The 116,037-nt window shown below is 39.6% G+C and overlaps 1 protein-coding gene and 1 long non-coding RNA gene across 6 annotated transcripts; one reads left to right on the forward strand and one right to left on the reverse strand.

Annotated features, from left to right (window-relative positions):
• The first annotated feature begins 2,347 nt into the window (after positions 1-2,347).
• On the forward strand, positions 2,348-110,396 carry RAP1GDS1 (Rap1 GTPase-GDP dissociation stimulator 1). 5 transcript variants are annotated; one of them, XM_076336786.1, is made up of 15 exons: positions 2,348-2,509; positions 41,216-41,326; positions 62,575-62,697; positions 67,508-67,633; positions 83,765-83,911; positions 92,100-92,228; positions 94,629-94,754; positions 97,514-97,657; positions 97,931-98,062; positions 98,466-98,600; positions 100,184-100,309; positions 101,296-101,432; positions 104,428-104,554; positions 105,891-106,019; positions 109,730-110,396. In XM_076336786.1, exons 1-15 carry the CDS (start codon positions 2,506-2,508, stop codon positions 109,855-109,857), a joined length of 1,824 nt encoding a protein of 607 aa, XP_076192901.1. In that variant the 5' UTR covers positions 2,348-2,505; the 3' UTR covers positions 109,858-110,396. The 5 variants fall into 5 exon arrangements, with proteins under 5 accessions (XP_076192901.1, XP_076192902.1, XP_076192899.1 ...); XM_076336784.1 differs by having other exon boundaries at positions 2,350-2,509; positions 101,293-101,432; XM_076336785.1 differs by having other exon boundaries at positions 2,350-2,509; positions 41,219-41,326; positions 101,293-101,432.
• Positions 96,560-106,793, reverse strand: LOC143159626 (uncharacterized). The gene is made up of 4 exons (XR_012995190.1): positions 106,617-106,793; positions 101,484-101,580; positions 99,385-99,467; positions 96,560-97,355 (listed from the first exon to the last, which is right to left on the reverse strand). It is a non-coding gene; the product is annotated as an uncharacterized LOC143159626 (long non-coding RNA).
• Positions 110,397-116,037: the final 5,641 nt, after the last annotated feature.

Consider the following 116,037-nt stretch of genomic DNA (forward strand, 5'->3'; position numbering starts at 1 on the left):
GATCCACTAAAAACAATTATAATCAAAGATGTTCTGTAGTGCCAGGCCTCTTTCTGGCAATTTTTTTGAAAGCAGAACTCTTTTGAAGTCACTGTCCTCAAAATCCTCTCTCGGAGCAGGTAACAGTCTTACCCTTCTGGGTCTTGCAAAGATATGTGTGTGCATTTCAATTAGGACATGCAAGTAAACTTGTGAGACCCATGCATTTTTGCAGATTGCTCTGATTTATCCCAGGTGTCCAAGTGGGAAATAATATGGAATAACATGTGGAATATCTCCTCCATGATCCCTCAGAGATGGATCAGTAAGAGCAGAATTTCACTGCCTTTTTCCCCAGACAAGTAGAGGAGACATTTGGGACACAGTTATAAAGCCAAAGCAAAATTTATTGCTGAGTGAAAGAAATAAGGACAAAGATGAATTTCAGGCAAGATTTGAAAACAGATGAAAGCAGAAAAATACAACTTTTCACCACTTAGACTCATTTAAGAATCCCTGTATTTTATTAGGTACTGAATTAGACAAACCCTGCAGTTAAAAAACCAACATGTTCTGGTTTGAATTTTCTGCAGTCGCAGTGCAATGAAAACAGTAACAAAAGTGTTTTAGTTGTCTAGCCATTGTAAAAACATACTAATTTTCAGTATCAGCTGATCATAAAATTACGTATCTTCAGTGTCAAGTTCTGCATACCGGGACAGTGGTTAACCCCGCTGAAGTCAACTGCAAAATTCTGCTGATGTCCTAAGGAAAGAGTCAGTGAATCATAGGGCTACACCAAAGTAAATGGACAAACCCCAACATGTTCAGTCTGTACTCCGCAGAAGGACTGATGAATTATTCTTTGCTTGTCTTATCACACTACCCTTTTACAGGCATGAAAGCTCCCGGGACCCCTTCCAGAGAGGAAACCCCTGGCAGCTGCTGACTGCTGGTGAAAGGGACTACTGGTGTCACTTGTGAAGCCACTGTGGGGGCTGACTCATCCGCAACTTCTTTTTGCATCACTCATCTGAATTGTCCCTGGCCTATCCATTTCTATAGAGCAAGCAAGACCCTCTATCATACTCTTTGGTCCTACTCTATTTAACCATACTTTAGGATTTACTCAGGTAAACCTGTGAATACATAAATATGGAAAGACTTGGAAAAAGTGAAAATGCTACAAGAACTACGCAATTAATTTCAACCCCCCCAAAATGGTTCCCAGCAGCAGCTCTCTAATGAGAGGACCATAACAGCAAACAGTTCCCCATTGTTCCCTGTGTTATAGAGACCCAGTATCCCAGGGCAGAAAGGAAGGGGGCACACTGAATAGAGATTCATTTTCTTGTTATAAATGCCTTCCACACATAACTACCTTGTGCAGAAGCCTTTCAGTTTTGGGTGTAAAACTTGTAACGCTGGTTCAGCAAAATGTACAGCAATTGGACTTCACCTGGCGGTTTCCTCCACCGATTCTTCTCCTCACACAGCCCACCTAAAAAACACTTTTCCATCCAGCTTAATCTCCCCCTCCTGCAAAATGCTCCTCCTTGAGCCCATATTATTGAACGTGAATTTAAACGCCATGCTCCCCATTTTTAAACCACCCCACCGCCCGGTACATCCGGCTTGCGCCCCGACCCCGCGGCGGGGGGCTGCGGGGAGGGAGCCTCGGCGGGGCCTGGGCCTCTTGCAGGAACTTCGAAGAAGCGGCTGCTTGCCCGCCCAGCGACTGCGGACCCGGGCGCGGCCCTCTCGGCGCCCGTTGCCCCACTGCCCAACCCGGCCTCAAGCCCCGCTCTCCTTCACCAGCCAACAGCCCCGACCGCAAGCCGCAGCCGAGGCGGCCTGCCTTCCACATATCCATCCATTTAGGGATGGCCAGCATCGCAGAAAAATCCCTCCCGCCGCCCCGTAGACAAATACTCAGCCCTTTCTCCCCGGAGGACCTGGACAGGTGTGGGGCGGCGGGAAAACAGAGGAACGGCCTCAGGCGCCCGCAGCGCCGAGGGGGGTGGTGGGTGTCTGGCAGGGGTTACCACGCCGCGCGCGCTCGCAGCCGCTACTAACGGTCGGACCGGCACCCCTCACTCCCTCACCGCCATGCCACCCCCCCGGCCGGCCGGGCGAGCGGCCCCACCCCAGCCCCTCTAACAAAGGAGGCCCGGGGCCGCGGCAAGGGGCGGGAGCCACCGCTCCGCGCGGGGACCCGCCCCTCAGCTCCCTCCTTCCCGGCCGGGGGCGCTGCCGCCGGCCCCGCACCTTCTCCTCCCTCCGTGGCTGCCCGCCCTTCCCCGGCGGTGGCAGGGTGCCGCCGGGCGGGCGGGCGGGGTGTCTCCCAGGCGGCCTTGCCCGGATGTGCTACCCTGACTCATAGTCGCGCCGCACGCAGGCTCCGCGCCGCTGCCGCGCCCGCCCCGGTCCGCGCACACGCCTCCCGCGCCTCCCTCCGCGCCAGCGGAGTAGGCGGCGGCGGCGGCAGCAGCAGGAGGAGGAGGAGGAGGAGGCCGCGGCGGCACCATGGGTAAGTCGCCCCAGCTCCGCGTTGTGTAGCCCCTTGCCGCCGCCCCTCTGCCCCCGGAGGCCGCCGCCCGCTCGTCTCCGGCGGGCGGGGAGAGGCGACTAGTGCAACTTCCTCATCGGCCGCCTTCCTCCCCTCCGCGCCTCAGCCCGGGAGGAGGGTCGGGGCGGCAGCGGGGCTCCGCCGAGACCCCCCGGCGCTGCCGTGGCCACTGCCCGGCCCCTGCGGCGCAAAGTTTCCGCGGCTCCTGCTCTGCTGCCGGCCGGCCCCGCCTGCGGCTCTTCCCCAGCCCGACTGGTCAGCCCCGTGGTGCTCCCCGCACGGCACCCGCGGTCCTGGGTCTGAATTCAAGTCGGTTAGAGGAAAGATAAATTCCCCGAGTGCGAAGGGAGGGTCAGAGCAAGGAGTTATATAAGGCACCCCCAGGACGCTTTCCCAGTTACTGTTTGCATAATGGAGACAGTTGGGGTAATACGTTTAGGAGATTATTTTATAATCTCCGTTCATTGTTTGTGGAACACGCAAGGATGCTTGTATTTCTCCGGCTTTTAGAAAGAGCATTACTCATGCCTACAAATGCAGCCATATTATCTCTGCCTTTTTTATTTTAAGATTGTAAATTAAGTAGTTTCACACTGATCGCCACTTGCATGGAGCTTCCAACAAATGCCATGTGAATCTAGGAAGTATAGTATTTGATTTTTCCTTATAAAGTGCTCAATGAATTTCTCTTGCCTTCTCCACCTCTTCCTCTTGCACAAACTACAGCTCTCCTGGTATTAAACAGCCACCGTAAAACAGATTTCCCAGAAATCTGGCTGTAACGTAGATCCCAGAGATGGGTAAGGAGTGCCCCCCTTGAGCTGCCGAAGACCAAGTTCTAGGTTGCAGATCCAGAGGGCAAGGAGCTGTGGTTTGCAACCAGGGTAAGGAGGTGGCAGTTCCTGAATTCAGCTCAGGGGTTTGACATCAGCACTTCCTGTGGCCTTAGGTAAATCAGTAGTTTCTTTGCAGATCACACACATCTTTCACTTTTAACTAGAAGTTTCCGTGGCGAGAAGCAGTTGCAGTCCCTTAGTTCTTCTGATTGTGAAATGAAGATAAATACTTATTTAACTCCTTTAAAGCAATGGAGAACCTTTGGAGAATGGTTCAAATTAGAAGCTGCCAGGGTCAGGCATGAGGAATAACTATCAGATTTTATCAGAATTAGGTAAAACTATAACGATGTAGTGAAGGTCTCTCTTTTCATGTGGGTGGAAAAGACAAGACACCAGGATTTAGTTTGCATATGTTTCCTGTCTCCATTCACAAAGTAGGACTATTAATCTCATCGTTCTGGTCAAAGTCTAGTTGTAGCTAACTCTGTTTTGGCTTCCAAAAATAAAAACTTTAGGGCATCAGCTAAAAGCTGTTCAGAAAAGCTGGTGCAGAATGAGCACAGTGCTCCTTTTTAGATGAGACTACGCTTCAGTTGCAGGCAAGTTTGTAAACAGTTTGAGAATCTGCTACAGCTTGCTGCATAAGTAAGAGTAGTTATAATTATTTTCAGAAAGACTGAAATAATTTTCCTGTAGAATCTATCAGCACCTGTCCATAATTGCCCACAGAGATTGCTTGTGAAAATACGGAGGAACCTTTTTTTTGCCCTCGCTTCTTCAAATACCAGGGCCTGATTCCACTGTCTTTAAAATCAGAGTAAACTCTGAGTAGCCTCTGCAGCAGATCTTGTTGCTCAAGGAAGTGAGTGGCAAAGACTGAAATCAGTTTCAGCTTGGCTAGCAACTAATAATGACTTTCCATGTTTAAGATCTATGTTTAAGCTCATACAATCAGTGCACTAGCTTCCCTCATTCGCCTTATCGTATTCTTTTTGGTAACGCATTGCATAAAAGCTGAAAATCCTTAGAATTAAGGATGAATTTGTTCTTCCTATAGCTTGTATATCATTCCATAAATCATGCTCAACAAACAAGCGTTTGTGGCAGAGACTGCGGTAATGCCTTATGGTTAAACATATGGTCTATTCTGTATTTATGAAGGTTGGTATGATATTAGCTGGTTTATATACTAATGATATAAAATGGAAGCCCAAGCAGGTATATTCTAACTCAAATCAAAAGATTTCTGTCATTAAAAAGACTTATTATGTATACATGGATCTGCACTATCTTTACTGTATAAAAATATCTCTGCTGCCATTCTGGTTCCAAGTGTGTATTCTTCTGAAGATGTTCTTGTGACAGTTGTTTCCTCCTAGAGGATAGTGATTTCTTCTCATTAATATCAGTTCTTTCCAAAATTATAATTTTTGTTGCTTGCATTTATAGCTTTTGAAGTTGTGTCTGAGTACAGTTTAAACAATATTCAACTTTTGGCTTCGAGAGGCAAGTTGCCCTAAGTACTCCTGGCAGTAGAGCACTTTGAATACTTGAGATGACATGTGCACCACCAGTACTTTACTACTGTTTTTATAAGAACAATTACAGGTTTTTACGTTTCAGTTACTAATGTAATGCTTCAGTTTCATAATGAATGGCCCCTTTCCCATGTCAATTCTTGTTTTTAACCTTGAAAAACGCAACTAGTATACTCGTGCAAACACACTGTATCCAAGAAAATCTTTCTATTTTAGAGCAGTGGCCTATTGTAAGCAGGCTGCAGTTATTCTACAGACGTAAATTAATAAAATAAAAATCAGGAACTTAGTTACATGTTGAGCACTCAACAGTAATCCATTGATCCCAAAAGATGGAGAAACACCACCTATGAGAGTTTGTATGCAGCATACAAATACAGGTCACTTTTTTTTTTATGGCATGTATCAGTTCGTTTGAAGTGTCGATGTTATGGTCTGTAATAGTGAAAGCTCATAAAAATATTCTTCCATTTTGAGAGTACTGTAAGCAGGAAATGGAAGGCAGGGTCTGCCCTGATGAAGCTTAATAGATACTTAGGTGCTTAGTTGGGCAACAAACTGCGAAAGCAACCTGCTAGACTCTTTTTACAATATCTAGCAGTAATAGCACAATGACAAGATATATCAGGTACACAGGCTATAACGTAGATGGATTTATTTAAGTACTGTCCATTTAGCTACACTGTTGTCAGAACTAAGATTTATATTGCCCCTCTCCTCCCAACATACTCAATTTTCTCTCCCAGTTTCCCAGAAGAATTACCACGTGCAACTATTTATTAAGTTTTGGGGTCAGCCTGGTGGTTGTCAAACACCAAATCCAAACTGAACCACAGATCAGGGTGTAACAAGCCACTGCCTGTCTTTGGGACACTGGTTCACGAAATAAAGGAGGCAGGAGGGTGTGAAGCTTCAGGCATGGCTGTGCAATATTGCTTTTGGGAAGATAGGAATAAACCTGCCTGCTTTTTATTAAATTTAATTGGTAGCCTCAGACATGAGAGGAATGAAAGCTAATGAAAAAAGTCTTCCATCTTGAGAGCTCTTTTGCTAGTTTTCTTACAAGAGATGCAAGTCAACCTAATAAACTGCTTGGAAAAGAGATATATCAATTGCACAAAAAGATAGTTTTTAATTCTTTTAAAGTTTTTGCTAAAACAATGAGACTTCTAACACCACCAGCGTATTAGTTCTAGCCGGCCAGAATATACCAGTTTAAGCCAGTATAAAATATTGTATTAGCATTTCCTAAAAAAGAGACTGATTTTGGCAAAAGTCTTGTCTTTAAAACAAACACAGAGGAAACTGCTTTTAGACTGCATCTCTTTTGCTTCAGTAATGTTCCTCGAAGTGTGCTTCTGAAGCAGCCAGAGAGGTTAGGTTAGTTCTGACTGACCTTCCTTAATGAATATTGTTTCTGTGTTCAGGCCAATATTTGTGATCTTTTGTTATTATGTGACACCAATATTGTCTTTAGCTTTAGGTTAAAGGCTTCATTCACAAGTATGTTTCCTGAGAACAGAATATTCAGAGGTAGTTTCAGAAGTCTGTGAGGAACATCTGGCTTTCTGTAGTGTCAAAATAAAAGTGGAAAGACAAAGAGCAAAAGAACGGCTGAAACCTGAAGGAAACAAAGCGGTAATAATGGAAATGAGAAAGCTACCAAGACAAGAGACAAGAATAGAAGGGAACAAAAACCCCTTAAGGGAAATGCGTGGAGGGAGAGAAATACTAGACGCAGAGGAAAGACAGGGATAATAGATGGATGACTGGAACAACAGAGGACAGAAATAGAAGAAAGAAATGAGGAGCTCTACTCTGTGCGCTGCCCCCCCCCCCCCCCCCCATCTGTGTCGTGTCCGTCCCCCCCCCCAAAAAAAGTTAAGAAAATAGTTGGGGTATACATGTAAATAAAATCGGGTAATTTTTACCCTTTTTTTTGTAGTACCATTTGGCTGCTGCTGACAGTCCTTGAGAAGACTCATTATAATTTTCCATCTTCCTCAAGTAAAGCTGATTTATTTGTGGAAGTTCTGAGAATTTAATAATTTATAAATATGTAAAAAAAAAAAAGATATTAACATAAACTAGCATTTGTTCAATAAAGGGGAAAATAATGTCATCACCGTTTGACAGGATAGAAAGCTATGGAGATTCATCTATGGCACCTGTCAAGGAGGTTGGTTGTTATCCCTTCTTAACTCTGTTGCAGGATGTAGTGCATGTTTTAGGATGACAAAGGGACATTAGACCGTGACCCGGTTACTTATGTAAGAGAAAACCCACTTTCCACTGTTGACTAGTCCACCTGGGTCTGTTCACATGCTCTGTGTTCAAGAAAACGAGCATCCCCACTGTCTTGATACTGTTGGAGGCATTATGTTTCAGATTCTAACTTGTTTCCAGATTAAAATAGATTAGGAACTGCATCTAAACTTCTGGAAATTAGGAGTCTTAAAATGTTGATGTGTGTTCTCCAGCTAACGGAGAAATTTTTTTAATGACAGTTTGAATTTTAATTAGACAAGGAGCTTTTCCTAGTAAGGGATTTTATACGTAGCAGCTTTCACTGCAAGGATAATCTCCCAGGGCCTTTTTTTGTTAAATATGGTCTTGAAAATTGTTTCTATTTACAAATTTTAATATAATGGCAACCAAATGAAATTTGTTTTGGTAGAGTAAAATGATAGTTAAAAGCCACGAACTTCTGAATATTGAAGTTCCTTTTAGTGTAAAAAAATAGCTGATGTGTATTAGAATTTACGTGCGCTCCAGATATGCCTAATGGAATTTGTAAACTCTCTGAAACAAATGGCTGTGGTTCAAGGAACCTCAAAGCTGTGCACACAGCCTGGCAACGTTTGTTCAGCTGAGAGTTGTGCGGTTCTAGTTTAGGGAGCTTTGAAGTTGTGCAGAAACCCTGGTGATCTCATACCGTTCTTAAGCTTGTAGTTGAAGTAGATTATGAAGTCAGCACATATCCAGAAGAATTTGTCAACTCTATAAACCAGATAACTGCTGTTCATTTAACTCCAGATAGAGGACAGAATTTAGTGCAGGATGCTTTGGGACCTGCGAATAAATACAGCATACCTTAACTGTACAAGTGTGCACTGGCAAGGCATGTGTCTTAGAAACATCTCTGACTTGAAGCACTTTCAGATACATCTTCTTCACAAATTCTGATTAAAAATGTCAGGGAATAAATGTGTGTGTGTCTGAAGTAGCTGGAATTCCAAATATGCATAAATTGAGACAATGTAGATGCCTGTACAAAGTTGTGTTAAAATTTGGAGTTTAAAATAAATGAAGTGCTTTCATTTCATGCTTTCCATTTCTAGGTTAGACACAAACCTCTTATAAAAATCACATTTACACATTTAAAAATCAGGGAAAATAAATGAAAAAAAATCACACTTTTGCAAAGGAAATATTTTAAGTGATCCATTTCAGTATTAGGTCCCATTTTCCTCATATTTCACAGCTCTTATAAGTTTACTGCTTCCTAGTCATGTATTGTAGGAACACCTGAGGCATAAGTCGATTCTGAGCTTTTATTAAAACACTGAGCTATTCATTGTGTTAGTGATAGCTCAGGGAGATTCATGAAAGTTAATCAGTGTTGTTTAAGTTCATCTGTTGGTTCTATCCACTGATACTTGCCAGCCTGACGGACACAATAATTTTGCAGAAATATGCAGAATTTGTGTATAACTTGAATTTTTTGTTGACCCTTCCTATCAGTTGACTCAGATGTGACAAGTCATTTCAGTATCCAACTAAATCCAGTTAAGCAGGTGCTTAAATTCACATGGTGAATAGCAGTTTTTCTTTCAGGCTTACTGCCTGTGCTCTGCAAATGTACTGGGGAGTAAGACTGGACAGAGCGATGGAGACTGAGTGAGAAGACTGAGATTCATGGAGGAGAGCAGCTAAGCAGTATAGAATGGATGACACGATGAGGATTGAACAAAACCTTGGAGAAATTTGTCAGGGCTGCCAAGGAGCCTGTGGGGAACAGGCCTGAGTTTGGGAGACCTGGGGAGGTGACAGCTCAGCGTCTCCTGGTAGTCTTGAGTTTGCATATCCACTGTCAGCCGCATTTTTATGGCCTTCCTGATACACTAATATGCACTAATATGGCCTTCCTGATATACTAATATGGGAGCATCAGGGCACAAAACCTGCAGTTGAAAACCCTATCCTTATCGCATTCTTCACCTTTCAGTAAATGTCTTTACCTCTAGAATACACCAGTCCAAAAAAAAAAAAACCCAGATATAAGAATACTCATCCTTCTCTCATCCTGTCTTCCATACAGTAGAGGTCTACAGTTGGAAGAGAACTCTGTCATACCCAGCACTTTACAAACTCCATTCTACCCCTTTTGCCCTTAATTATATCCAGACTGGAAACGAAAATTGCGTTGTACTGTATGGATTAATTCTGTGACAACATTTTGTGGATGGAAGCTGAAAATTCTGCTAGCCTAGCTATTTAACATAAATATCAAAAACCATAAAACATGACCACCTGCAAGCCTTTATGGTCTCTAGGGTGAGTGGAGTGTTTGGCTGGGGAGGTCTGCGTCTTGCTGAGGGTGGCCTGCTCTCTGGCAGCTAGGAACTCCTCTTGGGAGCGTATTTAGAAACACTTCCTGTCTTTGATGTTGGACGTGACAGTCCAGTGACTTAAATTAATGGGACTATTTTAACATTTCTAGCCTTAAATGCAACCTTACAAGTGCATGTCACTATTTACAGGGCCAGTAGCACACCCGTTCCCTTCTCTAGCCTTTCTAAGTTCATTCCCGTATCCCTTCTCTACGGAGAAATCCCATCGTGCTCACAGTCGACAGTACCCTGTACCCTGCAGGCATAACTTGAGTTCAGTACTGCCAAATAGCTACTTGTGCTACATGAAGGCTTTGGAACGGTTTCCTTAAATCAAAACGCTGTTTTATCTTGAGAGCAGGAACAAAGCATGGGAAGAAAAAAGGGTTTTAAAACCAAAGCAGGATTGTATGCATCTTTCTTATCTAAATCTTCCCTGTCCACAGAATATTTAACTCATCCCTCCTGGGCCTCTGGAGAGACTGACTGAAGTCAGTCTTCCGAGTCCGGTGTACTTGGTAATAGCATCTTCATATCTCTGACCACTTCCTTCAGCGATCTTCTGTTGTGCACACTGGAAGTCACTGGATTGCTGGTCATGTTAAGACCCTGTTGTACAAATACCTAAGACACCCCTCCTGAACTTCAGTGAGCAATTTAAGAGGAAATGCAGTGAGTGAACGTGACCATCAAGAGGAGTGGCAGCTGCAATGAACAGTTATGAAGTATTTCCACACTTACCTTTCTCTCTTTCTTTTTTTCCCTCTCCCCTAAGTAACTAGTGGCCATTCTTTTTCCTCCTTCCTTTCCCATGCTTATGTGTTGAACTGATTTTAGGATCAGGATGTTGTTCTGTTGGGGGGAAAAAAAAAGGCCAACCACAACAGAACACTGGTCTGTGAACACATTCATTGTAAAAATATCTGGTGTGATTAAATAAATTTAGAAAACCATTAATAAGCTTTATACAAATACATTTGCTGTCATCCTGCAAAACCTGTTGGGTAGTCCCCTTTCTTACCTGGTTCTCCACGAAGCTCAGGGAGAATATACAGACATGCTGGCTCCTGCCATATGGAATTAGGGGAAAAGCAGGGAAATGTTGGCGATTGAGGGAAAGAGATGGAACATATACATAAGGGATTGCTGACAAGAGCCAAGCAGGTTTAGGGGTTTTTTGTTTTTGTTTTTTTTAAACCTTCGCAATAAAAATTCCATCACCTATTTACAGCAATATAGTGCTTCAGTCCAATCAAAGATACTAAACAATAAATTTACGTGCAGCAGTTCCCAAAATACAGTGTACACTTTCCAGGCAAAACCCACACTTCTCTATCTGATGTTACCATGTACTTACTTCCTTCAAGTCTTTTCTATTTTACCTAAGAATCTTTTCTTTCTCTTCGCACTCTCTTCCACAGCCATCCTATTCCTTTAGGCTACTTTTTTTCATTGCCCAGTTTTCTATAATGTCTTCCTCCTCTCTACCTCCTCCAGTTATCTGTTCTTTTCCGTCTTTCTTCCCATCTCCCACTCTCTCTCCTCCTCTGGTTCTATCTTTATTAATTAAATATCTGACAGCTTCTTCCATCATCTAACCTTTCCACTATCTTTGTTAGGGAAAGAATTGAAAAACTGGCGCTCCACTTTCTGATTTCAAGAGCTGAAGTGATTTCTTTCTTCTCTTCAGTTAAATATCAGTTATTTACAGCCAGTTTAAAATCATGCTTCAGTTTTGCCTAAGGTACTTGTACAATAAGTGAGAATATATGAAAGAATGTATCTTGTAGGAAAGGAATCGTACAGAATTGGGCCCTATTCATGTAAATGTTATTTATACAGCATTCTTGTACCCACACAAAGCCCACACTGAGTACCACTGAAGTCATTGGGATCCTGCTTTTCTGACTCAGCTGTAGTAGAGCTTAAACTGTCCTGTTTGTTGAGACCGTGTAAAATGGCAGGCATCATCCCATCCTTTCAAGACGTAGTAATATTGGCTTTCCAGTTTATATAATTGGGGGAAAAATGGTAGACATTGGACCGATTTTGACCATCAGAAGCACTGTTAAAATGTCTTTTATTCATAGGTATGGTGCTATACTACCACGTAGCATCTGAAGGAACTTGCCCAATGAAGAAAGAGCCATATCTTGTGATAAAGAATATTATTTGGTGAACCTGATTTTTCTTAAAAATTGATAGAATTATATAGTTTATATAATTTGTGATATCAAAGAAGAAACCAATTTAACATGGAGATCATCATATTAGAACATCCTCCTGTAAAAGGAATAGTAAGCACGGTATCATAAGCTATTAATATACATACAGTGACCTTTGTTCTGTCTTGTAGCAGCATAGGGAAAAAGAAAAATAATGTTTTCAGAAATCTGTTTCAGAAACTCACTTTGTAGCCATTAGATGATGGCTTTCGATGCTTTCTGGTATTCCCAGAAAACGTTAGGAATCCCTCTTTGCAAGACTGCTACACATTATGCTTCTAATGACACATATATTAGAGTGTGGACACTTAATACTCCAAGGGCAAGAACGGTGGAGAGAAACAAAAAGCAATTCAATACACTTCTTCAGAATGCATCTTCATCCCAGAAATGATCTGAAGTGCTTGTTTATCTTTATGAAGGCCATAACTTCTCCCTTTACGAGGAGGGTGAATGCATCACAGTTCTTGTTTTGACTGTTGAGAACAAGGTAGAATTTAAGACTTCTTATACAGTCTCTGGAAGAGACTGGAAGAGTTCTCTTGTGAACATAAAATTTGAGTTCACTGCATGTACCCAGTTCAAAACAGATGGCTGGAGAGAGAAATGCCCTAGATAATACAGCACTTAATGTTAGCAAGGGGTGGCCTGTTTTACTTTTTCTTTTTTTCTTTAAATCAATATTAAATAGGCTTTCTGATAAAAAGCAACAGCTGTGGACTACTGGATGGTTTTTAGCCTACTTAGCTCTTCCAATTCTGAACAGTTTTCTGTACTTCAGTGATCACAACAGCAAGGTGTCACTTGGAAGCCAGCATACTTAGCAACTATTTAAACTAAACTGCTTTCTTTTCTAAAATCAGAAATGGTCATCAACAAAACAGCTTTTTTGGCTGTACATAAAGAACTTGCTGGATTTTTTTGAAAGCTGGTTAATAAGGTCATTTTACAAAATGACTTAATCTTTGGCAGGTTTTTTGAAACGCAGGCTTTTCTGTTTGACCCTTTTTATGTCTTAAAAAATAAATAGATGAGCCTATTAATTTTTTTCCCATTACCAGAAATTTATTTCTTACAATCAGAAATATGCTGAGGAGCCTGCTTGCAGATTAAGATCAGACTCCGTTTGGGCAGACAGAGATGTAACTCTGAGATCAAGGATTAGATATCAAACTTGCAAATTCTGGAATTCTTGCAAACTCCTGATTTTCTTCCTTCTTCTCTCCAGACTCGTGTACTTGCAAAAGCAGCCGTTGTAACAAAACAGGCCTCTTCTGATTTTGGTCACAATTTTGAATTAAAATATTTTTATTTTAACAGTTTTTGTTTTAACACTTAATTGTTGGCCTCTCAAAGAATAATCAGAATAGGGTTTTGATGGCCACTATGGTTACTGTATTTAAATAACAATAAAAGATTCTGTACTTCTTAGGCATTGATCATGTAGAATGTGTTGGACTTCGGTGTTATTTTCTAACACCTTCAGAGGGTCAGTGCAGGTTTAGAAACCAAATTCTGCTTGTTTACATGAGCATACTATTCTGCTCTGTATTTGTGGAACTAATTTGTCCCCAGAATTCAGCATATCATTTGAACCTTTTCATTCTAGAGGTTTCTGCTGCTTCACCTAATGCAATCTAAGGGTAACATAAAACCATCAGACAAGAAAGTCTGGTTGCTTTGACATGAAAAGTCTTCATGCTCAACATAGAGCTTATAAAGAGGCATTAATTTAATGAAAGTAAAACTTTTTATTCAGTGCTGAGACATGACTTCTTTAAACTGAATACAGCAAACTCTATTGAATGACATGTTTAAGTGTGTGTTGTAGTTTTAAAAGATGCTGTATTGCAGTGCTTTAAGTGACCTGGTTGCAGAGCATTTAGAAGAGGTAGTCTGTTGAAACGAGCTTTGCTGCTGAAGCCTCTGTGTAGTCAGATTATGGCATCGTTTCCCCATTGCCCTGTATTATGCATAAAGTGACTGCAAATTTGATTTAAGATGGTAATTGGGCCCAAATTGTAGCTTTTATATTCTGCCTGGGCATAAATGACCATAGGATAATGGGTAATAAAATGATGCCCATGGTGCCTTCATATTTGAGATGACTTGAAGAAGTCTCATTTTTAAATACTTATCATGGTTTAGTAGAATTAATGGTTTTAAGATCTGCATACAGTTTTGAGGCTGCAGTGACTCGCAGCTGTGGAAGCCAGAAAAAGCTGATGATGTTTGGTACACTGGAGAATTTGTGGCACAAGGGAATTAGGAGTTGTATTCTCAAAAGACTAGTCAGTTCAGTGTATCATGATGTCAGACACAGATGAGGAAATCTGACTTCTCGTGCATTAGAGAGAAAAGGTAGATGTGCTGGCCATGGGTGACAAACAGTTACTGAACAGGTAAGAGCACTGAGCTCTATCATTAAAAAAATCCTCTTCAGAGGGATCTATAAACATTAATTCCTCTAAATAGCCTTTTAAGTGAGAGAGTGAAGATTAGTATTATGTTTAACTACATGAAAAGTGAAGCAGGGAAATAAAACCAAACTCAAATTTAGCCCTCTCCCCCCAGTCTGTTTCTTTAAAAAAGTGAAAACAAGACTAAGACAGTAGGTTGTAAAAAGGTGTCTTCCTCTCTACTCCCATTCTTATGCAGGATTTAAAGTTAATGTATTGCAGAAGGCTGCTATTGACCCAGATAGGGAAATAGGAAATAAGTGAAAACTGGATTTTTACCTTGAACTCTGAAACATGAAAGTAAACAAGTAGCCTAACAAATGAAAGGCACACTGTGCAAGAGATATTGGTTCGATATATGTGAAAACATTTGCTCCTAAAATTTCATTTTCTAGTGTGACACTGCATCATTAAAAGAGATATTGAGGTGCAAAAGGTGTCATAATGACAGCTAGAATTAAAACCAGCATTTTCAAAGGCCTGTGTTCAGACCACAACTCCTTATTCACCTCAAAATGTAAAGTTTCTTGGTATTTTGATAATTATTTCATTATATACCTATCATCTCCTAACAATTAATAGGCTGGGAAGTTCCTAACCGCTTGTTTTAATAGGAATGTGGAGAGTTAATATACTTTTGTAGTTCTACTAGTAAACAGTTCACAACATTGCCTCTGTGGTACTTATGCTCCATTTGTGTCATGTACACTGTCATCTCACAAACGCTGAGATTTTTTGAACGAGAATTCACATTTTTAATCTTTTTTTTTTCTTTTCAGAGATAGAAATAATTAGTAATCTTTCCTCAGTATTAAAATATGCTACAGAAAGCAAGGCTCATTCAAGCTCTTTTTGTTTGCCTTTACAACTGAAGACCACAGTGAAAGGGTGTCCACCTTCTCTATGCTTCAAAATTGTGCTCAGATCCTTCTGGAATAATATGAAGGACTTACCAAATCAAGATAATTTTTCATACTCAACAAGTTGCTTTTTCCCAGTAGTAAGGCTTAGCCTCCATGATATTTTACAATCACAGTCTGTCGTCTTATATGTGGGAATTCAAGCACTACCAAAAATACATACACTGTTGAGTAAATGCAAGATAAGAATCTCACAATAAAATTTAACAGTATGTTAGCAAGAGAAAGTAAATAATTTTGTACATACAAAGGAGTCCTCTCTTACCTGTGTTTGAGGATTTTTCTTCTTGAGCCCCAAACTGCTACATGTTTTGTACAACAAAAGGGTATTTACCTGTTTGGAAAGAAAAGGAAAAGATTGTTACATGAGAGTTAGATAGCAGAAATAGTCAGATCAGGATTTTTCCAATCTGTACTCATCTAATTTTTAGTAAGACCAAGCAGTTACATTTCTGTCACACAGCAAGACTTAGATGTACCTGTAATAAGCATGTCCTACTTGGAGGTACTGTAATAAGCCCTGTGGCAGAAACAGTGAAGGTGTTCTGAGCTGAAATTTGAACAGATTCACAGAATCTTAGAAGAAATACGGAATTGTCATTTGGAAGGATTTTGAATAAGGACTGTTGCCAACACTAGAACCAGGTCAACTATGACTTTGTCTAGCTACTACTTGAAGCCTCCGTAGTCTTTGTAACGTCCCTTCAGGTAGCTGCAGACCCCCCTTAGCCTCCTCTTTGCCAGACTAAAGAAGCCCCTAACCTCCTCTTACATGTCAAGTGTTGTGGGCACATGCCCATCTTGGTAGCCCTTGTCCTAGACTCTCTCCAGTTTCTCAATATCCTCCTTGATCTGGGACACCTAGAACCAGACAAAGAATTTTGGGGGACACAGATCCTTGCCAGGCATCAAGCAGAGCCTCGATCTGCTGGCCACGCTCCCAATATAACCAGTATACAGTGTGCCTTATTTACCTTGAGAGCATGCTGCTGCCTCATATTTTACTTGGCATCCACTCTAACACCTGGGTCTTTTCAACAGTGTGTTCCCAGCCTGCATTCATGCTTGGGGTTATTCTGCCTTAGCTGCAGAACTTGGCGCTTATCCTTGTTGAACTTCATGAGACTTCTGTTGATCCAGTCCCCAGGTTTCTGAAAGGTGCCTCTGGATTGCCATTTGGTATGCCAGCTGTTCCCCCAAATTTAGTGCTGTTCGCAAAAGATTACAAATACATATCTACCTTCAGTTTATACTGGTTTCAAACACAAACTGCGTACTCAAAATCTGCAGTTTAACCAGTCCATATAGGTCTGTGTAGACTCACATTTGACTTCTTGATACTAAGTAAAGCAGTGATAAACACTTCATATCTGTGACTCTAGGAAAACTAAAAAAGTCTGTAAACTTGAAAAAATGTTTAGGAGTGTTAGACTAGCATTTGTAGTTGCAAGTGAGCATGAGTTACTGGCAATCATTTAATGCAAGTAAGTAGAAGATGATAAACCTTAATTTTTACACACCCAACAGACTTAATTCTGCAGAATCACACTGATGATGAAATATGGATTCTCAGGTGTAGCCTAAATGGGGTTTCAGCTTTTTCTGTGCTATATTACTTAGCTGATGAGAAGTGCATTGAGATTGACTTGCAGGAGCAATTAATGGGAAACCATTGGGTCTAGATCTCCCAGTCATTCTCACGAGAGCCCTACTGAGCATGCCATAGCTCCCACCTTGTCTACGTGTCCTGTTTCCTTTCCAGCTAAGCAGGGGACAGTGCATGCCTTGAGCTTTCTCTGACATGGAATATGACAAGCCAGAACGTGTACTTAGAAGCTCTCCCAAGTCCCCCAGTTTAGTAATAGCCACAGTCTGTCTGTCATGGCCCATATCTGACTTAACTATAGAGGTAAAAGCCCCTACCTAAATTAGGTTCATTTATCCCAACACATTGTGCTTTTACTTGTGTATTATTATTTTTTAATTTTTTTTTTCCCCAGCTTTGGTAATAAATTTTTATCAACCTGGAGCAAAAGGAAGCTTTTCCAAGATAGATGAGTCTACACTAGCAGAGTTATTTGGTAGCATCTGTCACTATTTTTATCCCTCTAGAGCACCTATGGTGTAGACCTGAAATAGGACAATCAAAACTTCTGCTCAACTAGATCAGAGAATAATTCCTTTTGGCAGAGGCATTTAATACTTCTCTAGTGGGACATAACTGCACTGTTTTTCAAGGGATTATCACAGTGGATCCTACTCACGGGGAAGACAAACTTCGGTATAAAAGGGTGGCAATGCACAGATGTGCATTTCCTGGGATGTTTTAGATTCTTCAGTGCTAGTAGAGTCTGTTAGTTCTCCCCCTCTGGGCCTTCCTGTAATGTTTTCCTTAGAGGAGTCCAGCTCTGATTACACATGGAAAGTGCTGACATAGAATAGGGGAGTGCTTAGTCTGAGAAGGCCCGATGTCTAGATGAGATACAGAAGGAGCTATGCATGTCCTGTCATCTGCTGGATTTATAGGGGATTTGAAATTACCAACAGTTACCGAACTACTACTCATTGTACCCAGCTGCCTATTTCCATGGGACACGAGGAAGGAGAAAGACGACTTCTTATCTTGTGCTTATAGCTGAAATATTAGCAATTTTCCTCATAAATACTGCTTTAAGGATCAATTGCTGACTGTATTAATTAATATTACCTCAATAACAGTCCATATGAGGCTTTTGTGTGTTAAAAAAATGGAGAGGAAGGATATTAAACCTGATAATGCTTTTTAAAATTTTTATTCTTCTATGCAGTTTCTGGAAGTAAATGGAATATGGCCAGCAACAAAGCTGCACTGATCTATGCCTGCTGATATAGAAGCATTCTGGTCTTTTCCTCATTTCATTAAAACCTCAGCATATCAACAGTAATTAAAATTGACAGCAGCTTTTGGCTTGTGCATAATCCACACATTTACTCCATGAAATGTGTCTCTAAGCTTTCCCCCTGTAACGTGTGACAACTTCTGAACAACTTCTTTTCTCCACTTCCCCTTCCTTTCACTTTCAAGGGACCAATTATAATTGAGAAAATAAAGTTTCAGAAAAAACATAATTGGAAAACTTAATAGGAGAGATTCTTTCCTCAACTGTGGTCCCTTTGTGGCTGGCATCTGTGGGAGTTATATATGCTGACCGAGAGGAATTTCCTTGGCGCAAACACTATAAACATAAAATATAGAGAGGACTGTGCTGTTCCTTCGTGTTGGTGCAAGATGCCTAGTGGAGGATGGGCTCAGGCACATTGTTGGAGTTTTTCAGACTATTGACAGACTGTTGCAAAGATTCTTAGTCTCTTGACTGTCAAGCAGTCCATAAATAACTCTTCAGTGCACTGAGTTATGCTAAAGGCTGCAGCATCCTTGTTACATGCAGGAGCTGGTCAGGAAATCACCTCTCAGAAAATTGTGCTGCGTTTTGACTTCTCTGCATCTCTGCCTTCTGAAGTATCACTGCATCTTTCAGCCCTGATGGCAAAAGGACTGGCACTCCATCAGTAGCTCAGCCCGTCTAAGAGTCTGTCTATGTTGGTAGTTTACTGACATTATAGACCAGTGTAACAGCACAACTGCAGTTAACAGTGATACACTTCTCTGAGACAATGATTGAAAGTGGCATAAAATAAATAACATGAATATCTTGAAATACTTATGCAGTGGAAGTTCCTCTGTAGACGTGTGATTAGGGACAGACTGCATTACACATATGCTCTGGATTTTAGGTGCTGGTTCCCAGTGTGGCATTCAGAAACCTGAGCCAGGAGTTTCAGCTCTCTGAATAAACAGTGCCTGAAGAGTTCAGAGTAGGATCAACTACTGAGCTCAGCAGGAAACCACCCATAATTAATATGCGTACCATTTTCTGATCAGCATAATTTCTGCCTTAAGCCCAGGGCCTGGAATTATTTCTTAGAGGCCTGCACCTTTTCTGTCAAAGTCTGAACCTTCATTCCTCCTTCTTTTCAAATGTGAATGGAGGAAGAGGCACAACTGGGTTACCACCTTCACCTTCCTTGGGATAGGCACATGTTTACGCAGGAAAAACAATAATCCAGGCTTTTTCTCTGCCTGAAATTGAAGCTGTGCCCTCAAACAGACCAGGAAACCAGGCCTAATAGTGGTATGCGTTCATAGCCTATTAGTCAAGACATGTTTTTTAAAAGGTGGAGGTGTTTAGTTCCAGCACTTTTTCCTGTGACTGCTCATTTGTTTTATGCAATGACTGCTTAATATAATATCTCAACAGAAGAGGTAGAAGGTGTTTCAGTCCTCACATGAAAAATACAAAAAATCTGATTTGAGTGTGTTTCTGGGAAATTGTGTTTAAATCCTTTAAGGTAGAGGATAGCATTTGGTTTATTTTCATGTTTAGGCTGATGGTGCAGAAGGCACTTTCACATTTTTGCCATCTGCTTTCTGTTGGATGCTAGTGCCTTTCTCCAAGAATTCCTATGTTGCCTGTGTGTACGGGGCACATTCGAAGAAGGGCCAAGAAGAGTCGCTCCCTCAGAGATCCTGATAGGGCTAATACATGAATTTGGTTATTAAGCTGCCTGAACTAGGGGAGTTCTGGATTTGGGCTTAAGCTGAATGCATGTGGAAATTCAAAGGAAGAAAGGTTAAATTTCTCCAGAATTTGGTGGCAGGTGAATGGGACCATGAGAAGTAGGCTACCTAGAGTCATATCTCTGTATAAACCTGATTTTTTTTTTTTCTCCCCTGTGATTTAAGGGTAAGTCAAAATCTGCTTGGTCATCAGAGAGATAAATGTCTTTGAGAGTACAGTGGACGCTCTTGATTTGGGGGCCATAACATTTGCAACTGTATCCAGTTGTCACAGGACCTTGCATCCCTTGTGAAACACATTCCAAGGACTTGTTTGTCCTCCCCATCTGCTATTAGCTCTGCCCTTCATTCTTGAGACCTGCAGGTTGTATGCAGAGCCTGACTCCTTTCAGTTTCTGTCAATATGACTCTTTACTTAGTCTGAGAGATGGTTATTAAGCAGTGAAAGCAAAGCACTCCTCCACTTTGGAGCACACTCAGATCCTGCTCATGGGGGAAACAAATGACTTGCAATTTAATGTAACAAGTGGCGTTTTGCAGAAATCTTTTGTCTTTTAAAAATATATTTCTTTTTGGGGAAAAAAAAAAATCTTGGTTGCCTTTTTTATTGAGCTTCCTACAAATACATGTGTCTTGGGAGCATTTCACTTGTTTTTGGGATGTTGTCCAAACACAGTTGATTCCAGAATGGGGGATTAATAGTTTAATTAAGAGCCATGAGATTTAAGACATAAGTAGCCTTTTCTTTTGGAGATTTTTTCCCCTGATTTGCACTGTCAGGTTTTTTCTCTCCAAAAACATATTTTCAGTGGATACATATTGCATCTTCTCACTCATCCAAATGTTCATCGTAGTGGTTTGAAGTAATACTTGAGGCCTATAACATTTGGATTATGATTTACCCAGCTGTGCATACGTACTGTAATGTGCTGCCTTAGAACATCAGTACCATGTTTACTGCACTGTCACTGTTGTATAATTTTTATTAAATAAAGCTCTTAAATGCTGTGCAGAGGTTAATGATCACTTATAACTGCAGCAGTCATGCAGAATACTAGTAGGTTTTGTGAAAATCTTTCTTTAAAATAGGGTTATATTAAGCATTTTGTGCACCATTTTAATTTTGCCATCTGATTATGCAGTTTTATGTCAGTCTTATATGAAAACTCAGTTGAATCCTTTTCCTCTAGAGAGCATCTGAGCTGATCCTATTGCTGCAGTGTTTTTATTGATGCTCTACATCCTATGCATTCTTAAGTGAGAACAAATAACTGCATTAATAGGTAAATATTTATCACTAGAGGGATTAACCACAGATGTCTACTAATCTTAGTAACACCAGGTTTAAGACAGTACATGATACCTTTAAAAACAAACCTAGAGTACATTTTGGCCCTAAAAGCTTATAGACAAATGATACTGACAACCCAGTCTTCAATTTAGAATATGTGGGCACCACAATCTGCCTACAAAGTGCATATTGTTGATTTGGGGCCACCTTAGTAATTTGTGCTAAACTGCTAAATTGAAGGACTAGTGGCATCAGACAATCTCACCAGCCAAGAAGCAGTGCTTTCCAGGATTGACTTAATTTCCTTTGTATCCTTCATTGACATTAGAGAATATTAAAAGCCTTTTTCTCCAAGGCATGAGGAGACTGTCACACTTCTATCAGTCCTTCTGTGCTTAAAGGAAATTTTTGAATTACAGGTTTTAACAATTGTGTTTTCAGGAGGAAAGGCATATTCTTACATAATAGTCTTTCCCTCCCTTCCTTGGGACAAAAATGTTTTGCTGAGAGTAACTTTAGTAGGAGAATACAGGCAAACAAGTACTTACCACCATATGAATTTTTAATTGTAAGACGTTTGTAAATAAAGGGGTTTAGAGTCACTTATTAGATTTGCAACCAATCTCTTTCTAACAAACTTTCACTGAAAACCAAACAATAGCACAAATGGCAGGTCACTTCCATTATGAACTTGTTTGCACACACTCATCAAATTCAAACAGTGTATTTTCAGGGCTGAAAGCTTTCATGCATATTTTGTAATTATCATGTAGCTTGTAATTAAAAGTAGTGATTTTTTTTGTAATTTGGGGGAAAATTAAATAAAAACAAATTAAAAGCAAATTTTGAAAGTTCTCTGGAGAACAGCATAAACCACTGTTAAGACTTCAAATCTAAGGAATATGTGGCCTTTGGGAAATCATTGTGAAGTCCCCCAGTCTGACAAGATGCAGAGGCTGCAACTCTCAACCTTCTGCTGGGATAGAAAATTGGGGGAAAACTGCATGCTTCCATAAAAAGATAACTGCGGGGACAAGTGTACTAGATCAGCTGGTTTAGGATATGTGTCTTGTTGTCAAGAAAGAAAATTGAACTTGCATGAGTGTTGTTGCATAACAGAATGTCTTATGTCTTTTTAATTAGGAACAGCTAAGCTAATTTCAATTATGACACTCTTTTTCATTTGTTTTTAAGCTTTATTTTACCAGTGATAGATGTATTATTTTATATTTATATCTCTATATAAAATGTAAAAGAATAGAATACAATGTGACCTTTATAATTATATCAGGGTAAATATTTACTTTCCTTGCTGAGGTTTCGTTGAAGTGCGTTGTGTGAGCTCTCAGTCTTTCAATGTCTAGTGTTACGTTCTGTGTCAGGCGTCAGAGGTTTCCCACAGAGCTAACATGCTAAGGGAACTCTGTCAGCACAGGACACCATGGTAGCAACTGCCATGGCGAAACTCAAGTCAATAGCTGGACCAGGAGAAAATGGGTTGCTAACAGTGCTCTGATCAACCTTGAATTTAAAACTAGCTGCTTGAAGATCCAGTAAACAAAACAATTTGTTAGCTTGGAAAAGGACTGGGAAATTCAACTCTCCATATTTTAAGAGTTTTTAAAGGGCTTACCATTCAGAAAGGTGCTCAAGGTCCAGACTTCCTTCTAGAATGGTATGCATTTGCAGGCAGGTACAGCAATTTGTATCCCATAATCACATGCAAAAAGGCAGTAGCCAAACAAAGAAAAGTTATTAATTGATAAAAATTTAAGATTTCAGACCAGAAGTACAAAAGCAGATTACATAAATTGTTAATTTTCAATGACAACTTCATTTAATCTGCCAAGATACCTTTAAAAATGTAGCACTAAGTGAGTAATAGTAGAACATGTGGAAACATCATTATGTTCTGTTAATAGGTCTTTTATAGCCTTTCCTTAAAGCTTCACAGCTTTTCCTAGATTAGTCACTGTTTTTCCACTGCTTAGGCCTATTTTATTTTCTGTAGTAGATTGCTCTTTGGGTCCTAATCATATATGTTATGGCTTTGAATATTGGAGTAGCTAGTTTTAATTAAGTCCACAGCCAGGAGTTGAAAGAGAATGTCAAAGCAAAGATCTTTCTATTCAAATCCTTTCCAAAACTCCATTTTGTTGAATTGCCCACAAATTAATTAAAACAACAGTAAAAACAGTCTATATTTTTACAGTTTTATTCCCTTTAGCATCTCATTACATGTTAGGACCTCAAAGTGTTTATGCACACGTGGAAGACTACTTACAAAAATACTCCAGTAAGAATGAAGAAGTTACTCGCAGATAAGTAGTGGCAGAATCAGGCCCTTATCTATCTTCTGAGTGCTTATCCTACAGAGATTTAAGATCTAAATGAATCCTATTAATTTACAGATTTTATACTTGATTCAGTTAAAAGGTGTTGAAGGATAGGAATGAGGATGGAGTGTTGCTAAACCATTTCTTATACCTGAAAGAGCATTTCTGTCTCACTGTGTATTTCTCACATCCCAGACAATTGGTCCTCTGGCTGCGACTCTGGTGGAGCATTCAGTATTGTTTTACCTGTCTCTTTTAACTCAGTATAGTGCAGAAATGGATCACCTAGATTACCTCTGACAGTCTTGCAATGTTGTGAATCCTCCCTGATAATTTGGCTGTTACTATGATTATTTTAGTAGCTGTTTTGCTTTGAAGGCTATAGACCAAGCCAAGCAATTCAGTGCTGTATGTTTATGATGTATACAACCTTACCTGGTAGACTCATAGCATCACACAAAAAATTAAGTTGTTAGGGACATCAGAAGTCACCTAAGACAACTTCCTGCGCCAAGCTGGGCTGAGTTTGAAGCTAGATCAGGTCACTCAGAACATTTTTTTTTAATTGGGGGTGGGGTTTTTTGGCAAATTAATTTTGGTTTTCCAAGGCAAATTTGAATATAAATTACAGTGTGGAATTTATTTTTCTCTATTAAATACAGTGACTAGAGAATAAATCTGTAACTGATTCTGGCACTAAAAGATACATACTTAATATATACTGAACATAGTACCCATCTGTTGCTGAAATCTCTCTCATTGCTCAGAGTGATTCTTGAGATTTGTTTCCCCTGTGAAGATTTTTGTCACTGAACACTTCTTTAACTTGCTATCTACTGTGACTTTAACTCCCTGTACCTACTCCCATTCCATTGGCCCTGTGCAGGCTGAGCAGATTCTTACTATGTTTGCAGTTTTAGAACAACTGTGCACCAGGTTTTCACTTTCACTTTGTATTTGCCTAATAAGGAACTTGGAGCAGCAGTAGATTGAACAATCCTAAATGTTAGAAGAAGTATATAAACCCAAGCAACAACCCAAAGCAAAACCTCAGCAGTTTACTTTCAAGGTTAGTTTCAAGTTTACATGCAAGTAAACTTGTTAGAACCTAGCCATCTGTACACTATTAGGTGCATATTTGACAAAAAAAAAAAAGGTAAATAAAAAAGCTGTCAAATGACTCTTGAATATTCAAACGACCCAAAGGCTCTTTGTGTGGTAATGTTGGCACAGCTCCTAAGTGACCAGATGGAATTTTATTAACACTCAACAGGACAAGGGCTGAGAGTTTGTTTCTTAACATACTATATTTGAAACGCTTGTAGAGAATGTGTCAGAAAGCTTGATATTTTTTCCTACTACACAAAATTACACATGTACCTTCCCTTAATGCAAAGATGTTGACTGCTTCAGAGGTTGCCATTTCTGTAAGGTGGGTAACAAAAGATATACAAGATGTATGGTAATTTAAATATCACAACTTTTTAGTGAATTTTAAAAAGGTGGTTTTATATACACAATTAGTGGTCGTATTAAAAGTAGAATTTAGAAACAGGCTTTTCAATAAACAGACTTAAAGAATGTATTTTTATAAGAGAGAACAAAAAATATCTTAAGTATTAAAATAACCTTGACTTCTGACATCAATAACCACTGACAGTAGTGATGTCAGATTTCCATTTAAGGACTCTGGTAAACATACAAAACCACGTGAATTTATGTGAATCCTCCTTTTCTAGCATCATCATGGGTTTATTGTCAGTAAGAAATACCTGAAAACTGAAAATCTCCATTGTCTCTGGTAAATCGCAGGATGACCTTCAAACCAGACAGCTTAAGAAGCAAAGAAACAAAATCTGTAACACACTGTGGACTCATTGTTTGCCCTCTGCCTTTTAAGTGCTTCCTTTCCATATTCAAGGTTTTCAGGGAACTCATGATAGCTAGAAACCTGCTGTGTTCCAGATTAGTATTTCATAACATCTGACTTACCTGAGGCTTCACGAAGAACACTGATGTGACACACAATTAGAGTTAACAGTACTAATTTTGAGCCTGGGTATCTTATTCAGGCAAAATTCTCACTGTTGCTGGTGAAAGATGAGCCTGAGGGCTTTGTACAGAATCAGATCCCATATTTGTTCAATAACTCAAACTGGTAGCATAAGTATAGTTATGACAGATATTGTACTGTGGACTTATATTGTATAATTTATATGTACTTACTTGCATAGTGTAGGCCGAAGACCAGATCCAGAGCTTGTTGAAGTCATGGAGAGTTTTTCTCAGCTTCTTTTTCAGTACTGTTGCCAGTCCTGGAACTTTGTATCCGCAACCTTGTATTGCCTGATTTTCATTCATTCATTTATATTAAAGCCCCAGTTTATACCTTTCATGTAGGAGATGATGATAGGCCCGGTATCATTACAAGAGGAAAAAGTAATTTTAACTTGTTCGTTGAAAAAGCTAACAGTAGATTAACCTTATTATAGAATCATAGAATAGTTTGGGTTGGAAGGGACCTTTAAAGGTCATCTAGTCCAACCCCCCTGCCGTGGGCAGGGACATCTTCAGCTAGATCAGGTTGCTCAGAGCCCTGTCCAACCTGACCTGGAATGTTTCCAGGGATGGGGCATCCACCACCTCTCTGGGCAACCTGTGCCAGTGCTTCACCACCCTCAGCGTAAAAAATTTCTTCCTTAGATCTAGTCTAAGTCTACCCCCCTTTAGTTTAAAGCCCTTCCCCCTTGTCCTGTCGCAACAGGCCCTGCTAAAAAGTTTGTCCCCATCTTTCTTATAGGCCCCCTTTAAGGACTGAAAGGCTGCAATAAGGTCTCCCTGAAGCCTTCTCTTCTCCAGGCTGAATAACCCCAACTCTCTCAGCCTTTCTTCATAGGAGAGGTGTTCCATCCCCCTGGTTATTTTTGTGGTCCTCCTCTGGACCCGCTCCAACAGGTCCGTGTCTTTCTTATGCTGAGGGCTCGGAGCTGGATGCAGTACTCCAGGTGGGGTCTCAGCAGAGCAGAGTAGAGGGGCAGAATCACCTCCCTCGACCAATATATAGATTAGGAATGTATACTTCAAATCTAAATCACTGTCCTGCATTATAGCATCCTGCAAATGTCCATTCAGACTAACTTCTGGCATTACATATGTGTTACTTTGTTGCTTAACAAGCCATATTTTGTACACAACTTAGAAGTAGTATAGAGAATTGGGAGCCCCATTAAATTATGCAAGGAAAAAAAAAATCGGTGTTTGTTCTAATATTATAATATATGTATTAAATCAGTGTTTGTTCTAATATAGCAAGGGAAATAATGTAAAGGAAAATTCAAAAACATTTTAGGAAAGTGTTTTCCTCTTCCTTGTTTGTGTAATGTCTAGATTAGCATTTGCCATCTGTAGTCAGTTAACTTGAATCACATTAGGATCAAGACTTTTAGAGTAGGTACGGTCAGAAAATGTTATACGCAGTAGCATAGGTAAAGATCATCCCAAAGAAAAGATTAAGCTGAGAGAGCTAACAGTTTTAAATGTGCTGTTTCTAGACTGTACTATTTCTGTAGATTAATTTTCTTCTGTTTGTTTTCTATCACCTGTTTTCTGTTCTTGCTATCTTGACTTGACAAAGTCTCTCTTGCTTGCTAGATTAAAAATGCTTCAGGCAGAAAACATCTGGAGGGGCAGAAGAGGAAGGGAAAAGAAAGAGGACAAAAGAACATAATTAAACAGCAAACACGAATGGAAGGAAGAGCCAGTAAAGAGATGCAAGCCCTGTTAGTTGCGTGTGTGTGTGTGTGCATACATGCACACATAAGCTTTTCTTTTCCATACTCCTGCTTTTTATGGTTGTCTATATATATGTAATATATCATTGTAGGGAATGATAGCATTGATTGTTATTAAGGTTACCCCTTTATTTGCAAGATCCTGTTTCAGTCATTTATTGACTCTTCAGGAAGAGCTATATTCTATGCCAAGTGTCTGCTTTAGGCTGTCCATTTTCATTTGCTTGGTGGGTTTTTGTTTTAGCATTAGCAAGAAACAAGTTTGGACTATTGTCTGAAGTATCAGAAGTCATTTAAGAGACTATTTTGGTCCTGTGGTTTTGTGCATAGGGTGGGCAGTAATCCAGGATAATCTGGTGACGGAGACCACCTGTTGCCTCAAGGACCCTACCTCTTATGTTGCAGTACTTGGAAGCCATATCATAAATTAAGGAGGGGTGGGCATGTATAGAGAAGAATTGGTCTAACAGTTAATAGTTGAATGTTCCCACAAAGAACTGGATCCTCCTGTCCCCATGGCACACAGTTCCTGTGGGAAAATATGTTAGGCACTTTTTTAAACCAAATATATCCCTGGTAATCTCTTATCATATCTCAAGCTTTCTTCATACCTACCCGTGATGTGTTGCGGTCTGCTTTATAGAAGTGCTGAGGATAATTCATATCTGCATCTGAAGACTCCAAAGGAACCCAGAATGTGCAGTAACTCTGGAACCTGAAAATCAGGAGCTATCTCATGTTGGAAACCCCAAATTACCACACATACTTTGAACCTTAAATTTTCCGTGTTTCAGTTCTCCTATTCACTCATATAGTATATTGATTCCATCTTACCTTATAAATACCCTGTGAAAACAAGCACATTAATATCTTTGAAACTTTATAATTGCCAATAAGAAAGGAAGTAATCCTTCAGAACAGGATTTTTTAATAGTATCTGGTAAATAAGACTAGAACCACATGCCAGGGAGGATAAGAGAAGACATTAAGTAGCTGTTCTTTGACAGAACATTTGTCCTGAAAGAGGTGGGGGTCCCTTGGAAAAAACAGTATTCATCGTGTGTACATCTTGGCATGCACTGTATTGTATGGTAGATATTTTACAGGGTTGACTATATGTGGGTTGATCGAATTCTGGAACTTTCTGTGGTTTTAGTACTTGACTATGCAACCTGATATCACTAGCAATTTTTTCTTTGCAGTAGTGTGTATATATATACTATATGTGTTTGTATGTGTATACACACCTACCTCTCAGATACAAGAATTATGGAGATCTTATAACATGGAATACATGCAACTTTTACACAGATACGTATTTTACTTATTTGGGGGATTACATTAGTAATAGTATTTGGTTAAATCTAACCAGCTTAAGGAAACCCTGACAAATATAACTGGGGGAAAAAAACCAAACAATGAAACTTGAGAATGATGAATAATGAGCAAAACAAAGAAAATCATTGAGATTGGCTTAAAAAGTCATTATTTTGTAAAGGATAAGCCTTTGGGTTGTTTCTGTTTACTCTTGTAATATCTAGTTTATATTTTCAAGTTGTTTTTCTTCCAAACATGAGGGCTAAAAAATGTATATTGAGAAACGAAACCTGATATTCTCAGGTATTTGCAACTCACTGAGAGTAATGCCTTTAGAGAAATGCCAGCTAACACATGATAATATTGTGATAATTGACGACCTGGGAATTGCATAATTTTAACTGTTCTTGGGAGCTGGTGTGGGAGGCCACCAAACCAAACAATTCATTTCCATAGTTTCGGCTAAGAAGTCAGAATCTAGTTGACAACAGAAAGAGGCTGCTGTCTTTCGTGAACCGAGTGCTGTGGCTACATACAGTGGCCAGCTGGTTGGCTCTTTCATAAAGCCAGTTCATTGCAGCCTGTAGTAGCTTAAATCCTGGAAGAAACCTACTTACTTCTTGGTGGCCACTCTCTTGTCCTTCAGCAGGGGTTGATAGGGACACCAGCAGTGCTGAAAGAAAGGATACCTGCAGCCTAAGCTTCAGCTCCCAAGCATTCTTCACGAGCTGTCACATATTATATTGCCACAGATCAGACCTATGGGAGGCAGGAGGAAGAAGGAGTAACACCCATCATGCCCAGCAAGCAGAGGTGCACAATGGTGCGCTTAAAGAACGTGATTTAACATCCTTAATTGTGTGTTTCCCTTCTTTTTCTAAATAATGTGTTCAGTCCATTTGTCTAGAGACAGCAGTGCCCCAACCTTAGTGCTTCTACACAGCTTGGCTAGTAGCATAGGTTTTGACACAGTCTGTCAATGTGAGAACATTTTATCTGTTAAATAACATTGTGTTTTTGTTAGCCAGTTACACAGAGTAAGAAAAATCCATATACACCGTGATACACAGATATTTGTCTCCTGCATTAGCTATATTCTCAGGATATAAAAAAGTTGAGCTTTACCAGGACTCGCTATTTGAAGGCTTAGGTTGTGATATACATTTTATAATTTTCTTTTGTTTTTGACATACATCTGTGCCTGAGCTGTTATTTCTATTGATGGTGTGATCCCCTCACCAAGGAGATGAGTTGGTACTTGTTTTAATGTATAGTAGGAAGGTTAGGAAGATTGGAACTTATGCGCTACATTACCTGTACAGATTTCCTTGAAAGATGTTTAGAGACTCCATGTAACTTAAGTGGGCAGATAAGAACTGTGCAAACTCCCAAGATGCTAAAGTTAGGCTTTTGACTGTCTTGCAGCTTTTCTTTCTGTGTTACTGCTGGCAGTAGCTAAAGCGTCGAAGGACATTTCTGTTTCGTAAGGGCACAGGACAGGTGCCCTGCCCTGTCTTAGCCTTTTTCCCATATGGGAAAATTGCTGCAATGAACTTTGATTTTCCTCTATATTCAAAATTCTGATGCTGCTTTCCAGAAATGCAAGTACCCTGAATAGTAATCTGGAGCGAGAAATCACTTAAAGATTGTCTTTAAAAAAGCTTTCTAAAAAGTAAGGGAAAAGGGCAAGTAGGGTGACTCTGAAGAAATTAACTGTGATATGCATGAATTTATGAAATTAATATATTTACAAAAAAAGTAATATGAACATGTGAGAATTAAACCAGAGGACACAGAGGAAATTTATGTATTACTTAGGGGAGAGACAATAAGACATTTTTCTTCCATTCAGCACCCAAACCATTTTTCTCTGAAATTTGACTAATCTTGATACAATACATCGCTTAGGATAATAAAGAAGGTAAGATGCCTGTTTTATCAGTTTTATAACGGAGCATTGAATAAAGCCACTAAAGTGGATTCAGTTTTGATTGCAGACAATGTTGTGTTTCTCGCTCACTAAGGACCCAGTGAGAATTTAAAAGGCTTTTGTTTATCAGAAGTCCCAATTAGTATTTTCTGTTACGCTCTGCATGGCTCCTGGGTTTTCGTAATATGGCTCAGTGAAGATCAGGCATCTGGAGAAAATAAACTATATGAAAATAAAATGTGAAGTTATCTGTCAATTAAATGTAATTCTTTACAAATTGGTAGCCATCTTGTACATGATTTTGTCTACTACTCCTAGTAATAGAGTACCAGAAAAGATCTTTCCATAAAATGAGAGCCATATGTCTTCTTTAGTTGAAATAATTACTTTTTCTATCATTAGCTGATTTTTAAATGAAATTCATCCAGTACAGATTCTCTTTATCAGACAATATATTTCTTTTTTACTTATGAAAAAATCTATTTCATCCTTCTTTTAGGACCTGTTTTAAGCAAGACCTTTTAGGGCTTTTTGTAAATCAGTAAAAGTTGCTACGTTGATTTCATTGAATTTTGATCAGTTTCTTTGGACCTTAAGATAATTCCAAATCTTCAGTGTTTAATTATGAAATACAAAGATACCTAAATCTGTACCACATTTTCCTAGGAAAGGAACAAAAATCTTCCAAGATTCTGCAAAATCTTCTGAAATGTCATTCTTATTGTCTAGCCTTTGCAACTCGGGATTTAAGTAATAGGGAAAGGATCATTAGCATGCAGAAACCAGTTACAGTAGCTACAGATCAATATACCTTGCAAGAGTGTAAATATGTTTGTATTAATATCTGTTGTTTATCTGTGACTACAGTAAAGATAATATGCAAAATTATTTTCAAAGATCTCCAATTTCCCCCAAGGCAAAAAAACCCAAAACAGAAAACAAGAAAAAAGTCATTTTAGCTAATCTCTGTTTCTGGTTATCTTTAGGGTTGATCCTTTTAATTCTACTTACGGACATGTTATTGAGGGAGTTCAGAAGTAGTTAAAAAAAAAACAAAACAAAACACCACCAAACCACACCACTCTTTTTGCTTAAAATTAACCAGAATTCTACAGGAAAAAGAAAATTTTGCATTGGCAAGAGAGTCCAAGTGAACTGTATGCCCACTGATGCTGCTTTGTTTAGATTTCTATCCTGATTTTAAATACAAACTGACTAAGTAGTTGTTAGCATGTATAGACTGACGTGATAATTACCAAAAATAATTAGGTAGCTTACTGCTCAGGTGGCAATGAGTCATAGTGTGTCAGTATTTTCAGGTAATAAAAATGAAGCTCCATGAGAGATCGAGGTGTCAGAAGAACAGATGCTGAAGCAAATGGATAAATGAAAGAGTAACAAGTCTCTGAGACCAGATGGTATATATCTAAGATTCAGAAAGTGTTTAAGAATGAAGCAGCTGAACTGTTGACAAAAATAGGCACTCCCATTAAAATTAGTTACTATGCTAGAAAAGTAGAGCAAATGTACCTAAGTTAAAAGCAGGTTGCAACAGGAGCCCTGCAGTTAATCGTCTATCAGTATTTCCCTAGAACTAGAAAAATCAGCTGAAAAAAAAAAGTTAACCCACCTCAATGAATGTGATAGGACAGAAACAAACAAGCAGGATTTCTGTTAGGAAAAAAAAAAAGTTCCTCCCTGATTAAGATGACTGTGTTGTGGTTTAATTGGTAGGCAGCTAAACACCACACAGCTGTTCGCTTACTCTCCCTGCCCCAGTGGGATGAGGGAGAGAATCAGAAAAAAAAAAAGTAAAATTTGTGGGTTGAGATAAAGACAGTTTAATAGGACAGAAAAGGAAGGGAAAATAATAATAATAATAGTAGTAATAATAATAATAATAATAATAATAAAAGAGTACACAAAATAAGTGACGCACAATGCAATTGCTCACCACCCGCCGACCAATGCCCAGCCAGTTCCCAAGCAGCAGTTGCTGCCCCCTGGCCAACTACCCCGTTTATATACTGAGCATGACGTCACATGGTATGGAATGTCCCTTTGGCCAGTTTGGGTCAGCTGTCCTGGCTGTGCCCCCTCCCAGCTTCTCGCTGGCAGGGCATGAGAAGCTGAAAAGTCCTTGACTAGTGTAAGCGCTACTTAACACACTGATGCTTTCGTTGTTGCTATCAACATTATTCTCAACCTAAATCCAAAAGACAGCACTGTACCAGCTACTAGGAAGAAAATTAACTCTATCCCAGCTGAAACCAGGACAGTCTGGATTCATGGATTTAAGTGTTAATCTGGTTTAGGGCCAGGATCAGCCTCAGGACCTGTTCAGCACCAAAGATGCAGCTGATAACACAGGAATTACCATACTGGCTGTGGAGAAACCACAGAACCCAAAATCTTTTCCAGCTTGCTGGATCCAAATAGATGGCCCAGTAAAGTCCAAACACATCTGGGGAGATTTGTTTCGCCATCTTCTTTTCTTGGTGAACCAGAGCACTGAGGCACAATGTGACAATGCAAATGCCATACAGCCACCTGTAGCCAAAAGTCAGTGCACCCAGTTGTCCTATTTCTGACAGTGAATGACCAGTAGCTGATGTCTGGGAAAACACTGGGCAGGGCAGGGACAGGAGATGGGCAAGTACACGGCGGTATTCTCCCAACTTCCAGTAACCTGATGTTTAAGAACTTCCTAATCCAGAAGTTTTATGCATATCATAGTATTAATAGCCATGCATGGGCTTTAGTTTCCTCATGATTTTTTTCTAATTGACTAAATTAAATTAATCTGTTTATAGTTCCAGCCTCTTAACAGTTCCACAGTTTAATTACATGTGGTGTGAAAATATACTTTCTGCTCTTTAAGTTTGTTACTTGATAATTTCATTTTGGTAGTCTAGTTGTTGTGTTAGGAGAAACAGTAAATAGTAGCTTTCTTTTCATTACCTTAGTTCTATTCATGATTCCATACATCTAGATCATTTTTTACCCTCAGTCATCTTTTTTTCAAAATTAAGAGTCCTTGCCTATTTAACTTCTCGAGGAGTAGTTGTTCCTTACCTTTGCTCAGCCATATCTGTGCCTTTTCTAGTTCTGCAGCATGTCATTTACAGCATGAGGTGCATAGAATTACATTCAGTGTTAAAAATGTGGGTGCATAGTAATCATTTTACAGTGGCAAAATAGTTTTCTATTTCCTGTTCGTTTCCCAGCAAAGCTGTTGACCTTTGAATTGTCATAGACCATTTGGTCTGGTCTGTCCTTACCAGATCTCCCGGTTGTGCATCCTCAGGCAGTTTAGATGACCTCCTGCTGGGGATAGTCCCAGGCTGCCAGCACACATCTTGCAGGGCAGCAGAGCAGAACCAGCACCCTGCAGCTCATGCTACACCCATGCGCCCTGGAGAGATGCTGTGTCTCTCCAGAAACTCAAGGGAACAGGGGTGCTTTCAGACTGCGCATTCCACTGGTGGCATAACTCACAGAAGGAGCATCTCTAAGGACCAAAGAGGAATCCTATGCCAGGTTGTCGCTTGGAAAGTTTACGTATAAGAGCACCAGTGCAGCCAAAAGCATCTTGCTCAAGTGATGCTAAGTGAAAAGAGCCTGCAGATATAACCAGCATGGCCACAACACTCGTGCCTGTTTGTCAGCTTTCTGAGACGTATTTCTCTGTGCCTGGAGATCCTTCTCTAACATTGCTGGCTGAACAACGCCTGCGGCACAGAGTCTGTAATTCTCAGGTAGCCTAAATTTCTACAGCAACCAGGCACAAGAGGGCCTGGTAAGGACAAAGGGCAACAGCTTACTTTGATGACCAGCACCTCCATCTCCCAGCTCTGGCCTGCAATGCCATTGTGTAGCAGAGAAGCAAGATGGAGCACAGGTTCACGTAGCACATGCAGATCCATCTCTGTCTGTGCCAGGCAATTGCTAATCCAGTCTGTGAGTACATCAGATGTGGTTCACATTGGGATTGTCCCAGCTGTGTCCTGGCAGTATGTAAAACACCGCATTCACAAGGACCCACTCTCGGCCAGGCTCATCTGTTTGTCATTCCTGAGAAGAGTAAAATGCTGTGGGAATCCATTGAGTCACACTGGACACAGTGCTCCAGAGGAGCACTGTTACTTCTGTTATTTTTAGGAGACAATAGCCAGCGAAGTTTCTCCTGGCATTACCTATCAAAAATTAATTCTTTACCACCAGCCTCTGACAGCATATATCTACCTCCTGATCAGATGCCAAGTTTCAAAATTTCCTGGCTGGGCTAAGACCAAAAAGTCATTTCTAATGACAGATTTAGATGGTTTGACAGAAAACACTGTACACTCGGGAGCACGTGAGGGCAGCTGCTGCAGAGAAAGGAGGGGAGGGAGTATTTTTTGGCAATGGCCTAAACATGAGGACAAAGTTCTTCTGTCCTCAGTAAACTGTATATTTTGGGTATTTTGCATGTCTAGGTAGATAAACTGTTGTATGGGACTAGGTATCTTCTGACGAGGTATCCAAGGGGAAGCATCTTAGCTTTTCCTTATGTAGATTCAAGAAGGACCCATCCTGTGCATTCCTGCCAGCTTATTCAATGTCCTGGAAACTAATGGGCTCTGATAATTTTGGGCCCGTCTTCTATGTTTTCTTTGGGGAAGGGGCATCTGGGGTCATTAAAGACCAAAGGCATGCTACAGATCTCGCCAGTTGCTGGGCTTCTTGCTGCAAAAAGTAATTCAGGCCAAATATGCCTACTCTTCAGGCAGCCAGCTTCAGGATCAACATTTCAATATCTATTAATTTTGAATTCCTTATCTTTTAAGTTGCATGTGTAATGTAATAGTCCCTGCAATAACAACAGTATACTAGGTGTCAATCAAAAGATACAGGAAATGGGAGTATGTTCAAACAAAGTCTCATTTTTAAAGAAAATATACTGAAAAAAGATCACAAAATACATAAAAATAAACTGTCCAGACAAAAGCTGGACATCTAAATACTCAGCTAAAACTTTCTAAATAATTTTTTTAACGTCAGTCTTAGAAGATGGCTTTTTTGTGTACCTTAACTTTTTCTGTGGTTTGGATGAAGATGCTGTGAACTCAAGGCAAAATGAGCAAGTTGGTTCTTGTCCACAGAAGCTGCATCCGTAGATACACTATGGGGTACCTTGTAAAACTATTTGCAGTCTAGCCAGCATTCCTGTGGCCCTGATGCTAAACAAGGTTGATCAACTACCAAATTTTTACAAGATGAAAGAACAGTTCTTCTGTATAAAACAAATTAGTGATTGAAAATAGGAATGAGACACAGAAAAGCTCTCAGAAAAAAGGGTACAGTGAAATGTGACGCCCATCCACAAGAAGGGCCGGAAGGAGGATCCGGGGAACTACAGGCCTGTCAGCCTGACCTCGGTGCCGGGGAAGATTATGGAGCGGCTCATCTTGAGGGCGCTCACAAGGCATGAGTGGGACAACCAGGGCATCAGGCCTAGCCAGCACGGATTCATGAAAGGCAGGTCCTGCTTGACCAACCTGATCTCCTTCTATGACCAGGTGACCCGCCTAGTGGATGAGGGAAAGGCTGTGGATGTGGTCTACCTGGACTTCAGCAAGGCCTTTGACACCGTCTCCCACAGCATTCTCCTCGAGAAGCTGGCGGCTCACGGCTTAGACAGGTGGACTCTGCGCTGGGTCAAAAACTGGCTGGATGGCCGGGCCCAGAGAGTTGTGGTGAATGGAGTTACATCCAGTTGGCGGCCGGTCACGAGCGGTGTTCCCCAGGGCTCAGTACTGGGGCCGGTCTTGTTTAATATCTTTATTGATGATCTGGATGAGGGGATTGAGTGCACCCTCAGTAAGTTTGCAGACGACACCAAGTTGGGTGGGAGTGTTGATCTGCTCGAGGGTAGGAAGGCTCTGCAGAGGGACCTGGACAGGCTGGATCGATGGGCCCAGGCCAACTGTATGAGGTTCAACAAGGCCAAGTGCCGGGTCCTGCACTTCGGCCACAACAACCCCAGGCAGCGCTACAGGCTTGGGGAAGAGTGGCTGGAAAGCTGCCTGTGGGAAAAGGACCTGGGGGTGTTGGTCGACAGCCAGCTGGACATGAGCCGGCAGTGTGCCCAGGCGGCCAAGAAGGCCAATGGCATCCTGGCCTGTATCAGAAATAGTGTGGCCAGTAGGAGTAGGGAAGTGATCGTGCCCCTGTACTCGGCCCTGGTGAGGCCGCACCTCGAATACTGTGTTGAGTTTTGGGCCCCTCACTACAAGAAGGACGTTGAGGTGCTGGAGCGTGTCCAGAGAAGTGCAACGAGGCTGGTGAGGGGTCTGGAGAACAAGTCTTATGAGGAGCGGCTGAGGGAACTGGGGTTGTTCAGCCTGGAAAAAAGGAGGCTGAGGGGAGACCTCATCGCTCTCTACAACTACCTGAAAGGAGGTTGTAGCGAGGTGGGTGTTGGTCTTTTCTCCGAAGTAACAAGCGATAGGACGAGAGGAAATGGCCTCAAGTTGCGCCAGGGGAGGTTTAGATTGGATGTAAGGAAAAATTTCTTTACTGAAGGAGTGGTGAAACATTGGAACAGGCTGCCCAAGGAAGTGGTGGAGTCCCCATCCCTGGAGGTATTTAAAAGACGTGTAGATGAGGCGCTTAGGGACATGGTTTAGTGGGCATGGTGGTGTTGGGTTGACGGTTGGACTCGATGATCTTAGAGGTCTTTTCCAACCTCAATGATTCTATGATTCTATGAAATGGAATATTAAAGCATTCACTTATGTTAGTTTCTGACTATTTTTCTCTGTAAAAATGCCTGTGCAAGAGATAGCAAAAGTTTGCAAGAGATAGTAGTAATGCTGTGCCGCCAAAAGCACCATGGCCTACTATAGTATTTAAACCACCTCATTTTTATGAGTGTTTGTGCAGGAGTAGTTATCAGGCGAAAACAAATGCAACAGTAGGTGGAATGGGCCAGACAGGTCTGACAGCTCTTGCCAGGCTCCACTTCCTGACCTACCAGTTTGTACCGTTAGGATATATGGGATTAAGGTCTGTGGGATTCAGGGCTTTCTGTCCAGATAAGAGAACTAAATGTTCTGAAAGCAATCCAGTAAGCCAGGTGTAAGTATGAGCGACTCCCTGTGCTTGGGGTCATCAACAAAATAGTTGATACTTCTGTTAAACTTCTGACTTGATGCCTCACAAACTCATGACCTGGTACCAGAGTGCTGAGCAGCTGTGCCATAGGGAACATTACTAGCCTTATTTTTACCTTTACCATGCTGATCTTGCCCCCTTAGAGCTTCCCAACTAACGTGAGCTTTCACATGACTGCATATTGACAAAATCTACTTATTCATGTTTCCCTGACACTCAGCCAAAAAGATTCCTTATGTTGTTTTTATCCCACGGGTTTTTATCCCTGAGAATATGATCAGCCTATGCAGTAACAAGCCTACTGGAAACAGCTTCTATAGAAAGAGAGGAAGAGACAGAAAGGTAAGCAGGAGATGATCACAGGAAAACAACAGGGGTTTTGTACATGGAAGACAAGCATCTGCAGCTTCTTCACTAAATGACAGGTTCAGGGCAACTGTGAAACTGCAGAAGTCAGGAAGCCTTGTGTGATTATATGGTGAAAGCCCACTGGAACACTACAGCCCTTCCTCTCTGAATATCCCTGTCAGTGTCATCTCAAACTGTAAGGTTTTGTTCTTTTCAGAACAGCAAAAGAAAAAAAAAAAGATAACCTCTGAATCTGTTTAAGATGTATTTGCATAGGCTCAAGATTCTCAGGTTTCAGAAGTAAATGTGTCTTTCAAGGTATTGACTCTGTTTAGAAAGGAGACCGGCTTTGACAGAAAGAATCAAAGTGGGCAAATAAAGTCTTTCCTGAAGGGTGTTTTTTTCCTCTGTTCTCGTGGCCTTCTGACATTGTGCCAAGAGGTCTGTTGTTTCTACATTATTCCTACTTACGTTTTCTTCTTTTGCACAGAAGGAGTAAGTTTCAAGCTGCAATAAGTTTAGAGTTGTAGGCTTGTTAGAAAATCAAGGATTACTGTAATTTATTTTAGAAACATACTTTATGCATATGGTTTCTAATTTAATTTCTGTTATTTTAAAAGTACTTAGAGTATTCAGTCATATCTAGTGAAATTTGGCACATATTACAATATAGTTTCGTAAGACATTTTAAAAGTAACATGGCATACCATTGCCACACGTATCCATTGATTCTTGAAGTGTGTGTCTAAAGTTGAAGTTAAATGTCCATGTATGTCAGTGGGATGTGCACGTGCTCGGTACCATGAAAAATTGAGTTGTTTGTCCTAGGGAATGAAATATTTGGATAGTCACATTTGAAAATTTTGCCCAAAATGCATCATTCTGCATATCATATGTAACTGTATAGTATTAAAATAGTGGGCTTACCCCAGAAAAAGCAGAAAGGGGAGGCAGCAAAAAAGACTAGGGAGACCTTCCTAACTCTATTGCAGGTTCTGATGTGGCACAGAGTGGAAAAAATTGCAAGTATTTGAGGTAAAACACTCATCTCTTTGCACAGTAAAATGAAATAATAAGTGGGAACTTGTGAGTTATTGAGCACATGCAGGGTGGAAGAGGCTATAAGAGAGAAGTAAAGTCTGAGTGTGTTGTCCGATAACAATAGCCTCTCTCCATAGTCTGCAAAATCTGGTGTGAAGGTGAATTTCTTACCTATGCATTTTCTTCTTCCCCAGATTGTGGGAATATATGTTTTTTATATATATAGTAGATTTAGTCCTCTTACTATAAATGGTTGCTACATTCAAAGCTAAGTGTGTGAGTGTACAGGGAGATGAAATGCCTGTAGGATGGAAGAGAATTAGTGCTGTATTAGCGGAAAACTGAAGAGAGTAATATGAGGAAGGTGGGTGAGGAAACTGTAAGCGGAGGTGAAGCGGTCATTGGGTACCCTGCCACCTGTGTCTTTTGACAAATTCCAGTGATATTTCCTGAATAATTTATTTAAGCAATGAGACTTTCAGTGCATGTTCAGCTCTACTGTTGGTTAAGTGTCATTCAATATATGTGCTGCAGTAAGCCTGCTAGACAGTAACATAAGTCAGTACAAGGGAAAATGATAAATCTTTTTTTTTTTTTTCTTGGTAGCTTGTTCCAGGAGGTGTCAGTTCAGCATAGTGAAGAGAGGTGGTAGGGAGGCAGGTTTGAGATCTCAAGGAGCGCAACCAAGTGCAGCTGCCCCAAAGGCTTTTACAGAGTTGCCTGCATGCTGCTGGCTCTCTGCATTTAGGAGTAATGGGATTCCTGGCTATAGTGTAGCTAAGAACAAGCTCATTACTGAATAGACAAACTAACTGCCTGATAAACAATTTCATGATGAATTTCTTACCTAAATACTGAGCACTTCAAAAATGAAGCATCTTATCTTTACCTATTGGGCTACAAAAGCATATCCTAATAAAAAATGGAGGTAGGACAAAAGCCACAGCTTTGGCTGAGAAGCAGAGCAGCTCCAGGAGGAGTGAGATGCCACCCACTTCGTGGGATGCCTGCTGAGTCTCCACTGGGCAGCCAGTGCCTCAAAGACAAATAAAGGGAAGTTCTTGCCATGCCTCCTTTCCTTTGCACCATCCCATATGTGGGCAAGTGAAGAGGAGGCAAAGCACAGCAGCTGCCAACTCGCCTATGAAGGGGGCTTCCTACACTGGTGTGAAGCTCTAAGGCAGCACTGGCTGCCTTTCAGGCTCAGAAGATAACAGTGATGCATTGCAAAGAAACTGTACCTACGGTTCTGTAGGGCTTGGGTCAAGGCTTTTTGATTAGTCACTGGGGAACAAGAGACAGCTAGAGACTATTTAACATTATTTGTTTTGAGTAATACTTTCTGCTTACTGACAGAGTTGGCATGGAAACTGAATTAGCACTCAATTTTTAAAAGGATACTCCATTCAAAGTGAGGTTAGTCATCAGTGGGTAAACCAAAGAGACGCAGGCTGCAGCTGCTAACACTTATACCTTGCTTGTGAACAGACAGAATACTCAAAACAGTAGCAGTCATACTATCCCAACTTTTATAGGAATAAATGTGCATCTATTGAGAATTATATTATGTGGTTTGGGTGGGTTGTTGTTTTTTAAAGAGGGAAGAGTTATTTATCTGAAATCCACAACAGAACTTTCTTATTTCTAGAAGATGTCTTATGTTTTTATGGATCAGTTGAATTTAAAGAGTTAACGCAGTTCGTATAAACAGTGGTGCTTGTAACATTGTGGTGGAAAATGGCATAATACTTAAAAGGCTATAAGCTTAACACTAGGGATCTGTGAAAGTATAGCCAAGATGGAAGCCTACACAGCATGCAGAAAATGGCATTTTCAATTACTTTCCCTTTATTGATGAAAAAATTCAAGATGTGCTTATTTCAATCATATTTTTTCCCACACACACAAGGATAGAAGAAAAGAAATGGCTGCTGGTTTTCTGCACCAGCTAGGCTGAGAAAATATTGATGGCTAAATTGCTGTTCAGTGGCATGTCATAAAGTGCCTGCTGGCATCCTGGTCTCAGATGCAGAATGATAAATGTATATTTAAATTTGAAAAGTTTCATTTCATCTATAACCTTTGACTCCTGGCTTTTTGTATCCTCAGAATACAGACCGTACAAGCCTTCTTCATTGATACAGGATCTTGTTTACTTTACAGTAACTATTTACATTCAAGGCTATAATGCTGTTACCAAATTGATGAGGACACTGATTTCTCTTTTCTTTGTGTTTACCAAGCAGATAATCTAAGTGATGCCCTGAAAAAGCTGAAGATAACAACTACTGACAGCACAGCAGATAGCTTGGAGGGGTGCTTGGACTGTCTGCTTCAAGCTCTGGCACAAAACAGTAAGTTGTATGGACCTTTCAAATTTTAAATCATATAATGAGATCAGTGAATTAAAATGGAGGTAGTAGAATGTGGCAGAAAGACTGACTCAAGCAGTAGGCTGCTGGATTGGCTGTTCTGGGTTTCTTTTTTTTTTAACCCATATATCTGTAACATTCAGGTAGCATTGAAGACAGTGATGGTAAATACCTGGATGTTTGGAACAGCTATAGTCCAGTCCTTTTTCCAATATTATGAAGTAGCACAATTACTTTTCCAATTGATCACTCAGGAAACAAAGAACAGGGATGGACAAATAAGCCTGACACGATGGGGAGAGGGATATGGGAGCAGCTTGCTAATTCTGTTTAAAAGAGCATAGTTTCCTATTTGTAATGTATTTTTCCTCATACTTATGATCACATATTTCTTATTTCCAGTAGTTTCGATTAGCAGAAGTAGGCTGGATATCCAAAGATGGTCCAAATTTGACATGTGGTATGATAAAAAAAATAACTTAAGAATGGAACAAGATGTCTTTTTCACCAAAAGCTGTAGAAAGTGTGTCCCCACTTGCAGTAGGCAGAAAGGTATGGTAAATGAAGATGACAGCTTATAAGAGTTTTCCGAGTTCAACTTTCTTAGCGCTTCAGATGGTGGCAGAAGAAAAATCTGTATACAATTTCAGGTCAAAAACTTGTCAGGATAGATACAAGCCACGATTAGAAATTCTTTATTTAAAAAAAATGTTAGTCCTTTGTAAATATCAATACACTCAGAAGTACATACTATTAATAAGTCTTGTTTCTTTCCTGTGATGGTATTCTATAAATCACAGTCTTTTGGCTTAGTTGGTGTAAAATACTTTATGAGGTTTTTCACAATAAAATATAAACACCATCCATATCAAATCAAATATGGATTATAACAGTCTCTGCATTTAATCATAGAATCATTAAGGTTGGAAAAGACCTCTAAGATCATCGAGTCCAACCGTCAACCCAACACCACCATGCCCACTAAACCATGTCCCTAAGCGCCTCATCTACACGTCTTTTAAATACCTCCAGGGATGGGGACTCCACCACTTCCCTGGGCAGCCTGTTCCAATGTTTCACCACTCTTTCAGTAAAGAAATTTTTCCTTACATCCAATCTAAACCTCCCCTGGCGCAACTTGAGGCCATTTCCTCTCGTCCTATCACTTGTTACTTCGGAGAAAAGACCAACACCCACCTCGCTACAACCTCCTTTCAGGTAGTTGTAGAGAGCGATGAGGTCTCCCCTCAGCCTCCTTTTCTCCAGGCTAAACAACCCCAGTTCCCTCAGCCGCTCCTCATAAGACTAGTTCTCCAGACCCCTCACCAGCCTCGTTGCACTTCTCTGGACACGCTCCAGCACCTCAACGTCCTTCTTGTAGTGAGGGGCCCAAAACTGAACACAGTATTCGAGGTGCGGCCTCACCAGGGCCGAGTACAGGGGCACGATCACTTCCCTACTCCTACTGGCCACACTATTTCTGATACAGGCCAGGATGCCATTGGCCTTCTTGGCCGCCTGGGCACACTGCCAGCTCATGTTCAGCCGGCTGTCGACCAACACCCCCAGGTCCTTCTCTGCTGGGCAGCTTTCCAGCCACTCTTCCCCAAGCCTGTAGTGCTGCCTGGGGTTGTTGTGGCCGAAGTGCAGGACCCGGCACTTGGCCTTGTTGAACCTCATACAGTTGGCCTGGGCCCATCCATCCAGCCTGTCCAGGTCCCTCTGCAGAGCCTTCCTACCCTTGAGCAGATCAACACTCCCGCCCAGCTTGGTGTCGTCTGCAAACTTACTGAGGGTGCACTCAATCCCCTCATCCAGATCATCGATAAAGATATTGAACAAGACCGGCCCCAGTACTGAGCCCTGGGGAACACCGCTCGTGACCGGCCGCCAACTGGATGTAACTCCATTCACCACAACTCTCTGGGCCCGGCCGTCCAGCCAGTTTTTGACCCAGCGCAGAGTCCACCTGTCTAAGCCGTGAGCCGCCAGCTTCTCTAGGAGAATGCTGTGGGAGACAGTGTCAAAGGCCTTACTGAAGTCCAGGTAGACCACATCCACAGCCTTTCCCTCATCCACTAGGCGGGTCACCTGGTCATAGAAGGAGATCAGGTTGGTCAAGCAGGACCTGCCTTTCATGAATCCGTGCTGGCTGGGCCGGATCCCCTGGTTGTCCTGCACATGCCTTGTGAGCACCCTCAAGATGAACCGCTCCATAATCTTCCCCGGCACCGAGGTCAGGCTGACAGGCCTGTAGTTCCCCGGATCCTCCTTCCGGCCCTTCCTGTAGATGGGCGTCACATTGGCAAGCCTCCAGTCATCCGGGACCTCCCCCGTTAACCAGGACTGCTGATAAATGATGGAGAGCGGCTTGGCGAGCACCTCTGCCAGCTCCCTCAGCACTCTCGGGTGGATCCCATCCGGCCCCATAGACTTGTGAGTGTCCAGGTGGCGTAGCAGGTCATTGACTGCTTCCTCTTGGATTACAGGGGGTTCATCCTGCTCGCCGTCCCTGTCTTCCAGCTCGGGGGGCCGAGTACCCTGAGGATAACTGGTCTGCCCATTAAAGACTGAGGCAAAGAAGGCATTGAGTACCTCAGCCTTTTCCTCATCCTCAGTGACAATGTTCCCCCCTGCATCCAATAAAGGATGGAGATTCTCCTTGGCTCTCTTCTTGTCATTAATATATTTGTAAAAACTTTTTTTGTTGTCTTTAACGACAGCGGCCAGATTGCGTTCTAAAGTACACCTGGCTAACCAGGTTCTAAAGTACACCTGTAGACCACATCCACAGCCTTTCCCTCATCCACTAGGTGGGTCACCTGGTCATAGAAGGAGATCAGGTTGGTCAAGCAGGACCTGCCTTTCATGAACCCGTGCTGGCTGGGCCTGATCCCCTGGTTGTCCCGCAAATGGTAGCGGGTTTTTAATTCTGATTATTTTGCAAGGAGATGTCAGCCAGGAAATAATAAAATATTTGTTCTTATGTGTTTATTTATAAGGTATATCCAATACTTTAATCCAACTTCCAATTGGATTTGGTATTTCCAGTATTTTTAAGTCTAATACTTAAATGATAAGTATGGTATGACAAATGACAAAATACTTAGTGTAAATATTAGAGTTTACCATTTTGCCTATGAAGATCACATAGCTATGTCACAGAACAAGTTTGGCAGATGCAGAATAATTTTGACTAACGTACAGCAAACTTACCGATGCTTCCTTGCAACCAGATTACTCTCTTCCGTCTCAGTCTAGGGCTTTGCTCTTCCTTCCAAAATCTTTTCTCTTCTAGTCTTGTAGCTGCCAGATCAATAAGCAGATTATTAGGATTTTGACCTCTTTCTTTTGGGTAGTTTTAAAAAATTTAGCTATAATCCCTCCACCATTTACCGTGTTCTTTGCGTGTAAGTGAGTAACGTGAATATAACCTGGCTGAGCTGCCATATGATATACATCTCCACATATTTTCAGTTGCCCAAGATTGAGGGCAACTAAAATAACTCACTGAAAATTAGATGGGTTAGATGGGACAGTTTTTTCAACAGCTTGCTGGTGATTTAGCAGCCTGAATTTCAATTCCCTTTCAAGTGAATAAGACACTTCAATACCTAAGTTTTGCTGAGTATCTTTGGACAACAGGCTTTAGTTCTCAAGATAGTCTGATGATTTGGAAAAACAAAATCCTCATAGAAGACAGGTTTCTGTTTTGGAATAAATTTGTGAGAACAGCAGTACATTCGAAAGACTTCAGAGATTATGAGGTAAATTGCATGTAATAGATTGATTCAACAAATAGATATAGAATCAGCTTTCTAAATGCTGCAGTCTCTGAGTTATTATTGAGTTACCAATACATTATGACTGTCCTTCCTTTGACCAACCAACCAATGAATGTCCTCTCTCATAGTTCTCATCTGTCCAGTTAACATCTTAATATGGATTTGATTGATTGATAGATTGATTTTTAGTTAGTGTATATTATCATATATATGATAAATATATGAAATAATACAGATATGGGATACACACTGTACCTCTGTGTCTCTGTAGAAATTATTACATAATAATAATTAGAAATCAGATTGTTTATATAAAACTACATGTTACTTGTAACACAGAAATAATTTAAATAAGATTTCTCAAATAATTATTCTGCTCTCCTTTAGTATATTCCCATGTGTATGATTACAGTAATGAAGTATACAATCTGATTATAGTTCAGTAAATCATCATATTAGAGTAACACTAGAAAAATAAGCCATACAAGGAATAGAGTTTATTTTAAGATAATTTTATAGGACTATGATTTCATTCAGAGTTCATGGTGGTATCATAAGTCACAGAACTTAATGTTTTATTCACTTCATTAAGACTTGGAGATAAAAATATTATTTTATCTTATATAAAATTTAGTGTATTACTAATACACTAATGCAACCCGCTCCCATCTACTGCCAGCCAAAAACGGCAGTTAAACCCAGTGTTAATACAACATGAGATTTTTAACAAAGGAAATAATCATTTCCACAACTTCAGTTTGGGCATATTGCATGTACATATGAATGTTTCAGAGAGCACTACATTGCTTTTAATTGCCAACTGCATGCATGCAGCATAGGGTTGTGGTTGCTGCAGAAACATAAGTTAAATTCCTTAGTCTCTAACAGTACAGCAACGATTACGGTTCTGTTTACTTTGCATACAGTCTTTTAACTTTTCATTATGTTAAAACATAACAAACTACTTTCTTCCCATATTGTCTACTATATAGAAAGGGATGGCAAAGTTATGATGAATGTTGTGGCTTTTAATTTCTTTTTATGTAATTTGCTGCTTTTTCCTTTTTGTTTTTCACGCTCCTTCTGACAGCTGATCTTTTGATAATCCCAGACAGGCTGTAGTGCCCTGGAACATGATACCTCCTGTCTGGCTTTACGAGCTATTGTGCCATTTGTCACACCAATCAAATTAAGGTGTATGCACACACACATGCTATACTACACAAGGATGAATCAAATAGTTTGCTGAATGTAATAACTGCTGGTAAATATTTGGCAAGCCAAATTCAAGTGGGTTTAGCTGCTATTTGTCTAGGAGGGAGTTGTATAGCCCTTCGCATCTGAGACCCGGGTCTGAAAATCCTGCACAGATGGTTTCTTTAGGAGACATTTTTTGGAGAGGCATATATTCCTATTTATGCAGATATTGTAGTTCTTATCTGTCACCAGCACTTCTGGCTGAGGCCAGTCATGTGGACTAGCTTGAGCTACTAGATAAAACGGAGGACTTTAGGATGAAAGAGGCAACAACGACAGAGGAGTAAGAGAGAAGCGTGCATTAGAAATGCTGTAGAATAATAAGAACATACCTCATTTTGTGTGGACTTCCTTCAGCGTTTCCAGTGAAGTCAGCTGGCATAGCTGGGGACTTTGCACCCATAAGGCCTGCAGTAATGGAGACATGCAGTAACATTAGTCTTAGATTCCCAGCTAATGTAAATCAGCACAGCTCCTTTCACCCCTGTGGATCTACCTCATTCACGTAAGATCAGATTTTGTCTGCCTTACTTCTGAAAGGAAAACACAAATGCTTGATCTCTCTCCACTTGCCAGCATTCACCATCTCTAGATTGCTAAACTTCCCATAATTTAGATTTTTACAGGAAGGCTGTGGTGCATGATCCATAAGCAATGTTAGCAGTAAAGAAATAGTCAGCCATGCACTGAATGAAATACTGGCTTCTACTGAATCAGGAGGTGAAATTCATATATCGCATGTGTTTTCTTTTAAAATCTCTCTATATTAAAACAACTTACTCCATTGTCTGCTCTGTAGAATTTGGATTCTTTCTATATAGACATGGTTTGCTGTGTTACTGTCAAGAATTTTGCTGATCTGGAAGCAGACTGTTTACAGTAATATGAAGTGTAGAATGATCATAATCAGAAAAGGCAAAAACCAAGGAATTACTTTGTCAGAGAATATGATTTTGAGGTTCTGCAGCTTTTTTTTGATTCAGCTTTAAAAAAAACCTCTGAGATTAACTGTGCATTGCAAAATGAAATTTAATTTTGTGTTTAATGTCAGAATTCCTTACATTATAATTTGAGACTTTTTACAAACGGGTCATTTTCTCCCTCCCACCCCAAAATGGGCTAGAGTAATAAACAGCTTATCTTGTAGCTGCTTTATAATGTGTGTAAAGAAGAAAAGAATTGAAGTCTGCAGAAAAATCCACGGGAGGAAATTGGGGGAAGGAGAGCTCTGGTAGGTGAATCTGGATGCATTTTTCTCAGAGAAATGCAGTTGGGTCACCTCCCTCTGCTCACTGCAGAGGGGTGAGCAAGTTCCCTCCCCATGAGCTTCAGGCTACCCTCTGACTGACACACAAATGTTGCATACTTGTTTGCAGCCCACAGCCATCGATCTCAAGGTCTTAGCCATAGTTATGAAAGCTGTATATTTGCTCTGATATTTTTGCTAAGTTTCTGTCATATTTAGCAACTTTGGAATTCAAGGGTATTTTGTGGGGTTTTTTTAAATGACAACTTACAGAGGAACATTCTCTGAAATCTCATTCTTCCCCTCTGTACAAGTGGTACTGAAAGTTACGCTAAAGATGCAAGAGAGGCATATTTGCTTTCCTGACCAACAGAAATTCTCGGTGCAAATACTGTAGAAAAATGACAGTATTAAACACTAGCTCCAGTGGCATCATTAGACTTGGTATATTACTGAATTTTATTATTTTTTTAATAATAAAAAACAGCTGAATGTTACAAGCTCAAGTTACTTTCTGTTTTGGAACCAAAACCTGTCTTGTGAAAAAGAAAACAATTGTTGGTTTCAGGAGTTTTGTTCTAAAAGCACAATGTTACATGTTTTATTACCATAATTCAAAGAACACAGTAGTTAGAACTGAACTAGTTACATGTAGAAAAAGATCTGTGAGACAATGGGTACAGCTTCATCCATTTATGATTTTATTGGCTCAGATATTTTCAATTTAAGCTCTCATATTTTCAATTTAAGCCTTAATCAATGGCAGGCTAAACTAACAGAGAAAAATATAATAGCTTAACATATGCCTTGCAGCTTGGAATCTATTTTTTAAAAAAAACTTGTCAAAAGAATGAGTAAAGCACTTATGCACTGGAGAAAAGCATTTTGAAAGATCATATGCTTACATTTCTGGAAAGAAGTAGTAAATGCTTTATTTTTTATCTCACACCCAAAGAAAAATATGGGTATGTACTATTGGATTTTGGGAACAATAGGTTAATTGTATCGTATAGGGAAATGCAACAGAAAACAATATTGGCCATCATTTTATATCAACATATACAGATTTATACCTATTAAGAGCCGTCTCATAAATATTGTGCCTATCAAAACAGTGCAGTTATCCTAAGATCCTCAAATACAGGTCCACAAGAAAGGACTGCCTGAGAAAAATAAAACAAGAAGGAAATAGAGGTTTTCTTTTAAACCACAGGCCTTCTGGGACATAATTATTGCAGTAACAAAAAAAAAATTAATGTTATTGCTAGTCCAGACATGCTGCGTTTCAGATACAAGAGGTTATAGCGGACATAAATAACCCAGTTTTGACAGATGAGAAATCTAAAAATCTGCTGAGAATGTTATTTTTGGCTCTGATACACTCAGTATAAGAGGCTGAAAATGCCCGCTAATCCCAGCCTTCAGCACCTGGCTCTGAAAAACGTCTGACATGTAATTGAAATGCAAAGGCTAGCACATGCATTTGAAAAATTTTTTTACATATACTTTTTGGGAGGCTAAGAGTATGAGTTTACAAGTTTGTGTGTAAAAATGGTTAAGCAAAATCACACCAATAAAGATAAGCTTAAGTGAGAGCGCAGGGCCCCAGTCTTGAAAGGGATATAGAAATTTTGGAAAGCTCTTACAGTTCAAAGAAGAAGGTTTAAAATAATGCACTTTACCTTGAAGATGTGGTTGGCTAAGATGCCCTATTTTCTATTTGTTGAGCTATGCTGATACCTGGTAACTCAAGGAACCATCAGATGACACATGAAAATTTTAAATTCATGTTTGAAACTGGAAATTTCAGGATTACTCTAAGGCTTCTTTGGCACATCGTTTTTCTCCCCATAATGAACACAGTTTCTTTATGCTATTTTGTTTTGCCCCAAAACATATTTTGGCTATATACTGTAGCCGTGTTTTGTTTTGTTTTGAATATACTCACTGTGTTGTATCAGAGAAAATAACATTATGTTACAAGCTTCCTGGGCAACTGCTAGCAAGCCTTTGCCATCTCTTCCTGCTGTTTCAGCTTTATGGTGTTGAGATCATGAGCTCAGCCCTCCTGACAAAAAGCTTCTGTTCAGGTTTTCTCTTGAAAGTCACCAGTGGGTTTTTCTGAAACGTGTTGGTTCCTATTTGATAGCATCACAGAGGAGGATGTGTTAGCATCTGGAGTGCTTAAGAAAATGTTGGATTTCTGCAGAGACTGCAGATTTCTCACATTTCTTCATCAGTGATGAAACTTTGCATCCAATGCCCTGAATCTTCTGTAGGCACTTGCTTTCAAAGCCATCTAGTTTCCTGTCTTTAATGTTTTGGTGGATTTCCAGTTCTCACAACCATATGTTAACACAGAGGTTATATTTGAGTTGGAAATTCTTAATTTTATTCTGTTCTTTATAGCTGTGTCTTCCATATGTTGTTGAATTTAGTTAGTACTCATGCTCTTCCTATACTTGATGTTCCTTTTTCTGATCTTCACTGGCCATAGAAGATGGAACAATTCCTCTACTGAAGCAGAAAAATCATGGAGAATTTAGAGATAATGTTTTGTGATTGTTAAATTCAGGGCTCAACTAAAAAAAAAAATCTGCTTCTCTGAAATTTTTTAATGTATTATTGTCACTATTATTGCCTTTGGTTTATGAAAAAAATGAGAGCTGTACCTATTTTTATCTATTTCCTTTTTGGACATTTTTGACAGTTCAGCGCACATACTCTTATTTATTCATTGCAGAGTCAGGTAAGTGGCTATTTGCTTAACTTTTAGCACATGAGAGTGCCATCTGATTTCAGTGAAATCTTGTACCTCTTTAGTACACACAGGATTAAGCAATAGTCATTTCATCTTTTGTTTCTGTGATCCTCTCACACATTAGTATGAAAGTAAAAGATGTGCTACCCTCCCACCCCAAACATAGAAAAAATTAAGTTGTAGAACCTTTCATCCTAGCAGAGTTATTCTAATGTATAAACATTACCTGAAGTCACTTTCATTTTTTCCCATTGGCTAGACATTTTAAGCTTACTCCTTTCCCTTTCTGAAGCATGAAGAAAAAACTCCACATTTCACAGCTTGCTTAAACAAACCTGTCCTTAAACATCACCAAACTAACCTTTCTCTGTTTTGAAGAGACTGAGCAGAATAAAAGTAAAATGAGGTCATAAGAGTAAAATGAGGTGACAATCATTTCATGTGGATTGTGACCAAGTAACAATGCTTTTATGACTGTGAATGCTTGCAGAGCATTATAGCTTAAAACAAAACAGTAACCGTCTATAGGCCCTATTCTGACCCTCACATGTAGGATTAACTTTTGGCTACTGTTGTTTCATATAAATAAAAAAAGAGCACTCAGCATCCCCATGGATTTAATACACGTTACTAACAGGTAAGCTGTAACAACGCAAGCCAGTGCACAAGCACATCAAGGTGGCATAGCACAAGCAAGTGGGTAGACAATGGTACCAATTGGATCAGTGGCCTATTAAACCAACTGATAACTAGTAGAATTAAGTCCAATGACAAGTAGCATTTCCCTGCTCTCTTACTCCTCTTTGATCTTTAGCATCTCCCTTTCTTCTTAGCAGCAGTCTCTCTTCCAGGTGGATTTTTGATCCTTCTCAGGTCTGCCCTCCAGTGATCCCTAGTATATGTCACCCACCTGTGATCTTAGAAGGAGAAGGAGGCCACCCATGGATGTATACTCAGACAGAGCAGACACATGCCTGCATGTTAGTCCTGATATGTAAGTGTCCCAGCCTGAACATTCAAACAAGCAACAGACATTTATGGTGTATATCCATGAAAAGGACATATGCAGATGAAAGCTAGAACATCCTCCTCCAAAAAGACAAAAACAAAACAGTATTATTGCTAATTGTCTACTGAAATCTATGGTTATCTGCTGAGATTAAAGTATTCTTTAGGAAGATGGTGGCCTTAGCCCATGACAAAGATTTTACTACTTTATTATTCCTGGTTTGTCTTGGAAACTACAAAAATATTAAGAGTAGCACTGAGCTACCCATAGTACCTTGTACAACTCATTTACTTTGCATATTGGAGACATGGACTGGTGTCTGTTTAACAACTGCTAAATCTTGATCCAGCTTCTTTGGACTTCAGTGGTGCAGGGATAATGTCTACTCAAACCAAGGGAGGGAGAGGAAATTGAAATGAAAAAGGAAGAAGTGAAACTAAGTGAATGAGTAACAAGGAACAAAGTAGCACATAAGATTTTTTTAGAGGAAGGAGAGAAATGGGAAAAGGGAGGAACAGATTTAAAGATAAAATTTTTGAAAGAAAACAACAAGCTAAATGCAGGTACCTAAGCAGCGATAGATGCTGTATCTTCGTAATTCCCACTGCCTTCTACAACAGCTGCTTACACTCAGAATCTCTGTTGATTTAGCTCAGTATGTTACTGCAGCACACATGTTTAGAGCACAGAGAAAATTAGTAAAAGGAATATAAAGAAAGGTCCTGATTCTGCCAACATTTACATATATTCTTACCTTTAAGGACATAGATTCTTACGTTCTGGTAGTCCCACTGAGCTCAAGAGGTATATTTGTATGTATAAAGCTATGTACATGGCAAAGCATTTGCATGTTCAGAGCCAAAATATGTACAGCCTCTTTTAGCAATTCCTTTGTTTCAGATCACCATCAGTGTTGATTCTTATATTATAGTAGGTGTCAAGGAAAGCCTTCTTTCTTCAAAGGTGTATTTCCAGTTTATTTCTTAATACACTGTCTTTGCTGAGCGTCATATGAACCTGTTTTTCTTGGTGGGGAGTATAAAGCTATAAAATTAAAGGAAAAAGCATGACATAAGCATTTAGCTTTTGCCATTGAATTATGTTTTACAACATCTATATGAGTAGAAATTAATGTAACATTTAACACAATTGGGAATATTTTGCATGACAAAAATCATTTTGATTGGCTTGTATGCATAAAATCAAGTCTTACGCTTACATAAATAGTGATAATGGATTACAGAGGAAGAATTTTTTGACAGGAGCATTTTCATATAGAGAGATAGTTTTGGTGAGAAAATGAAGATAGCACATAAAACCCTGAGGATGGTTTTATATTCTGCTGCTGGGGAAGGCTTAGGCCTGCTTTTGCACTAACGAGGATGGAAACCATCTTAGTACAGATGCAGTTTCTACTGGCTAAAACATTCCTTTGCTACAGTACCTTACACCACGTCCCTCAGAAATTAACATTACCAACAAAACAGACTTTTATTATTTTTGTAGCTTTTGGCAGTATAGCTGCATCAGCAGTTAGGGTTTGCCGGTAGGAAGCTGTCAAACCAAGAACCCGCATCTTAGACCAGCTGTCATGCACCGTATAGTACCAAATGAAGGGGGGGGAAACGACCACTACTCGCACTCCAGAGTCAGGCGGATACCATATGGTGGCAGTTTATTATGAGAGCCAGAATCCTTAAGCAAGCATACAGGTTCACAAAATAGTAACACATAACACGACACAACTACATACACAGGGAGGGTAATACGACCTGTCGATAAGGATCAAGCCAGTGGTCACAGACGGTTCGGGGATCTCAGTCCAGCTGAGAGGGAGCTCTGAGGAGCCTCCTCCAGTCTGCATCCTTTATGCTTTTGTTGCCGCATGGTCTCGGTAGATAAGCCCTTGGTTGGGTTTTGTCTTTTACTCAAATGCGCCGTCTTTCCCCTTCCCTCTTATTTTAACAATGAGGAGCCGTAACTGCTAAATCACTAAACTAAGTGCTCAGTATCACAAGTTGGTTTTACTTTTAACTTTATGCAGGCGAGATTCTCCTTTTACTTCCCCGCCTTAGGTTTTCTCTCTCAGTGGGTTCAAATGTGTTTCAGAGCCTGAGTCTTTAGGCCCTTGACAAAGTTTAGGCCTCAGAACTGCAAGAGGTGTGGCAGTGGCAGACTTATCAAGGATGACAGTGTCCGAACAGGCAAGAGCTATGGGGCCTTCGCTCCATCCCGTCCCCCATTTCTGCACAGTCATTGCTCCCTTGTGTCAAGCTACAGGAGGGCATGGGCATCACACCAGCATACTCATACAAGCAAGAATTTCTGGTCTGTCTCTGATGCAGATAATCTCTTGTAGCGGAGCCAGAGGTTCAAATTGAATTGGGCCAGGTCAGCCAGTTAAGCTCATTGCGGTCCATTAAGGTTACCTGAGAAGATTTCTAGTCAAATGCCTTTCTGAAAGTTGGGGATCCTGATGGATATTTTGTAGGATGGAGTTTTGGCTCAAATACTGTGTTATAAAGCATTCCTTCTTTTTGCTGAAGAAGGATGTTTGTTGCATCTTAGCTCATGAAGCTGTTGCCTTTTCATAGCACTGTGTACACATAATCCAGAAATGTTTCATCATTAAGTGCTGTATATCATATATCATTACAGTATACCTTTTTAATTGGAACATACTAAATCCAGGTGACTGCTTTTTATTGGACTGTCTCCCAGTAAACTGACGTACTGTAATGATACTGAATGGTAATCACTGCTACTTAGTGGGATTATATTTTACATAAATTCCTCTTAATAGTGATGTATTTAGTTAGTGCCAGATAGTTAAATGATGTTTATCCAAGTGTTAAATTCCAAGTGCTATTCATTGAATACACAATGTGCCAAATAAAGATTAAATATTATATATTTTCTCTTTGTAGAAGGCATCAGTGAATAGCAGTTCCAGATAACAGAATTGACAAATTTCTTTTTAGATTGCATTTTTTAAATGCAATACAGAAGCAAAGGAAAAGGCCTGCTTTTTACAAAAAATTGTATTTGGAGATCATGTAATTCACAATTTCAGGTCTGAAATTTCATTCTTACTTTTGTCCCAGTCCCTTATGACTTACAAACGTGATCTTTTCTAGATTAGCTTTTTCTTAAGCTACTTTGTCAGCAAAACTTTTTAAAAACATCAGTAACTAAAAAATTCCTTTGTATGTAGATGTACTCTTCCAGTAAGCACTGGGCAGAATTTTACAGCAGGCATTTGAGCTTGCTTGAGACGCTCTTAAGAGATTGCTTAAAAGGAATATGAAACATCTACATATGTAATGCTCAGCTTTCAAATCTGATTTGATTTTTAAACGAAATTGAATTTGGAAAAAGGATTTTACACTATGGGCCTAGTATTTCTGTTATACAGATTGAAAAACTAAAGCATGAGGATACTGAAGGCTTTACCCAGGGTCCTGTAATAAGTCCAGTTAGTACAAGTAACAGAGGAGGCAGATTAAAATGTCCACACAGGCTGAGTATAAAACATGAAGATGCTAGTGGATGATATTTGTACTAAGATGCCAGACAATGAACTTGGCAGCTGAGGGACTAATATCAAACTCTTTCAGCAACTGTGCTACCGAAGTGGTTACCTCCTGCAGGGGGTGAATCAGAAAGAGGGAGCAGGGGAACTAACAGCTCAGATAAATCCACCACACTATGCGTCAGGGCTCTAAACTAGACCCAGTTCAGAAACTCGGGGGTTCTAAGCTGCTTAACTTTAATATTCAGCCTTGTGCTGTGGAAGTATTGATGTGCATATTTCTTCATTGAAGGCAAAGCTGGTGTGTATTTTTATTAAATTACTTCATTGGTACCTGCAACAGGCTATTCAAGGGGTGGGTCTCATCCTGAAATTCACTTTTATTCTTTGGATATAGCTTTTGGAGAATTTAATCAGTGGGAATCATGCAGCTAGTTGGTTGATGAATCTGTCTCTCCATCTGTCCTTTTTTCCTTGTTAGAGCTGAGATTTTAATTACAAACATCTGTGCACTATCGCTGTTTCTTCATTAAAAATAGGAATTGAAGTTGCCCTGTTGCTGCTGGCAGAGACAGAACAGAGCAAACACCACGATGGAAACATTCGCATAGCTAAGGGAGGATCCTCCCTCCCTGCCTCCTAGGGGTCTAGCTTGAAGGATAGGTGAACAAGCAGATTGTATTTGTGGGGATTTCCCCATGCGAGGAGGAGCATGCCAAAAGGAAGTTATATTTATACATTTATTTCTATATATAAATTATTATTAGAGGATTTCTTTTTCTGTAAAAACAACTCTTGATAATTATTTGGAACAGTCTTTTTGGCTAAGGTGTATTAAGCATAAGCCTCCTTATCAGGGGTGCATTCTTTGTTGCATGAGAGCACATCATTTGTTTCACTGAGGTTCTTTACAACCCACTTTTTGTGCTCTTGTAGTCAGACTAAAATCTCCATTTTGTGGTTTGGAAAATACAGTAGGAGGCTATGGAGCGAGAGACAATGCTTCTTGAGGGAGGCCGTAAATGGAGAGAGCATCAATACTTGCTCTTGGTCACGTGAACCTTTTTTACTGTGGTGGTTAGGAGGATGTGCCAGTTAGAAAGATATCCCTTGCTCCCTTCATTCTCCTCCCTTCTGCCTTCTGAAAGAGCAGATGGAAGGTTCCTTTCACGATATACGTGGCTCGTCATTATTTATTCATGTGTTCATCTTTCTCTTTCTGATTAGAGTACATGTAGGAGGAACATTATAAAGCCAAGGTAATTTTCTGCAGTAGTTTCAGGAGGTTTATACAACATCTTTGCAGCTAGAAATACATACATTTTTCAAAAGAGTACATTGTCAACACGGTTGGCTTAATAAAGAGGACACTCACGAAGCTCCTCGTTTACAATTCTGTGGTGTGCTTCATTTCTTATGTAAAGCTCCACAACATGGGAATTATTGCAGTGTTAGCCTTCACTGCTGTTGGGTTACATCTCATAGTGTAACTTAAACTCATTGTTCATAGAGGACGAGAACAGTGAACCTATAGTTTTCTTCTGCTAGCAAGGGCAAAATAGTAGCAATTCTGACAGATAGGCCCTGCCCTTCCCTTCCCTTCCCTATCCCTTCCCTTCCCCGTCCCTGCATTTTCTTTCACTTGAAGGTGGACAAAATGATGCAGAGAGAAGAAAAGAGTGAATAAAGAGGAGTGAAATTTTACAGGAAATAGAGCTGAGAAGGGAGAGAGTGTAGAATTTAATTTGAGATGCTCATTGGATTTTTTTCCTGTAGTGATTTCTGCTGCTTAATTAAGCAGTCTGATAGCCACGGTGCTCTGATCTATGGCATTAAAGAATTTCCTGCCCACACCCTTTATTATTATGACTTTAGGCACTGCAAAAACCATGAAAAGCAAGGATATTGACATTTTAATCACCCAGCTATGATATGAATAGGATTTTGGCACTATGTGATCTAACATACCCTTTGTCTTGATATCTAGTGATATAAAGAGACATCTAAAGCTGCAGGTTTAACCTTAGAGGTTTTTTCCCCAAGTTATGCTGCCGTGGCACATCGCTGTATTATATTGTGTGCAAAAGGGCTGTTTCTAAAGCAGCTTTATTACAGTCCTACAGTTTCTTTAAGATAGTGGGCAGCAGGTGCTCCACGAGTGGGTTGGTGCATGCAGACTGAAAATCAGGCTTTAAAAGAAAGCATTTGAAATCTGGACATCACATACAGCAAAAGGATTTTGAGGTGTGGCACCCTAGCATCAGGCTACCTAGATTGTTAGGTTTCCGTAAGAGACAAATTGAACAGATTTGAAAGGGGATGCGATTCTGCTAAAGGAGTTAAAATGGTAAGCATAAGCCAACTTTTTAGCATGTGATTAACGTTAGCTATAATTTCCTTTTTCTCCATTATAGAAAGCATGGAAGGAGATTATGTGGTGGAGATTTTGCCTAGATCTTTCTTGCTCCTAGAGAAACTTTTGGTTTTACTTGCTCCAACTACAATTGACAATACATTGAAATAGCAATTCAAAAGATGACAACTGAAATAAGTTTTCAAAATAATTTAGCCTCTAATAATTTACGAGGAAGCCCAGAATGAAACTAGCATGCAGCAGATTCATATCCTTAACAAATAATACCTCTTCCGTACATACACACGCAGACAGGAAGCCAGGCAGGCCTTCTTCAGCCTCTGAAGAGAACAAATACAGGCAAGAATTGAGGGTTGCCTATGCTAAAGCCATTAGCAATTTCTAATTCTCAGCAAACCCCAAACTATTTCTCCTAGGCCCAGGCAGTGGTGTGGGCGCCAGCCCTTTGGCAACATTGGTGTGTGATCTTCCAGTCTTAGGTTCTGCAGAAGGAAAACTAAGTCATGTTTTTTACAATCACAGTGAAAATACTGCTACATAAACATGACCCTTCATTGTCCTCTCCAAAAGAATAACGCCACACACACTTTCCTTCATTTCTGTCCCTGTCTGTGTCCCTTTGCCTTTTATGCATTTATACAGGACTCGTGTTCTATGAAGCTGAGCAAAAAAGAGACAGAGGTGCATGGGCCTTAATGGGTGGGCAGTCTAAATCCATGCTTCCTAAAGCCCCTGCCCTAACAACCATGCCACTCTCTAGTTGCAAGTGGAGAAAACAAAGAAGAAAAGCTTGACTTGATTTAGGGCGGTTACTTGCTTTTCCGTGCTGTCTGCAGCTGCAGTCCCCTTCTACCACAGTTATACCTTCAGTGCATCCTGCAGAACAGAGTCTAGAACTGCACACATACATGTGAACAGAGTGACACACAAGACTCTTAGCTCATGTTTTGCAAGTAGCCATGAAGTAATTGTCCCATTTGGGCACTTCTAAGAAACAGCCAAACTGCTTATATACCTACAGCTCTGCTGAAATCATCTTCAGAACCTCCAACTTGGTATTTTCTTCTACAGTGTCCTGGCTTTGGCTGGGATAGAGTTAATTTTCTTCCTAGTAGCTGGTACAGTGCTGGGTTTTGGATTTAGTATGAGAATAAGGTTGATAACACACCGATGTTTTAGCTGTTGCTAAGCAGTGCTTACACTAGTCAAGGACTTTTCAGCTTCCCATGCTCTACCGACTGAGAAGGCTAGAGGTGCACAAGAAGCTGGGAGGGGGCACAGCCAGGACAGCTGACCCAAACTGGCCAAAGGGACATTCCATACCATATGATGTCATGCTCAGTACATAAACTGGGGGAAAGCTGGCCGGGGGGGCCGCTGCTTGGGGACTGGCTGGGCATCGGTTGGCAGGTGGTGAGCAGTTGCATTGTGCATCACTTGCTTTGTATTATTTTTTTTATTATTAATTATTATTATTATTATTATTATTATTATATTTTATTTCAATTATTAAACTGTTTTTATCTCAACCCACGAGTTTTCTCACTTTCACTCTTCTGATTCTCTCCCCCATTCCACTGGGGGCGGGGGGAGGGAGTGAGCAGCTGTGTGGTGCTCAGTTGCCGGCTGAGGTTAAACCACAACAGCGGCCATGTATTTCAACACTTACTACCTGAACTGAGTGTACCATTGACTCTTCAGACAAGTGGAGGGTGGCTGAAGATCTTCATTTGGACTTTCAATTTCCACAAGGCAGCCCTGTGCATCATTTGTCCATTAAGCCCTCCTCCTTTAAAAGAATATAAAAATATTGAGCAAAAATGCTAGATTTAACAAGGCAATTTTAGGTTTATATATGACATCTTGTTCCAATTAAAATACCCCTCCTTGGGTAAGCATTTCAAAAGCCCACCAAAAAGATTGATTTTCTATAACTAAAATGTCTGCCAATTACATGTGGCTTAAGAAATTAATTTGTATATTTCAGCACATTTTTTTCCCACCTTCTTTATTAGAACTTTAATGTGATGAACACAGAATCCCTGAAAAAAATTGATATATTCTGCAGATACAAAACAGGACAATTTAGAGTAATGTGCATGAGGATATAACAGTAATTATATTGGCACATTCCCTTAGGATGCCTTATATGGAGAATGTACTATAAACTACCTGCAAGGATTTAATGTCATGCTGTCATATCTCTATTTTGACACTGGATTAATTTGTATATTACACCAAGCGTAAATTGTAAATGTTCTGCAGAGGAAGAGCAGGGCTTAGGTAGACTTAGAGTAGACAAGCTGAATCTCCCCATGGCATTTTTTACACCCAAGGTAATTACTGGCAAAAACGCCTCAGAGAGCACTGTGAGCTGCATAGTTAGTAGCTATTCTTCTGCCTGATGCCAGATTAATGTGCTATTCCCCACAAACAATTCTGCTTGAGCACTCACTCAGGGTAGAGCAGAAGTAAGGGTGTCCCTGCCCAGTGACAGGAGAGGTGCACTCACTGCTGGTCAAATTAGTCAGTCTTCCCTCTTTTGTGACTAGCAAAAGTTCGACATTGGTACTCAGCCTTGGTAACAAGAACCAGTGGGATGTTGTTTTGAAGGGGAGAGTATAAGCAGGTGTGCCTCCTGTACTGCTTAAGAGTAAGAAAAAAGTAAATGGTCTGTTTTCATCTATGTGATCCCAGCTAGCTGATTTCCCAATTTCTGACAGGTCTGTTAAGCCCTGTGCTTTTATTGGTGCTCACTTGCTTATCTTAATAAAATAAATCAGTGCATATCTGCTACACACAACTGGCCTGGAGAAGCATTTAATTTTATTTTCCCACTTCTTGCAGGATATATTTTGTTCTATTTATGTAATTTACGCTTTGCACAGTAATAAGTCCATCAAACTACACATCATAAAAATAAGACTGAATACTGTATGTCTCAGCAGCATGGCAGGAGAAAATGCATTAATATCTCCTGCCTACTAATACAGGTTCACAGATATCTACATTTTCAATTTTGAATTCTGTACTTTCAGTTCTGAACTTGAGGGGGAAGGAGAATCTCTTCTTTAATAGACAGCTAAGATGTCTGGACCAGTCTTTAGCCTTGATATGATTTTCCCTGAATTCAAACCTCTTTCATCTGTATCTATCCATGGGAGAATATATCTACTAAGTATATGCTATATGTCAGAACTTATAAAAGCTTCCAAATAAGCCATAAGCTCCTTTACATTGTATGTTCTGAGAGGGTTTCTCAGTGCATTTCAAAAATTGCAGTTAACTAGATTGCAAACAGGTTAATAATAATTAGCACTTATATTATGCGTGATATGTTGAAATTAATCAATCTTCATTTTATACCTAATCTGATTGTAATCAGATGTCATCACTGACATTGTAAATGAGTAGTCCTAGCCAAAAAGACCGACATCCCAAGATGGAACTGAATACAGAAATACAGAGGCATAACTGCAATCCAGACTTGAAGTTCTCTCCTTTTAGTCCATTTTCTGTCACCTAGACATCACTGGCTCCCAGCCACTGAAGCATGTACATACCGTATGTGAGCCACCAAACCCATGTGAGTCACCTCTGCCAGGCTCGTGCTGGCTTCTGTTCAGGGTCAGCTCTAGTGGAACCCTCCTGCGCTCAGAGGCAGCAGGGGTTGTCCTGGAGCTGCCACAAGTCAAAAATCAATTGCAGCCCTGAGAATGGGGAAAGGGGGGAGGAAGAGGAGGAGGAGAGAGGAGGTGGTGAGCCCAGTGACATGTCATTACCAATTCACAGGTGAAGCACAGCTAAAGAGTGGTTGCAAACTGCTGCTCTAGAAGACTAGCTGGTTGTGGTGCACAAAATATGCATTTACTTGTTTAGGGGGAAAACAGATCACGTTGTCTTGAAAAAACTATTGGGTTAATTTAAGGCTCCTCCTTTGCTGTTCAAGAGTATAGAATATCCCTCCCTTTTCTCTCAGATTTGAAAGATACTATATAAAACCAAAATCTATTGATTACTACTATTACTGCCCAGCCTGACTGTCTTGATAGCTCTTACACCAGCGTAAGGGTGCTTCTAAGAAACTGCAGAAAGTGGTGCTCAGAGGCCTGTCTTCTCAACTCCGAAATGTCTACATCTGTTTCTCACCGTTACTGGCAAGCTCTAGCGATTTTTTTAAATTTTAACTTGCACTTACTGTAAAGCTTTTATTTTAAGTGATGTGAGGGGGTTTGTGCATGTTGTAGCGCTTAAAAATGCCCCTGTGAGACAGGGTTGTTGAACAACAGACTTGCATTCAGATGGATTTGTTTTGCTCTGTAAAAGTCATCAATTAGAGCATTTCACGGCCATCTTTGGAGAATGCAGGCAACTTCCATTATGAATGGCTTAAGGAGTCATGCCGCTTTCTAAAGCAATAGCTGCCATCTAATCATATTGTCTGTCACACTAATATTCGTCTCAAACATGCCGTTCTTTGAAAGCATTAGCAAAATATGTTTCAGCATCTAGTACCTTATCTTTAATTGCAGTTGAATCAATGTTAATTTTCAGTTTGTTACAGAGCTGTTGGCCAGCGTTGCTAGGTGGGGCCCTGTTACGGAGCAGCTGCACAATTCCTCTCTACTACAGGCAGAAAGAGGAAAAGTTTTGTCCCGAATCTTTGATCTCTACTCCAAGAAACTCAGTGTTATTTTTCCCTTTCCCTTCTACTGAGACTATACTGGAGCTACTGTAGCTTAGCAGAGTAACAAAGACGATATTCAAGCAGAGCGTAAGAGGAGTCTAGACCAGGATCTGCTTAGCTCTCCCTCTTCTCCAGTTTCTGACTCCTACGCTGCATTAAGCTGTGCGGACTTCCCCCCATCATTCCTCAAACATTTCCAATAATTCATCACTTCAGAGTACCGTTCTTTGATTTTTACATAGTATTTTAGGATGCTGCATATCACTCCATGACCTTTAGTCTTTCTACCAGTCTCTCCAGTAGTTTCCCTATGTATATGCATGAGTATGTATCTGTATTTACTTATATAACAGGGTCACCTTATAAAGATCAATTGATTAGGAATGGCAAAGTATTAAGTTCTATGAGCACATCATATAAAATAAATATGATCACTGAAATAACAGTTGGCTTCTTATATGGGAAAATAAGTAATTTAATAATTACCTTTGAGAAGACTTAACTTCCCTCCTGCTTTTCTTTCTTTTCTTCCCCAAAGCAAGTTGATGCACAAGTCATTTTTTGTGTGATGTTTTTCAGATATGGAGACAAGTGAAAAAATCCAGAAAAGTGGAGTTCTTCAGGTGTTTGCGAGTCTGTTGATGCCACAATCTTCCTGCACAGCAAAAGTAGCTAACGTCATAGCAGAAGTAGCCAGAAATGGTGAGGCTTTCTACAAGAACTTTTCTGCTGGAACATCTTCAGTTTTTCACCTCACTTGTCAGTATGTTTTACTTCATTTATGTTTTCATTTGTATATTAGACGCCTTTCATATCCCTCCCTTTCACTCTTTTTGTTTTTGTTTTGTCAAATTTTGTTTCTCTACTCCTTAATAAAATCAAAACAGCATTTGGCTGATGGAATTTTTTTAGTCCTTACTTTCATGCTATTTAGTTTTTAAGACAATCAATAGTATAATTTATTGGGCAGAAGTAGCACATCACTGGCTTTATGAAACGCATATAGAAAAAAAAGATGTGCATCCAGTTACACATAGTGCATGTAGTTACAACAGTAGTATGTATACAGGTGGTTAAGGAATAGTAGATTGTTTCTTTGGTCTGAGATTTGTGATAACATTACTACCATTATGAGGCCTTTAATACCACACTAAAACCAGTTACTCCTACCTAAAGAGCATTATATGTGTTAGAGTAAGAACCCAAGATCCCAAATGAGAATCAGGGGTCCATTTTGTATGTATTATATACATACAGTCACATAATGTAGGACATAATCTAAAATTATTAATTTTTTTTTTCTTTAGAAAGAATTATCTTAAAGCTCACCCAATACCCTGCATACCTTGAGCTCAAAAAAATGGCCTCATATCTGCAGGCAGGCGCTGCTGGCAGACCCTGTGACGATGGTAGAGGAGGTTTCTGGCTGACTTTTGTCACTCCTTGACTTGCTGCTGTCCCAGCCAAAGAGGCACAGATTGCATTTTGCACTTTCCTTCCCCAGAGGCCAGGCAGAGCAAAGTAGGATGCCTCTTCCGAGAAGGGGCTACATTATTGCTGACTATTTCCACATTTCCTTTCCACCTTTTCTTTGGAATCACAATACTGCAGCTTCTTAGCCCCTGTGTGACTTCCTCCACCCAATTCACTGATTTTGAGACAATGCTATATATTGTCTCAATTCAGAAACAATGTTAACAAGAAAAGAAGATATACTTTGTTAGTTTTTAAGTTTTAAAATTATTTAGAGAAATAGCCAGTAAAAAATGTAAAAATAGAAATTTTGAAATGTTTCAGAATGATAGAGATTCATGCAACCATATCACATGCTTTTTCTGTACTTAATAAATTCATAATAAGTATATTTAGAATATTGCAGTCAACTGAGGGTGGTGAAACACTGGCACAGGTTGCCCAGAGAGGTGGTGGATGCCCCATCCCTGGAAACATTCAAGGTCAGGTTGGATGGGGCTCTGAGCAATCTCATTTAGTTGAAGATGTCCCTGCCCACGGCAGGGGGGGTTGGACTAGATGACCTTTAGAGGTCCCTTCCAACCCAAACTATTCTATGATTCTATGTGTATTCTCACAATTAGTCCTTTCAGCTCCTACCTCAGAAGAGGGAAAGTTAAGAATAAAACCAATGATGTTCACAATAGCTTAACTGATTACTATGCATTGTTTCCTGCAAGATTCTCTTACAGAGCATTTTAGGCAGTATCTTTCAAATCTAAATTAATACATGAAATGTCTGAATGGTTTCTAATGTATCCTTTTCCCTGCCAGCTTTTAAATTGCTGTCATGAGTACACTATTCAGAAGAACTGGCATTTTACCTGGTTCATCATACAAAATAGCTTTTGTCTTTTTCTTAGAGTTACTAGCAGGTGTAACTGGGACCTCTGGCAGCCAAGGTTAAAGTGAAGGTATTAAGAAATTATTTAAGCTGCCCAGTGCTTTCCAGACTGAGATGAGCTGTATGTTTGTCTTTGGATTCTAACTCTGTTGAAATAGTTGCTTAAGCAGGATAGCAGGGAACACCTAATTTTAATTCTGTTGTTTTTCTTTGTCCTCTTACATAAGAATACAAGTGTTTCATGCTTATATTGCACCTTTTTTCAACAAGCTTCAGGGCACTTTGAGAAATTTGTGTTATCAACGTCTTACAGATAGTAGGGCATTAAATCCAGGCAATTGAACTGATTTCCCTGTGGTCACACCATGCAGCACTGGCAGAGCTGGAAGTAGTGCCTCGGACTCTGAATCTGGGCTTTACTGATAAAAGAGCATCTTTTTCTTCCCCACTTCTTGTTTTCCTTTCCCATTCCCCTCATCTGGTCCTCCACACACACACACATCTGGTCACATCAAATCCCCCTACTTGCCTCAGTTGTTGTGTCATGTTTCATCTCCTTTTCACCTCTTAGCACTCTTGCTCTGTTTCACCTCTCCAGCTCACATGACTCTTCCTCCTCCCAACATAAGCTCGTGTTAGTCTCTCCCATTTTAAATATCCAAACACACAAAACTCCCTTTAGTCACTCTTGTCTCTCCAGCTACAGCCATTTCCCTTTCAACTGTGAGCATACAGAAGGCTCAGATGCACTTGCTACGTGGAGTTTCTCTCCCCGCTGTGGATCTTTTAAACCCTCTTCCGAGGTCTTTAGTCTCCTCTTCTTTGCCAGGTGTAGGAATGAGAACATCATCTTCACAACCTGTAATACTACAACACAATTACATTTCTCTTTCGAAATCTTGTCCTCCTTTGGTCTATGTTACTCTGTCCTCAGTGGTTCTCCTCCTAACTTCTTAAGCGATTCTTCACTGTTTCTTTCAAAGGATCTGCTTCATTTCCCCTCCAGGTTAGTGGAAACCTAAATGACTCTGTTCTTGATTACCTTCTCTGTCTTCTATTAATTCTATGTAGTATCACCTGCAAATGTAGTGGCAGTTACCACATTTTTGTTGCTGTCTCACAGATCTATTTTGCTATATATGGCACCATTTCTTTTACTTCTTGCCCTTACGTGACCTTGATAAAGACAAGTTTGCTCAGCATATTGCCTAATTATTTTGTGGCTGAATGGGAAACTGAAAGCTTTTGCTCACTCCAAAAGGAGGGAGGGTAGAAGAAGCGTTTCTTACTCCTTTTCACCACGTGAGCAAGAACCTAAACATATAACAGAACAGACTGAGACCTCTCAGTCTTTTAGGAGAGAACAAGTTCCATTTCCTGTCGCAGACTAGGAAAAAAAAAATTGTTTTAAATCTGACTTTGATGATGTAGAGACTATGGTAAATTAGTGAGTGTAAAAGAAGGTGATGCAGGGAGAAGCTGAGGAACAGAGAAGAGTTTTTATAGGTAATTAAGAGAGGAAGAGGCTGAGGGGACAGAGAAGATGGAGGAACGTAATACATTTAGTAAATAAACATTGAGATGAAGATAGAAGTGGGTGATAAGAGAAAGAGATAAAAAGTTACAAGGACATGGCAAGACCAATTTTAAAGAACAAATGTATCTGATATTTGTTCTGTTCATTATGATAGATACCATCACCACTTATCACAGTATAGCATCTGTCTACGGTTTTAAAATGGTACAGTATCTTAGGAAGGTGGGTCAACTGTGCTCACTACTATCTTCCGTTGGACCTGTGCAAGGGTATAGATATTGCTGATTCTACTTCATCTACTTGTTGATATATCAAAGTTTATCATCACACGAGGATTGCTTACCTCTATGACAATTATTTCTTTAGCTAAAAAACACTGCAAGATTAACTACAAAAGATACAAGATTTTGTAGCTACAGAAACATCAAAGAACGTTGTAATAGGTGCAACAAAGGGAGTATTTAAGAAGATGTATTTGTACTTTAAGCATTATATGAAATCTTTGAGTTATTGGAGTGAGGGGTTCTATTGATCCAGAATCAGAAAAACTTTCTCATCTCTTTTTATGGGGATTGTACACCCTGGTTCATTCTGTCTCATAAATGACTAAATAACACAAAGGTAAACTGGTTTTGAAGATCCAGCATAGTCTAGGATCAGGAAGAGACATAATTTGCAGTTCACAACAAATCAAAAACAGATTGACCTTTTGCCTATTACAATGCTACATCTCTGAAGGGCGCCCTGTAGTAAACTATTAAGTAACACTATTGGTGTATCAGGTGGTTGCTTGTTAACTTCCCTTGTAAAATGTGCAGCACAGTGCCTGCCTAACTATAGCTCCTTCTGGAGACCAGTCCTTTATCTGTCTGACACCAGGATAATTCTCTATGACTTGCACGGACGTGAAATAATACTTTGGTTCTCTGTGACTGGGGGACATAGCAGGAAGGACGAACAGAAAGGCAGAGAGCTTCCAGGTGGGTGGGTCCTCTAGCTTTCCTCCCATGGTGGGCATCAGTTAGACTGTGGAAGGGTACGGGCCTTTGGGCTCACATAATCTCTCCTGTATTTCTTGTTCTTTCTTTTTCTTTTCCTTTCCTTACCTTCCAAATAAAGAGCCTGTTACTTAGCTTTAATTTTTTATTTTTTTATTTTTTTAAAGCAAAAGCTTTTCAGGGGTTCTAATTAAGGGAATAGAGAATAAAAAATGCTGCTCTTTTGGAGGATGAATACTAGTTTTAAGTCATCTTTTGTGTTATTTAGTAATTTTAATTTATGTTGAATTTGTTGGGGTGGACAAACAGGTTGTGAATTCACTGTTCTTTTCAGCACTTCTTTATGATGCTAAAAACATGCTCAGTCTGAGCTATGTTAAATTAGTTTCCATGGAAGCCAATTAAATACTCTTAATTCCTTCTAAATTAACAAATAACGGAAAGAACATAAGCCCAAATCCTGACTTGGGCTTATTCTCTAGAAACTTGCATGAGAACTTACATTGTTTGTCTATGCATATGTTTATTCTCACAAAAGGCCCAGTTGCAATGCCAGTGTAACTAGAATGGATGAAACTGAAAATAGCTGGCTTGCTTTAACAGGCTTTGCATTATTTGCAGAATTTATGCGGAACCCATGTGTGGATGCTGGGTTGATCCCTCCTTTGGTGCAGCTGTTAAACTGCAAGGACCAGGAAGTATTGCTTCAAACAGGACGTGCCCTGGGCAATATATGCTACGATAGCCGTGAGTGTTGAAATATGCCATATTTTGTAGATGCTCTTGTAGGAAGGAGGGGAATGTTTTGGTGTTCTGTACATTGTGTACTGGGGGGTCATTTTCCTCTTTTCTTGATTTTTATTTACCACACGACTCTTCTGATTGTATGGGACAATTGAATGTCACACTTGCATTATGCTTTCATGACAGAAAGGTTAAAAAACCTGTTTCAATATTGTGATACAACTGGATATAAGAATAGAAAAGATTTGTGATCCTGGATTTGTTTTTTTTTTAAACATAATGAGCTAGGTTTTCAAAGAGCAGGTGCTACATACACAGAGGCCTGAATAGTTAATTTTTCCTCAAATAGAATGTCTCAGAAGGGAGTAGACAGAGTCAGAAGGGAATATTCCTATTCTACCAGTCTCAAAGCTGTGCAGAGCTACATAAGTGGCTGAAATGATGCCTGAGCTATGTTGCTGATTCTCAGACTTCTTATGTGGCCAATCAGTTGCTCCAAGATTACATATTGGTATTTTTGGTAGTCAGGGGTTATGGGGGGGGAGGTTGGTGAGGTTTTTTAGCTTTTTGTGGACACAAGAAATTTTGCACTGCCAAGCAATTGAGTTTTGAAATGCAATTGTGACTCCATGTGCTGATTACATGCATGGATATGTCATTTGCAAAACCAAACCAGTGGTTGCAGTGTTTCGAAAAAATGCAGCCTCATTATCCTTACTTTAAATATTTTGATAAAAGCCAGTGCATGATAAATATGGTACAGAAGCAGAGACACTAGGAACATCTTTCTATGCACATGAAGGAATTAGAAGTCTATGGATGTCTGCAGATGGAAAGTGAGATGAAATTGTAAAAGCATTTTGTTATCTTGAGATTTAATCCCTTATTTCATATGGCAAGAAATTTTCTTTGTACTATGTGTTGCATTTACTAAAAGTTTTGCTGTTCTGAATAGTCTGTTGAAAGAACTGAATTATTACTAGCCTTTTCTCCTTGCTACTTTTTTTCATCCTAGTTTGGAAATTTACTTTTTATATTGTTTTAAATTACCTTGCCTTTGACCTCAGGGAAGTTAATCAGATTTTCCATGCTGGCATTTCCATTTACAGACAACTACTGCTTGAGGATGTTAATGCATAATTCTTTCATTTAGGATTTTCTTTAAGGTGACCAATCAACTGAACAGCTGCTTCCCCATGGCAACTTCAAGTAGAAGCCGTTGAGCTTTCCATAACATAATTTATTTACTATATTTTATTTCAGGGTCATATGTGATATAAAGCTCACTCCCAGGTGGCACTAGTATATTTCATATAAGTAAAATCTACATAACTATTCATGTCATTGTTGTTCAACCCACATTTTTTCATGAAATACAATAAGGACACACAAAAATGGTTTTGTAGTATCAGGTATTGTGGACTACTGCTGGCTTTTATAGTGCAGGATTTATTTATTTACAATACAGAAAAGCTGTATTACATGCCTTGTGTTGCTGTTCTGTGGGGCAAAGCCAGCACTGATAAAATCTACAGTAGGCAGTGATGTGTTCTGTATGCCATGTGTTGCTGTGCTCCTGTGGGAGGACAGTCACTACCTTCCCTGTGTATTTGAATAAGATTAATGAATAAAGTGTAATAAAATGTCACTAAAATCAAGATTAGCATCTTGGATTTGAGTGGAAGAGGCTATTTACAGTGCTTATTTATCACATCCACCCTATCTGACTTTATTTTGTATGTTATCTTAATGTGTAATGATTATGTAGTTATGTACCCTATCCTAAATTCTTATTTAGGACAAATACTTTCAATATGGTTATTACTATAAAATTTAATATATTTTCATTTATGACTATTATTTTTCCCTAACAAAGAGCTTTAAAGTATAACAAAGACAAGGTGTGGAGGCCAATAGTTCTAATAAAAAGTGTTGTTATGTATTGATATTCTTTTTCTTTTCAATTGAGACAGAAGCAGCTGTTACCCTTCTGATAATTGGGACTCATATAGGAACTTGAAATACATCAGTAACTATATTTTACCATATACATGAGCATTTTTTCACTTCTACTGCTCATGTAATTATAACATTCAGTAATGAGGAAGGTCTTTAAGTCCTAAATCAACGTTAGGCTGAAATTATGAAATCAAGCCCATATTGAATGGCTCATAGCAACATTTCTATTTGTTGAAAGCCCCAATTATCCTGTATTTCATCCCAGCAAGCATGCATCACTTTGTTTAGTGACAGTTTGTGCGAAAAGGAGTTAATCAGGTCTCTTTTTTTGAGAGAAGTCTGCATGGCGCAGGATGAAAGTTGTGGGACAAATGGCTTTTCCCACAGGGAAGGCCCCTTAAAAGTGGCCTTCCAGAGGAGAATAATTGCCTGAAATTTTTTCTTGATTAAATGAAACTGGCAGTGGTTTCTCAGAGTTCACAGATCCCAGAGTTGCTGCATGAAGGCAAGACCATTTCCATGTAAGTTCAGGAGGGGCTACTCCTGGAACATGGCTACTGTGGAAAGGTAATTCATGGCTAAGTCCCAGTGCTGGAGGAGGTTTAGTACCTTCCACAAGGTAAAAGGGGAATTACACACTTGCTGGCCAGAGACCTTACTGAACAGATCCATCTCCTCACAGAAAACATGAAATGAAATCCTGTTGACTTACTGACAGATTTTCTTCTCTATTAAGTTTGAGGTACACACGCACGGTGTTATTGTCAGGGTGCTCATCAGTGTTAGCTCCCTAAAATAATACTGAATCACCTGTTTGAGCAAGAAAGAAAATACAAAGAATTAAATGCATTTCATGAACAGTTAAAAAGGAAAAAATAAGTAAATTTTAACCCAAGCAGCCTTGAGAGCATCCTTTTTAACGTATTTATGTTGTGAAGAGATCTGCTTTATGTGGGTCTCTGAACATTAAGAATACAGGCAAATATAATTGCAAAGCAGAGTAGAAGGAAGCTTTGTTAGTACTGATGAGGCTTCTAGTCTCCCAGCCTTCCTCTTGTATGCAGAGATGAAAGAAACAATTGAGGCAGACAAAAAGATTTTTAAGTCAGAAGCAATGAATTTAACTAATCACAGTATGCAGGCTGTTCAGTGCTGTCCTGCAATTTAAGAACAGATACGTTACTGTATGTTCCTGTACAACCTGTATACATGCTTTATCTAGTAAACGCCACATAGACCTCAGCCCCCAAATTTTCATCAAAGCAGAAAGAAATAGAGACGTGATCTCTCCTCCTCTCCCTCCTGCTTTCTCCTCCACTGTATCTACAGCCTGTACCAAGTACAGCTGCTTGTACTTCCGTATCCCCAGACAACGGATTGCTCAGCCTCACTCAGGGGCAGAATTTTGTCTGAACTGTATTACTAGATGCAAAGCTCCTAGCCCACTCCTTCCTTTTAACCACCAGTTACGTTTTTTCACTTATAATCAAAGCCAAATTCTTAGGCATTGTCCAGTCAGACCGTAAGACCTATCCTAGCTGCTTCACCACTCTTTATCCATGAATCAAACTGTAGCTACTTTTCTACTGTCTTTATTTCCAGCCCCCCCACCATTCTCCCCAGTGCTGTTTCTTTAGTAAGTTTGTTCATTTAGGGCTGTTACAGATGTACAGATGTTACAGACTAATAGGGCATACCTCTAAAACTCTTCTAAGTTCCCCCTGCACCTTGGTTCCACGTGCAACATGAAGATCTCATCTCCATTGTTCAGGAAAGGTTATGTTTATCATAACATGGTTCTTGCTACAAAAAGCGGTGTTTTAAGTCAGAGCAGAATGGTTAATTCTGCTGTAGATAAAGCCTAAAAATGATTTGCTACCATCAGCTCTGGCAGTTGGAATATTAAGTTAAAGAACAGCATTATCCAAATTGTAGCTTGGGATCACTTCATGAACAGCCTGATGGCTAGTACACGCCTCAGCTCTCTCTGCTGGCTTCTTTCCCAATATACTGGGAAGATTCTGGTGACTTGAATCATGTGGCAGATTGAGTGCTTGGGGGACAGGGAGACCGAGACCACAGTTTTCAAGTTAGGCCTGCTTTCTTGCAAGACCCACGTGAGAATGCAGGAGAGAGACAAAACCTGTCTGTAGCCAGGTCTCTGTCCTGCTCTGACACCCCACACACCAATGCACAGTTCGTATAGATGAAAGATCAGGCCAACCAGATAAATTTTAGTCAAGAATTTTAATGGAAGGTGATGCTACATTAAAATAGTAGTATTTTCTTAGCAGGTAATAGCCTCACAATATTTTTTATCATTAAGTTTGTGATGCACATGCTATCTTAATCTCGGTGATCTTTCCACAGGTAGTTTGTTACACACTTCAGTTTTGAACTGATTGACAAACTATTTTCCTGTGTTTTTATATAGCGTTGAGCACACTGTAGAAGCTACCATAATTATACTATAAAAGTGATAATTATAAGAGGAAGTGAAAGGCTAGGATATTTAGAGCCTGATTCAGTAGCCATACAGACTAGAGTGAGTCATTCTGATTGACTTCAGTTGAGATTACATTAGACTCTTACCCATTAGAAAATAATTCCTTCTTGCTGTTTAGAGCATCCACATATTCTGAAAGCTGTCAAGGGGAAATAAGCTCTCCATATATCTTGTAAGGGAACTGAAAAGTTTCCCATTCTGCCCTTCCATAATATTCATATTAATGGTAGTGCTTAGAGACCTCCTTGGGGAATCTCAAAGCTTTGCTTTTTGCACCCATCCACAACCTTGTTTCTTCATGAAACCACCAGCCTGGGTACATGTTCTCACCAACCATGCTTCATGATATAAACAGCTACAGAATTGGAGAGAAACTAAAAATGTCAACTCGTTCTATAAAGGCTCTCCTCTGACAGCTGCTTATCTACCTTTTTCTGCAGGAAATTTGCTGGATCTTTTTCTCATTTCCCAAGCTGTACATTTCTTTGTTATCTACCCAGTCTTACTTGTGTTGATGGCAAGACTCCTCACTGAATTTCAGCGATGTGGCCTTTCACGTAGACCCAGATCTGTCTTGATCCCAGCCTTAACGCCAGACCATGAACATTATACCTCTTCTTGTTAAAAAGATCTTACACATGCTATAAATTCTGTATACTCAGCTGCCCATCCTATAAGAATGTACAGACCTTTTGCAGAGATCTGCTAAGAAAGGCCAAGTACAAAAATAAGAAACTACTCAATAGTACAGTTACATACATCTCTCAGGAGATGAGGTTAATTTCAGGATCTAAAGCAGAAAACCAGATGCTTAAGAATTAAACATACTGGAAAGAAGTCAAATTCCGTTTTCTTCAAGAAATGGCATAACCTTTTTCATATGGAAACCAGCAGAATCCTAGAACACAACTGGTGTTGGTAGTGGCACACTACTGGCTAATGATTTTTATGAAGGTCACCCTGATTCATGCAGCCAGGCAGCATCTTACCATAGTCTTTCACTTCTTATTGTACTAGATCTTATCAAATGCAAATGCCACCTACTAAGCTGTTTCCTAAGCAGTATCATGAAATTGAGACCAGAGGCTTTAACTTGTTGCTTGAAAACCGATTGTTTACAACAGCTTACAGAGAATTAAAATTCTAGTTTTTAATTGTACTGTAATAGTGTTTTACCTTTAGATCTGTCCTCTCTAAGGCATGTCAGAACCTTAGAAAATTACAGCATGAAAGAGTGGTTAAACATTGGAACAGGCTGCCCAGGGAAGTGGTTGAGTCCCCATCCCTGGAAATATTTAAAAGACGTGTAGATGTGGCGCTTAGGGACATGGTTTAGTGGGCATGGTGGTGTTGGGTTGACGGTTGGACTCGATGATCTTAGAGGTCTTTTCCAACCTTAATGATTCTATGATTCTATGATTTTTAAGTTAGAGGTCCTTGATAATGCAGTATTTTTTCCAAGGCTCTGCAGCACAAGTATTGCATCAGCTAGAAACTAAGCATAACATATGCATGCCAACACATACTTTCACAGTAATATTTAGTACTTATCAGCAATTAATCATGAATGTTCTTAGGAAGCTGTTAAACAATATTATTCTAATTTACTTATTTTAAAGCGGGCCTAAATGGAATCAGAATGATGAGGAAATCTTCCTAGAGCATCAGAAAGAGACATTCGAGAGGTGATATGAAAAACATGAATTCTCATTCTTATGCTATTACTCTTTTTAAAATTTACATTCTAAATGTTAACTCTACTGAAACAAGTGGCAAAATTCTCATGACTTAAGCCAAAACTTAACAGAAGCCCACATGGGGGGCGGAATAAAAAAAAAAAGAACCAAAACCAAATTGCCATAGATTTGCAACTTTTCCCTTAAGATGAAGGTGTGAGGCCTGATTTTATGTTTGTTTTAAAGAGTATAAGTATGATAGGTCCTGCTTATTTTCTGCAGTGCAAATATTTCCCTCTTCCTGTTTTTTCCAGGAAGATTATTTGAATAAGCAGAATAACATCAGAATTCTGTCAGTACAGGTACAAAGAAAATAAAATCTAAGAAACAAAAGCAGATTTTTTTCTGATTCCTTACTTTCTGCCCCTCCAGCATTTCATTCACAGTCTTTAAAGTCTGTGTATTTCTCATATTCCAACAGGCTCAGAGACACCTGCTTACTTTACAGTCAAAATAGAAGCCACAGGCAACAAGGAAATCTTAAAAAAAAAAAAAAAAAAAAAAAAAAAAGAAGATAAGAGATTGAAGATGTTTCCAGGGTCTTGAAGGAGATCATGAGCAGACTTGGAAAGAAATCCTGCTTTATTCACTAGATCTTGCTGCCACCCTAAAAGCAAGTTAAAGATTCAAACTTTGGTTAAGGACTGAGCTATTTCTTCATACTTCAAAGCTAGACAAAGTAGGAAGGGCAAAAACTTGGAATTCTCCTAATATTTATGAAGAAAAGTTTTTAGAATTTCGGTAACAATAACTGAACAACACAAGATATTTAACTCACTCTTCTCCTTTCAATTCAACCTCCCTTTTCATGTCTTTTTCACTTTGCCTTTTAAGATATTTGAAATTGTTCATACTTATACATAACTGCACAGTAACATGTTGTTGCTTTCAAGCCCCTCAGAAAACAAAGCTTGTTAGTTGAGTGTCTAGACATGGCCAAAGTATCTAGCTTATTCTACTTTATTTAGAAAAGTAGGCATTATGTGACTAGAAATATCTACTGTCACTAAATCAGCAATGATAGAAAACTGAATTACCATGGAAAACAGAAGAAAGAATCTGTTAGCATCTTGCTAAGCATTGCTTATGTATAATTGGGAACTAAGTGTTTATTAATTTTTTTTGTTAAGCTTGCAGCCATCATTCTTCTCCTTTTAACTTTGTGTTTTAATACAGTCTAATTATATAATCATAGCTTCTTAAATAATAACGTAGAATATAATTTTGTTGTACTCTCAGATCCACTTCTGTAAATTTTTGCAACACTGTGTGCAGTATGCATACATTGCACGGGCCAAGCCTTTTAGTTGTTCACAATAGCTACACAGACATCTGGTTTTATACAGCATTTCATACAGCACAACAGCATAGAGTTAACATACAACATGCAAACCACCTAAATGCAGTTACATTTGTTTCATTCATATCTAAGGAATACTGTGCAACTCTCAGAAACAGAAATTGGACATTATTGGCAAAGAACTGTATTAGTAAAATCTATCCCTTAATGCAGTGAAGCTCTTGAATGTCTCAGCCAGGGGACCAAGACTCTAGTTAGGGGGTTTTTATAATACTGTTTGTACACTAATATAATCAAGAGACAGTGCCCACCAGAGGAAGTTGCAGCCTAGGTATTTATTAGAAGACAGTGAGGAAAGAGTTAGGTAAAACTACAGATAATAGCAAGATGGTTAGCATTACCAATAACAAAGCTGTGTTCCTGTCACATGAGGTGTCTGTGTGTGTGAACAATGTTGGTCTTTGAGCCTCCTTGATCCTGAGACTGCTGTGTGTCTGGTTAGTTGTCCAGCCAGCAGAACGGCCTGAGGAGTCAGGGTGGATGCCTTGAATATCCTATCTACAACAGCATTCACATTTCCCTGAAAAAAAAGAGTCACTTACCTGAGCCAGTGTCCAGTTTATCACCCACATCTTGGCACCATCTGGCCCCTTGAGTGCAGGCTGTTCTGCAGTCATAGTGCATTGCTAGTTGCCCTCCGGTCAAATCAAGTGGGTTGCCTTCGCTAAGGAGGTAAAAGATTTCCTGAAACAAAACGCTTTGCTGGCCTTTCTCAGGCTGTGTCCTACATCCTTTCAGATACAAGAATGTTCTACAGGTCAGCTCAGCTGTGCAGGCTGCACACTAACAAGCAACAGCCTGCACGCTGCTGCTTGGAGTTGCTTTAGAAGGGCAGGTCCTCTCAGACCCCCTAGGCTTCATGATTTGGGGCAAGGATAGCACTGATCCCAAACCAAGGACTCACCCCAGCTTTTCCTAGATCCCAGGGCCACTTGTTACCTTCTCACTTCTCTGAATAATTTTCTTTCTTCCCAGGGCCTAGTAGGATCCACAAATATGCTTTATGGCGGGGGGGGGGTGTTCATTTTTTGCTTCTTAGGCTTTTCCCAACCTACTCCAAATCCCCATGGGTTACATGCTTTCTGAGACTGCTCCTCTGGCTGCTTTAGTGGAGACCCACAGCTCCTTCGAGCTCCTTCAGCTAGCAGTACCACTCTCACACAACACCAGGGTAAGCCTCTTGCCAAGCTCCTTTCAGCAGCACCCAGCAGAATGCCCTGTTCTGCACCAGTCTGTGACTATGCCATGCTTAGTTCACACCCTTGTTCTTCGAGAGTTTGAAGCTGAGATAGCATTGCACTCAAGGCCTGGGAGTTAAAATTCTAAATTGCTGTGTGCAGGTTTATTCTGTTAATAGCATGAGATGCTATAAATACCTATTTACCAGTGTAGAAAAACTGCCTGATGTTTTACTGTATAATTTGATTCCATGGTTTATTTCATGCTGTATGAAATAATAAGCATAGGCTGGCTTCAACTCTGACTTACACACTCATAAACCTAGAGTAATTTGTTTGACTGCAATGGAATTACTAAGGAGTTGCATAGAGTTACAAAATCAACTGAAGAATCTGCTGTAAGCATATTGCACACGGAAAGGAGGGCAGAGGGAAGTGCTACATTCAACTTTGAGGACCTTTACCTGACTTTTATATATCTAGTAGAAATTTTTCATACTGCTTGGCTTCTTTATTTTCAAATAGAATTCAGTAGTGGAAATTACTACATTTTAAAACTAAAATCTCCTTGGAATCCAGAACAAATCACCTGCCCATACTGACACTAGTAGTATTTTATGTCTTGTTGCTGATAAAAACATTTCTGCTGTTATATTGAAATCTTAGGTCCACTAGTAGAATTTGACTGGAAGTGAAGTATTGAAAAGTCTTGAAGAATAAACTCATTACTGTTCTTTTGTCTGAAATCAGAAACACGTGATTTTTCTCACATGTATCTGACATAAGAGGAATATGAAAAATAAGCAAATTTTATTGCAATTAAATTGTGGAGTTGAATCTGGCTTGCATTTGACTGCTGCCTCAGCATAACATTAGGGAGATTGTGATACTGGCACATTTACCCGTCCCTTCAAATGCTCTGCTAAACTCCTGACTCTGTAGACAAAAGAAATCCCACGATACTCATGAGAGATATTAGGGCTTGTTGGCATTGATATTCTATGGTCCACACATTGAACATATTATAAGGAGTCTACCAAAAATACCCCTAGATCTCCACTTGGATACAACATTTTAAAATTGTATTTGTTAGAATAAACCAGTTGCATAAGAGGGCCAGTACGCTGCTGCATCAGTTGTCATTAGGCAGCAAATATGCTGGCAACAGTTTTATCCAAAAAGGTCAATGCTACATATTTTCAGTCCTTGAAGGCACTATAATAAAAGACGGCGTTCTGTTAGCATTTCTGGTTTACTGTTTACATATTTACTATTTTAGCAATAATTTCTAAAAGAATAATTTACGAGACAATACCCTCAATGCAGCTGGAGTTAGGGCTAAGGATATTTGCCAGCAATTTAAGATTAATTGATTACAAGACTATTCTGTTTATCTCTGAAGCAAGCATGACTAATTCAAGATTATTTTTTCTTCATAAAGCAAAAATTTTAAGGCTATATTGATTGATTTTAATCAATAAGCAAATAAAACAAAACTGTATTTCTGGTAATCAGAGACTTATAATTCCTGAAGGAATTAAATAAAGGGAAAGGAAATTTCAGTACAAGATAGACAGAGCAATCCCAAAAAATATCTTTCAAATTATTAAAACATGAATCTCAAAATACAGTATTGCTGTGTCCTGTCCCTTGTAGACAGGTGCACAGAAGACATGGGAAAAGGAGCAAACAGTAATAGTGCAATATAATTACATGAAGCTTACTTTCCTTGAAAAAAATAAAATTAATGCAATGCTACTCTGTTGTCTGTAACAGGGTTGTAGTCTGTAGCCTTGCAGTCAAAGAACTGACAGGGTCCAGAATCCAGTGATTTGAAAGCACATACAGATTCAAGATAAAAAGTATTGTCAAGTATTAAAACTGAATGACAGCACTGCATTAAAGGTTTTATCTTTACAGTGTTCAGACAGGAAAAAACAATGGTAAACTCCCAGTTTATATAAGTGGCAATGTTTTTCCCAATGTCTACATAGATAACATGGTTTACACTAGCTAAGGGTTTGCCCCTAACAGTGTTTTCTGAATATTTTCTCCTTCTGTTTTCTTAATAAGAAGAGAGAAAACATGTGAGCAGGACCTTTCTTCCTTTGGAGTTCTACTCCTGCTGTTTTTTCCCCACGCATGGTCATAATTTTCTGTATGTCACATTATAATTTCCTCTGCAGCAGCCAGTTTGATATCACAGAAGATTATGACTTCAGGTGAAAGAACAAGCAGCAGGAGCAGATGAATGCCTCAGTACAAAAACCATGCAAAGAGGACCTAATTAAAAAATAGAGGAAATAAAAATAGAACATATAGAAAGAACTCCTTCCCCCTCTCCCCACCTTGGGCTACTGTAAATTAGTTAATTTTTTTAAAAAAAAAATAATAATTAAAAAATGTTGTCCATAAAGCACTGGTCTAACCTAAGCAATATTTTGGTCTATAAGAATACAGGATTGGAGCCAAATGCAATGAAGATGAAGCACTTAAAGTAAAATGGCAGCATGTCATTTAAATTATTTGACCATTACACCCAATTGCAGAGTAAAAGAATTTTAAAAGAAATACTGGTTTTTTTCCATGTTACCAAAAGCTGCTGTCTTGGCAGGTTGGTTTATGCAAATCAGGGACCTTAATCATACAAATCATCTTTTCCCTCACTGACTTGCACCATTTATACCAGTGCAACTATTTACACCAAATTTTATGCATTTTGAGTCTGCAAACCAGTATCGGGCCCCTACTAACAGATATCATTACATATGAAATTGTATTATGAAACACAAAATTCACATTTCAGAATGAAGATACAGTAACAAAGACTTAGCAAAGAACTGTTTGGAAAGCAGTGGCACTATGGCCATCATGATGTAAAGATATGATAGGCAAAGGTAATATGGAGTGTTCATACCTTACCTTTTTTGTGAGGAAAAAAATGGACAAGCTTTCAAACAACCATTCAGTACATCACTATACCGAATATAATTTTTTACGCTTTTAATTAGTTGTTATTTAACTAGCTATGATGCCATCATCACCAGAATCGTAGACACATACCTAATTTTTACCACCCTGTGCGTTTACTCACCATATGCACACTTAAATAACAGTGTGCATCTTTGCAGGACCAGGATCATTTCTGCAGTACAAATTACTTCTAAACTGTAGTTTAAATCTTAGAGATGACGAAGAGAAAAGTTTGGAATAATGGAGGAACCAGACCAATATATTTTAAAACTTAATTAAAAATTGGGTAAAACACGAGTTTTTAGAACTGTCTGAAACTGTGCTGATTTTTTCTTGTGAAGACACAGCTCTATATCCTAATAGAACATTAATAAGCAATGTTTTGTCCCAATCTGTATGAGATGCATCTGCTTCTTTAATGTCACTTGGATTGGCAGAGCTTAAACTTTATATTAAAAAAAGGGCCCAGTATGAAAACAACAAAGCTAATTTAAGCTTTAGGTGAAAGAGCAGTAGGTGAGCTATTTGCAAAAATATTTTCTGATATCTGCCTATACTATGGCACAGCCCTTTGCCTGATGTAACTATATTTCCAGAAATAATAACCGTACAGTGGTGACAAAAATCTGTGTATTGGTGCACGTGTTTTAGAAATAACTCATTGGCTGTAAAGCTTATGCTTTACATTGTTTTCATATTTTAAGCTGCCGCATTAATTCTTTTTTCCTGTTAACCTTTTATGACTTAGTGGTTTGTTTTAGGGTTTAGTAAACTGGGGAAGAAAACTCAAGGGAAAATTATGCAAACACATCTTGGGAAAAGCAAATTGAAACTACTCTAAGTAAGCGTGTGCTGCATTTTAAAGCCCTACCAATCATATGCACTAAAAAAATTTGGTCTTTGACTTGGGCATCCATTGGTGCAGGCATGGCTGAGCCACGGGGAAATTTCACAAGACTGTTCATGGGGGAATGGGAACAGTCACAGTAATTTGGTAATCCACATTAAAACCCAGTTTTGTGTAAAACTCCTGTGAGCAACTCAGGATAGAAAAAGAGACTGTACTAATTCTTAGAGATGGTTGCGTTGCATTGGGCTAAAGAACACTGTGGAAGTAATAACTCATTCTGTAATAAATCTTACTGTACATTTTGTAGGAAAAAAAAATCCCTCTGGTCTCTTGGGTTGTTGTCATTCTGGCATCTTTAAACAGTATTAAGTGTACTTAAAAAAAAGGCTATACAACAGCATTGCCCTTGGTGAGCTGTAGTGAAGCATTTTAAAGCAGAAATGTGAATGCTTTCATTAAACTGTTCAATCACTGATCTCTTAGGAATAGCAAATGTTTATTTAAAAAGGTCACAGGAAAAAATTTCAACGCAGCTTCTGGGAAGCTGGAAGCACGTTAAGTGTGGGAGTTCATAGAGCTGCTGAACTGCAAGGTAGTAGTTGGATTGAGAGTAAGACACAGCAACATGCTGTGGTCTTGTTTTGACTGTAAATGATTTGGAGTTCGGTGAGTATTCTTGTGTGCAAAATCTGTTTCTTAGCGACGGAGCAGGGAGAAGCGAGTCGGTAATAAGTACATGGAGCATTCTGAGTCAGAAATACGCTTTTTGCTTGGGGTATGCAACGGGGTGTCATAGCCAGAGCTTGGAGTGGGTAGTCAGGACCTTCAGAATTTTCCACCTACATCTGGTACAGGATTCTTTGTGGCCCTCACTAATGAGCTGATTTAATCCTCTTGGGCATAAGAAGGCAGCACCAGGGGATCCTAATTATAGCGCTAGCCCAGGTCTGTTCTTCACCCAGCTGCCTAGGGCAGAGAAGCAGCTATGCAGGGTGAGCTCTAGCATGGGAAAGAGGTGGAGCAACAAACTCAATTAAGGCATCTCTTTTATGAATCTACCAGCCTATGTAGTCACATCAAAATCCGGCACTTATAGCCTGCCACCTACTTGGGAGGGATCCTGAAGTTCATTTTACCCTAACTTTATGAGTATACTACAGAGACAGAGAGACATTTCTTGGAGTGAGATTTGTTTCTGAATCTTTCTGCCTTACTTTTGCTGTCTGTACAGCAGAAGCTGATTATCTGTCTACCTAACAAAAATATTGTGTGGATAAGAATTTTGTCATGTATTTGAAGTGAGAGTACTTAAAGACACAGCAGTTTTTGATCTATAACTTCGACAAACCAGAGAGAATGGAAGTAAAAGGATATATGAGTTAGATTTTAATTTGTTGTGAGATACTATCACAGTTATTTTCAGTGGAGTTGTGCCAAATTCCATCCAGGTAAGGAACTTGGCTTGTAACTGCTTTTTGGTTTTTTTAACCCTTGCTTCCAAACCCTCACCTGACTCTACCTTTATATTATTCTTTGCTTACATATTTTATATGCAGTTCCATATCAAGACATGGGAACAAGCTTGACATCTGATTCTTATCTCAAGCTTAATTTTGTCATGGTTTTAGTTTGTTGATTTCAACTGCATTATAGTAATTTGAGGACCACATTCAGTCCATCTGATCCAGAATCAGTGATTCAGTTTTGTTTTGCACACCTGTTTTGACTCACAAAACAGGTGAGTCAAATACAAAATCATGTATTTGCATAACTTTTGAAATAAAAAATACAAGAGGAGGATACATAAAACAGGATGCTGGAATATTCCAGCCAAGGTTGTTTTTTTCTCTGCTGATTTGGTAAACGTAAGCACTGAATCTGAACACCTGACTATATTGTCTCACTATATTTTGGTGTAGGCCTTCCTTTCATTTCAGCAGTATGCCTATGTTTGTCACTGCATCAAGGATGCAAAAGATTTATTTCTTTTATATTTCTCCTTTTTTATAGTCCTTCCTTGACACAGAATCTTACCTTGAATTTGTTTGACTGTGACCAGATTCCAGTTTCTCCTTTTTCAAAATGGAATATACATACCTGCAGTGAAACACAGTCCCCTGATGCCCTGATCGTGTCCAAGGTGGAGACAGTCATGGCAGCGACATTTTTCCTCTGTTGCATGTATCAGAGTTATTCTGCAAAATACATTACTTTGGTAATAAATTTAACAGTTAAGATACACCAAGAATTACCCTTCTTCCTTCAGCTCCACTCAGCAAATTATCTGAAGTCCCTATATATATACACCCCTCATATTTATATTTATGAATATATATAGTGTAGGTATATATACAATACATACAATACTTTAATATATATATTGTAAGGGGTATATATGCCTTATAAGTAGTATTAACAAGAATTGGAAGATTTAGAAACTTCTTTTTGCAGAGCTCTGGAACACTTTATAGTGGAAGATCATATTATAACTGTGGACAGCCTTGGTTTTCATACTGAATACATTGCAGAATGAAGAAAACTTGGTAGCTTGACCTCCACATATGACGGGGAGAAAAAGGAGTGACGATAGAGTGGTGAATAACAAGGGAAAGGGGAGATTTGCTTTGGGCCATTAAGAAATTGAGGAGAGGGGTTTTTTTTCCTATTTTGCTTTAGTGATTTTTCCCCCCAAAGTTTTGTTTTCATCCAGATTTTCCAGTTGATTCCAACTGTAACTCACTTGGAAATCTCTCCTTTTGGAAGCCCTGGAATTTAGGTTATTGACTATTGTCTGTTGCTGATTGCCTGCTGGGAAAGGAAGTGGTATTGTCGATTACTGTAATAGAATGCCAATTTTTCCTTTATTCCTACACCGATACATCAAATCTGATTTGTTATACAGAGAGTTCTATACAAAGGTTATGGTGTGTTATTGACAAAACCTCAGAACATTGTAGTCTATTATATATGCAGAGCGCATTTTTCTTTTAGCCATACAAAAAGAATCTGATAGTGGTATTAAATTTCAGGTATACAAGTACGAAGAACATGCTGTGTGGCAGAGTGAGTGCATGAACAGAGTCTGTGACTGGGAACTAGTACCTCTGTCTGATTTGTCCGTTTTATTCCCCATTTTGTTTTTAAGCAACCTAAGCAATTTATTTTCTGTATTTCAATTTCTCAATCTGCATAACGGCAAGAGTAATCTACCTGGTCCACAAGGGTGCATGGACTAGGCTTTGTAAAGTGCTCAGAACCTCCCCTCTGGCAAAACACAATGTATCTTCAGAATATCATTTATCGGCTCCAGCGGCTCTGCCTCAAACACTGAACTTCTTTACAAAGGTATTAGTGCCAGGTGATTAATCCCTTTTGTTGTAGGTGTTTTCACTTCCCTGGCTCTGTTGCACTAAAAGCTGGCCCTCAAGCATCCCCCTAGATGAATTTGACAACACTGGAGGAATGACTTCACTCTGTTTAAAAACTTCGTTTTGTATGATTACTGTTATGTTTGGGACTCTACGGTGGGTTTTGGTTTCATTTTTTTTTTAATGTAACTCTTTGTTTTACAGATGAGGGCAGGAACGCAGTTGACCGTGCAGGTGGTGCACATATTGTAGTAGACCATGTAAGGTCACTGTGCAGTAAAACAGATCCAGCCAGTGAGAAGCTCTTGACTGTCTTTTGTGGCATGCTGATGAACTATAGCAATGAGAATGGTAAACAACACCGAAAATTTGCTTTATGTCTACCAGGGGAACAACCCCATCAAAAAAGAAAAAAAAGATAAAAGTTAAAGTCAACTGTAGGTTTACATTGTGGATACTAACACTAAGTTATTCTGAAAAGATCAAGCACCTCCATTCACATACACAATTTTCTGTTTCAGTAAAATTATGTTCTCAAAAATACTAGATATCTTCCTGATACAATTCCATATAGCATATCGTATAAAGTTTTAAAATCAACATCTGGAATTTACTTCTTTGTTTAAAAGCAATTCATGGAGATGTATCATACACCTTAGGAAAAAACAGATTTACAGAAGTAAACTAGAAGGCTACATTAAGTCCTCTCTTTTTCATTTACTGTCAAACAACACCATAAGACTAATTTGTCGCAGGCATGCAGTGTTGTCTTGTTGATGATTTGGGGGTATATATGCCAAACATTTTTCCTTAATCATTTTTCTCCTTGTGAAATGTATATAAAACCATGTTACTTTCTTCTAAGATAAATGGGGAATAATTTATGTGTATGTTCAACACTCTTCTGTGTCTACAAATTCGAAGTTTATGTTCTTTATCCATTAAATGGGGATGTTTAGGGGCTGGGACAAAAACACAACATAGTATCTTAAATGAAAAATCCTTGACCACTGAGGGTAAGAAAATAGTGTTCTACGCTAGTTGTACAAACGTACTGATATTTTAGTACCTAGTTTGCTTCTGCATGCAAGCATGGTCATATACCAAAGCATATTTTACTGTTCAATTTCACACATTTCCAAGTTTTTCAAAATCTGAATCTCTAGAAAAATTGGGATGAGGAAAGCTAAATAGAAGCTGTTCTCCTGACTTGTAATGGCACAGATGGCAAATGTAGTTAGCTAATCACATTGTTTCTTCGATCATGCCCATTTCCTGAACTGTAGTGTTTTATCGTAGGAAGAAATAGCTTCTTGATTAGCTGCTTACCATTTCCTTAAAGTTATCAGTTGCTGTAACTCACTTTCAAACCTATGTCCCCGAAACTCTTCTACTTTTCAGGATGGTTCATAGGCTTAATTTTTTTTTTTTTTTTACCTTTACTGTATAGATTTTTAATCCGCTTTATCATATCCTCTAGCATAGTTTCCTTGTGCGTTTTCTGTGCCATCCCTCTGGAACTCTTGCTCTTAGTGTTACTTATCCACCTCCAAATATCACTGTTGTATGTCTCTCATCTCTTTCTCTTGTTCTTACATTCTTTTTGTCTCCTCTTTTCCTAGTATTATTTAAGAATACTTGCTTACATTACTTCTTCCTTCTTCTCCAAATAGCAACTTTCTAGTTCCTTTATTTTACATATTTTTCAGGAACTGTTTTGCTTGATGTCTGCATGAGTGTCACATTTTACTACATTTCATAGTGTTAACTCCATGTTTTCTTTATTTGTTAAAATATTTGGAGCAAATAGATAGTCTCACCTCTAAGCTACCAGAATCCTCTGGATGAATTAAGACTAACGAGCATCCAGTCTACTTGGTAGCTCAAGACAGACCAGTCCAAATGCACTGTGTAGAGGTACTGTATCAGTTTTGCTTTAGTGACCAAGCTCCCAGCAGATCTTCCCTAGGAAAACTAATTACGAGTTAAATTTCCCAAACAAGCAGGTTCTGAACAGTTTAACTGTTATGAATATTGAATAAATGACTCATTCCATCTAGTAAGATAGCTTATTCTGATGCGATCAGTAAAGCAGTTGTGTAGCTCAGTGACAACTACGAGGATTCACTAGCTGTTCTCTACTCTGCTAAATGACATCGTTCATCTCGCACAAACTAACGAACTGACGCAATATTCACAGGAGCCACTGAAGCAATGTCAGCAGTGAGAAACGCAGGAGTATCCCAGCTCCTGGATCTGGGTGCACACCACCATCCTGTCATACCACCACATCAGGGAGGATTGCTGGGGGCTTACCAGACCCTCACCTTACCCCACATACTTGGTGGTCTCCATGAGAAAGGACCTTTTGGTAGGGACCCAGCTCCTGTTTGGCCCAGCAGCCATGGGTATGCTGTGTAAGACTTGTGTCCTGTAGTTCTACTGTGAATTTGGCCACTGACTGGGGCAACCACTGAATTAAACCTCAAATAATCTGCCAAATCAATATAAAAAAAAAAAAAAAAAAAAAAAGGATTAAATTTTTAGAAGAAAACTCAATGACCATACCTGCAGCATGTGCATGGAGAGACAGGTAGTTGGCCTGTCTTGCCAGGTTTGTTTTAAGAGCCACAGGTACAATTGGACCATAGTTGTGAACTGCTCAAAAAATATCACCTGTGGACTATCATAAATTTTCAGGACAACAGTCAATGTCAGATATGAGCCCAAGACAACCACTTACTTCCACGCATTGCAGCATCAGGTGGATAATATTCTGAGTGAATGCAGTTCTTTGCTGACCTGTTAAACATGAAAACTCAGATTGTCCTGACAGTTAATTGTGCTTACAGATTAGCGGATACCATTTTCAGGATTTACTTGCAAAGGCTTGATCCCATGTTACTTACGAAGAAGATAAACGCTGCATTGGTTTTGCTGGAGGATGAGGAGTATGGGATTGCAGCCTAGAGTCCCAGATTGTTTTGTCAGTAGTTATGGAAACAAATTGGACAAAAATAAAAGGAAAAATATTGGAAATGTGAGAAGGAAGTGTTTCAGTCTTTGAAATAGCACTTCTACCTTCTCTTTTCTTGTTTCTGTAATCTTTTCCTGCTTAGCATGCTATGTTACAAAATCACAGGTGGGGACTTCAAAGATTTCTTTACTGCTTTTAATGACTCACGCTCTTTTAAGTTGCACTAGCTATCCAGATGAGGTTGATTACAGCACATTTGGTTCTTAGTTGCATCTAACTATCTATGAACACCCTAATATTTTCTAATCCTTAGCATTTTATGAGCAAGGAGTATATAAATTGTTTTATTTGATTCTAAACAGTTTGTCATTCCCAGTCAACTAATTGCCCTCTTTTTCCAATAGCTACTACTTTATTTTTAATAGCTATCAACGACCTTATTTTTTTAAAATGACTCATTCTTGAGTACTTCAAGTTTTTGAATTAGCATAGGCATTTATCACACATGAGTTTTACAAAAATGGCAACTAAAGAGCAGCTACGAGTAGTATTTTCTTTTCCTAAACAGAGCAAATTAATGGAGCATTCTTGTATCTCGTCCCGATTCTGGACACTCAGCTTGCAATTGTAACTCCATTCATAACACTGTTGTCTAAGCTTTAAAACTAAGATTCCCTTTACAAGGTTCTTGTGCCATCTGCTTGTGTTCAGGAATTATTTTTGCCCGCTGTCTCTCAATTCTTCCTTTTCCTCCTTGGTATCTTTAGTCACTACAACATTAACAGAACAAACTCAGCTTTGGCATCTCTTGCAGTTCTTTTAAGCGTATTAAAAAAGTGTCGATTTTTAATTGTGTTGCTAGAAGTCAGAGGGTTTTTCTGATGGGACACATCCCTTTGCCTTCAGCTCAGATTATCTTGACCCTCTCTGTCATAATCGTATTTTACTACCCAAATTCAATCAGACACAAATAGCTCATCCCTGCTTTCCATTATTAGTTCTTAAAACGCAAAGTTGCAGGTATGGCTAGGAATGAAACAAACGTGTCACACGTTTGTGAATGTTTTTGCTCATAGCTTAATCCCAAAAGAAGCAAGTCTTGACAAAGACCTAGAATAAGTCTTTCTTTGTCAAGCGCTGCAAACTTTATTTGGGGTACAGAGCACCCATGCTTAAAGCTGCTGTTGTGGCACCTTTCAGTGGGTTCAGTCTGTTGTTGTGCTTCTCCCATTCTGAAAACTGTTATCATTACATATAATCTCTGTGTAGCTATGAATCTGCTTAAGAGCAAGAGGCAAAGCAGGCTTGGATAAAGAGTGAAAAACTAATAACTAATCTAATAAAACTAATAATCATATGCAAACACTCACGTGAAAGAGTTAGAGACCTGAGTAGTTATTCTGCAGATCTCATAATCCTGTGAGCCAAGACTATTTACGAGTTAATGGGATCAGTCTATAAGGTAGCTAATTGTCTCTTGAGATTTATAAAACAAACCATGAAAGCATTTTTAAAGAAATGCAGAAATAATGGAAGAACTAGGCCAATTAGCTTATTAGGTAGTCAAATTGGAGATCAAAAGTTAACTGGATACAGTATGTATGTGTGAAAGTATACATATATTTATATATGGGCGTATATATGTAGATAAAAAATCATTATGTTTATAGATTGCTTCCTCATCTCATTTCATATTAAACTTCAGTCTGTCAAGGTTGTCTTTCCTTCAATGCCTTTGTAAAATGTAACATTCTGATGTTAAATCATACAACTGCCAAGCCTTTCTTATTCTCACAAAACTCTTACCGACTGGAATGAATGTTGGCGACTGATTTGCGCTGTTTACCATCTGCAGAAGCTATATAAATACAAAAGAAACGAAAGGGAGATTTATGGCACCATTATTATGGTCTAACAGCAATGTTTCAGTAATGCTTCCTTCTAAGACTTACCTTTGTTAATTTTCATGCTTGCCGTGGTTTTTGTTTCATTTACATCACAGCTAAAAATGACTTGCATGCTTTCAAGACCTAAATATTATACAAATGCAAAGTAACCTAAAGCATGTAAAAGCAGATAAAAAGTATGTTTCTTATGATACCGAGACAATCACGACAATCACTTATATGTTATATGATGATTTAACATAGATGTGGGGATTGCAAGCAGGTTTCTCTAGGGTACGAAATTACACCAATTTGTACAAAACAAATTTTCCTTTAGCATTATAATCACGGTTACTGATGAAACACGAAATGACTAGTTGTTTTCTGAAATTCTGTCCAAACTCATGAACTAGCCTAAATCAGCATTTTAAACTCAAATGCCCCCAATAAAGTTCTCAATTTGGGATATTCTCCCCAGATCTTACTTTTTGGAGTTTCCATGTGTGTCACCGAAGGACATGGATCCATTGAAATTCAAGTTTTAGGTAGGTAATTCTTTGTGCTGGCGCATGTATTGATTGCCTTTTATCTACCTGTATATGCATCTGTACAGCAGCACTGTCAGTGCTTTTCACCCCAAGAGAACACAGAGACGTCTTACTAGTCCGACATGTGATAGCGGTGTAAAATTTGAGAATTTCTTTTGTGGCTTTAAGTCATAAATTCAGAAGAGGCATTCAGTTTTTCATGCTTCCTGCTCACTATGCATAAAGTTCTGCTTAGGAAGCTGATAGAAATGCTGTTTCATCCTGAGACATGATGTTGCCTGGCTTCGTGGCTCACTTTAGTTGTGAGTCAGGCAACTGCTTATTGGATGGATGCATGTGTCCCCTGAATGTGTCTCCTGCTCTAGTAGGGCCTTAACACTTCCTGCAATGAAAAGCTGCCATACGCAGTTATTCCAAGTTACCCAGTCTGTGGTCTTTCATAGGAGAGCCTGAGAACTGCTGTCAGTCCCTTCAGCTGAGACTAAACCTTTAATTTCTCTGAACTAAAGAGCACTGTAGGTCTCCACACCAGTGAGAAGCCTAATACTTTTCTCTTAAACTTCTTCTTAATAGACTTTGCTCTTGTATTTACTAGAGAAAGAGCCTCCTATTGATGGTAACGACAGATGTAAATGACAAGTTCAGAATTTGTATGGCAAGCCCAGGCTTAAGTATAAACATAGCAAATAGCTGCTGGCAGCCTTTTAATTTTAAAGGTTTTGCCTCCTGTGCAGCTTTGTGGCTCCCAGGGTTGTCCTGTCTTTGGCAGAGGAGAAAATTTATTCTTTCGCTTACTGCGGTTAAGGCATCAATATTTACCTTATTGGCAATCCTTGTAATCCTGTTCCTACCACTGTAGACCATTCCTGTGCTCAGGTGCCATCCTTCTACTCCAGGGAAATGAGACCAGTATGGAGTCAGGTATAATACTTTTGACCCAGTACAATTGTTCTTTCTTGGTATATTTTCTTTTTCCTTTTTTCCTACTTGGGAATTCTAGAGGCCCTTTAATCAGTGTGCTCCATGCTCTCTTGAACAACAGTATATCCTTCTATTTGGCTCTTAAGATTCCTGTTTCCTTTCAAAGGTGGATATGGTTTCCCTTTTTCCACTTCTCCTCTGCACTTTTATATATTTTGTATTAATAAAGAGACAGCAGAAAAAAAAAAACTGCTCAAAACAGAGTTCATGTTTCTGATGTCAGAACGCTTTGCCAAATGAAGCCCATAGAGATTAATTGCCTCTTTGTCCATTACATTTGGATAAAGTGATTTTAGAGTGACTAAAGGCATAGTCTAGTAACAAGGCAGTTTCTTCCCACATAATTTTCTATGGCATTTGTGGTTTGTGTCTTTGTTCTCCTACTCTCTATGACTACCATTTTTCCTTCAGAATTTTTAAGTATCTCCAGGGGACAATCACAAACCAAGGACAAAAACAGATTATTTACCAGTAACTTGAGTTCTCCTACACAATGATCATTTTCTCTGCAGAACCATTCCAGTTCCCCCCTCCCCAATTTTCCTATTCAGAGATAGATTTTTACAGTCAGTTTGGAATGAAGTAGGATGGTATACTAGTGACTCACACATCTGCCGGAGGTAAAATGGCATTCAATGCATGCGCTAGTGCACTTTGTACTTACCTGAAATTTGACAACTTCAGCAGCTCTTTGGTGTCTGACATGGTGTTCTCATAAATTTCTCTAAAGACCATGAATCTGTGGAAGAGGTAACACACCACCCACCACCACCACCCACCCCACCCCCAAAAATGAAATTCAGTTACTGGTAAGTAATACAGTTTTATTAAAGATGTCAAGCCATAAGGATTCTTGCTCGTCCCCAATAACCTGTAAGAACCATGCCGTTTACTTACCTAGTGTACCAAATTGATAAGTATTATAAAGGTATTTTACACTGAATATAAATGAACTAAACATTCCAGAATCTTTTCATAATTTTTATTAGATGAAAATTTCAAACACACTTGGCAGAATCTTGAAGGCAAAGAGTTTTCCAAGAGCATGAGATGATACTAAATTTGCTAGACTTAAGTTGTAATATGTTTTTATCTCCCTGTAAAAATCTCAAATTTTTATGGCTCTAATTCCAGAGATATATAAACTCCAACTGATTCCAGTTGCTCAGAATAAATTCCTTAAAAAAAAAAAAAAAAATCCCCTGTAGGTCTTGACCCAAAGCTAAATGAAGTAATAACAATTCTCTTGAATTCACTGGGCTCTGGATCCTTGTCTTTTGAGTTTGTAACATTTAAACGTAGTTAAAGTGCTCAGAAACAAAGGAAAAAAGATGCTTAGGAAAATTACTAAACAACATCTGGTGTGTTCATGTCTGCTTCATTCTAATCAACTGTGAAACAATGTTTTTCTTCTTTGCTATGTTATAGGTAAAATGTGTAAGAGAAAAATACCGTTTTAAATAATCCTTTAAAACAATCATGTTTCTGCCTAACCATCAAAGCATCTTTCTATTTGCAGACATCTAGGAGCAATAACTTTCTTACTTGTAAATACTATAAACTTTCATCCTATGCAAGAAATTATCAGAATGGCTTCTAAGGACTTTTCTTAAACCTTCCATTTTTTTGTCTTTATTAAACTTTCTTTTTTCTCAAGCTTCTCATAATCTACATTGTGACTTCCTGTGTTTATAAACTTTTCATGTTTATTTCAGTGCCAGTTTATATTCATTCTGATTTTAATTTTCCAGTTTTGATCTTTAAGGGAAAACAGTATATAGGAACACACTCTCAGATAAATAATTATTTCACTGATGTAGTTTTGTTTGATTTCAGTCAGAATGAAACCCAACATGTATTAGGAACCTGCTAACCACAAAATTATCAGTAGCTGCGTAATCCACTATACCCTATGACCATATCAGGAGGGAATTTTTCTGGGAATACGTCCCATTGCCAGGGGCAGGGGGAATTATGAGTCCATATCTCAAGTCTGGACCAGATCCCAGTGTAGAAGAGTAGAGGAGACAGACATTTTAATGCTGCTTAGCTTAGAAGTTGCTTTGTGTGAAAAATGCTTTTTTGGTTTAAAGAACAGTACTACAAACAGAAATGCTAACTCCGTGTTGTACTTTCTTTTTATGTAGATACCCTGCAGTCACAGCTTATCAATATGGGTGTTATACCTACATTAGTGAAATTGTTGGGTATTCATTGCCAAAATGCAGCTCTGACAGAGATGTGCCTTGTTGCATTTGGCAATTTAGCAGAACTTGGTAAGTCCACAATATTAATCTCAAATTTTCGTAAAGTTAAATTTTAAGACTAACAAAAGCCTTGCACTGATGCTTGTTCCATTCCTTTTGGTACATTCAAAATTTAAAGCAAACTATTCTGCTTATTCTCCCTAAAATCTATAGTTGTCTCTTTTTTTTCCTCTTCAGTAACTGACGTTTATTTGAGTACTTAGTACAACCTTATCTTTTATGTTAACGTTCTTCAATGCAAGTAAGCACATTTCCAATCATGTAAACAGTATTTCCTGAGCACTGCTACTTACTGTGAATTATTTATTAATAATATAAATAATGTATCCTGGTGTAGCTCCACAAAGTTGTATCGGGGTTAAATTTGGCTCATGGAAATCACTGAATGGAACTGAGACAGGCACAGTTCATAAATCTGCCTATACAATATTCTTTTAGGTGTAGAGTTTTGACATGTTCTAGACTAAATACTTGCATGAATAAGTCATGAATATTACTAAGCTGTAGATGTTATTTTTAGCAAGTTTAGTTACAACTTCATTTAAATTGAAGTTTGTGGTCCTGCTTCGATCCAATGTCTTTGCAAGTGGATTAGTTTTCACTAGAATTCCACAAAGTGTAAAACAAGGGGTTGTTAGGGCCCGTGTTTCATTGTCACTTGTGGTTTACATTGCTGTTCTTCTTTTGCTAACCTATTCAGTGAAATTTTAGTCTTATGAGGCTTTTTGCACTGGAGTACAATAATATAGCAGTTATGGTATCATCCTGTATTTCTAAGAGGATTCAGCAGTTCAAAATATGAAAAATCTATCTGTGAGTTTGTACTATTTGGTGGCCTGAAGTTATTCGCAACTGTCCTAAGTTCATAGATTTCAAGGCCAGAGATAATATCACGTTATCTAGTGTAGTCTGATCACACGCATAATACCTTTGCTTATAGCAGACAAGTCTGCTTAACAAAACAACAACAGAAAGAGCCATCAAAACAGCACTAAAGAAATTAATAGATCAGAGATCTTCAGGATGAGCACTATGTATTGTGTCTGCACAGCGGAAAGTATAATACGAGTTGTATACTGGAAATTCTAGTGCTAAAATACAACTAAAACCGTAAGGATATTAAATATAATAAATGGTATCTTCACTGAGAACTACATTTCCTTTCCCTCTTTGTCCAGTTGAGCAATAAGAACCATGGGAAAGAAGCTTAACAGCAGCTGCTTCCCTTCCTGTTCCCATACGCTGAAAAAATGCTCGTTCTTTAAGATTGGCACAAAATTAATTTAGCTTGTAATACTTTAATCTCCCTTAAGCAATAGCTTAGTCAATCACATTGTAACTGTAATATTTTATTTTTGGCTTGTAACTTCAGGGAATTTTATTGTCAGGTTGTCATTTTTCATCACTTAAGAGACAACCGCTTTCTACAGATCCCTTGAGAAGCATTATATGAAACTCTTATTCTGTGTCAAAGCAGGGCAAAAACCAAATAAAGACAGTGATGGTTCTGCTTTTAAAAATACCAGAAAGGTCAAAAATCCACTTAGAATATGCTGTGCAGTCATGCATATTGAGAGAAAACAATAAAGGGATGCGCACAAAAGGGTCTAGGGCTGCAGTTCATGCTTTCCCCAGTCCTTGGGGTCAATTCTACATTAAAATCATCCCTAACCATCCATTATAGCAGTAGCAAAGATGCTGGAAGGTTTTCTAACTACAGATGGCCCTCAGGAAGTGGCAACTGGAGAATGCAGAACACCAGCCCTACCACCTGCATCCCCTGTAATACTGCCGGTGAGGAGGAATAAGATACAGGCAATGGAGTAGAAGAGATGCTTTTGTTGAATCTACATTTGAAGAACCATTATCTGCTGGCTAACCTCCTGGTAGCAAGCTAGCCCATCTGTAAAGCTGCTTTATGCTATCTGTGCAGTATGAAATGGCCCTGCAGCAGCCATGCACAGATCTCAAAGGAAACGTCACCGTCATGAAACCATGTAATACTAAAGCGTTCAGTAGGACTCTTCATCTCTCCCACAGAAAATGCAGTATATAATCTGTTAGTCTTCCTGTTAAGCTGAGGGGAATCAAAGACAATATATATTTTTGTAATGTTACCATTTCTATAGCTACCTTTACATTCTGTTGGGCAGAAACAGCCCCAACAACCTTGATCATATATTTATATATTTTTAACAGCCTTAATCATAATTAATTCAGGTCAGTACATTTATCTTAAAGTGTTAGACATTTTTCTCTTCATTTAGTGGCAAGCACGAGTCTATTGTTCTTGTCTGTGAAGAGCACTATCAGTCATCTTACTGAATAAACCTGGTAATAGAAAAAAATAGTCCTACCTTTTGATGCAGTTTGTTTACTTGATACTGAATTTTTCCTTTTGCTTCACAGAGTCAAGTAAAGAGCAGTTTGCCTACACAAACATTGCTGAAGAGCTCGTGAAACTGTTCAAGAAGCAAATAGAGCATGATAAAAAAGAGATGATTTTTGAAGTTTTGGCTCCCCTGGCAGAAAATGGTGGGGAATCGGATTTTTTTTTCTTACACTGTTTTTTATTCATTCCTTTATATGTATTTTGGTATATCCGTGTCTTTTTCAGGGACTAATTGCAGAGTAACCAGCTGCCTCATTCAGAAGCCGCCATGGTCGGTCCTTGTGATGACAGTTTCATGTGAAGTGAATAGGTCTTAATTGTCTGAGCATATGACAGGAGCCAACAAATTGTTGATGCTAATTCCACCTCTGATTCACTCTGTATATGATTATGTTATATTTTATTTCCCTGTACCTTCAGTGGGAATATCAAAAGCTGCTTTTTAGAGGGCTTTACAACATTTGTCTGCAAAACGCTGGCTCAAGTGTTCATAGTCTGTTACATCACCAGGACATCAGTCATTATGTCATTTCCTGGGATCACAGAACCACTGGCAGTTCCATTTCCTGTGGACGTATTTTTGCAAGGGGCATGTTAATCGCAGAGCTAAGAGCTGGACGCTCTCCCCCTACTGTTCATTGAGAGATCACATAAATTTAACTTGGGTGTTTGGTGGCATATCTCATGGTAGCCCCAGGAGACTTGAGCTTCATTCACTGCTCAAGCCGGAGCGGGAAGTGATGTGTGCCCGATAACCCCTCCGGGATGTTCCTCCCAAATGAGTTCTGGGTGGTTTGCATAATCTACCATCTGCCCTTAAGGGAAATGAAGACATGAGTTAACAGGTGGAGCTGGACTGAAGTGAGAAGCAGTTCTGAGTATGGAAGGCATCACAGCATTTGATGGCTCTCTAACCTTGTTTTAATCACCTCAGCATTAAAGCTTGTTTGAATGGAATAAATTATTAGATAGAACTGTAAACTCTGAAGATTTATGTTTTATCCTACTCTGTTGTACACACTCTGTGTCTGTTTTACGTAGTATAAATCAAGATAAATTTTTATTTCCATTTTAAAAGTTATTTTGTCTTTTAAGTGGCATGTAAAAACAGGATTCCTTTTTTCAATTCTAAAAATGCACGTTTTGCCAAAATATATTCATTTATTACATAATAACTAACAAGTTGCTCTAAGATAGTTCCACCCTTGGAGACTGACACAGAATCGGGTCCACCCTTTTGCGAGTTTATCATATTTCAGTTCAAGTGCTTAATTTTTCTTAGACCGTGTTTTATAGTCGCAATAAAACTTGGTAAGTTTACTGCTGCTGAACATAACTCAGGTGCTTGCATGTTATGAAATAGTCAGCTGAACTCTTCCACTGTGGATTCAAGGCATACTTAAATGAATTTGCTGTGCTGGTACTGTTTAGGTGCTTTTGATTGTAGATAATCAGCAGTAGGTCAGCAGGCAAAAACATCTAAATGAAGCATTTGCAGAGTCTGGATTTTGGTGGTTGGGGGGGGTTGAGGGTTTTTTTTGTTTTGTTTTATTGTTAAGGACACTGGTGTAGCAATTTATATTTCAAGTCGCAGCACACCTGCAACCTGGTATTCTGTAACTAAGGGAACTCTGTATTTTTTTTTTTAAAGTACCTCACTGCAAAAGTACCTATTTAAAAAAATCCCAACGGGATATTTTGCATTCCCTAACAAAGTTCATGAGAAGGGCAGCCGCTCTTAGAGGAACAATGAATTTCATTCAGGCAAAAAGCCTAGTGACAACAGGAAACAGAGTCAGTCACATCCTTCACCAGCGGTAGAACACTTCTCACCCAGCTGTCACTTGTAAACTATATGAAAAAAATATTTCCATAGCTTTGGCCTTTAAAAATATTTTAACTTGAGTTAAACTCCGTATTGTTAAAGCACCATTTCATGCAGAAAGCTAAGAGAAATCCATTTGTTTGCACATTTCTGCAGAGGTTTGTGACTGCTTTCTAAAATCAGCATGCAAAAACTACCAGAATCGCTTTCACGTAACAAAAAGACGTAACACAGCATCAGATCACCAGCCATTCCCGCTTAACAGAAAGGGAGTTTCGGCATGTAAAGGAGATTCTCAGCTCCAAGTTCACAGGGAAAAATCTGTTAAAGATTGTGTTGTAGATACAACAGAAAAAATGTTGCTCCCAAGTCCTATTTCACCACCTGAAAAATGTGTTTATCACCTTCTCTGTTGAGCCTTGTTGCCAATAACAACTAAGAAATGAGTTTGCCTCATCAGTTTCCTGATCAGTTTTTCTTCAATCACAACAAATTTGTCTCCCAACCCAGCCTTTTGGATTTGGCCTCACTGTACTCCTCCTGCAGCCCTTTCAACTAATGGCAGAAATCTTGGCTCAGCTAGAAGAAATGGGTGATTACTTGCTCTGAGATTTCATCAAAGTTCTATATTTTATACTTGCATGTTTCAGTGAACTCAGTAGCTCTTCTGCACATGAAACAGAAGAAGAAACCCTAAGTTTGTTCTGCAGCACAGTCGAAAGTCTATGGAAAGCCCAAACACAGCGCAGTCCTTATGAGTCTGCTGCGTGATGACTGAGATGCCAGAAGTTTGCTGTAGAGAAATATCCTCATTTTTGAGAAGTGAAAGAGCAGCTCCATACCGTTTCAGCGTATAGTTGTGCTCTAAATGCAGTCTAGAGCCGGGGGCCCGGTAGATGAATAATAACAGAAGTTGGCCCTGAGAATTTAAAATAAAAAAATTGCAGTTTTATCTACACAAGCTGTCAGTGAAACCATTGACATCACTACTTCTTTTCACAGTCTGTCCTGCGTGTATGTACAATAGATGTACTTAAAATCATGATTCTGACTCCTATTATCCATGCTATTCTTCAGATGTCATTAAACTGCAGCTGGTTGAAGCGGGCTTGGTGGAGTGCTTACTTGAGATCGTCCAGAAGACTGTGGACAGTGACAAAGAGGAGGATATTGCAGAGCTTAAAACAGCTTCTGATCTTATGGTTTTGTTATTGCTCGGAGGTAAGTACAGTGTGTCACTGCCTTCTGCAAAGCAACAGCAGATACCTGTAATGCCGTTTGGCTGCTGAATTTTACTATTTATTAAATTTCTAAATAACCTAGAGGACCTGCTACCTGCCAGTTAACATTTAATGGGTCAGATTTTGTCTCTCATCCCATTGCAGGACTGGATTAATTGTAGTGAAGCCAGCAGTGCTTCACAGATATAAAGAGAAGAATTTTCCCTAACAAACACTTCTTTGGCTTGCTGACTGTCTATGCTTTTTACCCCAGATGAATCCATGCAAAAGTTATTTGAAGGAGGAAAAGGCAGTGTGTTCCAAAGAGTACTTTCATGGATTCCTTCCAATAGCCATCAGCTACAGCTTGCAGGAGCGTTGGCTATTGCAAATTTTGCCAGAAATGGTAAGAATATGCCGTAATAGCTTATGTTAATTTATCTGTGCCTTTCTATCATGCTCTGTGTGTACAGCTACAAACAAAAACTGCGTGTCGTGGTAAAGCTGGTACTGAGTTATACAGCAACATCTGTAGTTTTATACTTTACAATCCTGAAAAGCATTAAACCTACTTTAAAAATCCTGTTTCACATTTATAGAGAGGTATAGGGGATTTCTGCCTTCTTCAGCGTTTCATATATCATTCTTCTAAATTTGTCATGAGCACTGCAACTCCCATTGATGATGGTGGTCAAATTCTCAACAATAAAAGCTAGAAAGGAGCAAGGAAATAACCCTTCTATTCTTAAAAAGCTCTTGTAAAAATCTTAGTAATAATCTTCCATTCACAAGTGACTTATCTCACACAGACGGAAACTGCATCCATATGGTGGATAATGGCATAGTTCAAAAGCTGATGGATCTGCTAGACAGACATGTGGAGGATGGAAATGTAACTGTGCAGCACGCTGCACTGAGTGCTCTCAGAAACCTGGCTATTCCTGGTAAGCCTCACTTTGCATTGCTAATTACCCAAAGGTGAAATTCTGTTCTCCCACTGCACCCCCCCAGGGGATGAGGGTGCAAGAACTGACCGAAAGTCCTAGAGGCAGGTCAGACTGCTGCTTTTCATTCAGGCCCATCATCGCTTTTGTGTCTTTTGCACAGCAGTCGTGACCAGCAGTTTTAAATACATCACAGGCCCATCGACCATCTTTTGCCACTTCGGTCCCTCAGTATCATTCCCCACCAAGGAAAGGGCAGCTTTGTAATAGGCAGGGAGCTGAGGAGGCCTCGGATATGATTTCTCAATCCTTTCTGTCCAGAGCACTGCTTTTTTGTTTGTTTGTTTCATCTGGGATCTCTCTCCCAGCTGAGGGTCCCCACAAGAGAGCAGTGTCCGCTTTGTTGAAGCACTGCATCTTACCGTAACTTCCTCAGGCTTTGACAATTCACAAATTAGAGCTAGAGGTAGACTGTTAGAATAGCCAGCCTATTGCAATTAGGTACCGTTTGTAGGCAATGAACTGAATGCTAATTTTGTCATTTTTAGCAACTTAATTTGCATGAGTTTTGATTACCCAAGCATGAAAGGCAGAGCACATGCACATAAAAACAAAGCAAGTCTGTAATGCTTGTGTATGCTTTCTCGTACCAAGCCAAAAATAAGTCTTTCATCCATTTAACCTTATTTTACTATTTTCAGTTGTGACAAACAATAACTTTCTAAAAATGATCATGCATACCTAACTAAACCCGTGCAGCTTTAGCGGTACGCCATTTACTTACCTTTCTCAGATGAGTAATTCTATTAACATCCTTCAGTCAGCAAGCTTCCCTGTAGCCTGTGCTCAAGGACGTCTGCCAGAGACCTACATAAGATTTAATGTATATTGTTATAGAAAAATGAGCAAGTAATAACTGGCCTCAGTGATGAACTGCTTGTTAAACACTACTTTGAATATGAAATAAGTACTTTTTTCTAAGTACAATATTGGACCAAGTTTGCACCTTACATATATTTCAGAGCGCTCCATGAAAGTGAGACCTTAGACTAGTGGAGGGGACGAGAGAGAGTTGGGAGGGCAATACAAGGACCACAGGCTCCAGACATGTCAGGCCACAGTGTTGTTTGCATAAAGTATTGGAAGTGGGTAAGAGGTTATTCTGCTAATTAGATGCTTTAGTTCCGTTGCCTATGTGAAATAGAAGAGTGGTGTTGGCAATCAGAGAAGTTTCCTCGTACTTTGGGTGCGTGTACTAGCCTGGGCTTCTGCTTCATGCATTTTGTGGAAGATGCCTTTCCTAGACTAAGGGGGAAAAGTCTAGCCTTCAGTCTGTGTTCAGGCTGAACACTGGAAATTAGATGTGCATGCTAGGAAAAAGCACTTAATTTCACACCTGTGTCTTAGCAACCATGACATTTTTCCACAGTGCAGTATTGTCAGCGCACACTCATGTTCCTGAAGTCTGTGTTCACAAGCTATTTTTCAAACGGTGTCTGAAAATTTGCTTCAAGACCGTCTTAGAAATAAACTGCATCTTCCAGAAATGTTCTTGACATCATTCCTGTTCTTTATTCATGCAGTTGTAAATAAGGCTAAGATGCTATCAGCTGGTGTTGCAGAAGCCGTATTGAAATTTCTCAGATCGGAGATGCCCCCTGTTCAATTCAAGCTGCTGGGAACGTTAAGAATGTTAATAGATGCACAAGGTAAAAATAAACTGTTCTCTATGTTAAGTGATTCTCTTTGGTTCAGTCTGTGATATGCTGCCAAGATTCTTACAAGAGGGAAGCAGAGGGGTTTTTAAAATTTTATTCCTGAAGTCTTGGAATAGATCTAATACATATGCAGAGGGAGAGGAACGTGGGTTGATTTTTTTTCAGAACTCCTAAACTGACTACCAGGGACCCTCAGAATAGGTGTCAAATGCTTATTTACTTTTGTACTTCAGAACTCTCCTACGCTGTCACATTACGAGTATGTATTGAGGCGTGAGTGTTTTAAGCTACCGCTCCTGTTTTGCTGTTCACTTACTGCATTTCCTGGCTGTACCTAGCTCCTTGGAACAGACTAATGCGCTTGTTAATTGATAAACTGCAATTTCAAAATGAACAAGCACTTTTTAGTTTAACAGCTTGTTCCAGGATGAGGATCTGTAAAATCAGAAGTCTGCTAAAAAACAAAAGTAGTTAATGAGATAAATTAGCCAGGTATTTATTTTGGACTCTGTCCTGCAGATTTTTTCAAAAGATCCATTCTAGCTCTAGCAAAGCTATTAGATATGAAATAGAAATTTATTGAAGAAACTTATGTGACTTACAGTCTATAAAACCTAATCTACCTGACCACAGTGCGCCCCTTCTGGCAGCGGTCCCTTCTGGTTTTCAATTTTTGAGCTAGCTCACCTGGGAGTGTGACATCACCTGTATTTTCCCTACAGTTCATCAATGCACAAGCCTCATTAACTGGGCTGATAAGTTGTTTTCAAAAACTAGATTATGAACGTTTTTCTGTATTTTGACTGGCTTTACTTGCTTCCATGCAACCTAGACTTTTCTCACTGTTAGTGCAAGCTAGCAAAGTTCCACTCAACAAGCTCCTTCTAGTTAGTAACTTTCAGCTTATTTTTCTAGCACTTGCTTAAAAAAAGTGACAACTTTTTTGTTGTGTTGTTGGCTCCGGCATCACATAGCAGAAGCAGCTGAACAGCTGGGCAAAAACGTGAAACTGGTGGAACGATTGGTGGAGTGGTGTGAAGCCAAGGATCACGCAGGTGTGATGGGGGAGTCCAACAGACTACTTTCTGCACTTATACGACACAGCAAATCAAAAGTAAGTTGATTTAGCGGTGGAAAAGGTCAGCTTATAAGAACTAAGAGTTACCTCTGCACTGGGTGCTGGTAGCTGAGGCCTCCAGTAACGTAGTCCTAGAGAGCCACGTTGGTTAATTCATGTGTTACATCTCCTCTGCCTCTGGGACCTGCCAGTCAGACACAAGCAACAGGTTTAAATGCTCACTGGAACTACGTACTTGAAAAAAAATTGAAACAAAGGAAAACAATTTCAGAGTGGCAGGCCAGTTGAAGGAATGCTGTTAGGATTCACGTGGCGAAGTCTTGACTTTCTATTTGTATTGTATCCTGTAGAAGTTCAGCGTGCCATATTTTCTACGTTTTAATGATGCTATACATGAAGAATCATTGCACTCAATTGTTGCGATCTTGCTATTTATATAAAATCGAGATCCAGAGATAGTCTGTCCCCCTACTCTTCATACAGCATATTTCAGAGTTTTAAGATTCTAACAGATCATTAGAAATTATCATTTATTCCAAATTCTAAAAGAAGCTTGCTTGTACACGGCAAAAGGTATGACATTCAGAGAAACTGTGGGACGGACAGATGAGTTCTGTCCCTCCCATCACCTTCGCATCAACCAAATAGCTTTACATAAGCAGTCCAAGTCCGCAGTCCAAGTCCACAGTCCTTGCTCAGGAGAGTATTAGGCAAAACGTAGCCTTAGAAGAGACAAAAGCATCTCCTCTGGAAACAAACAATTTCAGGCTCAGACTTCATTTAGTGTGTTCACCGATATGAACACAGGCTGCATGACTGAGCTTAAATAGCAAGTGTGATGTGGACAACTCAGACTTCAACGGTGACCTCTTCATTCACGCATGGCATTTGCAAAGTCAAAAATTGTGGACCTGATCTATACTGAGCCTCTCCAAAAACAAATCAACAGGACTTACAGACATTTAAATCTTTGCTGATTTCTAATGTTACTGTCTCTTTCTCATGCCCATTCTCCATTTTATTTTCAGCCTCTAAAACCGATCAGGTTTCATTTTTTCCTGAGTTCTCATTTTTTGTCACCCTCCCCACACAGTCCACAAGATGCACATGTAGATGGCATACGCCACCACAGATGTGAGTTTTTATCAATACTCTCTACAGGAAAAAAGAATTCAATCCTAAATACAGAGACATTTTTGATGGCATCAAACAGATATTAATACAGAAGTTAACAGACTTACCACAGGTGAACTTGTGTGGTTTATGTACTCATAGAGGAAACGTGACTGGAAAGGAAAACGGAGCTGAGAGGGTGGGGTTTTTTAATGCTTTTACTGCCCTCTAGGTTTTGAGTATGAGTACAACTGTATGATTCTTCACAGCACATTAGATTTGAATTTGGTTTTTAATTTTGAAAGATTTGGGGTAATATTTACAAAGGTGATAGTAGTTTAGAAAACTTATGTCTCATTCTAAAAAAATCGAGTAGGTGCTTATGATTTAAGCCACACTAGCACCAAACCTGACTGCTGTGATCTCTTCTGTCTATTTGGTACTGCCTTTTAGAGGGTGATGTTCACCTACAAAATAAGAAATTTTGATGCCAAGGGTGCTGATTGATTCCCAAGGCTTATATAGCCAAAGTTCCACACCAGTTCAAATAGAAATTAACAGTTCCCAGATTATTCCATGAAGTCCCCGAACTACTTTGGAGTTCCACCAGAAAAATCACATGGATGTGTAATAAAACACATCATTGCAAGTAAGGAAAAAACGTAAAAATTCTTACATGCTTAAATACATTATGTCATTCAGAAAAAATAGGTTTTAAATGTGAAATTCTTGGGTCGTTAGGCTACTGTGCCACTGGCATCTTCAGTATGATTATCTAAAAATATTTCAGTTTAAGGATTGTGATCATACTGGGTCTGTTTCCTTGCATAAAGAATGTCACTGCATAGCCTGTGCAAGCACTGGAACGTAAGTCATTCTAAACACGTGCATCAGTTAATGAGTTTTGGCTTGTGGCTGGAGTTAGAAAGGGATGTGTGCTTTAAATGGAAATTCAACATATTGATTAAAAATTTAAATCAGATTCTTATTTCAAGAAATAACAACTATTTCAAAACTTTGTGCACCCATGGAACAAATAAAAAAATAATAAAAACCAAACCACGTTTCCTTGAACAGTTTCTCTTCAGCGTGCCAAGTTACCTCATTTTCTGGCAAACATTTTGCAAGTATTTTTGGGACATGTAATGGTGAAAACATTAGGTGCAAACTCACTTTTTTAATGATAATTAACAAGTAATCAAAGACCTGCAGACACCAGAAGTCTTTATTCATCCTTCGTTACACATATAAGTTGGATCAAATTTTGGAGTTGAAAACAGAATCCCAGCTGCGTATTTTTAAACTGCTTTAAAGCCATTTAACCCAGTCAGCATTTTCATTTCAAGTACACCATTTCTGTTACGTAGTAAGGTGTAATATTTGTGATCTCACCTCTCTGAACATTTTGAAGAAACTTTGAAAATTCACGGAGAGAGATGAAGGATTTGATGACTTTATTAAAACTATATTCTTTGTCTCCTTATCCCAAATATATGGTTTGTTGGGTGCTTTTGATAAGCTGCTCAGAACATCACAACGTAAAGAAGGGAAAACTAATCATCTTTGAAGACCAGCTGAGTTCAAACATAACAGGGCAGACTCATTGTTAGGCGACTGATGGCACATCATAAGAACTTGAGTTACACAGTATAACCTGGAAAAGAGTTAGTTATGTGTGTCTTAACTTAATCATGTGGTTAACTGGCTTGGTTTAACAGGTTGTATCTTATAATTGCAGAGTAATAGCAGATAATTCAGAGGCCCACATGTATGTACATTTATGTATAAAGTGATTATATGTGCATAAAGCCAACGAGTATCCTGACCCAAAGATAACATAGCATCCATGACAATTTCATTATTTAATACAGTTTGTATGCAACGCAGAATTTTTTCATTTCTATGTTATTTATTTTAGGATGTAATTAGGACCATTGTACAGAGTGGTGGCATCAAGCATTTAGTAACCATGGCAACCAGTGAACACGTAATAATGCAAAACGAAGCTCTCGTTGCGCTGGCATTAATAGCGGCTTTAGAGTTAGGTGAGTATCCCAGCAGTTAACTCTACCTGTTTTCTGTCCAGTCTGTGCCCAAGAGAAATTGTAGAGGCAAAGTTGTGCGAGTTTCTTTTGCGATGTAGAAAAGCCTCCTCCTTCCACCTGCCTTTCAGTAGCACGGAAATACATGACAGTTCGTGCAGACATAGGCATAACTCTAGCATAACTAGAGTTTGCTGGTAATACAGTGTCTGCTCCGTCATTCTGGTAGGTGATCATATTATCCACAAAGGCCCTCAAACGTAAAACTTTCAGATTTTGGGTAAAATGCAAAAGGCCAGCAGTTAAGAAAATGGTACTTTAGAGTGGAGACTGTATGACCTGACTACATTCCTACACTGGAATGGTTAATCCCCTTTTGAGAGGGCTTATCAAAGTAAAGTTTTCACTTACCTAATTAGTGAGAGCTAGAGAATACACACAGAGGCGGATGATGCCCCAAAAATGTCTTTATTATTATTAAGTTCCACAGAAATAGGTGCAAGAGTTACCATATGAAGGCAGAGATGATTACGTGTCTTGACCTGCCTTTGTAGTACCTCAGCTTACCAAACAAAAAGGTAAATGCCCAACAGAGGTTTCGTTTATCCTATTTGCTTGCTTATTAACTAAGGTAACGAACTGAACAAGCAACATTACATATTTTTGCTCTTGATTTCATCTCTTGCCATTGTGTACTAGAGGAATGCTACGTTCAACTTCCAAATTGCTGCCAATGCATCAGGGAATTCTTTTAATTAAAAAGGAAAAATGTCCCTATTCACATGAATCGTCTAACCCTTCTTTGTCTTGTCTTCAGACGTTTAAAGGTTTCAGGCCTGAATTCAGTATATAATGGTTCTTAGAAAACTACAGAGGAAATAACTCGCGCTCTGATCTTGAAAAGTTTTTCACAGCCTTTACAATGGACCCTGAGTTCCCTCTACCATGGAATCAAGAATTACATCATCTGTATTTACTCAGACAAAATTTCCAAAAGCAAATTTAGGCACTGGAAGTCTTGAAAGCTGAAATACTGCAGGTGTTGGCCTAAATCGCTAGAAACCCTGGTGGCTTTTCCATCAGCACGTTTAAGTTTGGATTTTATCATTAAACTGTGATTGTCCTTTCAAGCAGTTAGGCTATTTTACATTTTTATGGCAAAAGCTTGATTCCTACCATCATACCATCTAATACATGCTTCAGTTTTATGCCAATGAGTTATGTACCACAGCACCACTTTTACTACGGTGAGAGATCCATGTTTCAATAAACGGCTAACACGCAGAAGCATCAAAGCAAGCGGCACTTCCAGATTTACAGATTTTCACTTGTATTTCAGTCACTGCTGAAAAGGATCTTGAAAATGCTCAGCTTGTTCAGATTCTACACAGACTGCTCTCAGATGACAGGAGTGCTCCAGAAATAAAATACAACTCCATGGTGCTGATCTGTGCCCTTATAGGATCTGGTGAGTATTCGGGGGGGCTGCTTTCCTAGGAGATTTATGTGTTTAAACTTAGTTCTCCCTTTTAGCATGAACATAGAACATGTGCAAATGCACTCTGAGACTGGTTCTCTGTTCACAACGAATGTACACAGAAGGGTTCAATTTGCTATGACGCTTTATTTGTAGTGTTTATTTATCCTGTCAAGAAAGCGGCTGTTAACTCAGTTTTGGATATTAACTGCAGAAATTGGACTCTGGCTTCTGCAGAATGCAGCTAGCTCAGACTTCAACTGACAGGAGAGAAATGAAAGGCATGTAAAACTGTACAGTATCAGGCTCTCTTTGCAAATATGCAGGTACCAAGAACTTTATTTTCACCTTTAGCTGCAAGTTCCCCGTAATTGATGTGTGATGGCTTTTTTTTATTGGTCAACTTAGTCAAGTAAAATTCGGTGGAATTTTGCAAGAAGCCTCCTCACTTGTAGTTTTAAAATTCCTACAAGAATGGTAGGAAACAAATATACAGGTAATATTTGCAAGGACACACGTGCACACAAATGAGTACTTAGTACAGCACATAGGCTATAATCCTGCTTTAGGAGGGATCCTCACACTTACCTCGCTAGGAAGAGTCCTTCCCTCAGCAGCCCTCACATGGTCAGCCCACCAGGCACAGCTGTTCATGGTTGCTTTGAAAGACGAGGAGGACACGCTCTAACACATGTCAGTGCTGGACACTGTAAAGTCTAATCTTTCTGAGCTAACCCTCTGCTAAAGGTCAGACTGTTTTGAGGATAGTGTAACAGGCTATGGTTTGATACTGCAACTTCCCACCTGTGTGTGGGCAAACAAAAAAACAACAAAAAAGAGCAAGGTATCATGGGGAAATTGGATTTCCAGCTGAGGTTTCGAGAAGTGGCTACATTTCTTTCATTCAGTTCTTTAAGAAGTATTTACTCTGTGGAAGGAGAGCAAATTTCATTCCATAAAGGTTTCCGAAACTTACAGACAACTAAGATGACAAAGAACTGGATTAAGTACAGAAAGGTGGAAACTCAGAGCCTGTCTGCACACAGCTTGCCAAGTGTGAAACATTTGAAGGTTCTCCAGAGATGTTTATAGCAATTCAACTGATTAAAAGTACCATAGCCAAGTGTGTGCTGTCTCTCTAAACAAAGCTGCTCTTTTTTTTTTTTCTTTCCTTAAAGAGTGCACCATGCCTACTGTAAGTGTAACTCTGGTGACCTGTACATCCATGAGAGTAAATGCTGTATTACTGCCATCTTAAAGGAACAAATATTTGGGTTTAGAGCAGTATATACATCTCAATGTACAAAGATTGTGCTCAAAATTTGCTAACAAGCCTCAGCTCCCAGTAAGCATTCACTTTAACGTTAAGACATGTAATTCAGTTGTTACTCACAACCTTCTTGAGCCATTTTGTGCTTGGGATTATCCATCCATTTTAGAGCAGAAGCCTTTCTGCAGAGGTTCCCCCTCAGCCTCACTGTGATGTTCTTGTGTGTATTCCCACTGCTTCCAACAAAAATAATCATCCTCAGAAATTCTGCCTGACACGTGCATTTTCCCTTCCCTGAGTCTTGTCACCTGCAAGATTGACAGAGTTATTTAAAGTCAAATACCCATCTCTATTCCACCAGAGTAAGAAGCAGTCTTGTCTTAGGGTTGTTTTTTTTTTTAAAAAAAACCTGTTATCCAACTGGCAGAGTTCAGTCTGCCACCACACTATAAGCTTTGCCTAGACATGAGGCGTCCCAGCCTGCTCCCAGGCTCACGGGAACAGACAGCACATTATTGCAATACGCAGCTGTAAAGTTAAGGCCCAGCACTTGGCTGACCCAGTGTTCAGCCCTGCTTCCTGATGAACAGACCTGTGTAAAATTAGTGAGTACACGAGAGTAACAACTGAGCAACCCTGGCATTAACTTTTTTTTTTTAAACTATTTTAACCAAGGAGGGGGGATCAAAGAGCCAAGTCTGCTCTTTACACAAGACTAAAATACCTCTCTCTCCCAGCTCTGTTGCCTCTAACTTACTTTCACCACTGTTTCTACACAGTGAGCATTTGTATTCACGTTTCCATATTCTACTGTAAACAGAGCCGTGTAGCCATTTTAAAGGAAGTGACCCCAGTATAGTTCCATAAAGACTAGAAGTGGTTGCACTTGTTTAATTATTGGTAAGTTTAATTCTCCAGTGACTGCTGTTGTTACTATCCTTTGTTACAGGGTATCTGCCATCCCATTTAACCTGATATTGCCAACAGCTCTGTGTTAAGCAGTAAAGAGAGATATATGTGATTTTTGCCATCTGGAAAGTTGCCCTTGCAACTGAGTGAATGGATGGAAAGAGGGAAGAATGAGGACAATGGAAAATGGAAACACATAACCAAAAAAATGAGCAAAAGCAGAGCATTCATAGCTAGCACAGTCACTTCTGTGTGCGAGGGTCTCCAGGCTCTCAGGAATCTGGACATTAAGCAGAAGTAGTCAGCCACTGTAAAGCGCAGTAAATTCCTGAAATTCAGTTCAGTAACACCTGCTTAAACATGATGATGATGTCTCAGGAGGAGAAAGAGAGCAGGAAGTGCTTACGCAGCATAACCACCCCAACAGCTTCACTGATACCACTCTGCATATACAGGTTCCCAGGTGCACAGCAGTGTGGGACTTCCCAGCTCTTACACAGTAGGGGTTAAACTGCAAGAAAACTGAGAACATGTGAACAAGAAAGTAGGTAGGAAGGGAAACAAATGCCAAAGTTTGCTATAAAAAAAAAAGTAAATGTGCACAGCATACAGCATAGCTAGCTAATCTGAAACAGATGGTCGGGATTTCTCTGGGGAAGCTCAGGGATTAGGCCCCCAGCAGCACCTGGGAAGCAAAAAAAAATGTATGTAGGTGTTTGTTGCCAAGTAGGAGTTCACTAGAGTGGCCTGAACAGGGCATGAAACAAAACCAACTGCTTTGGATCTCAGCTGTGAGATGTCTAGAGTACAGGGCTTTGAGAAAACTCATCAAATTTAAAAAACAGTTGCTCAATTTTATGGGTTGTTCCCAACCTTTCCTTATTAATACAAAGTACAGTGCCATCCAGGATCAGAACAGTAAAACGGCATCTCACAGTTCCGAGTAAAACGTAAGTGCTGTTTACATATGCACCACACTGAGCAATGCACCATGTGCTGTATTTGTATTAACTTCCGAGCTGGACTGTAAATGGACAGCTAACAGTGACCAAGTGGTGACACGTCCATCAGAGAACCTTCTCACCCACTTCACACCTCCACACAACCAACCAGAGCTGATCTGATACAGACAGACGATTGTGGCGAACCTTTCAAGGCAAGCTGACTTGGTCAGGCTCGTTTAAGGAATAAAGCAGAAAAATGTTTTCACTAAAATGACTTCCTAAGCATCTGTTTTGGAAGCCAATCCAGGTGGATTTTCTTAACTGCTATGCAGCAGCTTCATCCTTCATCTCTACCTGAAATCTGTGGAGTCTGTGCATGCCCCAGGCCCTGGAGAGTTTTCTTTCCATCCTCAAAAGCAATTCAAAAAAAGTAAATAAAAGGATTATGTGTACACACACATTTGTGTGCTTATGTGTGTACGGGGTTCAGTAGAAAAGTTTCTCACGCTCGCCAAGCTTTTCTGTTCTTTTGCCCGTCTCATACAAAGCACCGTTTCTTTTACTATTTCTTTTTCCAGAACCTCTTCAAAAGGAAGTGCACAGCATGGCGTTTCTAGAAGTCGTATCAAAACTCCGCAGCCACGAGAACAAAACTGTTGCCCAGCAGGCCTCGCTAACAGAGCAGAGACTTGCTGTAGAAAGCTGAGGAAGGTCTTGTTTCCAGTGCATCCCATCACAGATTTCACCTTTGTCCTCCGTCCTGCTGCCGCTCCTGCTATGTTTTCCACTGTATCACTCGTGCATGCGTGTAATGTTCCCACACAAATTGATGAACTGCTGTAGGTACCCGTCCAAAAAGGTTTCTACAAATTCATAGGTGGTGTTAACATGAACCTGTCTCCACCCGTAACTGTTCTACTTGTATTCTTGTTGCTTGGGCCACATAGTAGAATGTGCATGTTGTAGTCCTATGATGACGTAGAAGTGGTACTACACAATGACTCTTTCCTCACGCCCCCTAACTGCATTACAGTGTACTACTAAATTAGGGACAATACAAGATGCAGCAAGTCCAGGCTAGTGTGCTGACTATAGGATTAAGAAGTAAATCTAGCTCCATTTTTGGTGCTTCGGAGATTCAGGTTTGAACGCAATGTACTGCTGCTCATTCACTGGTCTTGCCTATTAATGTCAAACCCGTGGTACCTAGAGGTAACAAATAAAAATTTCAGTGCTCTCACTTTATCCTGGGCTTTGTCCTTTTTTGTATTCACACGCAGAGGCCGCGACTGCACCACCATGCGCTGGTGAGGCGCCCTTTTCCTTCCTGGCTCTGGCCCCGACGCAATCGCTGCCTTTCAGTTGAGCAAATACAAAGGAAACAATTCCAACCACTTTCACTGTGTACGCTCACACAGAGGCACTGTGTGGTTTAACAATCGCGCGTTTTAACAGGAACACACTATACAATCCTTATCCCATAAAGCCGTGTGGGTATGAGTGCTCTCAGGCTTGCTTGGGACTGGGTTTTTGTTTGTTGGGGTTTTTTTGCAGATGGGTTTTTAAAGGCGTATCTTGCAGCAACTTTTCAACAGATCCCATCACGTGAGAAACGCTGCATGCAAGTCTTCCTTTTTCTCTTTTCCTAGGTAAAGGAGTTGGGAAATTGCCAGTTTAAGCATCTTCTCTCACAGCTGCTCTTTTGTAGGTTTCTAACGTGCCAGCGCGCAAACCAGCAGACAACTCTTTGGCAGAACAGGGAGCAGCTGGGATAGCAGTTTCCAGCAAGCCAGCCCATGTTATTTTTGACTGTGCGATACCATTGTCTAGCTTGATCAAGCCCACAGTGCACAAAGATCGTAAGGTCTGTAACATTTTAAAGTGAATTCAGCACTCCTAGTGCTGATGTGCCTTGCCTCAGAAGTTTCAGGCTCCTTGTTTATCAGCAGAAGAGACAAACCCAGAGGCCAAGCACTCATGCGATCCCATGCCACCTGGTTGCAAAAACACTGCTTCTGACCTTCCCAAATTCACTTCCCAGCTCATGAAACCACTGGCTATCCCGCAGACACCGTGATGGGAAGATGCCAGTCATGATGGGAAAGGGATTACGTACACAAGCTGGGTATGAAAAGAAACTTGCCTCAAATAGTCAGTTTAAGCTCCAAGACTGTACCAAAACCCAGCGGATGCTACAGGAGTATTCACACAGCAGAGATTCCAGAAACACACAGAAAAAGCCTCTAATACTAAACTGTACAACAGCCTCTTATTTAAAAATGTATTTGAAAGACATTTGCTAGTAAGAGTGCAATAACGGCACTGACAGAGTGTAGAGCTGTGAACAGACCAGGACCCCGTGCCATCAGGCTCTGAATAAGACGGAACCTCTGCACCGCTGAACGTAACCAGCATGTTTACCATCACAGTTCATAGTGGACCCACGCGAGCCCAAGTTTTCTCAGGCATGGAAATAATTTCCACTGATTTAAATAGATCCCAAAATACATTTGAAAGACCGAGTATCACTGACTTACCTGGTTCTAGAAAGAGACTGTTCCTTTGACATCGGTACAAACTGCAAGCGCTCACACGAGCTGATCATAACCAACAAAGTTGTGACACCGACAAAATTCCCATTCACCTGGTTGTCTAACTGGACCTGGGTTTAAGCGTTAGCCATATCCCTATCACCACATTTTTATTGGGGATACCGCTGTCACAGCAAGCACAAAGGCCAACGCTGATATCCTTCTACTTTCAGACGGTTTCCCTGGATGGAATATCAAGTGACTTACACTTCTAGATAAAATCTGTGCTAAGCCTATACACAGAAGGGAAGTCTGCATAAGGGCAGAGATGGCTGTATGTCGCAGCAGCAGGAGGTAATTGAAGAGACTGCATCTATCCACAAATGCTGTGCCGTTCTGAGGCATGCTGCAGCCTGCAGGTCATTTCTATGTAGCTGGTAAATCATTTAGCCTCTGAGCCTCTTTTAGTAAGAGAAAGGGGATCTGAGGACATTACCATCACGTGCATTTCACTATTCACTTGACTGAAGTCAACTGAACTGAAATTGCTGGCAATAGTTCTGATTAGATGTTTAGTAGATTACATCTAAGCAAAGCTTGACATCTGCTGCTCAGACTATTTTTATGACGGTGATGCCAGACATCAGGCCTTTTCATTCGTCTACTGCCACAGCAAACCAAGCTAAAACGATCACTGCTGCCACACTACGCAGGGCAGGCAGTACCTCCCTGGTGTGTTACATTTGTCTGCATCTGTATGCCTTTTGCAAGACCTCGCATCACACCAGTCAGGAAGATGATAAGCACACATACGTTTTTACATTTCACAGTGCGGAAATACAAGGAAAAGTTTCACTTGGGGCAAGGCGCAAACCCCAACAATATGGGCCTTGGATCCAGAGGACCCATTGGTCAAATGAGACCACGAGACCCAGAAAAGGTCATTTGTTTCAGAAGTCCTAGAAATGGTAACGGGCCACAACTTCAAGAAACAGGACGCAGGTAGCCACTCCTGGTCTCCCCCTCCATCATGAAAATGGCTTATCCCAGTGTGTCACATCTATTGCATGTTCCAAAGATTTAGGTAGTGCCCTCGACTTTGCTTCTTTTTGGCTGACTTTTGCCCTTCCCTCCCCCTACAAGGCCTCCACATTTGCATTCTTATTTTGCCAAATCATCTCCGTACGTTCAGATAAATGTATATGCCTGAAATACGCAACAGGCATTGGACTTCAATTTCGATTTAGAGACGTGCTTTTAAATCAGTCACGGTGGTGTTTTGTGGACAAAACTGTAGGTTTGAGATATTGAATTGGATTAGCTTGCTCTACAGTTTTTGAAATACTAAAAAACTGGGCTTCCTCCTCCTCTGTCTAAACGAGCACAAGACATCATTACCCATTTTTACCTGCACAACAAAATAAGCCAGCTCTCACTACTTCTGTTTAAGGACACGTTGCACTTAGAAAGGTGAAATTCCCACCTCCCTTTACAAAAGTTTAAGTCATGACAAATCCCCTTTGTGCTGCTCCCTGCAGAGCAGCAACTCCTGAACACTTCAGGGTCACTAAAACGATTACGGGGAGAGCTCCAGCAGTTGCACTAACCAGCAGCCACAGCAGCCTGAGGAGCACCAACGACCTGTCGGAAAGAAGCAAAGCATGTTCATTAGCCAGAGATTTCAACAACAGTTGACAGTAGATACGGGATCTCCTCATGTGGGGATGTGCTCTTCACTTATTAGCTTATTACTCATTTAAGGGCAGCCGCTGGCGGCATGATAATGTGTTTTGTGACTTAATTAGAATACAATATTCTACATCGTATACAAGAGACTTGGAGATTTATTTCCCCTGTTAGTCTGGGGGAGGGCAGGCGGGGGGTCTTCCCCTGGAGGAATTTTGCATGAACAAATCTTTGTACCGTTAACATTAAGTGCTACATCAAGAGTACGCTTTCACAACATCGTATTTCACGCAATTTTATTTATAAAATTGTAATTATCTAACAAATTGCATATAAAATGATTTACTTCAAGTAAATACAGAATACTGCACAACTATTAAAACTATTGTATTGTCCATCATAAGTGTATTAAAACATTCCTAAAAAATGCCTCTATTAAAAAACAAAAACCCAAGAACACAAGTAGCATGATCAAGACCACTTTCAATAGCTTAAAATGAATTGCCAGGAAGTTGCATTAACTTCCTAAGTAGACTCCAGTTACATCCATTGAGATCAGCATGTGATACAATACCACAGTCTAATGCTAGAGGTGACAAGTAATACATTATGCACCTGATCTATGCTTTTCTCCAGACTGAAGGTAACCAGTCCGAAATCAGAAAACTAAAGCTCAAGTCAAACTGTACCGGGCATGCAGTTCTGTTATAGCAATACTTTCAATCGGTAAGTGTAGTTGGCTTTTACAATCAATTTTACAACTGACAAAAAAAGGAACACAAGAGAATACATTCGTATAAAAAGGAATGATACACAAAGGGTAAATGTCGACACCTTGCCGTACACCCCAGGATGAACCAGAGAGAGAGAGAGATTCAGTTGGAACTAATCTGGAATATACGAAGCAAAGACGGGGGTCTGAGTCACAAAACCCAAATCCCAGTCTCCCCAGAGCTCAAGGTAGTATCAGGTCCATCTCTACTACGTACACAGCGTGAACGTGAACACACATATGGATGGAGCTTTTTATTAACATGTTTATTTTGCCGAAACACAAAAGACAGCTAGCAGTGCTGCCTGGTGCACACTAGTAGTCACAACACTTATTTTTATACTGCATGTCAAGGGAGGCAGATTATTTTTTTTTTTTTCTTTTCTTCAAGTGGCAAAGTTTAGTAGCTAATGAATCCAACAGGACAGTTTTGTTTTGTTTGCTTTAGACAGTTTCATGACCAATTAGAGATATCTGAAAAAGCTTCAGAGAGAAAACAAAAATGGGAGGGAGGAACTGGAACCTTCAGCGGTGCTTGACACCTGTTGAGACCTAATGTCCTTCCTAGGTATTTGCAGAACTGCCATTTCAATGCACCCAAAAGGCACACACAGCAAAAAGGGAAACAGAATCAAAAATGCACACGAGAGTTTCTCTTGTAACCAACCTTGTTAATCAGAATCAATTTTACCAAGGGCATCTCTAAAGTAGTAAAAAGAGATTAACGTCCAGGACAGTTCTTATAGCACCATGTTTAGTCCTGCCGCAAGCGATGGCAACCTCCCATAACTGGTAGGGGGTGCTGACTCCGACCCTCCATTTTACAGTCTAATGCTGTTCTAATGCCAAGTAGCAAAGGCAAAAGGCCAGGGAGGACCTGCTACCAACCAGAGCCCGAATGGCTGGCCAGGGTTCCACCTCCCTCGGGTGCCTGCTGCACGTCCGCTGGGTAGACACTAGAGGGCAGGCGATTAAAGCACTCCCGCCTCACCTCCAGGGCGAGGTAAAGCCTGGACCACCGCTCTGGTTTTGTCAGCAAACTCTCACGGTGGACATCTTTCATACCTATAATAAACACTTTCAGGGTGAAAAGCAGTCATGTGCAAGAATCATTTAATCTGCATGCTACTATTTACATTTCAAACACTATTTACACACCAGAACTACAATTAGCATCTCTCTCAAAGGGGAGAGAAGGCGGCTTTCAGGACAGAGTACACTTGAGCAAGCATCTCCACAGCTTCAAACTCTAAGGGACACAATCAAAATTATGGATTTTGAAGCAAAGAGATCCTACTGCTACTGAAACAGACACACAGAGACAAATCAAACATTTGTCCATTAGGCTATTAATTTAAAAGGAAAAAAAAAAAAAGAGAGATCAAACAACAGAAAGGCCTGTGAACATGGAGAGTATTTAGATAGCAGAGGAACAAGGATTGTGATGCCCTTTGGCAGGGCTCAGTGGGGACTTTGGAAATGGCTTTAAAGCCAGGGCTACTGCTGAAGCTACCAGACCTCTCGTTAGCAACGCCACCATCCCATACGAATTGCCCAGCAAACAAAGCTGTTTCACACTCCACAAGGGCCATAAGCCTGACGACAAATTTCTGAACAACTACTGCACATTAAAGATAATTAGACTGACCTCTGAACTCACATCTACCCCACCACCATACCAGGCAGGCTACAAATTGCCAAGAAGTCATACCGCCTACCATATCTTATTGCTTTAGAAAATGAGCCCACGTAGCCAGCAGTTGTGCTCCAGTTGCAGCTCACCTGAAGCTTTCACAAGCTTGCTTGCATTTGGCAGGCTTTGACAATAATAGATTGATTTCCAAGGCCTCCCACAAGCTTTCCAAACTGGATACCTAAGCTGCTGAGTAGCTGCTGA

This window comes from Aptenodytes patagonicus, chromosome 4 (genome assembly GCF_965638725.1).
Source record: "Aptenodytes patagonicus chromosome 4, bAptPat1.pri.cur, whole genome shotgun sequence".
Classification (NCBI taxonomy): Eukaryota; Metazoa; Chordata; class Aves; order Sphenisciformes; family Spheniscidae; genus Aptenodytes; species Aptenodytes patagonicus.

What these genes read in the sequence shown, in the direction of transcription:
- RAP1GDS1 (XM_076336784.1), top strand. An exon ending in TGGCAATTTAGCAGAACTTG is followed by an intron (nt 92,229 to 94,628) that starts GTAAGTCCACAA and finishes TTTGCTTCACAG; the next exon opens with AGTCAAGTAAAGAGCAGTTT. An exon ending in TGCAAATTTTGCCAGAAATG is followed by an intron (nt 98,063 to 98,465) that starts GTAAGAATATGC and finishes TATCTCACACAG; the next exon opens with ACGGAAACTGCATCCATATG.